Genomic DNA, 132,353 nt, shown 5'->3' on the forward strand with positions numbered 1-132,353 from the left:
AAACTTTCTGCTTTGACTGAAACACCTTGGCTCAGATTTGATATGTTATGAAATAGTGTTTTTACTGTCATACAAAGTTCTCTGGCCGTGTGGAAACACCATGTTTCATTATGGAAACAGTATTTTTACTCCTCGGTTTATCTGTATCAAACTGATACCTAATGTAAACTTTTAGTCATATACAGTATATAAACAAAAAATGCATAGTCATACACTTTAAGGGATTTCCTCAAACTACACATCATCCAGATCAAGACTATCAGTACTCTAGAAAACCCTTATCCTTTCCGTGACCGCCTTCCCAGGGGGGAGTCATGACCATGGTTTCTAGAACCATGCCCTCAGCTTCTTGTATTAACTATAAGTTTATTAGTATGGGATATTCATTGTGAGTTTCTCATGTTTTATTCAGTCTTCCTCAATATTGTGTATAGTTTCATTGTGACTTAACACAGTGGACCTAGTTTTGCAAATGTTTTATATTCAAATTATATCCTCTTTGGGGCTGTTATGAAGAGAACTGTCATGAATATGCTTGTATATATTTGGGGAACTGCTACACTTTTTGGCTAGGTATACTCTTACACACCCAGTGATGTTCCTGGGTCCTGGTGTTGTCTGTTCTCAAACATGTTTCAAGTTGTCCCGAGTGATGCACTGATCCATAACTGCTCAACACTGTAAGATCTTCTGTTCTACGTTGTCACCAGTGCTCAGTATATGCATGTTAATCATTTTGAAGAGTGTGTTAGTATACTATTGGCTATTGTGACCGTCCATACCTTTTGCCTACCTTTATAATGAATTGTCTGCCTTTCTTTGAATAATTTTTAGTGTATTTCTGTAGTCTAGATACAAGTTCATTATTGGATAGATTGATCTCAGGTGTCAATTTTTTTAATTATTTATTTATTATGTATACAATGTTCTGCCTACATGTACACCTGCATGCCAGAAGAGGGCACCAGATCTCACTATAGATGGTTGTGAGCCACCATGTGGTTGCTGGGAATTGAACTCAGGACTTCTGCAGGAGCAGTCAGTGCTAACCCCAGATGTCAATTTTTATATTTCTTTTCAACAAAGTTTTTTGTTACTGCTATTTAATGTCATATTTTTAAGAGCTCCTCCATCTGGAAGTCATGTTCCATGTGGATATCCTGTTAACCTAGTACCGTTTATTAAAAGACTGTATTGCAAAAGCTGGGAGACCTCCAAAAACATGAGTTCCAGCAACTCAGGCAGGTTTCAGGCCCTGCCTCTGCCTCAACTGGGCTGCAATGTGCCTGCACAAGTCCATGTCACTGCTGCCCTCACCTGGCTATGCTAGTCAATCTCAGTCTTTTACAGCCAGTGGATACCCTGGGCCTTCTGTTTCTGTGGGCAAAACCAATTCCACTTGGCTAATACATGAGGCGCATACTTCCCAAAGTCAAACAGCTGGCTACACTGAGCTGAAAAAGAGCCTGCAACCATCTAGGTGTCCAGGAAGGGCATGCACTGGAATTGTTTCCAGGATGGGTGTAGAAGGCCAAGCACGCATACACTCAGAGTAAGATCTTTACTCTGTTTGGTGGGAACCTCATTACTAGAAAGGGTAATGACTTTCTCTTACTTGCCAGAGTGTTAGGGATCCCTTTGACAAAGTAGGGTGCATATAAATATATCCCTGTGAACTAAATCATACAATATTTTGATATCAGAAACTGGAACCAGGTTAAAGGTTTGTTCTGTTTTGTTGTTTTTTCCTTTTGGAGAAAGTACCTTTAAATGGCCAATTGGGTCTTTGATAATGGCACAGTTTAATTTGTTGAATTTAGAAGTGTGTTCAAGTCTGGGTAGACAATGCAAAGAGCATCTGGAACCAGAATGTGTGGTACAAACCTGTAATTCTATTAGTTGGGCTGTGAAGGTAGGAAGAATAGTAGTTGAACATCTTCCTCGGGTACATAGTAAATTTGAGGTCAGCCTGGGCTCCATGAAATTCTGTCTCCAAAACAATATCGGCTAATAGCATTTAAAAGTTGTTTTATATACTTAAGAGGATGCCATTTTCATGTAAATAATTCATAGCCTAGAGCAGTGGTTCTCAGCTTGTGGGTTGTGTATCATGTTTACAGTATAATTCATAACTAGCAAAATTACAGTTAGCCAGTAAGAACAAAATAATTTTGTTGTTGGGGTCACCACAACATGAGGAACTAGGGTATTAGGAAGTTTGAGAACCACTGGTCTAGAGGGATTTAAGTTTAATACAAGTCTATCTAGTATCCCTAAAAACAGCAAGGAGTGAGACAGGGAGGTGTCCTGAGTGGCCCCAGGTGAGGCTGCTGTTGTATGTCAGGGTTAAGTCTTAATTCATAAGCTTCGCTTTCACATTTTTTTTTCCTTTAAAAGAACACTGAATTATTTCTCTCCTTCCACCATGTGGGTTCTAGAGATCGAACTCAGGTCAGCAGATTTTCCAGTAAGCACACCTACATGCTGAGCCATCCTGGTGCCCCTGCTTGCATTTTTTTAAATGATTTAGAAGGGATTACAGTGTTCCCAGGACATGTAGCTGCAGATAACTCTAGTCCTATGAACCCTGCAATTGCTAGCCTTTGGGAGTAGGGCTCTGTTTACTTGCCATTCGAAGGGTTAGTGATAGTACAAGTTACTGTGAGCAAACAGCTGTGCGCTCTGGAGCAGGTTTCACCTGGGTGGATTAGAGACTCATTTACGTGGAGCCTGAGCATGCATTGCATACCCACATTAAGAATCTAGTCTCTTCTGCATTGGTTCTTCCTGGCAGAACTTTTTGAGACAGGTAGTAGGGAAGGTTCTTGATACATAGCAATGAAACAGGAGGTCATCTTGATCCTTATTGTAATGGGAAGTGCTGCCTGAGGGCTCTTTGATACCACTTTCCCTGTGTCTTGTCTCCACCACACACCTATTCGAGACCTTGGAGGTAAATCTAAGGCTTGCATTGCATGCCTGAGAGGGCAGGGCCGGCTGCCTGATCTCTAGCTACCCTTCAGAGGGGACAAAGCAGGAAATAGTTAAGAGCAGTAGTGAAGTCAGGCCTGTATTTGAGGAGAGTTGCCTCTAATGATTATTTGCATGTTAGCTGTTGGTGTTAGGTAAGTTAACTGTGGAGTGTCAAGAAAGAACCCTGTTTGAAACCTGTTTTATCCACCAGTTTGTTGGGCAAGGATGCCCAGGATGTTAGGTAAGGCTGGTCCCAAGCTTTGCAGTGTGACTTAACAAGAATAGAACTGAGGTAAGGCTATATCTGTTGTGTGTCTTCCTATGTCTCTGCCTTATTTCATTTTCATTCTTAATTTTGTATATCTGATTATGGGATTGTGCACATGTACAAAAAAGGGCATTGAATCCCATGGAGCTAGAATTACAGGCTGCTGGATGCCCCCCAGGATGGGTGCTAGAAACCGAGCTGAAGTTCTTTGGAAGAACATGCCTTGCTTAATTTCACCATTTTCATTTTTTGAGATAATGTAGATAATGTTCTTTTACTGAGCATAGGTTATTAATAACCTAGGTTGGTTGGTCAGCAAACTCCAGGATCCACCTGTTTGCCCATCCTTGGCCTAGGATTAGACTCATAACGCCACTTTGAGCTTTTCTGTGGATGCTGGAGGGCTGGGACTGTGTCCTCATGGTTATGGGGGCAGGCACTTTACTGAGGAAGTTCCTGAACTCCCAAATTTAGTTCTGATTTGCATTTCTGGTGGCCAAAGACAGTGAACACTTTCATGTTTACTGACCATTTCCACTTCCTAAGAACTGTTTGCTTGGTTGGGGCACCCCTTCCCCCATCATCTCTCTCTCTCTCTCTCCATCCAATAAACCATATGGGATTTAAGAAAAAAAATGCTCATCTGCACAAATTGATTGGATTATTTGGTGTGAGTTCCCCCTTTGGTTTTTAATTTTTATTCATATATTATGAATATATTCTGTCAGATGAATAGTGAATTTCATTCTATAGACTGTCTTTCCATTATATTTACTGTGCTGAGTTGTGAATTTTGTGCAATCCCATTTCTCAAGTTCTTGCTCAGCTTTCCTGGGCTGCTGGAATCCTAGTCAGTACTTGTCCTGTGCTTGTATTGGGAACTACTTCCTTTTGTTTTCCATAGCAGTTTCAAAGTTTCAGGTCATAAATTAATGTTCGATCCATTTTAAACTGATTTTTGTACAAGGTGAGTGGAGAGTCTACTCTTTTGTGGAGACATCCAGTTTCCCCATTACCATTTGATGAGGAGGCCTTTCTTCAACAGCTGCTGAGAATCAGTCAGGGCTCTGTTGGTTTATTTCTGGGTTCTGTATTCTGAAGTTCATTCTTGAATCCCTACCCACTTGGCATGTCATCTACTCTCGAGTGCCAATAAGCTCAGATAGCGTTACTGTTAGGTTTTGTTCAGAGAAGGAAAAGACACAGAGAAGAAAGGGCATGACTGTTCCTTGGTATGGTGGAGGAGAGACTTTATTATAGATACGTGGAATTGCATAGGAGAGTCACAGCTGGGAGAGTCCAGCGTGGACATGACAGGCATGAGCTGGGCCATGAGGGGAGGGGAGAGAGGAGAACCAGGTAAAGCATCCAGGAGGGCAGAGCTACAAAATAGCAGGGAACCAAAATATCTGGATTATATATAATCCAGAAGAGCCTCTGGGAAGGGCACCCCAGCTCCTGGGCTGGGGAGTTCAGGGTAGAGGTCAGGATATGCCAGCCATACCCCTGTAACAGGTAGGGACTGACGGATACTGGGAGGCCAAGTCTGCTTTGATATGTGAAGAAAGCAACTCTGACATTTGCCAGGGTTTGAGAGTTAACATTCATTATTATGAAGTTGAGTATATCAACATTCATATATGTATATACTTCCAACTCTTCTTCCTCTACAGTGCCCCCCCCCCCACGCACTGATTCTATTTATATAGTGCTGGGATTGAGCCCAGGGCTTTAGGTCTGCTAAGCCAACACTACCAACTGAGCCACAATCCCAGTCCTGTCTTCTTGATGGATTATTCCCTTCATTAATAGTGATATTCTTATCTGACAAGCTGTCTTGAAATCTAGCTTTTGTCATTCATGGATAAAGCTTTCTTTTAAAGCTTCCACTTGAGGCGTATGGTTTCCCATTCTGCCACTTTTAGTCTATGAGTCTTTACCAGTGAGGTATCTAAGACAAGACTTTTGGGTTTTTTTCAAGGCAGAATTTCTTTGTACAGTCATGGCTGTCCTGGAATTCACTCTGTAGACCAGTCTAGCTATATAGACTCAGCTTGGCCTGTCTTTGCCGCCCGAGAGCTGGGACTGAAGACATGTTCCACCACACCTACTAGATCTTTTTTAATATATTTTTTGAGATAATATTTTCAAATTTTTATGTTGAAGCCATTAAAAATTTGGGTTGAGGATATATCCCCTTTACAGTACTTTTATTGATTGCTTCCCTGGTTGAATACTATTTTTTTTTCTTCCATTATTCATTCTAGATCTCAGCTGGTTTATTGAGTTGGGCATGGTCTATTTCTGTCACTCCTGGTCTGGATTCCTCTCAGAATTTATTCTCTGTTGTGCTCTAATGTGTCTGCTTCCTTCTTGCTTTGTCTGTAGGGTTCCTTTAAGAATGCTAATTTAGTTGATATGAATTGCCAGAGTTTGTGCTCACTTGGAAGATTGAACCATTTTTCTTTTTCATTTGTATTCACATAACTTTATTAGAAACCAATTTTGATTGTCCAAAGATTAAAGTACAAAAACAAAACAAACCACCACAGTTTTCTATTCATTCTAATGGTAGAATAGGAAGTCTGCTGATGTTAAGTAGGTGACTTGGGGTCTTGAGAAGTCAAGGAGCTTTGTTGCTGCTGTTGTGATGCTGATTGGTGGCCTTCCTAAAGGAGCCCAGCTGTGACTTTTTCATTTCTTTGGTGTATTTAGACATAAAAATGCTGGATCTTCTACTCTTCTTTCATCAGGAAAGACATCCTTACATAGTATCTCCTGGGGGCTTCCTTTACTTGTAACAGCAGCTAGTGAGGTAGGGAGGCATAATATCTCACTCACTTCTGGTATCTGCTTACAATACAGTATACAAGTCCTCCCTGGTTATGTGACACCCAGTATGGGTCCTGGGAACCAAACCACATCTGCAAGAGCAAGAGATGTTCTTTTTTGTTTTTTCCAGACAGGGTTTCTCTGTGTAGCCTTGACTGTCCTGGACTGGCTCTGTAGACCAGGCTGGCCTCAAAATCAATAGAGATCCACCTGCCTCTATCTCCTAAGTACTGGGATTAAAGGTATGCACCACCCAGCTACAACAGATATTAACTGCTGAGCTATGTCTCAAGCATCTACATTGATACTTCAAATAGTAGAATATCAGACTGTTTAGGTTTACCAAAAATAAAATAAAGGAGAATTTTTATTTGTAATTTCAATAGGTTTGGGATGATTTTTTTAAATGATTTACTGAAAAATAATTAAAAAAATTAAATGGCTTATGCTAAATATAAGTTGGCCAAGGGAGTCACATTCACTTCAGCAGGGTTTCTGGTCACATGGAACGGTTTTCTAAAACACGCTGTCTACAGCTTCTCAAGCAGCAGAGCAGAAGCTCCTCCTCCTCCATTGCAAATACTGGCCAGACCAAATTCTCCTTGCTTCAGGGCATGGGCCAAGTGAACAACAATCCGGGCTCCAGACATCCTAGAATTAAGAAACCATTTAGTTCTTTAATGAAGAACAGAATGTAGGGCTAACCAGTAAAGTCTCCATTCCAAATCAGTTTCTTGAAAAACTTACTAGCCAGCACTTGTGGGTGAGTTAAGTGCTTTTTAGTTTAGGGGTGAGTTTCAGGAAGACGTTAGAGCTCTTGTAAAAACCTCGCCTTTAGCTTCTTTATTCAGCACTGCTAATGTGCTGTTATGTCAACTTGACACTACAGTCATCTGAGAGGGAACCTCAATTAAGGAAAATGTCTCAATAAGATCAGGCTGTATATACAACAAGCCTATGTGACATTTTCCTAGTTACTGAAGTGGAAGGGCCCAATCCACTGTGGGTAGAGCCATCCCTGGGCTGATGGTCCTGGGTTCTATTTTAAAAAGCAGGCTGAGCAACCCACAAGGAGCAAGCCAGTAAGCAGCATCCCTCCATGGCCACTGGCATCAGCTCCTACCTCCAGTTTCCTGCCCTCTTTGAGTTTCTGACCTCACTTCAAGTGATGGACTACCATGTGGAAGTATATGCCAAATAAACCCTTTTCCTCCCAAACTTGGCCCATGGTGTTTCACCACAGCAATAGAAACCCTAACTAAGGCAGTTAGGTTTCAGGCTACAGATGTGCTAAGTCTATGTTTACTCTTGGATATTATCTATCAGAAATGGTGTTTATCTTAGAGATGGACAGAAAGGAAAACAGCTAATCAAAGAACAGTGGGCATGATGGTGAAGCAGCTTATAGAAATACAGAGGCAGCTAATAGCCTAGGTGGAATTATTTGTATGGTACTCACCCAATTGGATGGCCCAGAGAAACAGCTCCTCCATGGATATTTACTTTTTGGGGATCAATCTCCAGCATCTTAACATTGGCTAGTACAACCACACTGAATGCTTCATTCACTTCCCACATGGCAATGTCTTCCTTTTTCAATCCTGCATATTTAAGAACCTAAAAATAAGCCCGAGAACAGTACACAGATATTTAGCAATCAACTTATTTTAATTATTTTCTAGAGACTTAATACTTTCGATTTCTATTTCTCCTTTTTGTAATTACTTAAATAGAAAGGTTTTTCTTTTTAAAATGATTTTTAACATTTGCTTTTCTATCATCGGAATTTTGTTTGTATTACATTATGTCTCCAAATGTGATTGAAAAGGTGCATTTTCTATATGAAAGTACATCATGATAATATATGTCCTTAAGCTTTACCTTGGTAGCTGTATGTTACTTCCTTCTATATTCTTGAAGAGTTTTGTCTGTTCCTACATGCCCCCTCAATTTCTTTAGAAAAGCGGTGGAATTGTCTCAGGCACAAATATGACATGTTTTTTGAAATCTTTGATCATGTTTTGTTTCATAACAGTTTCTCATCTTGAGGGTAAGGGATATTTGTGCTAATGATTAGCCTCATGATGATAATATCTTTTAAAAATATTGCCAAAGTCCTTTTCTGTTAGAAATTTTACCATTGGCTGATAACCTGGTGTGTTCACTTTCAGAGGTGCCTGTTCATATCTTGAGATCTGCTACCTCATGTTGTTTCTGATCCTTCTCTATTGTCTGCATGCTCCCTTTTTAATCTGTGTACTATTCTCAAGACTTTGGATGGAGTAGTACATACCTGTAATGCTATCTCTCAGGAGGGAGGGGGGTCTCAAGTTCAAGACCAGCCCAAAAAACATAGCAAGACCTTGCCATACAAACAAAAGGCCAACTCGAGGTTATCTCTTGTAAGCATGTATTTGTTGAACACATCTGATCTCTCTGAACCCCTAAGCACCCTGAGCATCTTACTTTGAGTGTGAGCAGCCACCCACAGCTTGGTTATGTCTGCCTTTGGAAGCACAAATAACAGTGTGGGTTTACTGTGCCTAGCATTACTCTTCACTGCAAGACATACAGTCCATGGTTCCCTTCAGCATGGAGAAACCTCTGCAAGCCACTATCCACTTCTGATCAGTTCTAATGAAGGTGGAGTTTGAGGTTTCCTAATAGCTACAATTTTGTAAAGTGGAAAATCTCAATACCAGTTTATCTCTGCTTCTCCAAATAAACACTTAAAATGTATAAACTGCAGTCTCGGTACAACAAGCAAACCACAGGGTAGTATGATGCATACAGCCCCTCATTTTTTTTCTTACCTTAGGTACAGCATATGCAGGTGCAACTGGAAAATCAATAGGGTCTACAGCAGCATCAGCAAATGCTGAAAAAAGAATCACTGTTAAACTCCTATATATACCCAAAGGTTCATCCTTGTGTATAAGACTCAAAATCCAAGCTAACCAATGCACATTACCCAGTCTCTATGCCATATGTAACAACTGTATTTGCTCTTTTTCTATTTTTTAAAGGCAGGGTCTTACTATGTAGCCCTGTCTGTGCTGTAACGCACTTGGGAGACCAGGGTAGCCCCAGCCTCATGTTCAAAAACGTGCCTGCCCCTACCTTCTGAGTGTTGGGATTAAAGATGTGTTCCACCACACCCAGTTACACATTGCTCTTTTTGTAAGATTCTATTCTTAATAAAATCACACATGTCTCTGAAACACTGATTGGCCTGGGGAGAAGTTAAAGACAATGGCACTGTCTAGAATCACTTCATGATGCTGCAACCATTTAATACAGTTTCTCAAGTTGGGATGATCCCAACCATAAAATCATTTTTGTTGCTACTTCATAACTTTAAATTTGGTGGTATTGTTATAAATTATAATAGAAAGGCCTGGTACACAGGCTATCTGATATGCAACCCTGTGAAAGGGTTTGTCTCAGGTTTTATTGCTGTGAAGAGATACCATGACTGTGGAATTCTTATAAAGGAAAACGTAATTAGGGCCGGCTCACAGCTCACAGTCCATCACATGGCAGCATGCCAGCAGACATGGTACTGGAGAGGCAGCTAAGGGTTCTACATCCAGATCCACAGGCAGCAGGAAGAGGACTGTGAGCCACTAGGCCTGGGTTGAGCTTCTGAGACCCCAAAGCCCATCCCTTAGTGATGCATTTCCTCCACCAAAGCTACACCTACTCGAACAAGGTCGTACCTAATACTGCCTGCCACTCATTAAACCATCACAGGGTTGTTCCATCCTCAGAGGGGTCCTGTAGTCATGGTTTCTCATCACAGCAAGAAAATCCTTAAGTAGATTGGATCTCCAGGGTGAAAATCATTAGTCTAGGAGCAGTTGAGAGCATACGCTGTTCTTCCAGGGGACCAAAGTTAGGTTATCAGCACCCAGGTAGGCATCTCACAACTCTAACACCATAGCCTCCATGGACACCTAGGGAGCCATAGGTGCACTTTCCCACACACAGACACACAGCTATACATAAACCTTAAAATTAAAAAAAAAAAAAAATCTAGTTTCATGCAACTGAAGGGTAGAGTTTATAAGGCTGTTAGTTCAATCCCAAGTACCACAAATGTAAATAAGAACCTGTGACAGAAGCTAAGAATAAAATTAAGCTAAATGTATTATAAAGCAAATTCTACTTGAGTCCTTACAAAGAAGGCACACCACATTTTAAAAGTAAAAATAAGATGGCTTGTTAAATACTTATTGTATAAGTCTATAGATATAAGTTTAATCCTGAAAGCCATGTAAAAATGGGAGGAGACCAACTCCACAAAGTTGTCCTCTGACCTCCACATGCATATAGACAATAATTCTTATTTGCTATTTTTCTAGACTTAATTCCATATTTTTTTATTCCAGCTGACTGCCTCTTTGGGCAAAATACACCTTTCCCCTACTTACATAGGGTGGATACAGGAATTTTTTGTTTTTAAATAATAGTCTTTTTAAAGTTTTTTTTGTTGTTTTTTTTTTTTTGTGTGTGTGTGTGTGTGTGTGTGTGTGATGCCTACTATGGCATCTCTGAAGGTCAGGAGACAATTTGTGGGGATGAGTTCTCTACCTTCTACCATGTGGGTTTCAGGGATCTAATTAAGGTCATCAGACTTGGCAGGAAGAGCATCTTTTACCCACTGAAGTATCTTGCCAGCCCTTAAATCATTACATAAAGCAGATTTTTAACAAAAATATTAAAAGAACATCTGTCTCAATCAAAATAGACAGATAGCCAGCTTCGTTATATATGTTATCAAAGAGAGACCCTATTTTCAAAACAAAAGATGGAAAGCAATTGAGAAAAGCACCTTAGGACTCATGAGGCAAGAACACACATTCACACGCACTTTTTTTTTTTTTTTTTCACACCCTCAGGCCAAATTTGGTGGCACAAATCTATAATCCTACCTAGGAGAGCTGTGGGAGAGAGATAACAAGATTGAAATCAGCCTGGGCTACAGAATGAGTTCAGCCCAGCTTGCACAACTAAGTGAGTCCCTCAATTAAGAAAATGCCTCCAAGCAACACCAACACTCTGGGAAGCTAAGACATTCATATCTCTGAGTTCAAGAGCAACCTGGTCTACAAACTGAGTCCAGGACAACCAAAGCTACACAGAGAAACCCTCTCAAAAAAAAAAGAAAAAACGCCTCCAGCCAAATGTTAGGTGGAGTTCAGGGAATCCTGAGGAAGGGGGAAGGAAGGATTGTAGGAGTCAAAGGGGTCAAGGCTACCACAGGAACATGGCCCACAAAATCAACTAAGGAAAGCACATAAGTGTTGGAGGGACCTGCTATTAAATAGACTATCCCTCTTTTTCCTTCCTGCCTGTACGATAATCAGGTACTTTGTTGTAACCAGCTAACCCTTCCTGACTGTAACCCTAAAAACTCATATACCTCACCATGGAACAATAAAATGAACTACCTCTCTGAAGCTGACTCCCAGAAGCTCTCTCCATCATACTCAACAGCTGCCTGAACTCTGCTCATCACTTGTGCCCCCTCTGTCCTTGTGGGCCAGTGATCCCCCTCCCCCAAGGGAAGAGAACCACACACACAAAGACTGAACCGACAATCAGAGCCAGTAGAGGTCTGCCCTAGGCCCTCTGTATAGCTATGTAGTGTGGTCTTGTGGGACTCCTCTAATAGGGAGTGGGGGCCGACTCTGACTCTTGCTGCTTTGGGCACCCTTTTCCTTCTGCTGGATTGCCTCCTCCAGCCTTGATTTCAGGCTGGATGGTATGTGGTTAATCTTATAATTCGTTGTGCCTTGTTTGGTTGCTATCCCTGGGAGGTCTAAACCTGAGTGGTTGGGGGAAAGAAAGGGTTGGGTAAGGGACTTGCAGGAGAGGAGGAGAAACTGTAGTAGAGATGTAATACCTAAGAGAAGAATGGATTAATTAAAAAAGAACATGCTTCTTCCCTAAGATCAGGCTGGAGGCAGGCCTGTAGGGCATTTTCTTAATTAGGGATTTGGGGGAGGGCCCAGCCCATTGTCGATGATGCCATCCTTGGACTGATGGTCCTGGGTTCTATTTAAAAATTGGGCTGAAAAAGTCGTCAGACGCAATACAATAAGCAACATCTCTCCATGGCGTCTGCATCAGCTTCTGCCTCCAGATTCCTGCCTGCTTGAGTTTCTGTCCTCGTCTTTGATGATGAATTGTGACATGGGAGCATAAGCCAAATACACCCTTTCCTCCCCAAGTTACACTGGTCATGGTGTAAAACCCTGGATCCCCACTATCAGAAAAAGGGCAAAACAAGGTGAGAACATGTAACCTGCAATTCGTGCCAATGGCTTAACATTGAGTCTTCGGGCTGCATCTGCAGTCATGAGAACCACAGCAGCTGATCCATCGTTCAGTGTGCTGGCATTGGCAGCTGTTATTGTGCCTGAAATCAACAAAACAGCAAGTCACACACTGTTTTCACTGAATCCCTTCTGTTCTCTCCCACAAATACAGAGTACTGTCTAAGTTATTAAATGTACAGACAAACTATAGATAAACTTGGAGATAATTTCTGTCCTGAGTAACATGTACAAAACTAGCTCCACAGTGAATGTCAGAGTGCTGTGTGTGAGTTTCAGAGGTAATGCAAACATACAGTGGGTGAATGTACATGGACAACTTTCATGTTTCATCTCAGCATCTCTGCATAGCACACACATGTATTCTCCAAATCTATGTGTGAATACTAAAACCACTCAGCTGTAGACTTTAACTCAGATTTCTATTAAAATTTAAAACGTGGGCCACCACCACCTGGCAACATGTACTCTTACAATATAAATTTCTATGATAATGGCAAACAGATGACTGATGATTTCTATACTTGGAAGTAAGCAATTCCTTCAAGAAAGGGGAAACTAACTGCAGACTATCACAGTTGCACAAAGCTAACCTTGAAGAGCTCGTATTTTCTCAGAGGTTAGAGGTCCACACCTCTTAGAGGTGTAGGAGCTAGGCGTGTCACTCAGTAGAAGAGTATTCGCCTGATACCCGAGTTCCTAAGTTCGATCCCCAGGACACCCTCCCAAAAGGATATTCAGAACACAGATCTATTTGTCCCAACATTCAGTATTAACACATACTAAGCCAGGCACTAAATACCAGTGAACACATCCATCAGCATAAGACTCAGAGAACTTATTAATATGTAAGTCTGTATTTTCAATTTGCAAACTATGGAGATCCTTGCCTGTGAAGAATTCTCTAGCATGTTACATAATCTCATCCTTAGGACTTCATATGTTGAAAGTATAAACTATTAGGCAATTTTAAACATGTCTTGAGGGGCTGGAACCATGGCTCAGTGGTTAAGAGCACTGTCTACCCTTCCAAAGGATCCGGGTTCAATTCCCAGCACCCATGTGGCAACTCAACAACTGTCTGTAATGCCCATTCCAAGGGATCTGACACCTTCACACTAATGCACAAAAAATTAGTTAAACAAATAAACACGCCTTGAATTTATATTATTTGAACATTGTATTCTAAAGATGTTAAATGAGACCTAGATGTTTTCTACAGTTTTGTTTAAATAGATAGGCAAGGGCTAGGGAGAGATGGTTCAGCAGTTAGCACTGGCTGCTTTTCTGGAAGACTGGGGTTTGGATGCCATCTTCTGACCTCCGTGGACACCAGGCACAAGGCTGTGAACAGACATACATGCAGGCCAAATACTCACACATAGGCAAGTCCAAGGACGCACACTGCATGTTAGCTCAGGTTTTCCCTTTGGCCTGATTTCTTACTACTAACCATTTTCCTTCTGGAACACTGTCTTCAGCTTTGGCACCTTACTAAAGTCAACACGCTTGTATTCTTCATCTTCTTTCACCACCACATCTGGTTTACCTACATTGACAAATAGCCAGTCAGGAAAAAACTGTTACACATGGTACCTCTGACATGCTTTAAGCCATTCCAGGTCTAGAAGGTGCAATCTACACCAACAACTCCCATTATTTCCCAATCCTCTCTCATTTTTTTTTCTTCTGTAGTCCTGGCTGTCCTGGAGCACAGGCTGTCACACGGGGTTAAAGTACTGTGATTAAAGATGCCTCCACAGCGGTCTTCCCGGCCCTCTTCTCTGGTCGCAGACCTCACTGTGTACTCCACGGCTAGACACTCAAGCCGTGCTTCATAGACAAGAGTTCTGTCCCAGGCGCAGCGCGCACCCTGGGAAGTAACCCACACTAAGTCTGTACTGTGGATTTATTCCCGTGACGCTAGGGAGAAGGCCTCTGATGCCGAGCACTACAACACGCGTGACTCTGGAGGTGGATGCCATTAGCCCTTCATTTCTGGGAGGTGGCCCTACTAGTTTCCTAATATAATTCCCTTTTTTAAAGTTCTTGTTAGGGTCAGTGAGATGGCTCAGCAGACAGAAGTGCTTGGAATATAAGCTTGAATTTGAGTTCAATCCCCAGAACCCAAGGAAACATAGGGAAAAAAACAAACAACTGATTCCACAGTTATCCTCTGACCTCCACATGCATGCCAGAGAGCACATGTGTGCGCACACACACATGCACACTAATGATAAATGTAAGCCGGATAGACTGCTCACTGAAAGAGCATGAACTCCTCTCCCAGCGGTTCTCAGCACTCACGTCAGGCAACACACAACTTCCTATAACTCCAGCTTCAGGGAGCCCGTACCTTTGGCCTCTTCAGGCACCTGTACCTGTGTGCATATAATAAATAATAAAATCTTTTTAAAAATAAATTTAAGGCCAGGTGTGGTGTCACATGCCTTTAATCCCAGCACTCAGGAGGCAGAGGCAGGTGGATCTCTTGAGTTCAAGGCCAGCCTGTCCTACAGAATTAAAGGACAGCCAGGGCTGTTACACAGAGAAACCCTGTCTTGAAAAGCCAGAGTAAATAAATAAATTATGTAAAATACATAAGCATTATACTGTCTGTCATTTACATGAGCAATAATTCTGATAACTATTATCTCAAAAACAGGAAGTACACTACTTCCTACCAAGCCCGATGACCTGAGTTCAGTCCCTGAGACACTCACGGCAGAAGGAAAGAACCAACTCTGACCAGCACACACACCACCACAACATGAACATACAACATAAGCACAAAACCAAAAAAAAAAAAAAAAAAAAGTAAATTATTTTCTAAAAATAGTAAGTTTAGGGCACTCTGCAACTGGATGAACTGTTACTTCTAACCTGTAATCCTCCCCTTTATTAACTGCAAGCAAAACTGTTAATGTGTTCGGCTCAGATGAACAGAGATAACACTCATTTGAAATGAAAACACCATGGGGCTAGGGAGATGACTCATTTAAGAGCACTGGTTGCTCTCCCAGAGGACCTGGGTTCAATTCCCAGCACACACACATGGCATGTCACACCTGTCTGTAATTCCAGTTCCAGGGGATCTGACACCTCACATAAACATACATGCAGGCAACACATCAATGCACATGAAATAAAGATAAGTTTTAAAAATGTTTTAAATAGAAATATCAATTTTACAACATGGAATATCTATTAATAGCAAAATCTAACCAAGAAAAAAAACTACTAAGAACTTGAAGTCTATTTTGTAAGTGTCTCCTCTACCTTTCGTTGAGACGGTGACAGGAATAATTTCATTTGCAAACTTCCCCGAGTCCCACGCTTCTTTACTTCTGGTGTAAGAGCTGATGGCGTAAGTATCCTGTTCGCTTCGTGCGATATTCATCTTCTTGGCAGTATTTTCAGCACAGTTGCCCTGAGAAATTTGAAAGTATTACCTTTACATAACTCAATGGGTAGAAGTTCAATTCCATTTCTCTAAACTCCCTTCTTCTGTTCTATGTAACTTCTCCCTTATGTCTTGTCTGCAAATGGTTGCAAGAAACAGAATTGCCATTTTAGAAGGAAATACCCCACTCAAGTGTGGGGCAGCTTTTAAATAACTGATCCACGCTGAAGAAATGGACATAGTAAAATATTTTTATAAAGTTGTCTAAGACATTTATAGAACCTACTCTAGAATTCAGTATTTAATGTATGTGTGTCATGAAGAGTCAAGGGTTATGTATTAAATGGCACTCCCTATTAAAGCAGCATTTGGGGGCTAGAGACCTCAGCAACTTAAGAGTACATAGTGCTCTCCCAGAGTACCCAAGTTAGAATCTCTGAGCAGGTGCCTCAAACCCAGCTACTCTAGCTCCAGGGGATCGGACACCACCTTCGGGCTTCCATGGATTCCAACATACACACATACACATTTTTTAAAATTAGTATTTACCATATGAATTTTATTGTAGACATCTGTTAGTCCATCTTTTACAATCAGGTCTTCAAGTTTTATTCCACCATAGGGTGTTGCTCCTCTGCTCATTATATATGGGACATTGGACATGCTCTCCATCCCTCCTGCCACCATCACATCCTGCTCCGCAACACAACAAAGCCAAGGTCAGTTCAGCATTGCCAATCCATTACTCTACATACACGGCTGTCAACATGTGGGTGTTCAACGTGGCTTTAGAGCTGCGGTTCTATGGAAAATGCCCTCTTTACCACCTGTCCCTGAGGGGAAGAAAATGGCTTAAAGTATCCAATGACAAGATTAAAATTAGACACCGGGTATGGTGGCACACTTCTATAATCTTAGCACTTGGAAGGCTGAGGCAGGAGTGTCAGAAGTTCAAGGTCATTTTCGGCTTTATAGAGGTTAGAGCCAGCCTGGACTGCATGAGACACTGTCTCAGATAACACAAATCAAACAAAGAGAAAGATAAGAATTGGACACTTTGACTACACCTAATGTTTGGAAAGTAGAGCTGGTAGAAGGTTTTGGGAAACTCAAAAATCCAACAATTCTTTAGGATTTGAGGGGGAGGTCAAAGCCCTCTTGTTCACTGCTCTATTATAAACCCTAAGTACAAAATACAATATGTTCAGATGTAGTCATAGGTCTACCATGCATCAGGTAGCACCCTGAGGTAAAACAATCTGCCCAAATTTCTCCACTTTTAAGTAGCAGAGTATCCAAACTGGTGGAATACTCGGGAATGGAGTTTTTTTTTTTTTTTCCCTTTTGTCTTCTATAACTGTGAAGTTTCTAGGTTATGCATATACTGTTTCAATGATAAGGTCCCTGACACAGTAGCTCTGACCGCAATGCACCCTTTTCTCTCTAAAAGGGAACATGGAAGTATGGTTTGTTATTCTTGTTTCCATTTTCTAAATGTTATGTGCACGAGTGTTTTGCCTGCACGTATGTGTGTGTACCATGCACATGCCTAATGACCTCAGGCCAGAAGAGAGCATCAGGTACCCTGGAACTGGAGTAGGGGTGATTGTGAGCTGCCACAAGGTGCTGGTATCTGAACCCAGATCTCTGGAGGAGCAGCCAACGCTCTTAACCGCTAAGCCATCTCTCCAGCCCCATAAGTATGCTTTTTACATATGTGAGAATCAATATGAAAGCATGTCACACTGACTTTCAGCTCAGCTGTGATACTCAATGGTAGGCTAGGAAGAAATAAAGAAATTTCTAATCAAGACCTTTGTTTTCTCACTCCAGCCCTGTAACTTTGATATCTGTGACTGTTCAGTGTCCTTCCATCCGAAAACTGATGAAGTATTAGTACTTACGTCCAGACACGGCCAAAAAACAGCCTCTGAATGTCACAGCATACTCCCTGAGCAGCTTTCTCTTCCTCACTCTTAGGTAAAGGTAAAGTTTCAGTCAACAGGCCTCTAATTTGCAGTCCTCCTGCTTCTTCCTCATAAATGCTAGAACTGGGTATGTGTTTAATAGAAAGCCTCTCAGGGCTGGAATTCGGTTCCCAGCACCCACATGAGGCAGCTTACGACCATCTGTAACTCCAGCTCCAGAGACCTCATATCTTCTTCTGGTCTCTACAGGCATCTCTTCACATGTGGCATCGCTTACATTAACGGAAATAAACGTTTTGAAAAATCAAGGAGACCAGGCTGTGGTGGCACATGTCTGTAATCCCAGCACTTGGGGGGGCAGAGGCAGGTGGAGCTCTGTGAGTTGAGGCCAACTTAGTGTTCAGAGCAAGTTCCAGAACAACCAAAGGTACACGGAAAAACTCTGTCTCACAAAAAACCAACCAACAAAACAAAACAAAGGGGCTAGAGAGATGGTCAATGGCGAGGTAACCTGATGCTCTTCCAAGAACCCAGGTTCAAGTCCCACCACCCACATGGTGGTTCAGAACCATTCAACATCCAATACTGTTTTCTGACCTTTATGTGTACCAGGTATGCCATGCTACACATACATACAGACAGACAAAAACATAAGACACAATCAATCTTCTTTCAAAAGGAGGGTGGAGACGGGCAGAAATGTGGCCCGGAACTAAGAGTACATGTTGCTCCTTCATGGAACCTGAGTTTGATTTTCTGCACCCGCATGGTTGCTCATGACTCTCTATAAGTACAGATCCAGGGGTAGCCAGTGTCCTCTTCTGGCCTCTGAACCCAGGCACATATGTGATGCCCAAATACATGGAGGTAAAACACTCATACACATACAATAGAAATATCACTGCTACTGCATAAATATGCTGGGGCTTAAGCGCTTTCTAGGCTTTGGAGTTATTTTAAGTGACAGCTAAAGCAATGTGGTTCTTACCTGATGTCCACACATAAGATTCTGAGAGGCCATCATGATGGCTTTCATTCCTGAAGCGCAAACCTTGTTGACCGTGGTGCATGGAGTGGAAATAGGCAAACCTAAGGCCAAGATAAAACATACTTTTGAAAATCAGAAACAGTCCTTTTTCAAATACAATTGTCAAATTAAAATAGAGCATGAGATTGTAATCTACAAATTTTCTTTTCTCTAATAGCCATACATTTACTTGTTAAGCTGACACGGCCTTGACACTTTCAGGAGTATTAACAATGAAAGCAATGAAATTAACAATGAAATGCGTTTGTCCTACCTGCAGCCAGCGCCGCCTGCCTGGCAGGGGCCTGCCCTTCGCCTCCTTGGATGACATTGCCCATGTAGACTTCCTTCACTTCTTCTTTTGGAATCCCTTTTAAAAACAGCAGAAAGAACTGCCCTAAATTTACTCAGGTTTTTTTCTGTTTAATATTTTATTTATTTTTATTTTATGTGTATGGGTGTTTTGCCTAAATGTATGTCTATATGCCATGTACATGCAGTGCCCAGAGAGGCCAGAAAAGGGTATTGGGTCATCGGAAACTAAGGTTGGAGACAGTTATGAGCTGCCGTGTGGGTGCTGGAAATTGAACCCAAGTCCTCTGGAAGAGCAGCCAGTGCTCTTAACCACTGAGCCATCTCTCTAGACCCAATAATTAGGGTTACCAAGCAAATAATTAGGGTTACATGACATGGGACAGGAACGATTTCTTTTTCCTGTTAAGTTTCATTTTCTCTACTACAAGGGAATTTAGATTCATAGAAATCATGTATTTTCTAAGAGTTTTATATACAGATAGTAAATGCAAAACAATTATGTGTCTCCCAATCATTTGTCCTCTCAATCAAAACGATGCAACCACTGACCTGCCTTTTCAATGGCTCCCTGAACTGCAGTGGAACCAAGCGTAGGGGCTGGCACTGAGGCAAGGCTGCCCAGGAAGGATCCAATGGGAGTTCTTACAGCACTTACTATCACCACTTCCTGGGGAGACAGAAGAAGGGGAAAATTTGCAGAGGAATACTCAAATCCCCTTTCATTTAATAAACACTCAACCCCAGACAACTTATGAATAATCAGTTAGCAAGGCTTAAAATAATATTTGAGCAGCTGGAAAATGCCATGACATACCACAACTGACGGCACAACAAAAAAACAGGACCAGGGTGTAGCTCAGTGGCGGGGTGCTTGTGAGCATGCACAAGGCCATGGGTTCAGTCCACTGACCCACAGCGGCTGGAGTGGGGCTGCGGGAGTGCAGGGGTGGTCACTACAGGGAGACTGAGGGAGGTGGAGAAAGAAAGTAAGGCAAATTCTAAAACACACATAGAAATCCCTTCCAGTTCTCTCGGGGAAGCTTAAGTTTCAATTATGCTCAGTCAAAGACTTAAAAATTAGGGCAGTCAAGATGACTCAGCAGGTAAAGACTTGCAATGGCTTTGATCCCAGGAAAAATGTCCACAAGGTTATCCTCTTACCTCCACATGCTTATATACATACTCCAGAAGGCATGTGTACACACACACACAACACACAACACGTGCATGAGCCCCAAATAACCATTTATTTTGGGAGGGGTTTGTTTTTGTGTTTTGTTTTTATGACATGTAACTCTGGCTGCATGGAACTTGCTCTATAGACCTGACTGACCATGAAATCAGAGACTGCCTATCTCTGCCTCCTGTATCCACCACCACACCCAGCAATAATAACATTTTAGAAACTTTTCAAGATGATGACATCATACTCTCAGAACCCACCGCTTTAATAAACAACCCTGAGGAGGAGGTTAAGAATGCAGGTTGTGCAGACATGAAAACCAAGAACCCCTGAGTAACAAGCAAGGCACCCAGGACTCCAACTACATGAGATCTGACACCCTGAGGCAAACGCACTCCCCACCCCCACACCTGTGCACACACTCACACAGACACCTATACATATTTTTGTGAAAGTGAATCCCATGTGAGTGAGGGTGCCTTCAGAGGCGAAGACAGGGCCAGAAGAGAGTGTCAGATCCCTTGGAATTAGAGGTGCATGTGTTTAAGAACCACATAACGTGGGTACTGGAAGGAAATCCAGGTCCTCTGGAAGAGCAGCAAACGCTCTTAACCACTGAGCCATTTCTCCAGCACCATTAATAAAGCTATTAAAATAAAAAAATAAACACCACTAGCCAAAAGCTCCTTTCCTAAAGAGGAAAATTCCGGGCTAGCAATCCAGATGTACAGGCTACATGGACAGTATTATTAGGACATGCTAGGACAATAATTTCCTGTACTACAAATAGGACAAAGTAGATAAAGTCCTCATCAATACCATGAAACACTTTCTCCTCACATTGGGTTTCTACACCCTTACAAACATTATATATAAAAGGATGGAAAGATGTCACTCTGAGAACCTACAAAGGGAGAAGGCAGAAACTGGGAAATGAAGTAAAGGCCCTTCTGGTTTACCATCAGGTAGTCGGTCCCTTTCTTGTGAAGCCCCTCCCAGATGCACGCATCCACTGCACCGCGCCCCCACAGTGCAGTGTGGGTGCCTCACAGCATAGGAGGAGCACGCCACAGTTTGGAGGGAAACGGTTCTGTGGTGTATTTTAGAGAATTATCCATGGACTGATGAGCCACTTTTGAGGTTACAGGGGCTTTAGTGTGTGAACTGTTAGTTCTCCCTCACCACTGCATTGTGCCATCAACCTTCAAATATACTCAAGGCACAAATATCTGCAACTGTGTCTGGCCTGCTTGCTTGGGGCATGGCTGGTGGTCCCCAAGCCAAGCCCCAGGGCTCAGCCCCCACAGAGCTCATGCTACAAGGCTCAGCCACCCTGCCTAGCAACATGTGGCTCTCTCCAGGCAACAGTCCTTTAATTCTCGACACGATAAGGTGCAATATAAATTTATACTTACATTCAAAGTGGGTTTGGATGCATAACTTCGCCCCAAGCATCTTACCTCCTGTAAGATAAATGTTTATGTTATAGTACTTCAAAATTAATCCATTGATTTTATACATAGCAACAATAGAAGCAAGGTGATTTTCTTTATTTTTACACTTTTATTTCCATGTTTTCCATAATTACATATACCACTTTTATAAATCATAAAGAAAATAGTTATAATCAATATTTCTTTTCTTTTTTTCTTCCTGGTTTTTCATGACAGGGTTTCTCTGTGTAGCCCTGGCTGCCCTGGATCTCACACTGTAGACCAGGTTGGCCTCAAACTCATGATCTACCTGCTTCTGCCGTCCAAGTGCTGGAAACATACATTTTTACTTCTGAGGCACTGCCATTTTAAAACTTCATTTTTAACGTCATTTATTTTATGTCATGGGTATTTTGTCTGCATGTATACCTGTGTACCCCACTCATGCAGTGCCACTGGAGGACAGAAGGCATCAGATCCCCGCAACTGGAGATACAGATTTTTGTGAACTGCCAGGTAGGTGTAGCAACTGAACCCACTTCCTCTGCAAGAACAGCCAGCACTCCTAACCACTGGGCCATCTTTCTAGGTCCTAAAATTTGTAAGTAACTATAACAACAACAACAACAAAGATTCTTAATTATAAAGTAAACACTTAATACAATTTAGTGGCTTTGTTTGGTGGATTTGTTTTGAGGAAGTCTGTATTGTGATTTGTTTTGAGACAGGATTTCATGAAAACCAGGCTGGCTTCCAACTTAGTCTATGGTGAATATCTATTTCTCCTGCTTCCCTAGCGCCCAAATGCTGAGATTAAGGCCTCAGCTACCACAGCCGGTTTATTTGGAGACGAGGATGAAACCCAGGGCTTTCTGCATGCCAGGCAGTCATTCTATCAGCTGACCTGCACCTCTGGCCTTGGGCTGAGAAAAGCACCTTCTTCTAGCCCAGGCTGGCCTCAAACTCACTGAGACCCAGAGCAGCACTGAATGCACACTCTTCCTGCCTTAGCCTCCTGAAAAGAAAAATACATAATTTAAGTTAAACCTAAGTTCTGAGTTACATAAAAGTAGAGTTTCAGAAAAATATGGTTTAATTTTTTTTTAATTTTTATTAATTATATTTTATTCACTTTGTATCCCCCCATAGACCCCTCCCTTGTTTAATTTTTTTTTAAATAGGCTGGAGACTGTTTAAGAGGCCTTGCTAATCTTTCAGAGGGCCCAGGCTGGGTTCTAACATACATGTTACATACTTACACACACATACACACACAATAATAATAATAATAATAATAATAATAATAATAATAATAATAATATTTTAAAGACTACTGGATGGAAAATCTATTTTAAATTTTTTTAAGGAAAACTTGCTGTTAGTCCCCAAGACCTTCCAACAAGTGTCTCTTGATTTACACAAGGCAAACATACCTCGTGTACTATGGCCAGAAAATCCTTTAGCACTGAAGGAGGGGCTGGAGGACAGGTAGCAGCACAGTGAATGCCTGCATGTGTGAGATTCTGGCTGGCCTTCAGCTCCACACTCACAAAGGAACAGAAAAACAGCTTAATTATTGCCACACCATTTGTAGGAACATATGTCAACAAAAGAAATTCTGAAATGTATAGCAAAGGTCAAAGCCATACCTGATTTGAATCTGGACTGTGAGGTCTGCAAGTTCAACATTCAAACTGATAGCAGTTACATTGTGCAGTTAGAGCTCGTGAGAAGGGCAATAAAGAGCCCTATGGATGTCTAGACTTGCAGATGACCCAAGAATTTAGATTTTTATTTTTATTTTTTAAAGATTTACTTACTTATATATATAATTGCATTATTTGCACAGATGCCTGCATGTCAGAAGAGGGCATCAGATCCCATTATATGATGGTTGGGAGCCACCATGTGGTTGCTGGGAACCTAACTCAAGATGGCTGGAAGAGCAGCCAGTGCTCTAAACCACTGAGCCATCTCTCCAGCCCCTGGATTTTTATTTTTATACAGATTAAACACTCTGTCCTAACCGAATGCAGATAATTAAAACTTTCAACCTACAACTCAGAATAAACAAAACATAAATTTGACAGTAGAGTTCTAAATAGGAACAGTCTTGATATCCAAGCTGGCTTTCACAAAGTGTCCTAAGGACAGACAAACGGCAGCACCACACGTGCCTGTTTTCTAAAGCAGAAGTGAGTCCATAGCAATGGTTCTTCTCAAGGAAGGTGCGAGAGGACATAATGGGGAAAGGCCATGCAGTCAGCTCTGTTGTACAAATGACTCCATCTAGGTTTGATTTAAATGTTAACATCCCGAAATATGTCTCCTATTTGGAGAGGTCTTCAGTCTTTGTTGTGCCACTGAGAGAGGGCCGGCATGCCTAAGGTTATGTGATCCTTCCTTTTTCAGCAAAGCACTTGAGCTTATTTACCTTACGAAGGCATCGTAGGGAGTGCGTTCTGCTACCTCATATGCCAGCAGCAATACAAGCTTGTAGAGAAATGTCGAAATTAATTGGACGTGTTCCTCAAAGTTTGATAAGAACTGTGACAATAGCACTGGAGACAAGCTACTCTGGTTTCAAAGGATGAAGAGTCCTTGGTTTGAGCAGTGAGCTTCAAAGCAGGGCTCCACCCAAAAGTGTGTTTCAGTTCTGCCATGCTTCCATTTAAATCTTTTATAATACAATAACAAATTGATTCGAGTTGCTATTAAATTAGCCTGTGTTTATTCCAACTGAAATAAAACAACTATTATCTCTAGCTCTACCTTTTAAAATATTGTTTTAGACAGAGGGTCTTACTGTGTATATGTAGCCTAGGTAAGACTTGAAATCAATATCCCCCTGACACCAAACCCAACCCTGTATCTACACTTCTTTAAACTCTGTCATTAAATTAGGAAGGTGAGTGTTTGTCTTTACTCTCCAAAGTTACACAATCCCTTAGGTGACAGCGCACTCAGCCATGACATCTGTGCTCAAGGAGACGAGGGCCAAGTGCATCTGTAACATGACCTGCACTATCTCAAGCACAGCCTCTAACACATACTCCAGGCTGTTGTTTCTGTGCAATCTGCTTGTCTGTATCACACTGTCGGCAATATAACGCTGACCTGGTTAATATGCCAGACATTCTACCAGCCACAGTCCTTTCTCCGCAAGAGGCAACCGTGAGTCGCTATAAGACAACTCACCAGCTCTGACCAGAGCTGATGGCACCAAGAATGGACTAGACTTATCCTGGTCTGATAAGTCTAGTCTGGGTCAGTTGACAACGGGAACTTAAGTTGAATCATTTTGAGAGGCTGGAGCTGGTGAGCACCTCATGCCAACACCATGTAAAAGCAGAGGTGAGAGTCAAAAGGGAAAAGCCACAAAAAAGTAGAGAATGAAAGGAACAGCACAAACATACTCAAGAAATGCGGACATGCCTTGAAGAGGCAGGAGATCCCTTTTTTAGTGATTTTTCTACTTAAGTCTAGCCAGGCCAGCTCCATTCATTTCCTATCCTTAAATGTCCAAGAACTTGCCTATTCTACCTCTTCAAACAGTTCCCTTTCTGGAGGGAGGCGTAGCTTAGTGGGAGGGTGTGCTTAGCACACACAAGTCCATGGGGCTCGTCCCGGTACCACGCACCCCATAATAATTCCTTTAGCTGTTGTAAAGTGGGATTGTAAGCCTCTTTACTCAACCAATGGTCTTTTCTTTCAAGCGTCTGGTTCACTTTCACTGAAGGGTCCCCGTGTGTCCACTGTGGCTCTCGTGCCATCTACACCTTGTCCCATTGCTGGTCATTTCTCCCCTTTCCTTCTGCATCATTCCACAAGCATGTAACTGCTCTCCACCTCCTCTAGCCTAAACATCTTAAAGAAATAAACGTTAACTCCGGCCCACATCCCAGTGAACTTTGGCGTTTCCCATGCTGCCTGGAATGTGTCCTTGCCCTGTTATCCTTGCCGCTTTACCACTGTTGGTCTGAGGTCGATACTGTCTGTGGAACAAAAGTAAATAGACATTTCAGAGTCGGCACAGTAGCCCTGGGAGATTGATGTTGCTACAGCTGCCAATGCTGGGTTAAGAAAAATATTGCCTCCACATGAAAGCTGCCCCGTTTAATGGATGCTTGCCCATATGCCAAGGCAAAGCTATTTTTATGAAACATATTCAAACACAGTAATAGGTGTGGACGTTTTATCCATGTATGTATGTGGCTCTGATCACCAGCCCGAGTATCTAACAGACAACAATGGTATAGCTTTATGGAATTGTATAGAAACACTGGTACTAGCACAATCTATACTCGTAAAGAACATGCTTATTTGAAAAAATAAATGCTTAACGACAATCTTCTCAAGCTCGGCAATGCTGCCCTGTCCTTCCTTCTTTGGGAAATATGTGCCTGTTTTTATTGAGTATTTCCCAGTAAGTTATGCGGGCTAACTTGACTGGGGGGGCTTTGTTTTGTTTGTGACAGGGTCTCACTCTGTAGCACTGGCTGTACTCAAACTCTTTTTTTTTTTTTTTAATTGCTCCCTTGTAGGTATAGGTATAACCAGAGACACAGAAAAAAAAAAAAAAAAAGCCATGTGTCTGGTAAATTCCGTATGTTGAAATAACTGTAAAACCCTGCCCAATACATTAGGCATGGCAGCATATGCCTGCCATCTCAGTACTTGGGAAGTGGAGGCAAAAGGATCAGTAGTTCAAGGGCAGCATGGACGACAAGAGAATTGTGTTAAAAAGACAGAAAGCCAGGTGGTGGCGGCACACATCTTTAGTCCCAGCACTCGGGAGGCAGAGGCAGTCAGATCTCCGTGTTCCAGGCTAGCCTGGTCTAAAGAGCACATTCCAGAACAGCAAGGGCTACAAGGAGAAACCCTGTCTCAAAAAAAACCAAAAAAAACAATAAATAAATAAATGGAAAGACGGATAATAGGACCCTAGACAGTCTCATAAAGGTTTGTTGATCGTAGAGAGCATGTGTGTATTTGAAAGCAAAGGTTAAAGGGCCCACACAATGTGCCATTCCACAATGTGGCACAGAATATGAAAAAATTCTTTCTAAAAAAAAAAAAGTTCTATAATCAAGTAAATGAATAGTCAGTGTTAAGTCACAATAGGTCACTTCTGAAGGTCCACACCGTGAACTGGGCCAGAGAACTTGGGTTCAATCAGTCGGGAGCCAAAGCTATCTAGTGGAGACAAAGGTATCTACTGAAGCCAAAGTCAATTAGTGAGCCAAAGCTATCTAGTGGAGACAAAGGTATCTGCTGAAGCCAAAGTCAGTCAATGAGCCAAAGCTATCTAGTGGAGACAAAGGTATCTACTGAAGCCAAAGCCAAGTAGAGAGCAAAGGTCATTTAGTGGAGACCTAAAGCTATTTAGTGAAAGAGTTATCTAGACCCTAAATCATGGGTGATAGATCGTGAGGACATCCGTTTGTTAGAGCATCTGTGAGATATCTTAAGAGAACATCCTTATGGTATCTTGCAGGTACAATATTTAACCCATGAAAGCACTCTTTCTATCTCCTGCAGCAGTTAATTAACCTTCCCCCTTTCCTGCCTTCTCCCTGTATAAGTTGGGTAAAAATTTCTAATAAACGAGGCTTTGATCAGATGAACAGATTTGGCCTTCATTCCTGCGTCTCTCGTCCCTTCCTCCCCGTTCCTTCCATTCTCCTGCTTTAGGAACCCCGTTGAAGCCCCGAGGGTCGAAGCAGCCTTGGACTGTTAATTCCAGTACTCAAAATGCTGAGGTAGAAAGAGCATGCATTCTGGAGACCATCTTAAAGCAAAGGCCAGCATAAACGGTAGGGGAGCACATGGCACATGCTATACAGCCTACAGGCAGGAAGCAGAGCCTAGAACACAGGCAGCTAGACACCGTAAGAATCAGTGCGGGGAAGAGACCCACTTAACTTAGAAATCCATGGAGAAGACCCCAAAGCCAGGACCAAAAAGGGAGAGACTCACTGACCTTAATTTGCATTTGATACTATGCAGGAACCCTTCCTTCCAACTCTATTCTATATTTTGATCAATTTTATCCTGGTTGCACTGTTTTGAGACAAACTCTCCCTATACAGCCCAGGATAGCCTCGAATCACAAATCCCCTGCCTCAGCATCTTCAGTGTTGAATTACATGTAGATGGACTCCACCATGTCATCTCAGGCTCACTTTTCTCATTGCACCTGCTTATAAAATCTTAAGTGAGAAGGGCATGTGGTTCTCTAAGTTTGCAGCCAGCCTGGTCTACAGAGAGTTCCAGGACACAGAGAAACCCTGTCTCAAAAAACCAAACCAAAAAAGAAAAAGAAAGAAAGAAAGAAAGAAAGAAAGAAAGAAAGAAAGAAAGAAAGGAAGGAAGGAAGGAAGGAAGGAAGGAAGGAAGGAAGGAAGGAAGGAAGGAAGGAAGGAAGGAAAGAAAGAAAAATCAAATAAATAAAAAATAAAAGTCTTAAGTGTAAAGTAAGATTTTCCAAGATTTCGTGTTGACACATGCTGAGTACCTGGCTTATCTAATTAATTCACCTAGGCAACATTATTATTCAGAATCCCAGTTAACTAATTTCACCAGCTATCCCAGTCAAACTACAAAACTGATCAAGCGTTTCTCTGGTTCCTCTGAGCTCTTTTAAACCCAGATAATCTGGAGGCTGAGGCAGGGGAGTGAGGAGTTCAAGTGAGGCGTTCAAGTGAGGCTGGCCTAAACAGCAAAACCAAACAGAAAGAAAAATAAGGAAAGGAAGGAAGGACGGACGGGAAGAAGGAAGGAAGAGAATAAGGGGGAAAGAGAGGAGAGAAAAGGGAGTGGAGGAGAAGGGGGAATCAGAAAAAAAGGCACACCCAACTTTCTTGGGAACACATTTTTTGGGTGAGGTATTGCCCATCTCTATCCTTCTAGCTTTCCCATTATTCCAGTCATCCAGGATTTATTTTTGTTTTTATCTTTCTGAGTCTGGGTATCTCCAAATTGCCCACGTGGCTTGAAACCCTTGAGCTCAAGCTCCTCTTGCCTCAGCATGTACAGTGGCCGGAATTGCAGACACCAGCAACCCAAGCAAATTACCTTTATAGTTTCTCTCAGCTTCTGCCCTCGAGCCGCAGTCCTCGTGACCTGCGCTTATTAGTCTTTCGCAATCTCTTGCATAGCAATGCTCTCTTTCAGCTCCTACTGCCGTCCTGGCCCAGTTCCACGAACCAGGAATATTATAAAAACGACTCTTAAAACCGAGGTGGATCTCAACGCTTCCCACTGCCACCGAACTGGAAAGCTCAGGCTTCACAGCAATTTCATGCGCCTTCTCACCCATTCCGAAGACTGTCAGACACTGGAAAGCAACCTTCGGAAAATAAATTCTTGCAAGTACTTAAAACTAACAAGATGTCTGAGCATCCATCTTGTTAGTTTTAAGGAGCAGCTGTGTAGTACCTGATTATCTCACAGTGCCTCGGCCCTGATAAGACCGATAATTACACCAATGATTAGCCAGGTGGTGGTGGTGGTGGTTCGCGCTTTTAAAATCCCGGGACTTGCGAGGAAGAGGCAGAAATGACATCGAGGCTAGCCTGGCCTAACCCTGTCTCAAAAAAAAAGAAAAGAGAAGAAAAGAAAAGGAAAGAAAGAGAGAGAGAGAGAGAGAGAGAGAAAAGAAAGAAGGAAGGAAGGAAGGAAGGAGGGAGGGAGGGAGGGAGGGAGGGAAGGAAGGAAGGAAGGAAGGAAGGAAGGAAGGAAGGAAGGAAGGAAGGAAGGAAGGAAGGAAGGAAGGAAGGAAGGAAGGAAGGAAAAGCACACTGCGAAGAGCCGGCGAACTCCTGGGCCTGCAGCCTCGGCTCTCCGCAGGCTGGCGTCGCGCCTGGCCAGGCCGGGCCTCGCTGCCCAGCCGGTGCCGAGCTCCCACAGCACGGACGGACACGCGGACCACGCCGGCGCGGGCACCCGGCCCATCCCCGGAACCCAACCTGCTGACCTGCAGCAACCCGCGAAGCAGAGGCCGGCGGACGCCGCCGCGCAGAGCCGCCAGGGCCGCCATGGGGACGCGAAGGGCTGTCAAGGGTAGAGAGCGGCGCGGCGTGGGCCTCTTCCCCCCGGGATCCCCCGGCATCGGCGGGCGCCGCCCCGGCCCTCTCCTCCAATAGCCGCCCCGCGCAGCCGCCGGGCCGCCCCTCCAGCCCCCGCCGCCGGCCCTCTCCTCCAACAGCAGCCGCCGGCCCGCCCCTCCGACAGCAGCCGCTGCGCTCGGCCGCGCCTGGCCGCAGCCAGGGGCGGAGCCTCCCTGCCGCTCTTGGCAGGATGTGGACGAACCGGACCAAGGGCTGGGTGGCCTGACGCCTAGCTGGTGCAACTTAAACCGCTTTTCACCTCTTGACGCCTGCGTTTCCTCAAGCCCAAGACTTTCCATTCTCGTAGCTGCGCCTGACCTTTGAGTGTATTTTCCCAGTCCAAGGAGATTGGTGTTTCCAGCAGTTCCAACTGCATTCACTTATAACACAAATAAACCAATTACTTGTGTTAAGAGAATTTCTAAGTTGTTTTTCTGTAGGATACGAAATAAATTACGTTACTATCTCAGCTTCATTGCATAATAAGATTACATCAGCTTTTTCACAGAACTGTCTTGCTGGGTGTGGTGGCACTCAGGAGAGAGGCAGGGGGATCTCCTTGAGTTCAAGGACAGCCTAGTCCTAGAACAACCAGAACTACAAATGAAGACCCTGTCTCTGAAAAAAACAAACAAAACCAAACCCTCCATGCATTAGCTGATGTTAGTTAAATGATAATTCTCCCATTTGTGGAACACAATGCTAAGGTTGGTTGGGTGTTTTGAGTTTGGTTACACAGGGTTCCACTATGCAGTTCTGGCTATCCTGGAATTCCCTACAAAGATCAGGATGGCCTTGAACTCACAGAGATCAGTTTGTCTTCGCCTCCCTAGTTCTGGGATTAAAAGCAAGGAGTACTATGTCTAGCCCATTGCTGACCCTTGACTCTTCAGCTGGGGATAGCTAATCTAATGAAAGGCATGACAACATGCAGACTAAACATTTTACTCCAAGCCAACCTTTTTTTAATTAATTTTTTTATGTGAATTGGTGTTTTGCCCGCATGTATATCTGTGGGTGTCAGATCTTGGAGTTACAGACAGTTGTGAGCTGCCATGTGGGTGCTGGGAATTGAACCCAGGTCCTCTGGAAGAGCAGTCAGTGCTCTTAACCACTGAGCCGCCTCTCCAGCCCCCAAGCCAACTTCTTTTATGTAGCTGTGTGCATGCCTGTGTTGGCCAAAGGTCAACCTCAGGTAACTCCCTTTGTGGCTCTCTCTGCCTTTTGTCTTTGAGACAGGGTCTACCTTTGCATTTGGAGCTCACTAGAGTGGCTGACCAGTCTCCACTCTCTTCCGGCCCCATCCCTAACCCTGGGAATGCAATCAAGGGCCACCATGCCGGCCTTTTGACATGGCTGCTGAGGATCTAAACTCGTGTGAAGCAAGCCATTTGCACACTCATCTTTCCCATCACCCTTTTGGGTGAGGTGTGTGCATGTGTGTGCTTCCTCCTGTGCTGAGGAGGGCAGTAGAAGGCATCGAAACCCTTGGGACTGAAGTTATAGGTGGTTGTGAACTGTCTGGTGTGTTCTGGGAACTGAACCCACGTCCTTTGTAAGAGCCACACGTAGTCTGAACTGCTGAGCCAAAAGCCCCACTTCCTGTTTTTCTAAGTCAGAGTCCCATGCAGCCTAGGATACTCTCAAAAACCACAGGGTAGTCAAAGATGGCCTTGAACATACACTCATCCCACAGTGTACTGAACCCAGAGCGTCATATAATCTAAGCAAGTTTTCTACACCTGTTTTGTTTTGTAGTGTTCTTGTCAGAAAACGGATGAATGTCCCACAGGACACAGAGAAAAGACTTGTTTGAGGGTCCCTTCTTTCACAACATAGATCCCTGGGATCAGATTCTGGCTACAGGCTTGGTAACAAGCTCCTTCACCGACAGAGCCATCCGTGCTGACTCAAGATATTGGCTATTTTTGGTAAAGGTTTTTCCATCGCTGGGCATGGTGGCAAAAACTTTTAGCAGGTTCATCTCTGCATGTTCAAGGCCAGTCTGGTCTAGCGCCAGTTCCAGGCCAGCCAGAGCTGTCACACAGACACAAAGGCAACATTCCTAAACACTCAATCTGTTTCAGATGGTTATGTCCTTTTCATTCAGCTTTGGCAGGTCATAGTTGTCCATAAATTTATCTATGTTCCCTGGATTTTCTGATTTGCTGGAAAACGAGGTTTCAAGGCGAGCTTGACACCAGTGTTGTAGTTTATTTCCAGCTCTAATTTTATCAGTTTGGGTCCCCCCCCCCTTTCGGCTAATTCAGCTGGAGGTCATTCCTGTTTTTCTTTTCAAAGATACTATCATGTCTTTGTTCTTTTTTTCTTTCCACTTATAAGGGTTTTTTGGTCATTTTTGAGACCAGGTTTTGTTGTGCAGCCCCAGTTGGCCTGGAACTCACTGTAGACCAGACTGGCCTTAAACTTGCAGTGATATTACTGCCTCAGACATCCCTGTACTGGGATACTAGGCACATAATACCATGCCTAGCTTCTCCATCTGATTTCTGCCCATCCCTCCTTTTTTTTGGATGATTTTGATAGTTCTTTTTCTAAGACCTTGAAGTTCATCCTTATTTGAGAGCTCTGTGATTTCAAAAGAAAAAGAGAAAACAATGTGTATGTGTGTCTGAGTCTTTTGCCTGCATGTGTATCAGTCCTCCATATGTATGCCTGGTAGACACAGAAGAATGAGAAGGCATGAAATCCATTGATACTCAAGTTACAGATGGTTGTGATGGCTTCCCCAGTGGGTGCTGGGAGTTAACCCCAGGACCTATGGAAAAGCAGCAAATGCTCTCAATGGCTGAGTCACTGAGACCCTCAAAATTTTGCGACTAAAATTTTTAAGCAGGGTGTGGTGGCACAGATACTTAGTCCCAGCACTCAGGAGGCAAAGGCAGGTGGGATCTCTTTTGAGGCCAGCCTAATGAACATAGTGAGTTCCAGAACAATCAGGGCTATGTGGAAAGATTCTGTCTCACAAAAACATAGATTAACGTTTTAGTCTAGCCCACTAGATATTCTCAGGATTCTGGTTTTTGGTGAAAGGTGTTACCTTTTTGTTCTTTGGAAATGACTTTATGTGCAAATAATGGACGGGTGTTCTAGCCATAAACTCCATTTTCCAAAAGCTGAGAGTTTGGATTCTTTGTGAGCACACATACTGCAGTGCATTTGTGGAGTCACATGACTTTCAGGGTGGAGTCTTCTTGTCCCACTTCTCCATAGATTGTGGGGACTGACACAGAACACCAGGCTTCACAACATGTTTTTTACCCACTGAGCCATCCTGCTGGCCCTTTGTTTGAGGCAAGGCATCACGTAGTATGAGCTATGTAGGTAAGGAAGTCTCTGAGCTCATCCATCTCCCCACTCCCCAAGTGCTGGAATTTTGGAAGTGTCCTACTATGTACTACATTTCTGTCTTAAACCTGTGACAGTGACCTATACCTAATTCAGGCAAATTCTGTCTTCCATAACAGAAATGTCTATCCTAGGCCCATGCACCTTTTTTAAGGTTGCCTGCCTCTAAGCTCCGTTCTTGTCTGTGTGATTGCTGGCTGTTAACAAGGAAGCTAGCATTCCAATTTAGCTCACTGTCAAACCTGTTTCCCGGATGGTGGGCGTGTGCCTTCCTCATTAGGATGTTCATCCCTTTATCAAAATGCTTTGAGCCCTTGCCAAAAGCTTTGGAAAGGACTTGTGGGAAGCCTAAGATGTAAGCCAAATTAAAAATCTTGTTTTGACTTAGGTGAAACTTACACTTTTCTATAGCTTCAATTCCAAGTCCCTCCTATTCCTAAACTCCCCTAATCCAAGTGAAGGGAACAGGCTCAGGCTCTGTAAGAAGTCATGTGTTCATTCACCCAACTGTCACAACTTACTTCTTTATGGTGGCTACAGTCTCCTATTAAACCCCAACCTAAGTGTTCTTCACTGAGACGGCCTCACTATGCTGTCCATGTCAGTCTTAAACAGCCACAGAATCCTTCCAAGGAGCTGAAAGACAAAGGCGAAGCGCTGCCCAACTGAAACAATTTTCACTGCTTTTAAAGACAGGGTAGCCCTGACTGGCCTGGAATTTGTCAGTACACCAGGCTGATCTGGAATTCAGAGATCTAATTGCCTCTAGAATGTTGGGATTAAAGGCACATGACACTAACTATTCCTGGCTCGCCAAAAATCTTAACTACTGTAAAAATTTTTGTAGTAGAACATCAAGATTTTCTGGATAAAAGCTTTTATATTACACTTTTATTTTGCAAGAAAATAAATTATACAACTTAAAAAATAAAATCCAAAAATTAAGCAGTTCATCAAAATATTTCATCCTACTGCATACAGAAACTGCTACCGTGGAAAACTGTACAGTGTCATCGCAGGATGTGGCGGTGCACATGGAAAACTGTACAGGCCATGAGGCTAGTCTACGTCTTAGGAACTCCAGACCACACAGTGTAGATGACAGGAATGCTCGCAAACATGTTTCTCTCGTAACTGTGACCTTGGGAAAACCTGTGACAGCATCACAGTCATTTACACCAACACAGAAAAGCCAGCTTGAGGTTATGATAGCAAATCTTTCTGTAAACTAGCGGATTTTTCACCCAGATTGAATTTGAAAAATTTGCCCTTGGAGCAGAGCTAATGATATCATATTCAATTTAATGGAGAGTAAAAATAAGAATGATTAACATTTCATTTTTTGGAGACTTTAATATTTATGCACATAAAGCAAGAGAATTAAATGTACAGGCTGATAAACTCAGGGACCTATTCCAATAATTGTAAAAATTTGGAGACTTCAGAATTTAGTTGAGGATCCTTATAAAAGTACAAGGATAATGATGGCCTAACATTTGTCTGTGAGCATAAAATGAGTCTACACTTCCCACTGTGTGAATTTGTTTCCTGTCTCCTTACTTTGGCCATGAGATGGCGACAGGTTACAGTTTATAGGCTGGGCCACCTTTAGCTAGACATAAGTGCTCAGAACTCTGAGCCTGCCCCCCACTCATTTAAAAACACCTCTCTGGCAGTGGTGGGAGGCTGAGCTTTTCACCTTCTTCCCTGTGTCATGTTTGGCCCTGCTCAAAGAGCAAGAACACACAGTCCGCAGGGAGAAGAGGTCAGATGGGGAACACTAACAGTGGTGCTGGACCTTCAGAAACTCCTGGTTAAGATCTGTTTCATAACTTTTTTTTTAATTATCAAATCTATTGATAAAACATTTAAAGAAAATCTCAAGAATGGTATAGGCACCTTGTCAACTAAATAGTTTTGATAAACACCAAAAAGTAGTTACACTTTTGTATATATATTTTAAAAAAAGGATGAAAACTGTTAGGTCTGTTGTATTTACTGCTGCTCATTCCCCAAAATACAATTAGGACATAATTAACTATTAAAAAATTTATAAAAATTTAATAAAAAACTTTGCTATGGACCTAGTGTTACCCACTTTGCATTAAGTTTGCCTTTATAAATCAAAATATCACAGCTCTCATTCTTAAATGACCAAAGCGATTAGAAATTTCAAAGATGTTCTAAGAAAAATTATGGTTTAAGATGACAAATCTTAAACATTAAGAAATGGCCTAAAATTTTTCCCTTGATTGTTTCCTCCTTTGGCATTCTGGTATTGGGACAGGAAAATTTGCCAACACCAAACTATTAAACAGAAGGGCCACAGGTACTATAAAACTATCTCTCTGAGTTCTGGATGTACCAACATCAGCCGTCATCCAAGCTGTAGAGCAGTGAGCACGGTCCGGTCTCCACAGCTGCTCCAGCCACCCTCTCCTCACCACTGCAGGGTGGACGGTGAGCACACTTGCACTTCCACATTCCTGTGACTTTCAGAGCAGGTATCTGACTATAGCCAGCAGAACCTCTAACATCCTCTCCCTTCCAGCAGGCGGCTCACAGCCACTGAGGCTGCTGCAGCCCACAGCCCGTCGTGGTGAAGTTAATACTGTGTGCTTCTCAACACGCCATGTTCTGCTAGATTCAAAACCATACTTCAAAATACTACTTAACATCAAAAGTTATAAAATTGGCAAGAAAACTTGAAATGTGCACCACAATGAATAAAAATCCACACGGAGCCATTTTTCCTGATGGGGAGTAATTCTCTTCAGTTGCTCAGTCCTCAATTTCTAACTTCCCACTGCTCTGTGAAGTCCTGAGTCACCGTTCATATTAACTGAGAGGAGCAAGGTAAGTGTTGCCCTCTGAACATTTTACAAATGTTTATTTTTAAAATATATAAATATATATGTACATATTTGGCAAGGTTACTGCTCATGCTCAGACTAACAACTCTGAGTACTTCCAGGTCACAGGTTGTATTCTCACCTTTCTTCCTCCGAGGTGACGGGTAAGTATTACACTTTAGTAGAGAATGTCTTTCCAGAAAACTGAGGTGGTAAATCTCTAATCACAACACTTTCAAACACCAAATAATTCTATGCTACAGGTTAAAAAAGCAAGTCCCTCACTATACTGTATCAGAGAACATTTCTGCACTGTTTTCAATAAATTTAGATACAGCATAATAAATATTAGGTGTATAAGTATTGAGTGTATTAATAACACACCTAACATGTTTCCTTTGCAATTCTGATTCTGCAATCAATTACTTACCTATACCCATACATTTTTTAACTGAAAAAACATTCATTATAACCTTCATGTTTTCAAAACAAGCTCTCCAGCCATACAAGATTTAAAAAGAAAGAAAATCCCAAGTCTTTATCATTTAACAACAAACAACTAAAACAGCAGTCTCCTGCTTAATGAAAATCAGGATTTTTAAGGTAGAAATATTTAATACCATTTTCGGGTTACCACTAAAATCCAGTTATTAAAGTGAAAGCAGTGTTTAACAAACAACTTGACACTGACATACTCATCTTCTCAAGTATACCTGCCCTTTCCCAACATGGTGTTGACAATGTCACTCCTTTCATCAAAAGAAGCTAAGAGTTCTACCTCTAGCTTTAATTGCATTAAGAAAAAAGAAAAAAAAAGAAGAAAACCCCAAACAGCATTTTTCAGTGCATGAATATCTGAGTATCCTTTCTTGTGCAAGTATATTCCTTTAGAGAGGAAAAGGGGATAGAAGAACTAACAAGAACCCCACCCTCATCCTTCCAAAACGTTTTTTTCTAGGTGGGTAGAATTGAATTGACTTGGTAAGTTCATAATGGGCTCTTCATGAGTGCAATTTTCTCCACACAACAGCATGCTGTTAAAGAGTGGGCAACATGAAGGGAATGCCATCATGCTAGCTAATGTGACTGGCAACATATAGTCGTTTTGTAAGGTAAGGCAGAGTTTAATATTTATGTAATCAAAGTCCAAATAAACCTTCCTCCAGCTTGACCAGGGACAGCTTTCTGCCCAGGTGCTCCAGAATCTGTGGTCGGGAACAGTGGCTCAGTGCTCAGCTATGCCATGTAGATGAACGTGTTGATGTCGGCCTCATCTCTCCTGATGTACTTGTGCTCTATCAGCCATTCGATTTGCTCTTTTATCATTTTCTTCTGTGGTAAGAACATGTTTTTCAAAATTTCTACTAATTCAGTCTGCAGCTGAGCATTGCTAATTTTCTTTCTCATTTTCATTATTTGTATGATGGCTTCCTAAGAGAAAAAATGAAAATGAAAGTACATTAATACAGTAAACTAGTTTGATTAAAGCAAACCAGTAGCTTTTCCTAATTGTCTAACACCAACCAAACTGGACAGCAAGCCCTAGGTATTCACCTGGAGACGTACTCGAGAGCTACACGTTTCTCTATTACACCTATTACAAAGATTCTGAAAGTAAAGGAAGCCAAATCAACCTATACTCTACTGTTTTCAAAGATTAACAATGTTGTTTGTCTCCCTGTGCACTGTGCACCACATGCATGTCTGGTGGCTGACAAGGCTGGGAAAAAGCACTGGCTCCCCGGGAACTGGAGTCACAGATAGTTCTGAGCCCCCGTGCTGTCCTGTTGACAAAGTCGTTGTTGCTGCCAAGCACGATGATCTGGGTTCAAACCCTGGGACCAACATGATGAAAAACAGAATCAATTCTTAAAAAGTTGTGCTCTGACCTATACATACACACACAAGCACATACACCTACAAATAAATAAATGCAATAAAAAAAGATACAAAACTCCCCTATAAAAATCTGCCTCTAGTATAACAGAAGAGAGCCATGGGCCTCTGTCTTAAAAATCAGTACATACTACTCTACACAGTAACTAGGTAATACAGTGATATTAATATTTACTACAAATCCTGTCTTTTTACTTTTATTCATTCAATTACATGTTTTTGATGTTTAAATGTTTCTAAAGAGATCAACATTTTTCACCTAAGTAAATTTTATCACTATGTTCTGTTGATTTCTTTTCTTTTTTTTCCATTCTCTCTCTCTCTTTCTTTCTTTTTTGGTTTTTCAAGACAGGGTTTCTTGACTGTCCTGGACTCACTTTGTAGAACAGCCTGGCTTTGAACTAACAGATGTGCCTATCTCTGCACATCTCCCCAAGTGCTGAGATTAAAAGCGTGCACCACCACACCTGGCTGTTGTTGGTGATTTTTAAACCACATAGAAGTTGGCAATGACATTACCTGCAAAGTATGACCTCCTGCAATTACCATTAAGTTTTACCTTTCCTTAGCCAACTAAAAGCAACAATGTTCCTTAGTGGAGATTAGAACTTTTTTTATAAAGGAAATGTGAAAAGAGATCCAGTTGTTGTAAGTATCTGTAAGTTCCACACCCACAGACTGAATAAAAAATACAATTATGAACTGAGTGTGGTGGCACATGCCTTTAATCCCAGTTGAATCTGTTTGAGACCAGTCTTGTCCACAAGGTGAGTTCTAGGACAACCAGGGCTACACAAGAGGAACTGTCTCAAATGAATGAATGAATGAATGAATGAATGAATGAATGAATGAATGAATAAAAATTAAAAAAAATCCCAAAACCTTCAAACAACCAACCCCAAAAATGTAATTAGGCCTATGATAGCTGCATTTGTAGTAAATACACAGAGTCAGACATTGTCCCCTACATAACACAGTATGGTGACTAACTACACAGCATTTATACTGTCTTAGCTGTTACGATGACCTAGAGATTATATAAAACATACAGGGTAAGATACGTAGGTCTATTCGACCACTACACATTTTACACAAGAAATGTGAGCGCTGAGACCCTGGGACCTGCAGAACTGCGGGAGGAAGAAGGAATCCCTGAGCCAGTTCCCTGTGGACACTAAGGGACCACTGCACTTAACACCAGACAGAATGTAACTACTAACTGGTAGGCCTGGGACCCACCAACTCTGCAGGGTAAAATCCTTCCCTACATAGTTTTGATGGTCTTACTAGATAACCTGCAATATGTCCAGTTACCAGGCTTTTTACTCAATATTTTAAGAAAAAGATTTTGAAATGTATCACTGTACACACATTATATATTTTATGTTTATGAGCACAAGTCATAGCAGGCATGTAGAGGTCAGAGGACACCTTTTTAAAATCAGTTCTCTCCTTTCATCTTTTGTTTGCTTTTTGTTGTTTTGTTTGATTGGTTTTTGAGATAAGGTTCTGTAGAAGAGCCTGACCTTGTACTCAGAGATACAGCTGCCGCTGCCTCCTGAGTGCTGGGATTACAGGCCTGCACCACCTCCACCTGGCTAAAAGACCCTTTCTATCTGTTTGCAATACATTTTTTTTATAGTTTAAAAAAACTGTTTGGATGGGTTTACATACATGTGTGCCAAAAGGATAGTGCATGCTCTGGTAAACATGCAAAGGTCAGAAGACAACTGCGGGAGTTGGTTCCTTCCTTACACCATGTAGATTCCTGGGATTCAACTCAGGCTGTCAACTCCATTTAGCTATTGATCCATCTCACCAGCTCTAGCATATTGTATTTATTTTCTCTGTGAGTGTGATCTATGTGTGCAGGTGTGCCATGTTTTTTGTATGGAGACCAGAGAACAACTTTCTTGGGAGTTTGTTTTCTCCTTCTACCATGTGGGTCCCCAGGATGGGGCAAGTTGTCAGCTTGGTGTCAAATATATTTACCCACTGAGCAGTCTTGTCTTCCCAGTAATGAGTATTTTTATTATGTTCAGAGGCCACCATAATCCTAATTTTAACACATTTTTTAAGGGGACCTATAGCAGATAATGTTTCTTAGTTATAAATATAATAAATTTCCTAACTGCACATTACATTTCAAAGGTAAAGACAATTGTAAATATTTCAATTCTAAAAATTCTAAGTTGTTGCTGAGATACATTTATTCAATTGGAATAAAAAACAGCCATAACTAAAAATCAAGGCTTCATCCAAAGAATACATCAGAATTTACTGGAAGTCTCCAAACCATAAGGGCATCTTTAGTAGTACTAGAACTAGATTAATTTAAGTTTTAAATTCTAATAAAATGAGCACTAGCTCTTATTTACAAATAAATAACTTACATGTTTTTTAATTAAATGTTTGAAGGGTTTTGCTTTTGTTTTGTTTTTTGAGGCAGGGTCTCTCTATGTAGCCCTGGCTGTCCTGAAACTCACTGAAGACCAGGATATCCTCAAGCTCACAGAAAGGGCTGAGGCCACCATGACCAACTATAATGATTTTTTTTTCCCCCAAAGAAGCTTTTAAAACTAATTTAGACATTTGAGCTGACATATCTTCGGTGACCAGTGAGGCCCTGCAGTGCCTGGTGAGCTCAAGCTAGAGGCCAGAGGCATGGAGAGGAGCATGGTCTCTCAGGCAGCTGCAGAATGCCTGCAAGGACGCCCCACCGCCTCCTGTTCCCCCTGGAAGCAACCTCTTCTGGGAGCCCAGATCCTATGCTTTACTTTGAAGACTACAAATTTACCGAGGAAGCCTCTGTGCACACGATGATAAATGACTGCGCCAAGTCCCAAAAAAAAAAAAAACTGTTTTTAAGAGCCTGGTACTAGAGCCAAAATTCTACAGAAATCTATGGTTTTTATTTTAACCTCACCACCAAATTTACTAAGACGCATCTCTTCCCTCATGGAACCTATGTCGCTCTGCCTGGGACATAGGCATGTCTTATTTACAAGGTGTTTTTAGTTTAGGAAGGAAGGAAACATTTTTAAAAATGAGCATTTGTAATTTTTCTAACATTTTATACTCTAATAAAATTTGTTCGTAAGAATTTACAATCAAGAATAAAATCAGACATTCTCCCTATACAAACCTGGGTTCTTAATATTCTTAGTTGAACTATCCCTTCATTTTCTTCTTCTCTCATTCTTTCTGTAGTAAGCTGTAAGCGTCCAATCAAATTAATTTTTCCCCTTTTCTGAACTTTTGCATTTTTTCTGCAAAAAAATGAAAGTGTTAAACATCTGCCACAACACAATGTCTGCAGTCTTAGGAGTATTCTCAAAATTAGCATCCGGAGTTTAGAGAGTAAGTACCGCACACCAACACCCGGCCTTGCTGCACACTGCCCACACTCCTTCTAGGCACTTGTCTGTCTCACCTGTACGCCTAGCACTCGGGAGGCTGAGGCAAGAGTTTTTGTTTGAGGCTGGGCTACTTAGTAACAACTTGTTTCAAACAAAACTTTTCCCAAAAACAAATTTTTTTTTGATTCCTTCAAACAAGATAGAGCCTGTGCTGACCAGTGACTGCATTCCTCACAATAAATTACATTGCCATAAAAACAAGAAGACAAGAATTTTTATTCAGCATTATCTGATTGAGTTCAGATAAACAGCTAACTAAAGCTGTTTTATGCAGTCCAGTCCACCTTCTAAACTCTAATATTTTTTATTTGAAAAATGAAATGACACAAATTCAATGACCTGTTCAGTTACTGTTTTTAACATCACAAGGCAAACAATTATTTTAATAAAAACAAAGCACTGAAATTCAACATAGTACTTTTATTTTAAATGAACCAACATAACCTTACATTAAGCTGAACTCCTGGTTCACTGAGAAGAGGGTACCTTCTGTGAAGTCTTTGGGTGAGTTGACTTGAGGTTCGTACAACAAAACTTGCCGTTTGAGCTTGGGAAAAGCTACTAAAGACTACGAAGAAAAGGAAAACAATGAACACAGGAAGTTATAGGGTGCTGGCTCCACTCTCCCACACAGGCATGAATGACTTCTAACAAATCCAACACGATCATGCGGCACTTGCATGCATGTGACAATGTCAACGCACATAAGAGGAGGAGAGAAGGAGTCGGTTCTAAGAAAGTGCTGAGCATTCTTTCACTACATGGCCTGAGACAAGTAACTAGGACTGGTCATCAGGACCGCAGTAAACTGCTTGCCAGGACTGTCCACTGTACAAAGTTAGCATTAAATGCGGTTATAATCAACAGTAGTCTTAGCACAACTGACACACTCAGAACTAGCTCTCTCTCCCTCTTCTTTCTCTGGTCATTTCCTACTTTGGTAATTAGCCTCTTTTCAAGTTTTTTTCCCCATAAATTCCTCAATATTGTGCATTTTTTAGTTGAAAGTCATATTCAGAGTGTCATGAATTAAAAAGTTTACAGTGGCTTAGGTATGTAGTTCAGTGGTAGAATGTATGCCTAACCTGTATAACACCATGGATTTAACTCAATACCAAAAAAAATCAGTTTTACAAGCCATTCTCATATTCCCAGCTATGTGACACAACAGTATTTTAAAAACAAAACCAAACGGAAAATAAAACAAACCCATAAAGTCCTTCTAAGTTCGGCATCAGGCAGTTCTGTTGCAAGTTTTAGGTTTTCAAAGCTGATTTTCTCTCTGGGCCTTTGGTTCCATGCAAACAACACAGCCAACTGAAACGTGGTTACTTCCAAATCATATTGACCTACTTCATTCTTAAATGTTATCTGTAATAGATAATGGGCTTTAGTAAGTAACTTCTTCATGAAGCATACTCCAATACCTAGTAAAATGTACATGAGACACTATGGGAAAAATGAGACTGTTAGTTTCCTTCCAAGATTCATTCTTCCTTACTCAGAGATAGTAATAATTTTAGCAGACACACAATGCATCTCCCAACTATCCCTGCAGCACAGTGTGGCCAAGTGTCTTCATTCTGTCCACTTGTGAGGAAAATGTTTCTTGGTTGCCTTAAAGGAAGATCCATTTTCTCCTTTCCCTTCCTTTTTGTAGGAAGACAGACAGATTTGGGATGAGACTGGATTCTACAGTCAAGAGCATTCATTCAGTAAGCAGTACACTAAATTTGAAAACTATGTCTCTGAAAGCTAGGGGCAGAGCCACTATTCTTGTTCTTATCTTTATGTTTTGTTGTTGTTTTGTTTTTACTTTATATGTGTGGGTGTTCTGCTGACATATATACCTATGCACCCTATATGCACAGTGCCTGTAGAGGCCAAAGGAGGGCATCAGATCCCTTTGGGACTGGAGTTAAAAACATTAGTGGCCATGTGCTTGCCAGGAATTTAATCTAGGTCCTCTGAAAAAAAAAAAAAAAAAAAAAAAAATCGGGTTCTTAACCGTGGAACCATCCATCCTCCTGGCCCTTAGGTAACTCCCGCTACTAGCATCCAAAACTATAGCCCATCTACTTACAATTCCATTTGACATGAGATGATGCCAATGTAATTTTCTACCACTATGATTTTTTTTGTAAAATTCTTCTACTTCAGGAATCAAATCCTCCAGTTCAGTAGGAAGTGAGACAAAGACTTTCTCAGAGCTCCTAGACCAGGCTCCCGCATTCAGAATTTTTATATTAACTGAATCAGCTGCAGGAAAGAAAATCAGAAATTATAAATATTTTTATGACAACTTAAATTTTGGTGAAGATAAACAAGAATGAAGATTTTGTTAAAAGAATCCCCTTTTTGTTAAGAAATAAGTATTCAGAGACCTAGCATTCTATTTTGACAAGTAGCTATAATATGGGATTCATAAAATCTCTGATGTTTACTTTAACTGAAAAAAGAAAGATATTTTTTTTAAGTTTAAAAATACACATATTTAATTATAAATAATACCTGGTAATGCCAACTTATTGTTTTTATGCATTTCCTTAAAAGCTTGGTTCAAGTCTTCAGATACTTTTATGTCCTGAAACATTCTAGCAAGCTTGTTCACATAATCTGCTGGCATACCAACTTCCTACAAAATTCAAAGATAGAGAGATAATAAATACATACTCTGACACAATAGTTAGAAAAGGTCTTAACAGAAAACTGTCTGGTTTGTTATTTGAGGTTTGGGGACTAAACCTGGGACCTCATGCATACTATACAAATGCTGCAGCAATGAGCTCCATCCTATCTTAGATGCTTTAGTAAAAAAATTCTCTTCTGTATTAGAATTTAGTGTAACACCTATTACATTTGAATCTTAGAAAATAAACAGGCATTTAGGTCATTTCTGCTTTGTTCAATTCCAGTATGCATGAATTTCAGTTACCACATGTGAATAAAATCAGCTCCCAACTCAGCTCAACTACTGCTGACACCAGTGTTTCAATGGAGTGCAACCTGTACCTCAAATCATCAACGAGGACAAAAATGACAGAAGGACATCACCGGTACAGCTCAGGCATACACAGCACGCCTAAGGGTCTCTGGGCTTGGCCATTACCTGTAAGAACTAACTCCTTATTGATCAGGATGACCTTAATAGATTAGAGGATGGTGATCCTGTAAGTCTCCACTTCCTTAACCTACAGGCATGAACCACCATTCACAGCTTTTTATAAAATTATAGTGGTTACTATTTATTTACAAATATTTCTATACTTAAACATTTATTACTAAAGACATGGTAAAAAGTTGGTGATTTTTTTCCTGGATACTACTTAAATAAAATCAGTTAAAATTGAGGGGTGGGTGCAAATGAAAGTACAACAGTAAAAACAAAGCAGGATTAAAATAAAGAAAATTCACTTTATTAGACACTATTATTTTATATACTTGCCAACATACTTATAAAATTAATCTACCTGATATCAATAGTAATACCAAGACACATTATTTTAGCATGCATATGAATCATGTGCTGTATCAATAAAACAAACACTTTTAGGCAAATGTGATAGCCCATCAGGCAAAGGGGCTTGCTGAAGGACCTGATCATCTTGAGTTCAATCCCTGGAACCCACAAGGTAGGAGAGACTGGGACTCTTGCAAACTATCCTTTGACTTTGTCAAGTTTCACACCCAGGACAACGAGCCAAGATGCCTATTTAACATATCAAAGCAGGAGACCAAAAAACATAAAGAATCTAAGCCCAGTCGGTTGGCAGAGACTAACGCACCAACCAAGGACCACACATAAAGGACCTAGAACCCCTGCTTAGATGTGGACATCAGTTAGACCAGCACCATTAGTTGAAGATGTAATCTTTTTTCGGTTGTATGGTATAGAAGGTCCTCTGAAAGGCTCCACCCAACAGGGTATGGAAGCAGATGCCAAACTTTGGACAACAGTGCAGGGAGTCTTATGGAAGATGGGGGGGGGGGTGCTTAGAAGGACATGGAGGGGACAGGAGCCCCACAAGGAGACCAACAAAGCTAAATATTCTGAGCCTAGGGGGTCCTGCAGAGACTGATGCACCAACCCAGGACCATGCACAGAAAGGACCTAGACTCCCTGCTCAGATGTAGCCGATTGGCAGCTCAGTCTCCACATGGATTTCCAGGTAAGGGGAGCAGGGGCTGCCTCTGTCATGAACACCGTTGCCTACTCTTTGATCACTCGCTCCTGATGATGCAGCCTGGCCAGGCCACAGAGGAAGAGGATCCAGGCAGCCCTGATGAGACTTGACAAACTATGGGAAGATGGCAGTGGAGGAGAAGCCCCCTTTCACTGGACTCGGGGAAGGACATGAAGGGGAGCAAAAAGGGAAGGAGGGTGGGACTGGGAGAAATTGAGGGAGGGGGCTTCAATCAGGATATATAATGAATAAATTGTGAAAAAAAATTTAAGTAAATTAAAAAAAAAAACATATCAAAGCCGACCTGGCCTCTGGGTTCTCCTAGCATCCCTCAGTGCCTACCTGTTACAGAGCTGGCATACACTGTTCCCTAATTTCGGTTATCCACCCACTTTTGTATCTTTGGCCTCCTGGCTGTTACACCTGGTTCCTCTCTCCCCCTTCCCCTCCCTGTCTCCTTACAAGGGTCAGGGTCATGACCACTCTGGGCCTTTCCAGATGTGTCTGCCTCTGGCTATGTCTCTCTTTAATCTACAATAAACTTTTTCCTCCACCATACCTAGCAGCAGTCATGTCCTTTCCTTTCCATTTCATTCTCCTGGTGCTGAAAGCATGGGTGTGGTGTGAATGAGTCCCTTCCCCAAGGAACTCAGCAGTCCCTAACAAGCTGCTGGCCTACTCTCCTCAGGTGTATATGGAATTTAATTCTAGAATCTGCCTGTGCAGCTGCTGCTTCCCTCCACCTTATCTAACCGTCCACGCCTCCGCACCTACTCAGTCCTACGTCCCCACTGTGCCATTTTGGAGCACAGAGCGCGTGGGAATGTCCTTGCTATTTCTTTGGGGCACCCACCACATGAACACCCTCAGCACTGGCCTGCAGGGCCACCACCTAGACACTTGTACTAAAACACTTGCACCTCTCCAACTGTTTTCTCCTCTACCTGCTCTAACCGAGGACTAACAGCTGAGCTGCCTTAAGACCTCTTCTGCCTGCCTCTACCCCACACCCAATAAAATGTAAAAAAAATTGTACTTACTCTTAGCCACTCTACCATGTTTTCTTCAATCTCACTATCAGCAGAGATGTCCAATATGAGACGTCGGGTAAGATGAGCTTTGTGGTACCTCATAAAAACATCTTTGTTCTGTACATATTTAAGTACCAAGAGCTGCACAGAAGATAAAGTTACTTTAAATTCTTATATACTTGGTCATTTCTGTCACATAGACCTTTCTATGTCTCCCAACAGCCAGGATACACAGATTTATAAAGAGATAAACAGAGGTCTGTTAATTTACTCATTTCTGAGAAACCCATTCTAGTAACTACTTCACCAGCAAATTTGACACTGCTTTTGCTTATTTATTCACTCACTCACCTATTTACTTACTTACTTACTTACTTACTTACTTACTTACTTACTTATTTATTTAGAGGCGGTGTATGCCTGGAACTCTCTATGTGTAGCAGCTGGGTTCAAACTCAAGAGATCAACCAACTTTCCCCTCCTGAATGATGGAATTAAAGGTGTGCAGTACCATACCTGGCTACATATTTGAGACTTTAAACCAATTAATCTTTCAGTTCCTGTTAAGTTTTTTCAGATTTCATATAAATGTAAGAATACCTTATAGGGAAACTAGTAGTAATTTCTCAATACATCTTACTTTTAATTTTGACAGCAATCATCTCCCTAGGCCTTTCTGTCTGTACTTGTGATCTTTCTCTCATTTAACCCAACTCTCTGCACCTAAATAATTTTACTACCAACCAACCAACCAGGATGACCCAAAGAACTGAAGAGATGGTTCAGCAGTTAAGAGCACTGGCTGCTCTTCCAGAAGACCAGAGTTTAATTCCCAGCACCCACAGGCAGCTCACAACTGTAACTGCAGTTTAGGGGATCTGACATCTTCACAGACATACATACAGGCAAAACACTAATGCACATAAAAATAATAAAAAATCTAAACAAACAAATAACTAACTTTCACCTACTCTCATTGCTCCCTATCTCTCCTGAGATCTAACAAAATGGAGTGAAAAGCTCCACTTGTTTATTTGTTCTTTAACGGAAACAGACTTTAATCACCTACAGCATCAAGAAAGAAGCCAGGAGGAATGGTGATACATACCTATTAGCCAGCCCTCAGGAGATGTCACTGAATGGTATAGTGCCTGTCTAGCATGTACAGGCCCACGTCAAATGTCAGTCTCCAACACAACACACAGGCAAGCACCACATGCAGGAAAGGGCACACAGCACGCACACACACAAAGACAAAGAGGAACAAACAGAAAGCTACTGAATAAAGATTTTTCGGAAAAACCTTTATGAAGGTGTTACACTGCAAAACTTTATAATGTTTACAGATAAATACAGTTCTTTCTGAGTGTAGTGTGCACATGCGTGACATGGAGGCCAGAAGCTGACATCTGGCACCTTCCTCCATTCCTCTGCACATTTACTTACCTACTTATTTTTATGCGTATGGGTGTTCCTCCATGTACCACAGACATGCAATGGGATGGTTCTGAAAGCTTGGTGCTGCAAACTAAACTCAGGTCCTCTGCAAGAGGAGCCAGTGCTCTCTACTGAGCCATCTCTCCAGTGCACCTCAGTTTTTGTGATAGAGTTTCCCACTGAACTTAGAGCTCACCAATTCAGCAAAATTGGTTCGTCGGTTAGCCCTGGCATCCACCTCTCTATGGCACCACATGCTTACCCCCGGCACCGGGTTACAGCTGCACATCACCACACTCAGCTTTTCCTTTTCTTTTTAATGATTTATTTATTTATTTTCATTTCATGTACATCAGTGTGTTGCCTGCATGTATGTCTGTGTGAGGGAGTTGGATAAGATCCCCTGGAACGAGACTGACAGACAGTTGTGAGGTGTCATGTAAGTGCTGGGTATTGAACCAGGGTCCTCTGGAAAAGCAGCCAGTGCTCTTAAACACTAAGCTATCTCTCCAGCCCCAACTTTTGCTTTTTGACGTGGGTGCAGGAAGTCTAGATTCAGGTCCTTATGCTTACACAGCAAGCACTTTCCCCCACTGAGCTATCAAATTAAGTTTATTTAAGAACCTGTAGGATAGCAAAATATCTACTCTTAAAAAAAAAAAAAAAAAAAAGATTTATTTTGTTATATATATAGTGTCCTGCTTGCATGTACACCTGCATGCCAGAAGAAGGCACTAGATCTCATAGATAGTTGTGAGCTATCATATGGTTGCTGGGAATTGAACTCTGGACCTCTGGAAGAACAGCCAGTTCTCTTAACCTCTGAGCCATCTCTCCAGGGCCCTATTCTTCCTTCTCAGAAGGACAACACTGCCTTGGAAAGAATCCTCATGCTCTCCTTACAGGCACAACTAAAATATTTACAGAAAAGTGAGCATGTTCATTCCTGAGTGGCATTCTAAAAACAGAAGTTCAGCAGGCCCCAGGTATTCCTATGCCCCATTTCAATCCTTCAAACATTTGCTTCACACCTTAGGTAGTTATGCCCCAAAACATGCCTGCTATATTTCCTTTCTGGTTAGACCTACTGAACTGAGTATACTCAGAACTATGCCTTCCCAGGACTTGTTTCCCTATATGAATGTATACAGGTCCCGATATACCATCTCAATGCTCCCTTTGTTGGGAGAAGATCGTCGACTTGATATAACCACTCCTCCGTACCTACTACAGGAAATAAAACTTTACTGATGAAGAAATAAAATTCTAAAAAATGTCCTTACCACTTCTTTAAGCTTCGCTTCAATCTCCTCAGAGGTTAATTTTTTGCTTAAGGGTGTTTTCCTTAACAACATGTCACAGTAATTGGCAAGCAACTCGGGACATTTCGATTCAGGTTGAGTTTTCAACCCCACTCTAGGGAAGGAAAAAAAAAGCAGTTATCTTTTACTACAATATTACAGTCCCCTGAGCAACTATTTCTGAAATGATTTTTCTCTGTCTCCACAGTACTGGTGACGGAGAATTGGCAATGGGCACCAAATGTGAAAGAATCATGAAGACACAAACAAGAGACCATATGTTAGCAGTGGGTTCAACCACTGCTCAGCAGAGAAAGAGCAGATCACTCCAATCGAAGTATGAACCGAGCCGGCTCAATCTGTGCCGCAGCTGTGCTGAGGATCAGCCTCGCTCTGGTTAACCAGCACATGTAAGAAATGTCCTTCATGGGCCGGGCATGGTAGCACAAGCCTTTAGTCCCAGCACTCAGGAGGCAGAGGCAAGCGGATCTCTGTGAGTTTGAGCCTGGTCTACAAATGAACCCTGTCTCAAAAACAAAAAAGTCCTTCTTTGGTTTTCAACTGAAAGCACAGTCACTCCGAGCCAGTGTGGCCACCAAAACGTCTATTGCCCTCCAGCAACACTTCTCCAAAGCAGGGAGTCAGCAACCCTGGAAGCTCCTCAGTCTGAGTTCCAATCCTTTCACCACAGCTGCTTCTGTAGCTCTGTAGTATTAAAACTACTCATTTATATTAAAAAAAAAAAAAAAAACATTCTAGAAATTAAACACCAATAAACAAAATAATCCAATTAAAAATTCTAACAACTTGGAAAAAAAAGGTACTTTCCAAAAGAGTAAATATTTTGTTAAAGTAGATTAAAAAAAAAAAAATCTAAGTTGAAGAATTCTAACAGCAAAATAGCAAAAATTTTAGTAACAACAACAAAAGGCAAACAGAGCCAGGCATGCAATCACAGCACTGCAGAGCTGGGGCGGAGACTCTGTAGTCACACTTCCTGTAAGTCAAAGATAAAGCCAGCTGTAGTGCCACAAGCCTTTAATACAAGCACTGGTAGAAAGGGATGAGGCTTTTTGTAGCCAGGCCAGCCTGACCTACATAGAAAGTTCCAGGTTAGCCGGGGGTACATAGTGAGACAAACAAAAAACCTAAAGATATTAAAGGCTGTGAAGCTTAGAGATGTTCAGTGGTTAGGAACACTGGCTGTTCTTCCAAAGGACCCGGATTTGGTTGCTGGCTCCCAAATAACCTTAACTCTAGTTCCAGGGGATCCAAGGCTATCTTCTGACTTACATGGACACCAGGCACACATGGTAGACTTAAAGACATGTAGACAGATATTCATAGACATCAAAAATAATAATAATAAAAACAAGGACAAAAGACCTTCATCAGTTGGTAGAGTATTTACTTAGGATACAGAAAGCCCTGGGTTCAATTCCCAACAATGAATAAACCAGGCTCAGTGCAATGAATGCCAGCACTCAAAAAGTAGAGACAGGGAAGATTTGCAGTTGTCCTCCTTGGCCACAAAGAGGGTTCGAGACCATCCAAGGCTAGACCCTTTGTCTCAAAAACTAAACAAAACAAAATACCAACAAGTAAAACTTAAAAGCAACCCCAAGAAAAACCCAAACTTAGTAGGTAAAGAGGGCACCTTGCTTAACCAGCAACCCAGTAATGTGTAACATAGTCCCCCAAACTTGAATTAATTTTTTACAAAAGCTTACCCTTTTTGCTTCAAAGGCAATTCAAGTTTAAATATGGTAGCATCATTAACAACTGCTTTATATGCCTGCAAAAAAACCAACCCAATTTGAAATGGGATGAGATTTAACATTTCAAATATACAAATTACATGTTCAATGATACAAATAAATTAGAACCAGGTGTTTTTCTAAGTTTACTATTTTTTTTTGTGTGTGTGAACTAGAACTGGATGATGACTAAAAAAGTACTCACTCTATTACTGAATTACATCTCTAAACCAGCTTTAATTTTCAGTGGTATATCTGGCCTCAGTAGTTTTTGAAAATCAAACTTTACTGTTATTGGGGTGGTACAGGCTCAAGCATGTGCCATGTGCATGTGTGCTGTGGTGTGGAGATCTCCTCTCTTTTAAGAGTTCTAGAGAGGCTGGGCACGGTGGCGCACACCTGTGATCCCAGCACTCAAGGAGGCAGAGGCAGGCGGATTGCTGTGAGTTTGAGGCCAGCCTGGTCTACAAAGAGAGCCCAAGACAGCCAAGGCTACACAGAGAAACCCTGTCTTAAAAACAAAACAAAATCCAAAAAATGAATGAATGAATGAATGAATAAATAAATTTCAAAAAGGAGTTCTAGACAAAAACTCTAGGCAAGCATCATGGTAAGTGATTTATCCACTAAGTCGTTTCATTGACCCCTTCACAGGGTACTGTTATAAACATTTCAGCAAGGTCCTTGTTACAGCATAACTACCAATATTCTATCTATCAGTATTCTTGTCTTCACACCCATTTGCTCTTGTTCAGCTTCCTAACAACATTTTTGTTTCACCTCCTTTTTTCCTCAAACTGCTAACATTTCCTTTCCAGTGTCCATTCTCAATAAATGGTATGTTCTCCCATTTCACTAAAGGGGGAAGAAAAAAAACAAAACACAAAAACCAAAAAAAACATGACAGTCAGAAAAGATTCAATGTATAATGTTCCTATGAGAACAAGAACTGTAAAAGCAGCTCTCACAGGAGCTCCAAGGCATGGAGGATGGAAAGCATTAACTTCGGTGCAAAGGAGGTGGCTCCAAGGGTAACGGCAGTTGCTGCTAAGCCTTGTTCCTCATTTTTAGAAAGCCATCTCTTAGAAGTTGCCCTTTGACCTCCACACTCACATAAAGCTTGGCATGCACACACACCCTCACCTACCCCACCACCACTATCAAAGGTGCAGGCCTTTAATCCAGCACTTGGCAGGCAGAGGCAGGGGGATCTCTGAGTTAAGAGGCCAGCCTGGTCTACAAAGTGAGTTCCAGGACAGCCAAGGCTACAGAGAAACTCTATCTCTGGGATGAGATGTGGAGAGCAGCAATGGAACAAGGCACATCTCTTTTTTTGTTTGTTTGTTTGTTTTGTTGTTTTTGAGACAGGGTCTCTCTGTGTAGCCCTGGCTGTCCTGGACTCACTTTGTAGACCAGGCTGGCCTGGAACTCAGAGATCTGCCTGCCATGGCCTCCCAAGCGCTGTGATTAAAGGCACGCTTCACTACACCCATTGCAAAGCACATCTTAAAAGGAGAATAAATGAAAATTCAACCATCGGGAACCTTCAAAACAGAGGACAATATCCCAGAAAAAACTAAGGAGGGAGCAGTTTCCTAGTTGAATCTTAGTTCACAAAGCTACAAAAAGAATGTACGAGGTCCCTCCCACATTCTCAGTTTTCAACTTAGAAGCATCATTAAGTCAACTGTAACAGTGTCAACTTTTATTAAAATGTCCACACAGAGAAATATCACCTTATCTCTTGCAGTAAGGAAGCGAGGATCATCTTGAAAAGCTTCTTTGACGAGTTTACTGAACCTATTAAACAGTGTAAGTAATTGTTCCACATACTTCTCGGAGTCCTGGAAACAAAATGTTTTCCATTTCAGTTTTTAAAACAAACCAACAACAACACAAAAATGAAATCAAGAAAATATTATTCTAATAAAAGACTAGGGCTTTAAAATTGGGGAAATTTTTTTTCTTAAAAGTAAATCTGATTGATGTTCCAAATTACTACTTTATTGTTTCAATCGTCTCGTAGATGTGACTGGGATGACACGCACTGCTGCCACTGAAGGAACTTACAGTAGTGATGGTTTCAGCAGCTGCCACCATGTCTGCTAGGCCAGCACTGATGATGTGCTCCTCTAGATCCTTCAACATTGGCTCTATCCCATTAGGAACTTTGTCCATCAGTGAAAACATCAAATGTAACTCTGAAGGGACACAACACACTCATGTCATTACTCTATCCCAAAAAATAAATATGTCTTGATTAATGTCCATCACCTTTTGTTTTTTGTTTTGTGACAGGGGCTCACTATGTAGCCCAGGCTGGACTCAAACTCAAAAGGTGTATGTCACTATAAAGGCAACTATGTCTTCTTAGTCATAAGATCCTGAAGAAATGTTATGTGGGAGTTTGAAATATGTTATTAGTATCCTGTGGCTATAATTAGTTTAGAAATTAAAATAAAATAGTTTTTAAAATCTAATTAAAAGTGATCTTTTATTGCTAAGGCAACGCCACTTGACCTCCAGTAAGATTAAAAGCTTTTGTTCAAGAAAAAGTTGCTGGACGAGGAGACAGACAGGAAGACTGATTTTCAAGGCCACAGTAGGCTATACTGCAGGTTCTGGGGTAGCCTGGGCTACAAAGTAAGCTCATGTATCTTGGGGGAGAAGAATACAAATTTACACAGAAGACTACTACATTTCATAAAGTACAATATTAAAATTAAGAGATTAAAAACAAGGATAATAAAAATTTGTATTAGAGTTAACATTAACCTTTATTCATAAAACGTATAAAGCATTTAACTGGCATTCACACAGCCTTACTTCACAGTACTGATCATCTCTAAATGAACTATTTGCAAAGTTCAGTATGGATCAGATATAACTGTTTAGGCTGACACTCTTTCTATGAACTTGAGTGCACACAGAAGAGCTCGATGCTATTTACAGCTGCATGGCAGTTTTGGTCCTGCCTAGAACGCATGGGACCCTGACTCAAAAGCCAAATTCTGAGCTTAAGTGAGTTAAAATACATTCTTTAAAAGCAGCCAGAAACTGCACAGGACAATACACATAAAATATTAAAAGTGGCTTCCTAAGAGAAGTAAAAATGAGTAAATTTCATGTTTATTATATACCTACTTTCCAAAACATACCTTAATTAAGAAAATATTAATGGAGCCAGGCACAATGGTGTATACCTACGATTGATAGCACTTGAGGAGGCAGAGGCAGACAGAGGTCTGTAAGTTCAGCCTGTGTTTCTCTGTGTAGCCCTAGCTGTCCCAGAACTCACTCTATAGTCCAGGCTGGCCTTGAACTCAGAAATCCGCCTATCTCTGCCTCCTGAGTGCTCGCATTAAAGACATGCAGTGCTATGCCAGGCAGGATAAACATTATTAACATGCTATGTTTTCAGTATCATACTACAAAATTATTTTCTTAGTACCTGTGTGAGAGGGACATGCAGGCATGAGTGCAAGCCCTAAACATGTGAAAGTCAGATGACAACCTGGGAGTCTTCCTTCTACCACCTGTGCTCGGAGGCCAGGCCTTCTGAGCCACCTTTATTGTTTTCTAAAACGATTCACCAAGTTCCTACACAAAAGTGGAACACCCAGTTCTACTTTAGACTGTATGTCTACAACTTATACTAGCCTTTCAAAGCACAGTTGACTTTTAAGGAAAAAAAGACAAAAGCCTTCCCAAAGAAGTAAGTGTTGGTATATACAGGAGGAAATGTACCGCCATCTACAAGAATGACCCAATAACAATTAATCAGGTGATCTGCTTAAGATCTTCTCTTAAAAAGGTTATGTCTTTATGTGAGATTTTTACCTACTTTCGGTTTCATTTCGCTTGATCATGCCTTGGCATTCTGCTAAAATAGTCTCCTTAAACGAGGTCACCAGGGCATTTACACAGCATTCCATGAGCTGAAACACAGCAAAAACAGTAATGGCTTGTAGAAGCCTTACAGCACACTAATGAATCAAATCATGCCATTCAACAGGAAAAAAGTAAGTACAATGAAAGCAGACTTTATTTTTATACAGAGTTGTATTTGACGTATGAATGAATGAATTATACCACACTACTTACCAAAGTAAAGGAAAAAACTTAGCTTCTCTTTAAAATTTAGTTCTCCATAGAAGGGAGAAAGAAAGTTAAAAACATACAAAAACCAAAACAAAGCAAACTTTGGCTAACTTCTCTTACCTGGTGAAACCTGTATTAGAATCCTAATTCTACTTATAATCCAGTATGACTATGAATACGTTCTATAAACCACTGTCTGCTGCCTAGAGTAAGTGAACACCTAGTGCTCACAAGCAACACAGGTAGTAGCTGTTCTGAAGAGGAAACTATCTAACTAAGAGGCAGGGAAACTAAACTAAGGATCTGCTAAAAGTGACTCCTAAATTCCCCTCTGGGCAGGAGAGATGGTTCAGCAGTGAAAGGAATCTGTTACTCTTGCAGAAGGCCAGAACCCACACGGGGGCTACAAAAATCTGTAACTCTAATTCCAGTGTATGTGGCACCCTCTTCTGGGCACTGGACACATACAGTGAACACACATACATGCCTCTCCTGTACCCCACACCTGGTCTCCCTGGTGATGGCAGTCTAGAATCCCAAGGCCTTTCTCAAGCTAGGCAAGCTTGATCACTGAGCTATAGACTCAACACTTTTTCCTCATTTCTTTATTTCTGAGACATGGTCTCATTATATATTATTTGGCTGGCCTGGAACTCGCAGAGACCCACATGCTTCCACCTTTCAAGTAATGGGATCAAAAGTATGTGCTACCATACCCAGCCATGGAAACTTAAATTGGATTTTAAAAAGTAAGTAGTCCTAGAATGGACTAAGCCTTCTAGGTATACTAAATTAGACAAAGTAAAGAGAGGAAATAGAAAAAGTTATAAAAGTGGGATAAAAGTGGATTCTGAATGAAAATCGATAGTTTATGGATTTGGCACAGGAGTAAGAGATGATAACTCAGGGAAGTTTTAAACAGAGTATAAAATCAGTCAGATGTTCCTTCCATGTGGCCATTAGAGATCAGTGTAATGGTGACTGCACAGGATACGGGGTGGTAGAAAGACTGTGAAAGAAGCTGTTGAAATAATCAAGGGAAATGAAAAAGTCTGGGTTAACAAGACCAGATTTTTAAAAAATCTTAAAGGCGCAAACAATTCATACACAGTTCCTGCTGTATCACTGCCAAGAACTTATTTACCCCCCATGTAAGGATCAACAAAGTAAGAAGTGATGTGTGTGATCCTAGCATTCAAGATGCTGAGGCAGGAGAACACTGAGTTTTAGCCTACCTTCAGTTATATAGAGAGACCCTGTCACAATCAAATAAAGGTTGTGAGCATAGAAGCAAAATATAGAAATGCTAATATGTCTCTTCTGAAAAACCTAAACAGATCATTAGTTATATTAAACAGTGAAGGCAGTATTACATGTGTCTTAAGAATTATTCTGTCAAAAATTTTCCTTGGAATAGAAATAATATGGATAATCACTGAATATGCATTTAGGTAAGGGGATTCATTGTGATCCAAGCACTGAGAGGCTTCAAGAGGAGAATCTTGTATTCCAGGCAGCTGAGGCAAGAGAGCTGAAACTATTCTTTTTTTTTAAATGAGTAAAATATAAACCATTTTTCCTCCTTCTTAAAATGTTTATGTATTTCCTAATAAAAGCATCTTTGTTAAGTCTCTCTCAAATATGCCAATGACTATCTCATTTCTAGCATTCTAAAATAACACACACGGTTAAGAACTTCTTGCCCAATATGGTGGGAAGTTCTGCCCCAACTGCTGACCTGAGTATGCTCACTCAGTGTCTTCTCCTCTAAACATTAACCAATTTTATGTTATACATATGAGTTTTGCCTGCATGTATATATGTTCACTGCATGCATGGCTGGTGCCATCACAGGCCAGAAGAGGGTACCAGATCCCGTAGAACTAGAGGTACAGATGGTTGTGAACTGGGGACCAAACCTGGGTTCTCAGCTCTATACTGCTGAACCTTCACTCCAGACCCATACTCAACACTGATCCACACCAGTGAAACCAGACTAAAACCAGGTAAGTTTAATCATACAGAACTGATGGAGAAACTCACTCTAAATAGGCTTATGCCCCATTCACTTAATGTTTTCTATTTTGATAAATTTGCACATAAACATGCTGTTACTAGCAATCCAGAAATTTCAGATTTTAAAAATCTGGCCTGTAATGTCTCAAAATGTTGTAAAGGATATATATATATATATATATATATATATATATATATATATATATATATTTAATGTCATAGAACAGTAAATCCAGCTATGATGGCAAAAACCTTAAATCCCAAAACTTAAGAAGCTGAGGTAGGTCGATTCTGTAAGTTCAGGCCAGCCAATAGTAAAGACCCCATCTCCAAAACCAAGAAAGTCATAGTTAAAAAACAACAACAACAAACCAAAATAAAACAACAGACTATCACACAATATATTGTAACAATAAGCATTATTCCATAAACCTTTTGTTGCAGATATGTACAAATAAACTATAAACACACACACATATATAAACTAAGATACATACATACATACATACATAGTACTTCTTATGGGTTACAAGGAGAATTAAAAGGGGAGGTCAAATTGAATAAAGACAACTGCACAGAATTTAGTAACTGCCTCAATGACAGGAACCAGGTTGCTGACCTGAGCACAGAGACCTACCGGGTTCTGCTTCCCTTGTGCTGACATTGTTTTTAAATAAAGAGGTAAAGGAATCAGAGTGATACTTCTGAAAATTTGGCATAAACTTATAAAACAAAGATAAATATAAATAATAAATACGCCCAGCTTCATCCATTATTTAATTTTTAAAACATTTTATTTTATGTTTAAGAATGTTTTGCCTGGTGCACATGTGTGTACCAAAAAGTGGCATTAGACCCTGTGGAACTGAAGTCACGGAGAGTGGTGAGCTTCTGTGTGGGTGCTCGTAGTAAAATCTGCAACCCTGTTAGAGCGGTAAATCCTATTACCTGCTGAGCTGGCTCTCCAGCGACTTAATCTTTTTAACCTTCCTTTTATTTCATGTGTACAGGTGTTCTGAGTGCAGGTTTTTGGCAGGAGACAGAAAGAGAGTGTTGGTGTTGGGATTCCCTGGAACTAATGTTACTTACAGTTGTGAGTCCCCATCTGGGTGCTGAGAATCAAACCCAGACTCTGAAAGAGGAGCCAGTGATCTTAACTATTGAGCCACCTCTCCAGCCACTGCTGGTAACTTTTTCTTTTGTTTTTTTAGATAGGATTTCTCTGTGTAGCCTTGGCTGACTCAGATTCCCTTTGTAGACCAGGCTGGCCTTGAACTCACAGCAATCTGCCTGCCTCTGCCTCCCTGAGTGCTGGGATTAAAGGCGCTCACCATTACGCCTGGCTTACTGTCAACTTTTTAAATCCACATAAAATCTTTTAAAATTTGTTACACTGGAAAATTGAAAAATATTAAAAACCAATAAAACTTAAGTCTGTACAGAGGAATCCTAATAAGAACTATGACAATCCAAAAGTCAGTTTAGAATTATACAGCAATTTGTAAATGGGTTATACCCTTTCTTCGCAGTCTTATTTCCAGGAGATTCCATCTCAAGACAGTACAAAGTATAAGAAAGGATATATTTGTAGAATATTTAAATTTCTTTATTTAAAAAAACCCAGTTATTAGCACACATAAGCAGCATTAACTAGACTTGGAGTTATCAACAACAATAAAAAAAGGAGGTGGGTGTATTGGCGCACGCCTGTTATCCCAGCACTTGGAAGGCAGAGGCAGGTCAATCTCTGAGTTCCAGGCCAGCCTGGTCTACAGAGCGAGTTACAAGACAGCCAGAGCTACACAGAGAAACCCTGACTGGGAAAACCAAACCTGTCAACAGTGAGAAGATGGCTCTAAGTAGAAAACTGACTAGCTGTACTACAGTGTACTTATCATGCTACGGCAGTGCCGGGTCAATATGCACACAATTTCATACACTTCTTCAAAATGCCAGAGTGCAGCAAAGAAGAGAGTAGGAGGGAAGGGAAGAGGAAAAGAAGTAAAGAGTACAAGAATGGCGATGCTATTATTGTATACCACCATTTCTCAATTCATCACCCTGAGGACCGGGAAGGGTCCTGGTCAGGGGCAGAGCGTTTGTCTGGCATGCATGAGGGTATGGATTTGGTTGTCAGCACAACCAGAAAAAAAGAAACAAACTAAAACCTGTGTGGGAGAGGTTATGGGTACTACTGAGCCTGGTGACTGAATTTGATCCCTGGAACCTTTATGAAAGAGAGAACCAATCCCTGCAAGCTATCCTATGATCTCCACATGCATGCTCTGGCACATGTGCTCCTACACATACACACATGTAAAATAAATAGGCATTAAAGTCATTTATAAAATCATTTTTATCATGCAGAAAAAAGAAAGAGATTGCTAGATTTCTTCTCTTGGTTCAAATGAGTCTCATCATATACCAAGAAAGTCCTTTTCCTGAGAAGAGACCATTTTCATATTTCTTCGCCAACACTGACCAAAGCACTACATACATGGTTGATCCTAAATATATACTTGCTATATGAAAACATGTTGAATAAAAAGGACAGCGATAAACCATCTCTCTCTCCTTGGATTCCCTTTCCATCTCCATTTGCTAGCTTCTACAAAGAAAACCTTTTTGTCAAATGCCATTACCTCCTTCCTGTATTTGTTTCCCTGCGATGAGCAATCTATCCCCATGGTCTACAAGGTGAAATACTTAGCAATGTGCCTAACGTTTCACTCTGCTACACCAGGACTAGAAACACTTCAAAGGCAGGGCTGCCACAGGCACAGCCAGCACTTAAGAAGCCGTGTGTGAGAAGCATTCCCAGATCTGTGGAGGTGGAGGATGAGACAAAAGGGCTAAGCGATACAGGAGCTTCTTCTTTTAGTGGGATTCAATTAGTTCTACTCCACTGAAATTTAATACAGACAACAAAACAGGTCTTCCTCTTGTTAGTTACATTGATTTGTAAATAAGAGTTTATTCTGCCCCAACTATAAATAAGAGTTGAACTAAAAGTTATTTAAGTTTTCTCTATTTATATTTTGAAATTAGATTCTTATTTGGAGACGGGCAGCACAAACGTGAAGGTCAGAGGATAATATGCAGGAGTTGTTCTGTCTTTCCACCATGTGGGTCCTGAGGACTGAACTTAAGTCAGTAGGCTTGGCAGTGAGCACACCCTACCTGCTGAGCCACCTGCCAGCTCAGGGTTCTGTTTTAACACTACCATTCAAGTCCCTCAACCAAACAAGGGCGTCTGTATTCAGGAGTTAGTTCATTCTCTCTATGAAACTGACTTCTCTTGGCTTCTCTGGCTTGGTTAAGATCTTTCCCACCACTGTAACTAGTGACAGCTACTTCATTTCTAAACTATCTACCCAAGCACAACTCCATATCACCATCACCATTGTTTTATGGTGGGATTACAAATGAGTGCCACTGAATCTGGCATTTTATATGGACTTCCAAGTCACGGGGCTTCAATTTTTAACTAATAATAAGTCATTTTCCTGGCACTTTTGTGTTTTTAAAATGTTTTCTACTTGGTTGCTCTGTAACAGCACAATTCACCTACACAACAAGCACAGTCCCCACTGAGCCACTTCCCTAGGCCACAGGGTATACTTCTGATCATGGCATACCTGTTTAAAAATATACAACAGCCCTATCTTCTGAATAGGCCCAAGCCTGGCTACAAATTTCTATGAAAAATTTCTATAAATAACCACTAAATTAGCCCTCAACTTTTTGTATTTTGTTTGCCAGTATCAAAATTACTTTAATGGATCAAAACCATATATACTACGAATCATGAATAAGCGGTCTTCTTCAAGGAAAAAAAAAGTCAAAGACTCTACTTAGTGTGAGATTTAAACAAAGAATAAAACTAGCATGACTATCAATCAAGATAACAGAACTCAAAAAAAGGTAATGAGTAAAATCCCACTGATCAGCTCTTTTAAATATATATACAGAACATATGTTTTTAGTACAAATACAGCATACTTAATGAGAATGACTAAAGCTTACATGCTGTACATTACACACAGTAAAGTCTAGAAAGCTCAGAATAATATGCCTTCACAGATGTACTTTCCTCTCTGGAGATTATTATAACCAGTTACCTCTGCTAGTTAAGGTCATTACAAAGACAGGTGTGGGAGACTAAAGAGATGCCTCAGCAGCTAGGAGCACTGTCTGTTCTTCCAGAGAGTTCAGCATCCACTCGCTGATGCACAACCACCTGTGACTCCAGTTCCAGGGGTCCGAGACCCTCTTCTGATCGCCACAGGTACCAGACACACACAGTGCACATACATACATGCAGGCAAGCCACATATGAAATAAAATAAATTAAAGAGAACAACAAAAGAAGTGATGTCAGTGGTGTGTCTGTCACCCTGTGCTGCATGCTCCAGACTGTCCCAGAAAGCACACAGCCACACACTTACCGCTTCAACTGAGTTGCACTCTCGTCTTGTTTCTAAGTAACGGACGGCCCTTTTTTCTTCTTCTTTTAGTTTAGCATCTGCCTGTCCAGAAGCAAAATAGCAATCATTTTAAGACTATCAGCAGACCCGTTGAAACTACAAAATGCACTGAATTCTGACTTACATATTTCATGTAATTCTGCACACCATTCTGCTGTAAATACGAGGGTGCCTGTGTTCTATAAAATCTCTCTGTTGAGTCCAAATATGCCTTCTCAAAATTATCCCTATAGATCTGAAGCTTGTCCTCAGGATTAGAACAAAGGTTAACTGAAAGACAGAAAATAAAGTTACGTTAGCTCTATTTGAGTATTTTGAGAATGACAGAGGAATAACATACTGGGGTACGGTTATGAGTCTAGAAAAGTTCCAAAGGTCATAGCACAAAACAGTAAACTAACAAATACTATAGTCATAGAGAATATCTTATTTAAAAGAAAAGAGACTGCCTTCTAAACTGATGGTTTTAACTGAATCTTCAGGAATAAACAAAAATTGCATGGTCAGGATAAGAAAATCAATACCAAAAAGCACAAAAGCTCCAGTGCACTGACAATCTGCCTAACAGAACACAAGGGAAAAACAGCTGTGGAGGGCCTCACCCCTGAGTTTAGCGTGAGTAACACTGAAAGGGTAAGAAGCAGAGCACTGGTGTGATGGCTCACAGGGAAAGGCACTTGCTGTCAAGCCTTACGGCTTGAATTCAATCCCGGAGACCCACACAGTGGAAAGAGTAACTCCTGCAAGTTGTTCTCTGACCTACACACACACACACAGAACAGCACAGCATGGAACACACATGTCTGTACACAAATAAATAAAAACAAAATAAAATGGGAAAAGGGGGCTAAGGATATAGTTCATAGCAGTTTAGGCCCTAGGTTTAATTTTCAGTACTAGAAAAAAATTTACTGAAATATCATTTCAAAAGTCTAGATGTAAAATTTAAAGAGGTCTTGACCGGTGGCAGGTAAAATAAAAAGCACAATTTCAAAGATAATACTGAAGAAAATCTAAAGACTTAACAAAGATAGGATAAAAACATTTTTAAATGACTAAAAGTTCATTAATTCAACAAATATATTTACTGAGGATGACTTTGTGTTACATATACTAATTCTGTAAAATAAGACTCTTAAGCAAAATATTATGCCTGGGAGGCACAATTACTCTGCATCACTAAATGTGAGGGCTCATTTTAGTCTGAAAATTAGGAAAGGTAAAATGAGGGATGAGGATGAGTTTAAAACGAGCAAAGGAATTTGCCTGAAAAGGACAAATGACATCATTGTTACAAGTTAAGAAGGCAGAAAGAACATCTGAAAACATTAACACCGAATAAAGTTACCTTTTACGAGCTATAGGTGGCAATTTATAGTTCGCTAGTGTAGGACACCAGAAAGTTTTAACCAAGAAGTTACTAATGAAGAAATATGAAAAATGAATTTAACTTTAGCAGGTTTCTTTGACACAGAGTCAATGCCAATAAAAAAAGTCTATGGTACAAAAAGCAGATATGTGGCTCACAAAACTGTAATATCCTAAGATTCTAGGAGGAAAATGTGACTACAAAAGTTGAGAACATACCATAGGACTCTCGAACTCCTATGACCAGCTGAGAATCAAAAGCTTCCCCTAATCTCTCCGCGTGCACCAGTTTCATTGCGCTATCCTGGAGTCTGTTTTTTATATTTGAAAAAATTGACTCATTCCACGTATCAAGCATGAGCTGGGAAAGTAAGAAAATACAGCATCATTTTCAAGTATTAACATGTCAAGTATCATACACAAAAGTTTCAGGACAAATGGTAGAAAAGGAAATCCTATTGCTAGATCTGCATTGCTGAGGATTTTAGAAGTCACATCTTTAGCATAACAGTAAAGAACTCGGTCAACATGACAACACACATCCTTAATCTGAGCACTCAGACGCAGAGGGAGGAGGATCTGAGTTAGAGGCCAGACTGGTCTACAGGGTGAGTTCCAGGACAGCCAGGCTACACAGAGAAACCCAGTCTCAAAAATCTAAAAAACAAACAAAAAAAAAAACTAATGCTTCACAATAGAATTTGGATCCCAGTCCTGCTGTTTATTTCCTTTCCCATGAGCAAACTATTAACAGCCCAAATGTCCAGTGTTTGTTAGAAAAATTAAATATGGTAATACATGGAAGACTATGTATTTAGAATGTTCACATTCATGTTTATGCTAATGGTCTTATTAAAAATGCAGCCACTTCTGATGAGAACTGATAGACTAAGATCAGAAAGAAGGAGAGGAGGACCTCCCCTATCAGTGGACTTGGGGAGGGGCATGCATGCAGAAAGGGGGGGGGAGTAGGGACCGAGAGGGAAAGAGGGAGGGGCCTGTGGATGGGATACAAAATGAATAAAGTGTAATTAATAAAAGTTAAATAAAAAATTTAAAAAAATGTGTACATCTATCTACTAGCTGGCTACCAAACTATAGAAATAAAGTATACACACTGGTAAACAGACTGATGTTCCGTGTAACACTGTCAGACACTTATTAGTAATGGTAAGAGCAGCAATAAAGGTTAACAATGCTGTAACTCTCACCATGTACATGTGACTACACTATGTATCTTCCACAGGCAATTAACATGACACTCACAGTCCTCTTTGTGTGACAGCTGGGTCCTAGTAGGCAGCACTAACATGCCTGCATAAATCCAGTAAATATGGTCCCAGAATCAATGCTTATTCTAATCAGTAAGCCTCACAGTAAGTTAAAACCTGGAGGGGAAAAAAAAAAGCTGGGCAGTGGTAGCACACACCCTTGATCCCAGCACTCAGGAGGCAAAGGCAGGCAGATCACTGTGAGTAAAAGGCTGGCCTGGTCTACAGCTCCAGGGTAGCCAGGGCTGTCACAAAGAGAAAAACCCTATCTCAAAACAAACAAACAAACAAAAAAAAAAAAACAGGAAAAATGAAAAGAATGAAAAAAAAAAAAACAAAAGAGGACAAGATTATGGGGCTACACATTAAACAACACCTTCAAAAGGGTTTTTTTTTTTTTGCCTAAAAAAGAAAATACATGTTTTAATTTGCAGTTATTTCTAGCACTAAAAATCATATGTATCTAATTTTTCAGTATCCCCATATAAAGCAAATTTTAAGAGTAGGATAGGACAGTAATACACACACCGCACAATTCTGTTGTTGGTCTGTTAACATAACTATCACAGCAAACAGTATGTGAAGTTCAAATGGCAGTTTTTCTTTTTCAACGCTCCATTAAGGCTTAGTAGTAGTGCTTATGTAGCATGTGTGTGCTCCTGTATAAGCTCTGGTTCCATTCAGTTCTCACTGGTAGGAATGTAGTTGGTAAATGAGTATGGAAATATAACAAAATAATTTAGAGTTGAAAGTCCTTGGGACACATAGGGCTAGCCTTTGTCGACTCAAGTATAGGTAGTTACCAGGCACAGGCTTTAAACATGTACTATTTAAAAATAAGCACAGTGCACACCAAGCTTAAACCAGCACAAAGAAACTATAAAGATGACAGCTTGTTAGCCACAATTAAACAGAAAGTTAGAAGACAATCTAATGAAAGAATTTTTCAAAGAGAAAATGCATGATTAATTCACAGGAAGATAAAGTACAAAGAAATAACACAAAACAAGATGCTGAAGATAAAACCAGAAAAGCTTAAAAAAAAAAAAAAAAAAAAAGGAAAAACTGAGGAGGTAATGTTTTAAAAAAAAAACACATAGTTAAGAGCACATAAAAAAATAAAGGAAAGCTGAAGCTAAAATTTATGAATGAAAGTTTCACACACACAAACAAATCCTAGTATCTATAAAGACTCTACTTGTGAAGTAGCAAAACCTACTTACCTTTCGAACAATACTATCTTCCATATTTGATTTTTTATTGCTGCTTTGTTTACCCAATAAAGTAACCTCTAGCTGACAAAAAGGTTTTGGTAAAATATCACATTGTGTGAAGAATTTTCTCCATTCAACAATATATGCCTTTAGCAAAGCTGTATCATCTTGATGGCTCAGTACACGCTGAAAAACAAGATGGTATTGACTTGAAATAAACTTCATACGCTTTGAAAAAAGAACATTATGTAGTCAAGCAATAATTTTAAAATACATGATTTACAGTACAAACTATTATATTTAAGGGAACCTAAACACATGTCCTGAACATTTTGTACATAAATGTCCATAGCCTTGTTATCTGAAACAGTCAAAAGTAGTACATGTAAACCGGCAGTACTGAAGCAGGCCTTTAATACCAGCACTTGGTAGGTACAATCTCTGGGTTCAAGGACAGCCTGGTCTACTAATCAAGTTCCAGGATAGCCAGGGCTAAAGAGATAAATCCTGTGTTGAAAAACAAAAACAAGGTAACAGCAAAAGTAGTAAATGTTAAGAGCCATTATCTGACAAAGGATAACCAGTGTGTGGTGCAGCTACACAACACAACTCTGCTGAGAACAGAGCACAGGTGAGTCCCGAAAATAGTATCCCAAGTCAGACCACTCACAAAAAGGTCACAGTTCATGAAATGCCAAGAACAGATGAATTCAGAGGTAAAAAATTCATGTTTAATGGTGAACAGGATTTGAGAGGAGAGGTAATAGAGTATGACTGCCTATTAACAGTACAGTTTCTTCAGAGGGTGACAAAAATATTCTGGAATTAGTGGCTGATGTTACGTGAATAAACTAAACTTCTCTGCAACATAAACTTTAAGTGAGGTACTTTGTTTATAAGTTTTTGTTTTTCCCTTCTCATTCCTCTTGAGGCAGGATCTGACTATGCATCCCTGGCTGGCCAGGAACTCATTGTAGAGCAGGCTGACTTCTAACACAAAGATCAGCCTGCCTCTGCCTCTGAGCACTGGGATTAAAGGTGTGGGCTACCACCATCAGTTAAGATGGTAAAATTTTATGACGTGTAAATTATTTCTCTTTGCAGGGCTGGAAGTGGTGCTGAGGTCATCCCTAGGGCTTAACATGATAGTCAATATACGTCAATTATTTTTAAGGTGGTCATTTATCTCCCCACTACTGATACTGTGCTCATCTAGTGGCCAGCTTTAACCAAACAGAATGTTGCTGCTGCAATGTGAGACTTACAAGCCTCGACCTGAAGAAATGTTGTAGGCCCCACAATCACCTTCTGGGCTGTTTGACTTGAGAATGCTGGAATCATGTGGTGGAAGAGAAAACTGGACTGAGTAACAGTTATCTAATTATGCTCACTTGGACCTCCTGACCCTTGCAGAGCCCATGGCTGTTGGAGGTACCCTGCTGGTTGAGGTTGCAGTTCCTGCCTTAGGAGGCTCACTTCATCTGGAGAGTGCTTTGCAACACAGACTCCCACATGATATGTGGCCTCTGACACAGCTCCCTGCTAGCTACCCCTCCCTGCACTTATCTATATGTTACTCAAGCACTGACATTCTACTCTTATGATAGAAGCATGCTATATAATGCAAATCAAGCATCCTTGAAGTGCCCAGTTTCAACCAATTGTGTTTACCTATTCCTGGAGCCCCTCACCCACTCCCTTAGGGGCATATATACTTTGTTCTCTGAAAGTTGAATTAGCCATCAGCTGTTTCCAGGGTGTGTGATCCTTGCATGGTTCTCACTGGCCATTGTTCTCACTGGCCATTCCAGGCAGGTTTTTCTCCCTCCTAACTCCGCTGGCTGCTGGGAGGCAGACCCCAGGCAGGAGGAGAGGGACACATGACCAACTAATAATTCATTAAAACCTTGGGTGAAACTAGTTGAAGCCAGTGCACAATCCTCACTACACAACTGTTAACAAGTAAGCTAGTTATGTTAGGTTAGTGGGATAGCTCAGAGGCAGAGTGCTTGCCTAAGTGTGTGTGAGACTATGAATGGAAAAATACGTAAGTAAAATTAAATGGCTAGGCACTCCTTAAAATAAAATCAGGCTAGCAAAATGGCTCACTGGGTAAAGGCACTTGCTGTAAACCCGGCAACCTGAAGCAAACATGGCAGAAAAAGAGAACTGACTCCCAGAGGTGTCCTCTAACTGCCAGAGCACACCATGGCACATTATGCATGTGCACAAGCAGACAATTAGATAAACTGTAAAAAAGAAGTTTAAAGAAAAATCCTTTTCCTAATAAATTTCTCAAGCCCTATCTATCTTTTTTTGGCTTCCTCTTTGCTTTTTGAGACCTATATGTAAAGCATGTTAATATCTGATTCTTTTTAAGATTTATTTATTTACTTATTATGTATACAGTGCTCTGCCTACATGCCAGAAGAGGGCACTAGATCTCATTATAGACAGATGGTTGTGAGCCACCATGTGGCTGCTGGGAATTGAACTCAGGAACTTTGGAAGAGTAGCCAGTGCTCTTAACCTGAGCCATCTCTCCAGACCCAATATCTGATTCTTAGAGCCTATTTCCAGAAATTAAAGTGTAAACTCTGTTAATTTGAAATAAACTTTACTTGTTTTTATCCAAAATCATCAGCAAATAAACTAATGTTTTCTAGGGCACAAATTTATTGTGGTACTTAAACATTAATTTTTTTAAAAACATTTAATTTTCTAAATAAGGCTTTAAAACAGGGTTTCTCTGAATAGCTCTAGCTGTCCGGGAACTCGCTTTGTAGACCAGGCTGGAGTCTACAGAGATGCCCCTGGCTCTGCCTCCCGAGTGCTGGTGTTAAAGGTATGCACCACCCCCACCACCCTCAACTCCCGGCAACTAGTTTTCATTAAGGTAATTTCTTATGAAACTATCATTTAAAAGTTCCACCATTGCCAGGTGATGGCAAAGCACACCTTTAATCCCAGCATTTGGAGGCAGAAGCAGCTGGGTCTCTGTTAGTTCAAGTTTGAGGCCAGCCTGGTCTACAGAGTGAGTTCCAGGACAGCCAAGGATACACAGTGAAACCATGTCACAAAAAAAAAAAAAAAAAAAAAAAAAAAACAGACAGACACATATACACACAGAGCTGGGGGGCGGGGGGAGAGAAAGAGAGAGAGAGAGAGAGCGCTGGGGAATAAGAAGTTCTAGCATTCTAGTTTTCAGATTCCACTTTACATGAAGAAAAGTAATATGCTCTTCAGTTGCTTCTCAAAATGTTAAGGGATGCACTTGTTAGTGATGTCACAGTTACTTAGAAACAACCCCTTATCTTTTTGCATTCCTTTTTTTCCCCAAAAAAGATGATGTTAATTAAGAACTTAACCAAACTAATACTGGCATAATTAATCAGTTAACCAAATACTTGTAAAGTTAATAAAGTGTAAGATTTGTTTTCATTTTAGCAATACTAAAAACTTAAGCAGAATAACAAAACCTGAGTGCTGACTTTAGCCCAGTAGCAACAACTCAAAGCACAACTCCAGGATTTCACAGTCAGAGAAGTATCTGAACTTGAGGGGAATTAACTCCCACCTGAGAAGCTCTCGGTCATGAGGAAAGAAAACCTGCCCATGAAGGTTCTCTAGCACTGCAATACTCCACAGTCTGCCTTTGGGAAGCACCTACTCTGCTAAGAGCCCTCCAACTCTTGAGCTCACAGCACCTGGGTGTGTGCTCGCCTCAAGTTCCCAGTACTGCGACCACAGACAGCTGCCACCATGCGTAGTCTACGTGGTGCTGAAACTTGAACTCAGGCCCTTTTACACGCTAGTCAAGTAGTGGACCAATTGAACTCCACGTCCAGCCCTCTTACAGTCTTGTAATTGAGAATAATAATGTTCTGTTGACAGAACTGTAGGAAAGCTAATGACAATCACTTCATTCAAAAATATAAGAGATGTCAAAAGTTACTGCGAAGGCACACTATCCGAGTTCCACCCTGCAACCCATACAAGGAAGAGAGAACCACTTCAAAGTCGTCCTCATCTCCACAGGGACACTATGGCTCACCCCGCACACACACACACACACACACACACACATATACAATAACAAATGAATAAATCAAAGTAGTTTAAAACTTATTGTGAATTCTGAAACTACTTTAGAAACTTCTACCTTCAGGATCATAACATATACAGGTTTAAGCTTATGCAAGTTCATGTATAAGTAGGTATGCATGGATATGCATGAAAATACATGTGCAGGCCAGAAGACAGCTATGGTTTTGTCCCTCGGGTGCTATCTACTCTAATTTTCATTTTTTTTAAGACTAGCTCTCACTGGGCACGGTAGCATACACCTTTAATGGCAGCACAGGCAGGAGGATCTCTGCGAGTTCAAGGTCAGCCTGATTGATATAGTGTATACCAACCAGTGCTATGTAGAGAGACTCTGTCTCAAAAAAACAAAAACAGATGGAAACAACCAATTCTTTCACTGACCTAAAACTTCCCAAGTAAGCTGGCTGGCTAGAGAATCTCAGGAATCTTCTTGTTGCCACCCACCCAATGCTGAGATTACATATAAATGCCACCATGATCAGCTTATTCATTCATTCATTCATTCATTTTTGTGTGGGGAGGGGGAATGGGTACATACCACAGCATACATGTAGAGGTCAGAGAACAACTTTTACCTTGTAAGTCCACATGGGCCCCAGATATTGAACTCAGGTTTTCAGGCTTGATGCTAAGTACCTTAATCCACTGAGCCATCTCACTGGTTCACACTTGGCTCTTTCTAAGCTGGAGTTCTGAGAACCAAACTCATATCCTTGTGCTTGTAAGCCAAATACTTTACTGACTAGACCATCTCCACAGCCAGATATGCATTTTTGATATTTATTTTATTTTTAATTATGTGTAGTTGCATGTGTCTGATGTGCGTGAGTGTCCATATAAGAGAGAAACATTGGATTCCCTGGAGGTAAAGTTACAGGCAGTTTGTGAGTGTTTGATATGGGTGCTGGGCACTGAACTCCAGTCCTCTGCAAAAGGAGTGTATGTTCTTAAGCACTGACCCATCTCTCTAGCACCAAATACAGTTTTTAAAAGCAATCCAAGGGGCTAGGTATGGTGGCACACGCCTTTAATCCTAGCACTAAGGAGACAGAGGCAGGCAGATATTTGAGTTTGAGGCCAGCCTGGGCTATATATTGAATTCCAGGACAGCCAGAACTACAGTGAGACCCTGTTCCAAAAACAACCAACCAAAACAAACAAACAAACAAATAATAAGGATGAGGCAGTGGCTTACTGATCAAGGCCAAGCTTATTAGCCAAGCAGCTAAGGCTTTGATGCTCAGCATTAACAAGAAAAAAATGTAAAATAAAATTGGAAATATGCATAACTTACTGCTTGTGCTTGCTTAATAAACTCAAGAATATCTTCTTTTAAAGCTTGATGGATTTTTGATGAGCCTTTATCATCCCAGAGACAGACTGCATGTACATCCCTGTGAAAATAAAGCAGGTGGATAAATGTCAGTAATAAAACAGGAGCCCAGCAAGCATTCATCCTAAGTTCTTATTACAACAGTTTCAAACCATGGTAAAGTAATGTGGCTAAATCCATTCATAAGAACCAACCATTCTTTGTAAGAGATCTCAAACAGGTGACTGTTTCTATACTTCCATTGTTACTGCTTTTACTTTTTTGTTTGTTTGCTTTGTTGTTGTTTGTTTAGACAGTGTTTCTGTGTGTCGCCCTTGCTATTATAGAACTTGCTCTGTAGACCAGGGTGACCTCAAACTCAGATATAAAGGCATGCACGAAAACCTCCCAGCTGTTTTCCTTCTTAATTCTCTATTTGATGTATAAAAATTCATTACAAGTCAGGAGGTAGTGGTACACCCCTTTAATCCCAGCACTCAGGAGGCAGAGGCAGGTGGATCTCTAAGTTCAAGGCCAGCCTGGCCTACAAAGGAAATTCCAAAACACCCAAGGCTACACAGAAAAACCTTCTTGAAAAAACAAAACCAAACCAAACCCAAACCAAAAAAACAAACAAACATTACAAAAGCATGTCTGTCTCTTTATCTCTATCCCCAAAGTTAATTAATATTTTATTAGCCAGGAATGTGGTACAGGCCTGCAGTTCCAGAAATGGGAGGCAGAGAGAGGAAGACCCAGAAAGCTTGCAGTCAGCCAATTAAGCTGAATTAATGAGCTCCAGTTTACTAAGTAAAAAGACTTTGTTTACTCCCTTCTACCTTCTTTTATATAACCTTTTATACTAAAGCAACAGAGGAAGACAAGGCATCCAATATCAATCTTTGGCCTCTGCATACAGAGCATGCATGCCACATGCATGCCACATGCACGCACACATGCACACACCATTTTTGGGACCAAACTTGGGTCATCATGCTTACATAGCAAGCATTGTATCTATTGAGTCCTCTCCATAGTACCTGACTATATTTTGGTTGTCATTTTTCCCCCTGCTCTACTACTTGGTAATTGATCTCATAGGTTTTGAATATGCACTAATATTTATTGTTTCTATAATGTAAGTTAGTGTCTTTTCTTATTTCAACATAAACTATTCTAAGAAGTTGTGAAATTTGGGGATTTCATCCTGACCAACTCATAAATACTCCACATCTTTCTAGTTAAGTTATAAAGCTATCTTTCTATTTAAAAGATGCTTTTGTTCTTCTCACAGCTTTGACTGAATGAAAAATTGAAATGCAGCACCTGGGAAGACAAAAGTTCAAGAGAAAGGAAAGATCATTAAGCTGTACTTCTCAGAACTACTGCTGAAAGCTTTTCCTTCTTCATTGAAAATGGTTGATTTTCTAAACTACCACCGGTGCTTCCATTCAGACAGCAAGCACACACCTGCTGGCATTGCCTACAAGACAGCTGGGATAACCCCCACTTCTTTCTGTACTTGCTACACAGAACACTTGCAAATTTTGCTCCCCTCAGTGGTGTGACAGGTAAGCAACACTGGGACTCACACAGGAACAGCCACCTGAGGCCACAGCCTGAGCTCAATTAGCTGGCTGGACTGAGAAGTCCAAGGTGGACAGCTTCACCACACTGGCAGAGTCATTCATCTGTACTCCGAACTAGTGTAGGCTTGGCTTGCTATAGTCTAGCAATTTAAAACTTTGTTTCTAATGGTAAAATGTGTCCTCTTGCAAAGAGACCTGTGTACATGCCTTGACCATAGACACTACCTCAGCCCTGGAAGCCTTTCAAGTTTGCTTCAATTCACTTACACTCTGTGCCTGACCTTGGCTATGTTCCTGTTCCTATTTTCCCACCCCAGCACTGGGGTTAAACTAGGGCCTTGTTCATGTTATTCTACCACTGAGATATGTCACTAGACCAAAAGTTAGTTTTTAAAAAAGATGCAGGGTAGGACTAGAGAAATGGCCCAGTGACTAGGAATACTTGTTCATTACTCTCCCAGAGGCCTGCGTTGCAGCTCCCATCAGCCACATGGAAGCTTACAACTATTCAAGAGGATCTGGCATATTCTTCTGGCTTCTACAGGCACACAGTGTACTTGCATACATGCAGACTCACGTACTCATACATATTAAATTAAATAAATCTAAAAGACAGCTCACTTCGAAACTGAAGAAGAAAACCGTTTGGCTTTCTAAGGTAAACTTCGTGGTTAAAGGGGTAGTTTTAACTTGCTACACTGCCTCATGAGGTCTACTACTAAATGTTCTGTAAAGACATTTGACCAAGGGCTGATAACAAAGACTGGTCTCTAAGAACTGACCGTTTCTCACAAATAAATAAACTTCCCTGAAATAGTAACACTGGTTGATAGAAACATCATGATTATACTGAATTTATACTTACTCTTCCTAAGAGTCCAGAATTTGAGTGACTGAATGGTCACTTCCATTAACTCTTCATAACATATCACATGTTATCAGTCTTGCTGCTGAGGAAATTAAATGTCCCAGAGCTAGAGAGATGTCCAGGCAGTTAAGAGCACTTGTTTTTGCAGAGGTCGCAAGGTCAGTTCCTAGCAGCCATATCATGGCTCAAACTCCATTTCTAGGGGCTCTAATACCCTACTGTCCTACACCAGTATCAACTACACATACAGTATATGAACATACATGCATGTAAGATATTCAGTCTCATAAAATGAGACAAACAAATCTAAGAAAAAAATGTAATGTCCCAGGTGAATCCTCTGGAAAAGGACTTTTGGAAATTTGTGCTTAATCTCCTCCTTAAATCATCAGGCATGGTGGCACGTATCTTTAATCCCAATACTCTGGAGGCAGAGGCAGGCGTATCTCTGAGTTCAAGACCAGCTGGTCTATAAAGAGAGTTCCAGGACTGCCAAGGCTATACAAAGAAACCCTGTCTCAAACAAACAAACAAACAAACAAGTCCTTACTTCAACCAGTGTGCCTTTTCCCTGTATGTCCAGGCTTATGACTTCACCTAGCAGGTCAGGGACCCTAGAACGTATCTCAGTAATCCCCAACAGAACCACTAACAAAACCCACGTAAAAAGATCACATAAACTGATACTGTCCATCCAGTATGGAAACACAACAAAACCTACTCGGTTAACAAACAGAATTACTAGATTACTTACGAAAACAGATCAAACCACTGCTGTTTTGTTACAGATTCCTGGCGTAAAAGCTTCAAAACAATTGGACGCATGAAATCCCACTTGTCTTCAAACTGGAGAGAACCTTTATTCTAAAAAATAAAAAACAGATAAAAGACAGTTTAATTTTAAAACAATTAAATAAAACACCTCATATACTTTTATTTAAAAATATATTATATCTTTTAAGAGATGCCCAGAAAAATAAGGAGATCAAATTTAAAACAGTTTTCCAAAACAGAGTTCTTACAGGCTTAATCTGATAGCGGGACTCAGAGAACAATAACTATTAACACAAATCAGGGCTGGAATTGTAGGTTGGAATCACAGCCTAAGAGTAGAGTGCCCACTGTGCACAAGGCCCTGGGCTCAATCCTAGGAGAAGGAAGAGACAGCAATACTAAGACTGAGACTGAGTGTACAGAACTGCACAGTGAAGAATTTGCTCTAAAGGGTGTGGACTTTCCTCTTGGCTTCTGATAGATAATCCCTGGACAATTGGAATGTGTATCTAGTATAAGCCTGAGAACCTTAGGTCCTGTTTAAGGGACAAGCTAACCAATGTGGTTTTGATAGGGAACTGGCCGAATCTACATGGTCTTAAAAGTGGGCTGGCTAATTTAGAAAGATTAACAATGTAATTTAGAGAGGGGAGCTTTTGTGTCAATCTAAAGATTCAAAGGAACCAATGGACATAAAGCAATCATTTACGTCTTTTGTGAAGAAATTCCATACAAACTAGCCGGGAAAAAGTTAGATTAGCTTCCTGAGGCATAAGTCCTGTATATTATCATACACTGACATCATGTGCAGCCTAGAGGGAGGACAACAGAAGCTGAGCTTGGAACCGCCTAGACTCTGTGCTATGCTTCTCTCCCTTTAGCTGATCTTGAACTGAATGTTGCCAGTAAATAACAAATAACAGTAAGTATACCAGCTTACTGTAAATCCTGAGTCTTTCTGGTATTGGAAATGAGCAGGTATCTCACAGAGAGACTGAAGCCTATAATCTTGTAGATGTACTATACTCTTCACACTTTACAGCTGTTAGGCTGAAGAGATGGCTCAGCAATTTAAAAGCACTTTGCTGCTGCTGCAGAGACCTGGGTTTAGTTCCCAGCACCCACTGTGGCTCATAACTATCTGTAACTCCAGTTCTAGGGGATCTGACACCCTGTTCAGGCTTCCAGGGACACCAGCCATGCACAAGGTACACATTCATTCACGTACAATATTCATGGGGGGAGGGCTGGGTATGGTGGCACCCACCTCTAATCCTAGCACTTGGGAGGCCAAGACAGGTGAATGAATGTCTGTTAGTTCAAGGCCAGCCTGTCTACATAGTAAATTCTCGAACAAGCTATGGCTACAGAGACCCTGCTCAAGAAAACCCAAAACAAAACAACAAAAACAAAAACAAACAAACAAAACCACAAAAGTACAGCAGTCAGTGCTTGAGGCAAAAGAATGAAGACCTGAGCTCGAAATCCAGCACCAACATAAAAAGATAGGCATGGCCATAAACCTGCCAATAATCCCAGTATTGTAGGGTAGAGAAAGGAAGATCACTGGGGTTTGCAGGCCACTAGCCAAGCTCTAGGTTCAATGAGATACCCTGAGCCTCAAAAGTGTAAGGTGAAAAGTAATAGATCAGGACAGTCAACACCCTACTTTGTCTGGCACGCGCGCGCGCGCACACACACACACACACAACGAATGGGCTCCAGGGGCCTTCATGGATACTGAAATCTAGGAATGGTCAAGTCTCTTAGGTAAAATGACACAGTGCTTTGTGATCCACCTATTCCATCATTTTTAAGCCATCTTTAGATTACTTCTAGTTTGTTCGTTCTTTCAAGACAGAGTTTCTCTGTGCAGCCTTGGCTGTCCTGGAACACAACCGTAGACAGAGATCGGCCTGCCTTTGTCACCCAAGCGCTGGGATTAAAGATGTGCACCACCACAGCCAGGCTTACTTCTAATTCTTAATATATATTATGTTAAATAATTTTGTTCAAGACAAAATTATCAAGTGACAAGGAAAAAATCTGTGTATGTTTAAAAGTCTGTAAATGTTTTAAGTATTTTTGATTCACTGTTGGTTAAATCAGCAGATACAAAGCTTTGAATCCAGACAGTCACCTGTGCATTAGAACTCTACATGAAAATGTTGGAGGAAAACACTAATTTCACTTTATAATGCTAATAAAATCTTGACATGAAACTTGAGAGCAGCACAAGACACATGGAAAATATCAGATATAAAGATTTAAATGAGCATTTTCAAACCGAACAAGTACATCAAAACACTAATTCATCTTAAGCATTTTGTCCTATGTCTTAATAGGAGAAAAACAAAAACATCAATTAGTCACAGCAGCAGACAAAAAAGGGACCAACTTCATATGCACCAGGCAGCTGAGCTCCTATTCAGGCTAAACGTATACACAGGACTTGTTCTGGCCAATAAATTTCAATAAAATTCATATTTTTTTTTTCTTTTTTGACTTTTCCCCATTGTTTTTCTAATACAGTAGCACTAAATATTTCCTAAAACTCATGATTTTTAAGATACTTTAAATTTTAGGAGTATACTTATTTGTGTGTCTGCCTATGTGGGTGTATGAGTGCCATGCGTGCATCTGGAAGTCACAGGACAGGTTTTCAGAGTAGGTTCTCTTCTTCCAGCATGTCAGTTACAGAGGACTGAATTCAAGTTAGCAGGCTTGGCAGCAAGCACTTTAGTAGCTGGTCCATCTTGCCAGAACACACAAAAATATTTTTGAGAATACTGCTTAGCTTAATAATTTTTTGCAAGATTTTTTTGTTCTATTTGTTGCTTTTTATTTTTAAGCAGCCCTGGCTGTCCTGGAACTCTCTATAAACCAATCAATCTGGCTTTGAAACTCACAGAGATCCGCCTGCCTCTGCCTGGGGGTAAGTGGTGGGATTACAGGCGTGTGCTATCACCACTCATCACAGTTCTTAACCAGAGGTTCATACACTGCATGAAATCTGCAAACTCCCTGAATTCCACTTCGGAAACTATTTCTCATCGCATCTTCTGACAGCCTACAATCAAAAATCTTCATGGGCAGTTACTTCAGCTACAGATTCCTAAACCTACCACAGACCTACTGGACCCACTAGAATTCAAAATTAGCATGCTTATCAAATTAATGACCAATTCATGTTAAAATGTTAAAGGGTCTATGACCCAAAAGTTACAAACTACTAGCAATCATCATACAACACTAAAAGGAAGTGATGTTTCTTATATTCACTTACACAGGTTATCCTAAATTATTCTGTCTTGCGCCAAATGCCTGCTGCTATCACTCAGCAATATTATAAAAACACCTGAGAGATAAACACCAAACTCAGTGCCAGGATTAGCTGAGCCTTCTCCCTTCACCAACTACAGAATTTAAGTGAGTCAGGCATGGTGACACATACCTTTCAATCTAAGCAAGTTCTAGGGCAACCAAGGCTACAGTTAGACCCTGTCTAAAAAGAAGAACTTAAGTAAATTATGAGGTTAATTTTGTTTTCTTTGTGGAGCTACCTAATGAGTTTAGCCAGGTTTGTGATCCCAAAGTATACATTATGTGCTAACCTTATGCCTGGCTTTCTATTACCCTTTTTTTTTTTTTTTTTTTTTTTTAATGTATACAGTGTTCTGCTACATGTACACCTGCATGCCAGAAGAGGGCACCAGGTCTCATTATAGATGGCTGTGAGCCACCATGTGATTTCTGGGTATTGAACTCAGGACCTCTAGGAAGAGCAGCCAGTGCTCTTAACCTGAGCCATCTCTCCAGCCCTTTTTCTATTACATTTCTTTCTTTTTTCTTCCTTTCTAAAGATTTATGTATATGAGTGCTCCATCTGCATGTACACCTGCATGCCAGAAGAGGGCACCAGATCACATTATAGATAGTTGTGAGCCACCATGTAGTTGTTGGAAGTTGAACTCATGACCCCTGGAAGAGAAGCCAGTGCTCTTAACCACTGAGCCATCTCTCCAGCCCCTCTTACTTTTCTACTGCTATTATTCTCCTGTAACTTCATTTCTCCTTTTGTTGTTGTTTGTTTTGGTTTTGTTTTCGGTTTTCGAGACAGGGTTTCTCCATGTAATAGCCCTGGCTGTCTTGGTCTCACTTTGTAGACCAGGCTGGCCTCGAACTCAGAGATCCCCCTGCCTCTCCCTCCCAAGTGCTGCAATTAAAGTCACCACCATACCCAGCCTCATTTCTCTTTCTTAAAAAAAATAAAAAATAAAAAAGTATTTTATTGAGGCTGGAGAGATGGCTCTGTGGTTAAGAGCATGGCTGCTCTTCCAGAGCACCTAGGTTCAATTCCTAACACCCACATGGCACCTCAAAACTGTAACTCCAGCTCCAGGGCATTGTACACCCTCACACAGACATACTTGCAGGCAAAGCACCAGTGGACATAAAAAAGAAGTAAAATTTTAAAAAGAAGAATATTTATGTGTGCATCTATATGTGTGTATACCCATGTGTGCAGATGCCTGCAGAGGCCAGAAGAAAGCACTGGTTCTCTTTGAGCTGGAGTCACAGACAGTTGTTAGAAACCATGTGGGTGCTGGGAACTGAATCCAGATCCTCTGCAAGGGTAGCCAGTGCTCTTAACTGCTGAGTGATCTCCCCAACCACTATCCCCCTTTTTGAAACAAGTTAACTGTGTATCTCAAATAGCCTAAAACTCACCATGAACACCAGGCTAGCCTCAAAACTCAAGAGATCCACCTGCCTTTGCCTTCACTGTGTAGTTTTAGCTGGCTCTCAACTCAAAAGATCCCCTGTTTCGCCCTCTCTGCAGCGTGCTGGAGACTGAAGGTGTGTGGCGCCACACTCACTGCTCTACCTGCCCTCCCTTCTTGAAAAGAGCACAAATAAACAAGCTGTGTGCAGAAGGAGGCCTACCATTTCCTGGCTCTGGCAAAATAGACTCGTAATCTCTAACACTTTCTCATTTCAACCAAGTCAATCTCCGCAGGCATACAAGTAAACAATGTAAGTCTTACAATCAAAATTCAAATGCTACAAAGTTACTTCAAATAAATTAAATACTAGTTAGGCTCTGAAGTCTGATATGGCAAGATAACAGAAACATTTCTGTACTTTTACCTCTTAAAACATAAAATACTAACTATAGAAACATTTTCTCCTAATTCTCTCAAGGAAGAATCTAATAATTCCTATTAAACTTTTAAGAGTCTAAAAACAGTGTTTAAGTTCTTTGACCTGCTCAATTAAATTGTAGAGCTTATCATTAAATCCTAACTAAGCTATATCAAACCTCCAATCTACAAAAGGAAATACCTTAATTGATGAGCAAAGGAATCTCCTAATTATGAACTGAGTTACTGATGTTTCCACTACCTTACTGAAGCCCCTCTCTTCTTTAACTTGCCACCAAGTCTGTTCTGCTTTGTTATTGCTTAGAACATCAAGTAGGCCAGACTCATAATTTGTCTAGTGTAACTTCACACACTAGCTGTTTCCCTCTAAGAGGACCTCAACCTTTGCCTCTCTCTCTATTCTTCACCCTTTACAATGTTTCTCCTTATGGGGCACTCTTCTGAAAAGTCTAATATGCCAAGGGTAGCCCATGGAGGGAGGTGGAGGTAGCCAGGTCAAGGACACAGAGAAAGGTTTATTATTCCAGAGCCTGCACAAAAGTGGAGAGGTAACTTACCTTATGAAGATCATTAGAAAGACTGACTTGTATTTTAAGTGAGATTAGAAAATCTGAACAGGAAGTGCCTTGAACTGATTTTAAAAGGTCCCTGATTACTATGCTAAGAATATCAAGGACAGGGGCTGGAGAGATAGCTCAGCAGTTAAGAGCACTGACTGCTGTTCCAGAGGTCCTGAGTTCAATTCCCAACACCTACATAGAAGTTCACAACTGCCTGCAACTCCAGGTCGAGAAGATCTGACATCCTCACAGACATACACGTAGGCAAGGAAAAAAAAAAGGACAGCGATCAAAGCTGGGTGTATAGGATCTGAAGGCAAGATGGGGAAGTATAATGACTTGAACTGAGCCATTGGAGATAGGAGACAGAGGTAGAGCCCAGTTATTTCCATGGTAACAATAGCAGAATTCTTGACACTAAGCATCTGAGATATGCAAAAAGAAGTAAAGCCAGCCTTCAAGGCTTGTCTAAGAAGCACAGCATTAGCATGAACTGGAATGAAAAAGACTTAACGTTTAAAAAGGGGAGCTAGAAAATTGGCTAAGTGGTTAAGAGCACCTGTTGCTCTTAAAGAGGACCTGGATTCAGTGCCCAGCACCCACATGGTGGCTCACAACCACCCCTAACTCTAGTTCCAAGGGTTCCATACCGCTTCAGACTTCTACAGGTACCAAGCATGAACATGATACACATACATACATGAAGGCTAGATATTCACACACATTAAAAATAAGTCTAAATTTTTTCAACAAAAAAGGTGATGGAAAAAGGGGGGGGTGGGAAAGATGGCTCAGCAGTTAAGAAAAAGATGATGAAGAAGGAGCAGCAGCTCTGAAGTCAGTTCAGTCTTTTTGGAAAGTCCAGGTCTTTTTATGTGGCCCTGGCCAGCCTTGAAGACACTATAGAGAAACGGCTGGCCTCATGCCTAACTCTGCCTCTCCCAACACTGGGATTCAAGGTGTGCAAGGCGGTGATGCGGGACATTAGGATGAAGAGAGATCTACAGAGGAGTCTCTGAAGCCCTTGGCTGAGTACTAATGATGCATGTGCACAGAAACCTCATCACGGAAAAACTACTACAAAGGAACAGGCAGAGCAATCACCAGAGCATAGATGTAGGCTCCCACCTGTTATATTTCAAACCCTGGGACAAGCGGCTGAGGTGCCTATTTAACATATCAAAGCACACCTGGCCTCCAGGGTCTCCCAGCAGCCCTCAGTCCCCACCTGCTACAGGATAACTCGGGGCCTACCCTAAATCTTCCAGCCCACTGGCCTCCCCTTCCCACAGAGGCTCTTCTTTATATAATCCAGACATTTTGATTACTTTGTCCATCTCTGCACGCTCTCTTTCTCTTTCTCTCCCTCCCTCCATCCCTCTCCTCTCCCCATGTATGACACCTCACCCCCCTAACCCCCCGAGATTGGTGAACTTGCCAGGGAACTGTCTGGTGTGGTGCTGGGCTTCACACATCCCAGGCATGTGCTAAACCACCGAGTTACACCCCTACACAAAAAGGGCTTTCAGAATATACAGCTTGCTGAGGTAGTGAATACATATAATCCTAGCACTTAAGAGGCTGAGGCAAAAGAATCACTTTAGCTTAGGAGTTCAAGACCAGCCTGGATTGTTAAGTTGCAGAGGGTGATGAAGAAAGACAAAGTCACTCATAAGGATTGCTTCTGTAGAGCAGAATAGTTGCTGAAAAATCAGCTTGGAGTGCTGTGGTTTGAAATAAATTGAATGCATTTACCTTAAAAAAAAAAAAAAAAAAAACAGCCTGGGCAACACAGTGAGACCCCAACTCAAAAAGAGAAAGGTTGGAGGAAGGAGAGAAAGATAAAAGTTATCCATTCTGGGGCTGTGAGTTTGCGCAGCAGATAAAGAGTATCTACAACTCTTACAGAGGTCCTAAGGAATCAATTGCTCTCTTATGGTATCCCAAGGGACCTGTACTAAAGTGCATATACGTACACACACACCTGCAGATAATAAAAAAATATATTTTTAATAACACCATGCCATATACTATCAATTTCTTTAGTACTCACATTTCTTACAATGTAAGCTCCTTTATAGGACTTTTGTCTGTCTCTCTACTTGCTACCATCACACTCTTTAAATAGCATCCAGCAGTGTAGACCCAGATATTTACAGACTGGACAAACCCTAGTTATTCTTGATATTGCTGGTGTATTTGCCATGTATTTGATCTATGTGTGCCCTGCCTTGTTTACAAAACCTAAGGCCTCTACCAACCTACTACAATAAGACAAGAGCCAAATGGCTTTTAGTGACACAACTAGAAAAATACCTAAGGAAAACTTGTCTTGGGGCTAAAGAGATGAAGCCCAAGGGTCTATCTCTAGCACGAGGTAAGCATGGTGTAGTATTTAATCTCTGTACTCTCAGTATTTAAGAAGAGAAGACAGGAAATTCAGAAGTTCAAGGTTGTCCTTGACTACATAGAGGACTCAAGCCAATGTGGATTACATGAGACCCTGTTTAAAAAAAACAAGAGTGAAGGAGAGGAAGAAAAGAAAGACAATACAGATATATGTGCCTACTTCTTTACCAATTCTGGTATATTCAGCTTCTAGAACTCTAAAAGTCCCTTCCTCTAATGGAAAGTCACTGAATTCAATAGTTTTAAGTTAATACTCAAAGATTCCCATGTTCATTAATCACAGTTTTCCTGTTAATGACTTAGTTCACTGTTTCCACCGGGTTTATACATCTCTAGATCTGTTTGGAGTAGGGATGAAGCTTCACACCCTCAAATGATCATCTCAAAAACAGCAATTCCTACCAACCCAATTTAAAAACTGACAATTTTTAATGAGGTTCCTAATAAGTCTGGAAGTTTAAAAAGAATTATTTAGGTCTGTATCTTAACTGAAACTCATATCTTAGAATCACATCTGTATTCCTAGCCAACTACGTTCCTGACTCTGAATTAGAACTCTTCTGGTCAACATACACCTGGTTTCATGGTTAATAAGGTCCTGCCTCAATCCTATTGCCTCAAAACCATTCCTTAACCATTTACTCAAAAGTAACAGCTATATGGGGCTGGAGAGATAGCTCAGAGGTTAAGAGCCCTGCTCTTCCAGAGGTCCTGAGTTCAATTCCCAGAAACCACATGGTGACTCACAACCATTTGTAATGAGACCTGGTGCCCTCTTCTGGTGCGCAGGTGTACATGCAGACAGAAAATTGTATACATAATAAATAAATAAAATATTTAAAAAAATAACAGCTATCAGCTGGGCGTAGTGGTAAATAGCTTTAAACCCAGCACTTGGGAGGTAGAGGCAGGAGTATCTTCCAGTTCAAGGCCACCATGGCCTCCAGAGAGTTCCGGGATAGCTAAGAATACATAGAGAAACCTTGTCACAAAAACAACCAACCTCACAACTATCAGCTACAGCTATCTCTCTCTATACTTCATATAGGTGCATATGCTTACCACGTTTCTTCTCCACAAAAATTTATCTTATATAAAGACCATTTGTCTGCCTAGTTCATCACTGTCTAATTAATATGAGAAAAGGTTAAATGACTAATCAACTGTACACAGGGCCCTAGACTTTAGTAGGTCCCAGACCTTAACGTAACTGATTCCATGACAGAAGTACCATCAGACTAAAAACTCAGTACAGGACATCACCACCAGCCAAAACAAAAATAAAGACCCAATCATCAAAGTCTATAGTTTTGGAAAAGTCTAAATATACTAACCTTGCTTTTTGGCATCTGTAGTTCCACTACTGCCTAACTGTTCTTGTTAGCTGAAGTATGTCAACCCAGGACATGGATCTTTTACTTATAAGCTCACCCTGAGAAAGGCCTGAGGCTACACTGGGATCTCGAATATCCAGGGTAGTTGCTGGCCAGCTAATAAAGATATCCTATTGGCTTAAATACATGTCCAAGCAATCTTCTCTGGTCAATACCTCACGACACAATTACATTTATTTTTCACAGCTAAACTGACTCATAGTTTTAATGAACATGTAATTAGCACAAACACCCCTCAATTCAGATGGTAAATACACATAAAACAGAAATGATAATTTTATGTGTAAGAAGCAAAGCCAGGTTGAACAGTTTCACAGAATCTCTGCACTCATATTTTTCAAATCTTGGTCATCGTCCATGACTCCTCAAAGCCACTTTCCTAACAATGAAGACTTCTGACATCTGGCTGTGATTTGGTCTTCCTCTTCTGTTGTTTCCTTAGATTCTAAGCTCCTATCATGCAACAGTTCCATAGTGCATCATCCACAAAGGATGCAACACAATACATCACTTACTTCTCTATTCCTACCCAATTTTCCCCTTATTACCACCTACACAAGAGTACTGAGAGACTGGGGAGATGGTTTGGCCATCAAGAGCTCTTGGTCTTGCTGAGGACCTGGGTTCAGTTCTCAGCACCCACAAGGTGTTTCACAACCAACTACACCTCCAGTGCCAACGGGTCCAATGCCCTAGTCTCAACCCTGGGAACACTACACACTACATACTCATACGCATAAAATAAATACATCTAATAAAAATAAATTTTCAGTAAGATATTTTAAAAAGATATCCAGAAAACAGTGATGACTTGGTTGGTAAGTACGCCTTATAAAAACTAAGTATGAACTGTAGTTAATATTAAAAAAATAAAAATAAAAAAAAAAAAGCTGAGTGTGGCTATGTTTATGTGTAACGCCAGTGATACAGTGACAGGCGTAATCCAGAAGGCTCCCTCGCAGCCAGCCTACGCTAACTAACAAGTGAGACTGACTATGTCAAAAAACAAGGTGGACAACCCTGGGGGCTGACACCGAAAGCTGATCTCTAGCCTCCACATTCGAGCATATGCAGGTGCACGCATCTGTACATGCAAGCACAAAATATCCATTCTTCAAAATTCAGCTCCAATGCTCTCTTCCTAACTCTAACCATCCCATCAAAAATACTTCCTCAATCTGTAAGGCACCATACAACACACTGGAACATTCCTGAACCTTCTGCCTTACAGAAAACCATCAATACCACTTATCCTTGAGTATGACAAACTCCCACAGAGCAAGGGCTTTATCATATACATCTTTGTATTCTTTAGGGTATCTTGCATGTTGGCATCTAATAAACAACTTTATAATGAATTAATTCTAGACACTTAGAATTGCTCACTTTTTTCTCTCTTTCATTTGTTTTTTTAGTTTTTTGAGATAGGGTTTCTCTGTGTAGACGTGGCTGTCTTGGACTCACTCTGTAGACCAAACTGGCCTCTAACTCACAGAGATCCACCTGCCTCTGCCTCCCAAGTGCTGGGATTAAAGGCGTGCACCACAGCTGGCTAACTCATTTATATTTTCATTTTCCTTCTTCCCAAATAATAAAATGTTGCACTGAGAAAAAGCTGTGCCTCATATTTCAGTTCTTTTTCAGATTCTTGTTAAGATCCAACTGGGAAGGTCTCAAATGACTGGAACTATGTACTGTACTTAAGCAAAAATGTGATAGAGTCAGAACCTTATTTTCGTCTAAACTTCAGATCCGCACTAAGAAATAATTAGTGAAATAGGTGTTAAGACTGTATCAGAACCAAAAAAACAAAAAACACAAAGATAGACAAGGCTGAAGATTGAATCCAGAGAAATAATTTGGATGTCAGTAAAATACAGGTGATTATGGAAAACAGTAAAATAAGGAGAAAAAAAAATCACACAAAAAAAAGAGAAAAAGCAGAGAATATGAACAATAATACCAGACAAGGAGATGAACCTTATGAAGAAGAATCTGGTTTGGGAATCAGGATATTGTCCACACTTACACCTGACAGCTTCAAGATAACTGAGTGAGTAAATTAAGGAAAAAGAATTACAAATCAGCACATGGGCAAAAGTCTTAGCAGAGTGCTGGTTAAGTTTACACAAGAGACACAACTTTCTTATAGAGAAGTAATGGAAAGTGGGAAACAAAGCTAAACAAGATTAGATGAAAGGTAAATTGAAAAAGAGCTGTTATAACACGGAGGAGGCAGAGGCAGGCAGATCTCTGTGAGTTTGAGGCCAGCCTGTTCTACAAAGTGAGTCCAGGACAGCCAAGGCTACAAAGAGAAACTGTGTCTCAAAAAGAAACTACAAAAACGTACAAGACTGGCCAAGGGAAATACATGTCTAAATTGCTAGGTAATGTGCTAAGAACTGAGAGGTGTGAAAACATTTGAACAATTGTTGTTTGGAGTAGCATAATCAACTGGAAATGAAGAAAATGAGCACTCTGAACCCAGATGACAACTGCAAAAGAACAAGAAAAAGCAGAATTAAGTGTCAGAAGTAATCTAAAATACAAGATGAAACGGTACTATCAGATCACTAGAACTGTTCTACAGATAGACTGGGAAAGGAAAAAAAAAAAAGATATAAAGTACCCATGTGAACAGGGATCAAGAGATGAATTCCCCTAACCAGCTGGTAACTAAATGTCAAAATGCACTACACACATCTTTCTATACTCAAAAGATTTCCCAGACCCAATGACAGCTCACTTGGTCTAATGAAAAAACACAATCCTAAATAAAATAAAATTCCAATATAAAAACATGTCTTATTGTATCAGATTCTTGGAAATTTCATAAAGAAAGTTTCTTATTTTTCTCAAAATGTGCTAGCTCTTTCTCTGAACTCTGTAAAGTACAAAACAAAACAAAAACCCACCCCTAAACAAATGAAACAAAACATAAATACCACCTTTCTTCAAGTTACAGTAAACTGGGATTCAATGTTTCAGGTACAGTTGGCAGATCTGGTAAGGACTCAAACTGTGTTCTTGTCTGGCCTACATTTCTCCTTTCAGACCACTGGACATGATAATTTTCTCTTTGTTAAAATCTACTTGCAGAAGTCCAAGGTATTTCTCTATTAATAAGCCACTATACCAATAAAAAGAAAGAGGAAGGAAGGAAGGAAGGAAGGAAGGAAGGAAGGAAGGAAAGAAGGAAAGAAGGGAGGGAAAAGTAGGCTTATTTGGCCACTCCCCAGTAAGCCCTATATCTATTCAAGGTATTAATAGCCCTGAATTTAAGTCCATTTATTGTGTTCATTATATTACAACAGTTCTATCTACCTAAAGTCAGACTCCAAACCAGGCCTGATGGGGTACACCTTTAATCCCAGCACTCTGGAGGCAGAGGCAGGCAAAACTCTGAGTTCCAGACCAGCCTAGAAAACATAGTACCAAGGCCAGTCAAAGCAACAAAGATCTACCTTATAGATGATAGATAGACAGATCACATACTACATAATATTCATTTAGGACATCTGCTTTCCCCCACAGTCATTATTTTATAAAACAAAATAATGTTGTTGAAAATGCATATTTCTGGCATCTGACTTTACTGAGTCACTTACTGGTTTTTCCAATGTACTGTCATGAAGTTAAAATGCCTTTATTTATTTATTTTGCCCTGTGGGGTGGTAATGTTTTCTATTTTATTATTATTATTCACATACACAGCCCGAGAACACAGAGTTTATTTTCCCTCAGGTAATCACTACCCCCTTTCAGTTAATACTCCTAGGGAGGATTTTCACTAAAAACATACCTTGAGCTTGTCCCATCTTCCTCGGTCTTTTCCTAACTTTTTAGCTGATGATACAGAATCTGCCCCTCTGGGCCTCTCTTGGTATTTAATAGCTTTCAATGCTTTCTTTGATTTTACAAAATTTTTTTGTTCTCTCCACCCTAAAAACGATGGTAGCACCTTACTGGGTGCCATCTGATGTGCTATAAGGGGTTAGGGTTAGGAGACAGTTCCTCAAGGAACAAAAAAGGTGGAAATAGGAAGTGCAGGATGAGAGAACTGGAGGGAAGGTATAACATGCAGAAAAGGGAGAAAGGGGGTGGAGTGGGAGACACTGCTGTCTGACTCGCATTTCCTGCAGACTGAGTGTGAACAGAAATTAAGGAACTGGGGGAGGGAGGGTCCTGGCCATTGAAACCTGCTGGGTAGCATTTTGTTGGGACTTTTTTTTTTCCCTAGGATGTCTCTGCCACTCGATTCGGAAGAAACGGATCTTAAGAGTCACAATGGCAGGGTCGGAGAGGGCCCGGCAACACTGCTCCCGTTCCCAACCTGGGTTGGTCCCCTGAACGCATCGCTCCGAGTCAGCCAGCCGGCGGGAGGCACCACCGGAGCCTCTGGACCCCGAGGCCAGGGCCCGGCGTCGGGGTGCTCGGGGACAGCCACCCCGGCTCCCCTTCCGGGGGAGAACCCCGAAACCCTCAGGCCTCGCCGCTCACTCCGCACCCGGCCGTTCCCCGGGAGCCGAGGGCGTCGGTGGCCGAGCAGAAGCCGGGCTGCAGGCTGGCGCTTACCTTTAACAGATTAGACGTCGCCATGTTCCTTCAACTTGGCCTCTCGCGAGACGCGGCGAGACTCAGCGGCGCTCGGGGCCGGGCCTCCTCGGGAGGCCGGAGCTCGCAGCAGGGCCCCGCGGGCCGCGGCGGGGGACGCGGGGGACGCCGGGGCGGCGTGCCGTCGGCGCTGCGCTCGTCCCGGCCACCCGTGCTGCCTCAGGCGTTCCCGCTACATGGCCACCGCGGCCTGCCCACGCGAGAGAGCGCATGCAAACGCCCAGGGAGGCGCGAGCGGCGAACGGCGGGAGGGGCCCAGGAGCAGACCTGGGCGGGCACGGGCTGCATCGACTTCCCCGGGCCTCCCCCACTCGCCTCCCGCTGAGCCTCTGGGGTCGCGGCCCGCGGCGGCCGCCGGCAACGACTTCAGCTGGGCATAGGCCCCGCTCCTCGGGTTCCGTGGCGGCGTCACGTGACGCGGCGGGCGGGGGCGAGCTCGGGAGCAACCCCGGTGGCCGCGCGGAGGGTGGGAGCGCGCCCCCTGCTGGCTGGAGCCGGCTCCGCCTTGACCCGCTCGCTGCAGATCCGGGGATGGCGCTTCTGAGCACACGATTAGCCTAGCCGGAGCTGTCCTCCAGAAAGACTACTTGACTGGCCGAAGGCTCCCAGCAAGGATTTGTGAGTGAATGCACAGGCATGTTAACTATTTCCATCCTGCTAAAAATGCCGGGCTTGCTCAAGAAGCGATTTTTTTTTTTCAGATTTAGTTATTTTCATGTATATGAGTGCTCTATCTGCACATACACCTGCGTGCCAAAAGAGGGCGTCAGATCTCGTTATAGATGGTTGTGAGCCACCATCTGGTTGCTGGAAATTGAACTCTAGACCTCTGGAAGGGCAGCCAGTGCTCTTAACCACTGGGCTATCTCTCCAGCCCCAAGAAGTGATTTTTAAAGGTGGATTCCTTAAAACATATTCTACAGCATCCTATACTCTTTTTCTCCGGATTGTGTCGCTTCAGATGACGTGTCTATGATTGAGGGAAGAGAATATAGATTCTATAGGGATCTCACAGGTTAGCTGTTACCTAATGCACTTGAAAGTTGTGTTGGGTTTTTTGTTTTGACAGGGATTCCCTATGCATCCCTGGCATGTACTGAAACTGGATCTGTATACCAAGTTGACCTTGAATTCAGAGAACCGCCTGCTTCTGCCTTCCCAGTGCTGGGATTAAAGGTGGGGGACAACACTGTCGAGCTGCAGAGATGGCCCAGTCCTTGAGAGCACTTGGCTGCTCTTCCAGAGGACCTGGGTTTGATTTCCAGCACCTGCAGGGGGCTCACAAGTAGTCCCGGACTACAGGCACCAGGCATACACATGGTACACAAATATGCATGCTGGCAAAATCTTATACACATAAAATTTAAAAATTAAAAATTTAAAGATTAAATATAACAATGTGAAAACATAATGTGTAATTTATACATACAGGCATTCAGTGTAGAAAGAGCTAAAGTGTATAATGCTTAATATATGTAAGACATGAAGGACATGATTCTATACATGTTTTTGTTTTTTTATTGTTGTTTGAGACAGGGCTTCTCTGTGTAGCCCTGGCCATCCTAGAACTCACACAGATCAGCCTAGGCTCATACTCAGAGATCCACATGCCTCTGCCTCCTGAGTGCTGGGATTAAAGGAGGAGGCCACTACCTCAGCTGATAAACATTTTAATAGATTAATACACTGAATACTAGAATTTATCACTCCTTGTAGAGACCTTAAATACTAATTAAACTTCACATGTGAGAAGAACAGTGAAGGGGGAAAAAAAGGAGATGATGCAGAAATAGAAGGGAGAATGGACCAGAAAGATGATTCAGGGCTAAAGAGCACCTACTGCTCTCTGAGAGGATTCCTGAGTTCACAGCTCACAACCACAACTCCAGTTCTATGGGGATCTAGATCCTCTGGCTTCTGAGGGCCTCTGTACTACAAGCACACACACACGGAGAGACGCACATAAATAAAAGTAAAATAAATCTTGGTTTGTAAGAAAGGGGAAATTTTCTCAGGTTCATGTTCTTTTTGAAGAAAAGAGGATCATGTTTAGTGTACCAGTATATAAGGTATTACACTTGCTAGGGTAATGAAGAGTCACTGTTGTGTGACTTTTTTTTTTTTCAGGGAATCTGCACAAACATCCATTTACCCCAAACAGCGTACTGACAAGAGACCAAAGAAAACTCCACCCAAGTCCAGCTCAGTCAGCCATAAGTTTCTTGGAGTTACTTACAGAAATATGGTTAACTCAAAGGTTGTTTCATCTCTGAAAAGCCCACCAGGGGTGAGGACTCATAAATGATGTACCCTCAGTGCTTCCTGCACAATTTGCAATTAGGTGAGAGAGTTTCCCTCGGCAATGGTTACTGCTGTTACTGAATCTATATCCTTTAAGAAGGGCCTGATACATCTTGGGGATTCATAAATATAATGTTCATTATACTGGCAACGTGTCGTGTCATGTGATATTTAAGCTTGTTAGAAACAAACTCTGGGATCCTGAAGGCCTTCCCTATTTCTTCCAAAACTAGCCCCCTAGCTGGAACGAGGAGAAAGGAAAATAGCAAATTCCTAAGACCATTGGAAAAAAAAAAATGTGTCTTTGAGAACATATAGAAAGTAGGTGTGGTCTTGGAGGAGATGTTTCAGAAGCTCAAGTCAGGCACAGTCTCTCTGCTGCCTGCTGAGCCATATGTACAACTCTTAGCTCCTTCTCCAGCACCTTGTCTGCCTGGACATTGCCATGCTTCCCACCATGATGATAATGGACTAAACCTCTGAACCTGTAAGCCAGCCCTAATCAAATGTTTTTCTTTGTCAGAATTGCCATGGCCTTAGTGTTTCTTCACAGCAGTAAAAATCCTAAGACAGGTGGGGATAGGAAGCTGAACTTCAGCCATGGGCAGCGCATCCTTGGAGAGAAAGTTCAACCAGAAACTGCCTGCCTCAGTTTCCTCAGTAAACTTCTACTGGTTATTTGTAAGCACTGGACTTCAGGATGTTATCTAGTTGCTATTTGTTCTTTTACCTGGAAGCTTTTACTGTAGACATTCTGCTTTGCCTAGGACTGTCAGGTGGGAACTCCAGATGATGGCTAATGGAACTTTCCCGGTTGGTACCTGTTGAATGTTTGTGAGCCCTGGATCTGATGGAGTTACCTCTTTCTTAGGTGGGCTACTCCAGTTGCTGGATGTTATCTACTGCTTTCCACTTACTCTTTTACATCTGTTTGCTGTATATTTAATAAACTTGCTCATTCAAAATAGAAAGTATAGCCACTGTAGATCATGTCTGGACCATATAGAACAAAGGGTTTCTGCCACTTTAAGTGTTGTAATCCTTGAGCTTTCTTAGTGTAGCTTTCTGAGTATCCTTAGCCTCTCTCTTCCCTTTAGGAAGAAAGGTTTCAATAAGGAGGAAGTAGCTACACAACATGTCAGCCCTTCCTCTGATATTCTTTCCTTCCTCCCTCTATGATGGTCTCTGAGCTTATATTTGGAGGGGAGGGGACGCTGCAGGTTCCTGATCATTTTCTTCCACTGGAAACTAAACATTGGTCACTATGCCACAGCAACAGTTATTCACAGGAGTTTAACTAGCTGGTTAATGAGTCTCTGCAGTACACTGCAGGGAAGAAAAAAAGTAAATCCCTCCAGGACAAACCAGGCTGACAGCAGCAGTAATTATGTGTATAATTACAAATGTTTAGAAGGGAATTTAATAGGCACATTAGACCCATTTATCAACACAATAGCAGTCTCTTCCCCACTGGGGCCTAAGACCTTCCTAGCCACAGGCTCTTTATCCTGGCTTACAACACTTTGTTTAAATTTTCTCTTGTGGAGCAGATCTAAATCCAATTGGAAATTAGTTGTTTATACTCCTAACAGTCTTGCCACTATGTACTATATGAAATGAACGTGTCATTTCTTAGAATACCGTCAAGGTCCACATCAAGGGCTTGCAATGATAGCGAATGCGTACCACTTGGAAGCAGAGGCATGGCTCAAGGCCAGTACAGCACAGGGAAGGGTACCCTGTTTCAAACACACACAACAACAAAAAGATCCATACCAAACAAGACTCTTCGTGACACTCCTCCCCAGTGGCCTGAATATTGCCTTTAGGTATGAAAACTAGGAGGGAGCTCTGTGCTCGGCCTCAGGCTGATTTCTCTTATAAGTCCTTTCAGCCAAAGCATTCATAAATAAGAACTTAAAAATAGCCATTAGGCTGGGGAGACACTTCAGGGGCCCTCCCTGACCAACAACTCGTCGACGTAGCTCGACCTTGGCCATGTATATGTGCCCAAACCTCCCTGACTGGGTGCCAAGTTCAGTACAGCCGGAAACAGTCCTATGGTTTGTATTCGTGTAATCACCGGAGTACAACGCAGCCCTTGCTCAACATGCACATAAGCCAGGCAGAGCGGTGCTGCCGACCTACAGTCTGAGCACTTAGGAGGCAGAAGGAGAGGGAACTCAAGGTCATCCTCAGCTACATAGTGAGTTCATCCTGGGCTAACACCCAGTCTCTGTCTCTCTCGCTCACTCTCTCACACCACACACAAGAAACAAAAACAAAAAACAGACAAGGTTAGTGTAATAATTAATTTTGATTGACAGGATTGAGAGTCATCATGAAAACAAACCTGGGCGTGTCTGTGAGGGATTTTCTAGATCAGGTTAATTGACATGAGAAGACTCACCCTAACTGGGGATCCTACCCTGAAGAAAAAGAAAAGGAGCTGAACAGCAGGATTCATTGCTCTGCTTTCTGGGTAGATCCAGGCTGACCATCTGTTTTTGCACTCTGGCTGCCACCATGCCTTTCTTACAGTTAGGTCCAAAGAAACCTGGGAGGATTCTCACTCAGCATCTGTGGCTCCTCCCACACATCTCAGCCAGCCCCACTACTCTAACCTCTGGAGCTCAGGGCCTGAGCTTCCCTTCCCCCAGCTTCTGGTCCCTATGTATCTCAGCCATCTGGCTCTCCTGGTTCTAAAGCACTCTTAGTCACCTTGGCCTCCTCTTCTCCTTCTCTTTCTCCCCCATCATGGCCCAGTTCAGATCCCTCTAGCTGAACTCTCCCTCATATCTACAATAAGAACCTCAACCATGACTAGGAGCGATCATGTCCTCATTTTCATGCACTTACTGTGATGGTTGTACCTCTGAATTGTGAGTCAAAATAAGTAATTTCCTTGAGTTGGTTTGGTCAGGGTATTTTGTCACAGCAAGGAGAAAAGTAACTAACTAGTTGGGTACAGTGGCATGAAAGAACTCCCCCATCCAGCCCTGCGTAACCCACAGTAATCCATGAGTCCTTCAGCCAGCCTTCTCTTGCTGGGGTACCACTGCTGTTGCTACTGATGAGCCCCTGTGCATCTTCTCACTGATGGTCTCTGTAGGGCAGGCTTGGCTCAAGTCCAAGGAGGACTAGGGTTCATGCTTGTCTCAGCTTTCCTAATGTAGGGGCCACAGGTATGTCACTGCTCATTGTAAAGTTATGGGACAAGCTAAGTAATAAAGACGATTAGGCATATGACAGATCTTATATACAAAAGAGGTTTATTAGGTGGATATGAAGAGAGGGAGGGAAGGGAGAGCAGGACATGATGGGGAGAAGAGGGGGTGCCCCGATGAGAAAGGAACCAAGAGAGCAAGAGAAGAGAGGACCAAGAGAGAGCAAGAGACCACATGTCGGGTTGTCCCTTTAAGGGGCAAGGTAACCACGCCTTCCAGGTGTGGTCACCTGGTCTTCGACACATGATAACATTATAAGTTGCTAGGCAACCAGAGGCAGGTTTTGTTCCAAAATCCTAACACTCATAGCCATGCATTTGAATCTCTCTCTTGTTTTTTTTTTTGTTTGTTTGTTTGTTTGTTTGGTTGGTTGGTTGGTTGGTTTTTTGAGACAGAGTTCTCTGTGTAGCCCTGCTATGATGGAACTCACCAGGCTGGCCTCAAACTCAGAGATGCACCTGCTTCTGCCTACCAAGTACTAGGATCAATGGCATGTGCCACCACCACCCAGCCAGAGGTCAGAAGAGGGCATTGGAGTCCCTGGAGCTGGAATTACATATGGTTGTTAGATGCCAGGTAGATGCTTGGAATTGAACCAAGGTATTCTGCAAGAGAAGCCAGCGCTCTTAACTGCTGGGCCTTCTCTCCAGCCCCCCTTTTGTTAACTGTGTGTGTAAGTGTGTAAGCTGGCTGTGGTGGTGCATGCGTCTTATCCCCCAGTACTTGGAAGTCAAGGGAGGAGGATTTCTGAGCTGGAGCCTAGACTAATCTACTTAGCTAGTTCCAGGATAAACAGGACTACATCAAGAGACACTGTACGTTGTAGAACACCAGTGGTTAATGTCTCCTAATGAAAACACCTAAAACTTAGGGTGCCCCTTAGTCTTTAAAAATAAAAATGCCCCACCGAGCCAGCCGCAGTGGCACACACCTGTAATTCCAGCACTCAAGGAGGCAGAGACAGATTTCTGAGAGTTTGAGGCCAGCCTGGTTTACAAAGGGAGTACAAGACAGCCAAGACTACATAGATAAACACTGTCTTGAAAAAACTTTTTTAAAAAATGGCAAAACCTTTTACTATTTCAAAGCTTAGGCTTTATCTGGGCAGACTCTCAACTAGCTCATCCAAGTTAACCTGACCACATAGCCCCATCCAGCCACGTGGGTAGCTATGCCTTCCAGGCCTGTAGTCTTGTCTATCTCCTCTCCTGTCTCTTGGTGGGAAAAACCTTTCCTGTTTCTTCTTCCCAGAGTTCCTTTCTTTCTCCCAGGAAGTCTTTCCTTCCACTTCTCTGCTCAACTATAGGCTGTCAGCAACTTCTATTATCCATTCAGGAACCATTTGGAAAGCAAGGTTCATATTATCTTGGTTAGGATTTGCTTGTAAAGCAGGATCATGGATGGGGCAAGTAATTAACGTTTGAATACATAATAAATTTTAGATAACCCCAATACCTGTATCATGTAAGTCTGTGCACCATGTCTGTGCAGTGCCTGTGGAGACTAGAAGATGGTGTCAGATCCCCTGAAACTGGAGTTACAGATGGTTGTGAGATTCCATGTGAGAGCGAGGAGCTGAACCTGGGTCTTCTGGAAGAGCAGCTGGTAGTCTCTCCAGCCTATATTTGGAGCTTGGCCTTACTTTCCCATCATATTTCAAGGTTTCTGTTTCTGTTTTCATACTCTCAGCAAGAGAATGAAAGCAGAGACACTGCCTTGGCACCACTCTGCAACTCAGAAAGCAGATGGCAAGGCAAGCTGAAGGTTCTGTTGATTGATTTCCTTTCCTACTTGAAGTCAAGGTCATCAAATGATAGGATGTTGAGAACCCACCCCCACCCCCACCTGAGGATGGAACCCAGGGCCTTAGTGCTCAACCACTGAGCTAAATCCCCAACCTCGATGTTGAGAAATTTAAGCAGAAAGAATAGAACATAACACATTGCTATGTTCGGTGGTGGAAGAATAAAGAGACTACAGACATGTGCTATGATTCCTGGGTGGCCATAAGTGCCATCTTGCAACCAGTAAGCCAGAGTTTTTATTTGAGGCAGGGTCTTGCTTTGCAGCTCAGGCTGGCCAGGAACGCTCCATCCTGCCTCAGGATTCCACCTCACTCCAAATGTTAATTGAGACCTTTGAAACAAAGATTTAGTAGGGCTGTTGATTTGTACACGATGTTACAAGCTTGTAAGTGGTAGGTTCTGATTCTGCAGCTATATTCAGTTAGGTACAGACATTGAGTAGGGATAGAATAGGATTGTGCTAACTAGGATGGCAGTTTTGCTGAGTGAAAATGATGGGGATTAAGCAAACTTGCAAGGGAGTAAAGATGATGACCAACCATTCCATTCAGCTGAACTAGTGGAGGATCAAAACGCTGTAATCAGGAGTGGACGGAAGCACTGCTGGAAGCTGTTAGTAGTAGTAGCCATTGTAATGCCAAAGGCTAAGCTGGAATCAAGAAAGAACACTGGAAAGCAGATCCGGGAACTGAAACCCCAGGCATCCAAACATGTTTGATGGCCAGTCATGTGCAGTTGGCCTACATCTCATTTCAGCAGCCACTGTGGTAAACATTCTATGAGGTCCAATTCCCTGTGACAACGTCCCACCCAACAAGGGCAGTTCTTTCTGCTGTGACTTCAGGGTCTTCTTCAAAGGTCCAGAATCACGCAAGGGTCACAGGCAAGTTCAATATAATCTGAGGAAGCAAATATTTCCAGGACTAGGAGGTTAAAAAGCGAGTGTGGCACATCAGTCCCTAGTCTTCTGGTTCATAATGCTGAGTTCTCAGGGTGATCACCAGAGCTAGGAAGATAGCTCAGTAGCTGAAAGGTTTTGTCACACAAGCCTGGTGACCTAACTTTAGGTCCCTGGGACTGCTTAACTGGGCTGGGAAGATAGCTCAGTGGCCAAAAGCTTTTGTTACACAAGTCTGGTCACCTAAATCTGGATCCCTGGAACGCATGTAAAGGTTGGACATGAAAATACATGTCTGTAATACACTCCTCCAGCACATGGGAAGCAGACAGGCAGATCTCTTGGAGCTCAAGGGCCTGGAGTATGAAGCATAGAAGCAAAACAAGAAAGACCTGCCTCAAGCAAGGTGGAGGGAAAAGACAGACGCTCAAGTTTGGTTGTTCTCTGACCTCCACATGAGCACGATGGCATGTAGGCATGCACCTACACTGAATCACAGACATACACTTCAGCAAAGAAAAAAATCTTTATGGAAACATTAACATATTAATAAGCCACTACATGGATATTGAAATAATTAAGTATTATGACGTGGAATTTGTTGGAGCCAATGATAATGGTGTCAATACCTAATTCCATTAAGAAATGAACACATATGACCTGGAAGGGTCTGTGCATGACTGTGAAAATAGAAGTTAATGGATAGTTATTCCATTAACACAAGTTTCAAAGTGAAATTTAAAAACTTTTTTTTAAAAAAAAAAAAAAAAGAGAGAATGAGGAGCCTTGAGCTGGGTGTGGTGGTACATGCCTGTAATCTTAGCACTTGGGAAGCTGAGATAGAAGGATTCCGGGGGTTGAGGCTATGAGCCTGGGCTGCATAGGATAATCTTGTGCCAAAACAAAACAACAAAAAAATAGTTTTGGGTTTTTAACAGATGAGGGGAAGATAATGTGACCTAGAAGTGGCAATGAAAAGCAAAGAAGTCCCCAGAACAACTCCAAGCTTGGTGCCACATGGACCATTTTAGAGAGAGATGCAGAAAAAGCAGTGACATGGAGGCAACCACACTTCACTTGGAAACTTGGAAGAGTTTGCAGGTACAGGCCATAGCTGCAGAAAGGAAGACAGTATTGGAAGGGAGTTTCCAGGTGTCTAAATGAGCAGTGTCCTGAGGGTAACCTCGTTTCCTCTGGCGAGTGACATAAAGCTTTAGGCACTACAAGTTTGGCATTTTGCCTGCCCCTGGCTGGAAGATGGCCAGCGTCCAGGGTTGGCATAGGCTAACAGGGAGCTGACCACTTTGTGGGTAATCTTTTCAAAGTAACTGTCGAATAGTCATCAATTCTTTCAAGGTTCTTCATGAACTGCTGTTAACCAATAATACTATTTATGTGGCAGGAAGCAATCTTTAAAGGCTGAAATATTCGAAAAATGTTTAAAAGTTCCAAATATTACAGAAACAGAAACCAGAGCATCACAACTTGAAAAACCCATGGACCACTTACATGGTTTTCGTAACCAACATGTTTCACCTGACCTTTTGCTTTAACCAACTTGGCAGCATGTGAACTTCTTTGGAAGCTAATTATCTTCCACCACAGCATGGGTGATTGACATAACTGGGGTGCCAATTTCAGACTGAATGCTTATTCTGTCTGAAGGATGATTTCAGGAGAAAAACATCAAAGAAAACAGAGGCAAAAGGCTCCAGATGTGAATCTTAGTCTGCAAAACAAAACCTCTCTTCCAAACCTAATTGTTCTTTATTCCCCAGAGGCGGCCTCACCCAAGACTAGTTCCTCTCTGCCTCTTACCCACACAAACATGGACTTCCTGCCTTATTCTCCTGATGTCCCCTAGCTCTCTTCCTGTAGGAGAGAAGTAATAAAGCTGGAGATTGTTCTGGGTTTTCTGATGTTTCTATTTGACCCGTCTGTTTACCCTCTAGACCCCTTTGGTTCAGTGTCCAAATCAGGCTTGCCGCTTCCCAAGCAGCTACAGTCAGGAATTTGAGGGCTGCGTTCTTCGACCTGGCACTCTGCTACCCTCCAGCGGCCACTGTTCAGCTTGCAAGAATTGAGATGGTGAGCGTTCCAAATGCTATTTCCCGTGCTAGAGTGGTGTAACAATTAACTTCTGTGGTCACCAGAACTTGATACAATAAGAGGACAAATTCAAAGAAACACACTTCCGGCACTTCTTGTCTTGCTGGGTCGGGTGGAGCGTGGAGACGGGGCTTCTGTACATAAGCCCTGGCCGGCCTGGAACTCCGAGATGTACCTGCTTCAGCCTGCCAAGTGCTCGGAGTAAATAACCGCCAGCACCTCAAACGCTTGTTTTCTCACCCATAACCCCACAATGGTTGCCTACGTTTAAGTTTCACAAAAATCCAACTTCAGCTACTAATTAGCATTACATAGAAAACAACAACATAGAGCAGGGCATCATGATGCTCACAGGTGGACCCTGTGACTTCAAGGCCAACCTGGTTTAAAGAGACAGTCCAGGAAAGCTAGGGCTGTTAGAGAAATTTTGCCCCCCCAAAAAAGAAGAGGAGGAGGAGGAGGAGGAGGAGGAGGAGGAGAAGAAACTATATAAAATTTGTTTTTAAATTCTCTCAGTTAAGATTTTTCAAAATAAGAATGGACCAAAGGGAAGTAATATTTTGTTAATGGAATTTAGAGATCTTTAACTATGCAGAACTCAATTTCTTATTTTAAAAATTATCTTATTAGCCGGGTGTGGTAGCACGCACCCATAATTCCAGTACTCAGGGAGGTAGAAGCAGGCAGATCACTGTGAGTTCAAGGCCAGCCTGGTCTACAAAGCAAGTCCAGGACAGCCAAGGCTACACAGAGAAACCCTGTCTCAAAAAAACAAAAGAATTGTTTTATTATGTTATTCTGTGTGTACAGGTGTTTCACCTGTATAGATGTGCAATACAGGTGTGTAATGACCTCCAGGTCATAAAAAGGTACAATTCCTCTGGGACTGCTATTACAGATGGTTGTGAGCCAGCATGTGCTGGGATTAAACTCAGGTCCTCTGGAAGAGCAGCCACTGCTCTCAACCACTGAGCCATTGCTCCAACCTCCAGAACTCAAATTTCTTGGGAGAATTAAATCTAAAGTTTTCCTAGAACATTTTTATTGTGCCCAAGTACAACAGTAGTTAGCTAAAGTACAATGACAGGGGTCTGTGTTTCATTTTTGATACTTAATAAGTTACTTAACTGTCTTAGTTAGGGTTACTATTGCTATGATGAAACACCATGACCAAGAGGAAACTTTGGAGGGAGATATTTCACTTACATATCCTGAGCCACTCTCTCCATTGAAGGAAGACAATACAGGAACTCAAATCTCAAATCGAGTGGAAACTTGGAAGCCAGAGGCGATGAAGAGGACATGGAGAAGTGCTGCTTACGGGCTTACTCATTTGCTCATGGTTTTCTCTTTTTTCTTTCTTTCCTTCCTTCCTTCTTTTCCTTCCTTCCTTCCATCCTTTCTTTCTCTTTTGATTTTTTGAGACAGGGGTTCTCTGTGTAACAGCCATGGGCTGTCCTGGACACACTTTGTAGACCAGGCTGGCCTCGAACTCACAGAGGTCTGCCTGCCTCTGCCTTCTCCCCGAGTGTGCTGTGATGACAGGTGTGGGCCAATGCTCCTGGCTCCTCCTCATGGTTTTCACAGCCTGCTTTCTAATAGAGCCCAGGATCACCAGCCAAGGAGTGCCCCACCCACAATGTGAGAGCTGCCCCCCCCCCATCACTAATTTAGACGAACCCAACAGGCTTGTCTACAACAAGATCTCACATAAGCATTTTCTCAGTTGAAGCTCCTTTCTCTCAGATGACTCTAGCCTGTGCCAAGTTGACTTACAATTAGCCAGCACATTACCTATACAATTAAAACATTGCCAGGTTTCATAGGTCTAAGCATTGAGGTCATATTAATACCCAAATATTGTCACTTCCTCTACTAGTTTTCAAGACAGGATCTCACTGTGTAGCCCTGGTTTGCGTGGAACTTTGTGAATTTTTTCTACCTCTCCAAGGCTGAAGTTACAGGTGTATGCTAGCACGTTCAGCTTCCTTTTGTATGTATGTTTGCATACCGACCGCAGTGCGTGTGTGGAAGTCAAAGGCCAACGTGCAGGAATCTGTTCTCTTCTGTGTAGATCCCTAGGATCATTTCTGCTTGAGACTCCTGCTCCACTGAGCTTCAGTTAGTGGCTGTCTGTAATAAGTACAATGTACTGATGATTTCAGAAAGTGTAATTTTAAGTGAAAAGAATTGAGAACAGGCATAACAGGAAAAAATAAGGCTTAAGGCATTTAAACTGTGGTGGTAAAGCTGCAATGGGCATTATATCTTCAAAGGGTCATTTCTCCCCTTCTCTTGTGTATATATGTATGTATTGGTCTTTTTGGTTTTTTATTTTTCAAGACAGTTTTCTTGTGTACCCTTGGCTATCATGGACTTGCTTTGTAGACCAGGCTGGCCTTGAACTCACAGAGATCTGCCTGTCTCTGCCTCCCGAGTGCTGGGATTACAGGTGTACACAAACACGCCCAGCTCCCTCTTGTCTCTTTAAACATTCTCTCCATCACAGGTGGAGAAGCTGAGGAAGCACAACTTCCTCTTCCATTTCTGTGGTTTAGAAAGGAATCAGCACAAACCAACTAATTTAACGTGTTAACCTTGCTGAGCCATGGCATTATTCTAGATGTTTCTTTTCAATGTATTTGGAAATTAACTTTTTCTTGTCTTATTTTTTTTGAGGCAGGGTCTCTCCACATAGACCTGGCCATCTTGGACCTCATCGTGTAAACCAGGCTCACATAGAGCTGTGTGCCTCTTCTTCCTGAGTGCCCCACAGAGGATGTTAACATTTAAATTAGTGGACTTTGAGTAGAGTGTATCAGCCTTCATAATGTGGGTGGTTGTCATCGAATCAATCGAAGGACTAAATAGAATGAAAGAGCTGCTCTGAGGGAAGTGGAGTTCTCCAGAAGACCACCTTTGGACTTCACTGACAATATTGGCTTTTTTGATTGTTTCTAGGCAGATGGCCCTTGGAGTTCAGCTGAAGCGGTAGTCCTTTTGAGTGTCCATCCTGAAGATTTTGGAATTAACACCCTCCCTGAGAGAAGTGAGGCTCAAACTGGCTATGCAACAAGCACAACATAACAAATATCTTCATTTATAAGCATAATGCTGGTTCTGTCTCTTTGTCTAGCCCTGAGTAATTAATGTCCTGGTTGTGAAATAGAACGATAACCAAAAGGTTTACTCTATATAGTAAAGAAATGAAATGTGTGTGATCAGGAATGTTTTCAGCTTTCTATCTCTATAACAAAACATCTGAGTAATTAACTTCTTAAATGGTTTATTTTAGTTCACAGTTTTGAAGGTTTTTGTGACAATCTTAATTTTAAAACAGGTTGCATTGATAACATATATCAAGTTTATAACCATATTTTACTCTTTTCGTCATTCTGGAAAAAATACCAAGAGATGATGGCAGCAAAACATTTATTCTCCCATGGAATGTATAAGTTAAAATTAAATATGTGGAACTCACAGTTAAAAGACCTAATTCAACAGCATATCCTTGCTAGTAGTCACTGAATGTCACAGTTACAACAATGTATTAGGCACTGCTTTAATAGGAACAAAATTTTTACCCAGAGAGATAAGGTACATTCTCTTGTATTATGTCTTTAAAATATTTTTGTTTTACTTTTTAGCATTATTGTATGCAGCAAGTGAACTAGAATGTGTAGTGATTGATGCGGATTGCAACAGCTCCTGACCCAGGCCTGCAGTTCCTGACGCTACAGAGGTACCAAGTCACACAGGTGAAGACTGAGTGCCCAGGAAAAGGTTGGTGGAAACATTTGAGGTTTGGAAAGGTTCTGAGGCATAAACGGCTATTCATCACCCATGGGATTTCTAAGAGTAAGCTCTGGTTGGGCATCTGTTCTACTGTTGACTGACTGATAAAGGGATTTTGCTCGGAACAATGACCCTGCTGTCTCTGGATTCCAGCGTGCACCAGCGAACCTGGCCCTGCTACTCCACTACTTTAAAATACAGAAGCTCTAGCCGTAAGTGCTTTCCCTCTAGAATGATGATGTTTCTTTTGCATTTCCAGTCTAACTCTTTCTGGGAAGCTATGAGAAAACCAATGAGTCAGCTTATCAGATGGATCTTTTTCGTCTTGCTTATATTTTCTTTATTTCATCAGATCTAAGTAATTATGCAAATGCAGAGGACTCAGAAGTTCTGCATTTCATTGAACCAAGGGCAGTGTAAAAACATGCATCATTCTTGAAATGTTTTACTAATCGGGATTCAGTTTTTCAATGAGGTGAAAAGCTCGTGAAGTGCTTAACGCTTTTGGAAACCAAAACCCTCAAGTTTCCAGACTTAAAAAGTCTCTCTTACTTGCTCCTACGGTGATGCAAAAAACATAAAGGTCACATTGAAAAGCATTCTGACCACGTGAACATCTTGTTTAAGCTTCCATACAGTGAGTCATCACACTATTCCATGTTCTGAGAGCATCAGCACTGTGGATAAGCAGTTTCAATCAGGCACAAGTTTATTGTACACTGGGTGTGTTTTTATTCATTTTAAAATTTCGTAATTAATTTGGTAGCTACATCGTCTATTAGTATTTAAATAAGATTAAATAAATTTAAATGTAGTAATATAAAATAAGGTATGTCTGTTTTTGTTTTTGTTTTTGTTTTTTTTAACTCTGGCTGAACTGGAACTTGTTCTGTAGACCAAACTAGCTTCAAATTCACAGAGATCCACCTACCTCTGCCTCCTGAGTGCTGGGATTTTCTAAGAAACCTGGGCAAAATGTTTTTGCCTAGAGCAAATATTTTGACTGTTTTGGCATTATCTTCCGCATCCTCTATAACAATGTATAAAAATAGGTCAATTATATATCTGTATATAGACAGAGTTTGGGTTAAGGTTATAAGGGTATACATGTTTGGCAGTCTAACTTGGGTGACTTTACTAGTCATCACTCACTAAGAGGGTCTCTCTGCATAGCCCTGGCTGTCCTAGAACTTAGTTTGTGGACCAGGCTGGCCTCAAACTCATAGAAATCTGTCTGCCTCTGCCTCTGCCTCTGCCTCTGCCTCCAGAGTGCTGATATTAAAGGTGTGTGTCATCATGCCCAGTTTATCACTGACTTAATATCTCTATAGGGTAAAAACAACTTAGTCCAGCTTTACTTATCCTTTCACACTTCTCAATCATGTGCACATACCCACACACACCCTAGTAATCAAAGAGTCGGAGAAACACAGTTATAGAATTTGCTTGTGCAAGTATCAGCTTTTGGGAACCCTGCCTTCCCACTTGTCATCCCAGCTTCCGTTTTGAGTTTGGGCCACAGCCTATCCTTCAGACCAGACTCTAGTCTTTATCCAGCATTAATATTATAAAAGGTGTCCACTGAAAATGAAATTACACCTTAAATTTCAGTTTTTTGGCTTGACAAGTAGACACAAGTAACTCTACTTGAAACTGTTAGATATTCAGCATTTTATGTCACTCCATTTTGGATGTGATGAGAGATTGTAGTGTAAGATTTAGACCTGTAACCGCAAAAATAGACTGCTTCATGTGGGAGGGACAGTCTGAATTCATTCCCACAAAACACCCTGGGGATATAAAAATATTGACAATATAAATATTCAAAACTTTCACAGTGACATAATTTGTATTTTCATATGCATTATTAAAAATACACAACCCTAGAAGGTGTACACAAGTGTTAATATTTTAAAATACAGTTAAATGCCCGCTTCAAAGATGCACAAAACACTTTGAAATATGACTGATTGGATTAAGTCTCCAAGGCCTTTCTGCTCTATTGCTTATGCTTTAGAGAAAGTGATTCAACAGTGGCTCAAGAGAGATAGAAGGACAAGCCCCAGCACTCAGGAAGGCAGAGGCAAGCGGATCTCTGTGAGTTCAAGGCCAGCCTGGTCTACAAAGCAAGTCCAGGACAGAAAAGGCTACACAGAGATACCCTGTCTCGAAAAGCCAAAAAAGGACAGAGGGCAAACGACAACCAAGAACTCCCCTGGGTCCATGAAAATGCACACTGTCTTCTGGTGCCACCACACAGAAATAAAAAGAAAGAGCACAAGAAAAAAATTCTATCTACTGTAAATATAATGATATGTTCAGAGTCAGCAACATACTTGTATAATGTTTTCTGTATTCAAATATTTTCAACACTATCTGCTTTCAAAATAATGTCATAGAATTCAATACATGAGTCTGGAAGGTTCATTTTATCAACCAGAAAAAAATGATGTTCAAGAGGTCAAAGGTCTTTCTTACGGTCTAATACTGGTACAGCAAAGGTAAACTTAGAGCTATGTTCTCTGATTTCTTGCTTAATATTTACACTTTTGGTTTTCATACAAATGAAGTTTCTATTGCTTAAGCTTAAGAGCCTCATAATTTCAAAAAGGCAGCTTCATTGGGTAATTAGATAACCTTCTATGATTTATAGCATAAAACAGAAATACATGTTGTAAAATATTTAACACTATGATCCAAATGTCCCTTCTAAGCATGTTCTAGCAGTAAGTTAAAAATCAGGCACGGTGGCACACACCTTTAATCCCAGCTTGCAGAGGCAGGCAGATCTCTGAGTTCACATCCAGCCTAGTCTAACATATTGAGTTGAAAGTCTACAGGGATTCCCAGAGTGAGACCCTTCTCCCCTGCTAAAAAATTAAGGAGCTGGGCATGGGGGCTTACACCCAATATTTGGGAGACTGAGGCAAGTGGATCTGAGCTACATAACTACATAACAAAGCTCTCTGCAAAAACCAAAAATATTAGTTTTTTAAAAAATTGAACATTATTTTATGCACTTAACTGAGTATTTTCTCTTTCCCTCTACTGATGAGATTGTAAAATGAAATCTGAGTGCTAAATTGGGTGCCTAACACCATTTTTCTTGTTCCAAATAATTTTTCCACACTTTCACTGGAAATGGGATAATTTGAAAATATACTATTATGTATATTGATAGTTTTGGCATTAGTTTAAGGCAAGCAGCATTTTTTCTTTGAAAATGTCAGTATACAAGCATTGGGGTTTTTATCTAAATTTGGACACTGCACTATAACATCAAAGTATTTTCTATGGAGTGATCCTTTTTGTTCCCTGTATTTGCTTAAAACATCTCCTTAGAACATTTACAGACCTTATCAAATGTGGTGATTCCAGCAGCAGTAAATCCAGGAACAAAAAAGGAATATAAACTTATTTGATCGTGTTTGGAGACTGGCAGATCCAGTGCTTTAAAAAGAAACTTTATCTATTAGTCCTAGTCAGAACTTCTGACACTGCTTCTAAGCACTTTGTTTTCCCGCTCTAGCTTTGACCCTGGGGTGGAATCTAGGTTTCCAGAAACTAAAGAAACATTCCACCAGTGAGCGCCGGCCCAGCCTTCAAGTTGAACATTACGCATTTTCAACGTGATTTACTCTGTGTCCCTGCACTCACTCACGCATTTGTTTGTGCAAGTGTAGGATGGCGTGCATACGGAGGTCAGGGGACAGCTTCAAGGGAGATGGGTCTCCCTTCTACCACAGAGGCTCGGGGGCAAACTCAAGTCTGCAGATTTGTCGCAAGCTTCTTCCCCCACTCATCTCACTGGCTCTTCAACTGCACTTAGTGGTCAACATGAGTTAGCTCAGGAGATATACATCCCGACACATTCTTTCAGCTATACCACAGGTGCACCAAAAAATCTATTTTCAGCCGTCAAGAAAGATGATTAGTACTGACATATCTGGAGACCAAGGTCAGCTATGTTGCTAACAAAGTGAGAACGGATGTAATTTTGTAGACACTGGCTTCAGGAAAAACGTCGTCTGCTTTTCCTCATAATTTAGCAGACTACCCAGTCTGGTGAGCGCAGAGCTCTGTGTCCAACACCTTACGAAACGGTGCTACCATGGGTCTGGATATTCTGTGGATGTTTGTTCCTTGCATCATTCTGCTGTAGATGTTGACATTTCTCCAGAGACGGCGTGGACTGTCTGTGGTAGTTCTTTGGCATGTTGAAGTCAGCAGAGGCACTCTTTCCTGGGCTTTACTGCCTCCTCAGAAGAATGCACAGTATTTGGAACAAAACCACTTTTAACCCCTTCCCAGCCATCCTGAATACAAATCTCTCCTTTTTTAACAAGTTCATATATGTCTCTTGTCAAGATTGTGAAGGACTCCTCAACATTTGTAGCATCTTTTGCTGAGGTTTCTATATATTTCATTCCACAGTCTATTGACAGTTGCTCAGCTTCTTCTCTTGAAACCTGCCGAAGTGAAGCTAAATCACATTTATGTCCCACCAGGAGAAACATAATCTGAAAAGGCTGCACGTGCATTTTTGCTTCTTCTAGCCAATCTTTCACGTGTTCAAAAGACCTCCGGTTAGTGATGTCAAATACTAAAAATCCACCAACTGAGTTGCGGTAATACGATCGAGTTATTGATCTGAAAAATAAGAAAAGTTGCGTGAGGACAATGCCCTTTCCTCCCCCATTGAATAACGAATCACCAAAATAAAATTTGAAGATCCCTTAATGTCATTTAACTAGAATTTATAAATCCAATATGAAGTGTCTTAGGTGAATGAAAATATTCTGAGATTAACACATCACATTTCATATACTGACAGAATATTAAAATTGTGTTTCTTAGATGCCTAAGAACTTATATAGTATATGTCACCTTGCAGTGTCTTATGGACACTTATTTTTAAGCATTTGATAGAAGAGTTCCTCCAAATTGAGTTAAAAGCAGACAGACAAATAGGGGACGAGAGCTGTAACTCGGAAGAGGGGCTTAGCATGCAGGAAGTCCTGAGTTCTGACATATATGGTGGCACATTCCTGTAATCCTTCAGGAGGTGAGGGTAGCAGGATGAGAAATTCAAGGTTGGAACTCAGTTGGTAACGTGCTTGCCATGCAAACATGGATACCTGAGTTTGGTCCCTAGAACTCATGTTAAAAAACAAACAAACAAACAAAAAAGCCAGACATGATGGAGCATGCCTTTTATCCCAGCACTCAGGAGGCAGAGGCAGGCAGATCTCTGTGAGTTTGAGGCCAGCCTCCTCTACACAGTGAGTTCCAGGACAGCCAAGGTTACACAGAGAAGCCCTGTCTTGAGCCCTACCCTCCCCCCCCAACACACACACACAAAAGCTGGTGTGGTGGCTCAAAATTGTAATCCTATCATTTGGGAGGCCTCTGCAAATGGATCTCTGTGAGTTCAAGGTGAGCCTGGTCTACAAAGTGAGTTCCAGAATACCCAGGGCTACACAGAGAAACATTGTCTCAATAAAACAAACAACAACAACAACACAAACAACAGAAATGAAATTTTCCAACACAATTTGGATGCAATACGAACAAATTTGACTTCATTAAATCACCGAGATATTTAGGGTTATGTTATTTTAGTGAATGTTTAAGTTACCAAATTTAAAAAAATGAGTTATAACCCAAAAAAGGAAAATTCAATGCTGAAATGCTTGCATGATATATGTGTGTGTGTGTGTATATATATATATATATATATATATATATATATATATATGATATGTAGATACATATATGTATGTATATACACACACACATACAGAAACATCCCTTACATTGTAGGAAACACCATGTTTTCTAGCAACTTGCGTATTTTTAAAAAAATCCCAATTTTGTATGTTAGAGGGGAATTACTAGCTATGAGACTATCCACTGGCCAGAATGCAAAGGGGAATACAGAACCCTGAAAGAACATTATAATAGGACTGGAATTCAGGGTTCGGTCTCTTAGCAGCGGCCCCCGTCTTTCCCAAAGGGGAGAGCCAGGTTTTCTTTATCTGCAGTTATCTCTCTCTTTAGGGGTTAAGGATTAAACCCAAGTCCTCATTGATAAGCATGTTCTCTACCAGTGAGTTATATCCTCAGCCCCACTGGTTTTGCATGTAGGAGAAGCCTGCGGATCTTTCGCAGTTTGAAGGTGCAATCTCACCCACTTTCAAAGGCATCTTCTCTGACTTGGCCTCAGGAACACCCCACCCTGACCCCAGTTACCCCTTCCAATCCTTGCTGTAAACAAATCCCCTGTTCCTTTGACACAGAAACCATCTGCTGGCATCTGTCAGAGTGGCTCTGGGCCATCCTCCACAGAGGAGAGATTTTAGCACTTGACTTTTTCTCTCTCATGTCTTGTCATTCTGCTAATATCACAGCAGCCACTCTGGCGAGTTGTTCAACAGTGCCTGTCTGTACATTTTCTCATCTCTAATGGCCTAGTATCGGGACCCAGTGAGGTGGTTCAATGGGTGGAGGTGCTTGCTGCCATGCCTCATGACCTGAGTTCAGTCTCAGGGTCCACACTGTGGAAGGAAGGAACTTACTCGGCCAAGCTGTCCTTCAGCATGAACGTGCCCCTCATCCCCAAGTACATAAATGTAAAAAGAAACAGCTGCAGACCTGTGCTGAGGAGGTGGTTCAGCAGTACATCATTTGATGTCCCTGTGAATTCGTTATAACCAACCCCAGGTGGGCACTCAGCAGTGCCAAGGAACACTGCCGGTACTGTAACCCTCCTTTCCACTTTCTGTGTCCCTGCCACTGGCTTGCTAACTGGGAGAGGCATGATAGGCCATGTCTGTTCACGGATGGATACCCACCGCTCTTCAAGTTCGTGGCACAGAATGGTCACCCAGTATCTTTCTTTGCCAGGGTCACCAACATGGGTGATGAGGAAATAAGAGATGTGACCAAATAATGAAACCCAGGGCACGATATAAAAGCAGTACAAAAACGCTAGCATTTTATCAATTAGTCGTTCGGCCTCCTGTTTTGTACAAGAGCATTTGCTATCGGTCTTGGAGCAGCCGATTAATGTACAGGAGTCAGTGGTCTTAGTGAAGTTTCTCAGAGGAAGTGACTCCTTTTTTAATTTTTTATTTTATGCGCATTGGTGTGAGGATTTCAAGTCCCTTAGAATTAGAGTTATAAACAGCTGTGGGCTGCCACGTAGGTGCTGGGAATTGAACCCGGGTCCTTGGGAAGAGCAGACAGTGCTCTTAACCACTGAGCCATCTCTCCAGCCCCCAGAAATGACTCTTAATCTGGAGACATGTTGATGAAACCAAAGAAATTGAGTTGTAGTATCTTCTAAAATCAATCAGTTGGGCGTGGTAGTGAGTGCCTTTAATGATAACACTCAGGAAGCAGAGGCAGGCAGAGCTCAGTGAGTTCGGGGCCAACCAGGGATACATTGTGAGACCATATGTCAAAAATTTAATTAATAATTATCATTATTGTGTATGTATGATGCATGTGAAGGCCGGAACACAGACGTGTGGGTTCAGTTCTCTCCTACCTTTACTTGGGTTCTGGGATTAAATTCAGGCTGCCAGGCCTGTACACCACCTTGTAGTTATAGTTAATGTATCTTATGCCCCTGCCAAGAATAAAGATGGATTTTTTTTAAATCGTCGAGGAAGTTTGTATAGAATAATGTACTTCTGTGACCGTAAGTGTGAGGTGCCAGGTGGTGCTGGTGCATGCCTTTAATCCCAGCGCTTGGGAAGTGGAGGTAGGCAAATCTTTGTGAGTTCAAGTCCAGCCTGGTTTACAGAGTGAGTTCCAGGATAGCTAGAGCTATTACACAGAGAAACCCTGTCTCAAAACAAAACAAAACAAAAACAAAAACAAAAGTATGAGGCCTGCCTCTGCCTCCTGAGTGCTGGAATTAAAGTCATAAGCCATCACCACCTGCCTACAGCTTCCACTTTTTATGAAGAACCTCAAGATGGTTTTATCTAGAACACCCCTGAAATAACTGATAGGGGAATTTGCATAAACTTTGTCTAGGAAAAATGCTAGAAATCAAGGTTACAATATTTCATAACCTTTAACATAATTTTACAAGGTGAAGGCTTATTTAACTATATGGCCACTGATGATAATGTACTGTATTTTTTTAAGCTATAGAAAAGTGTGTGTTTTCACCATAAAAATGCTGTCTGAGATAAATTAATGTGATTAGATTTTTTTTGTTTTTGTTTTTTAAAACAGGGTTTCTCTGTGTAGCCTTGACTTTTCTGGACTTGCTCTGTAGACCAGGCTGGCCTTGAACTCACAGAACTCCACCTGCCCCTGCCTCCCTGAGTGCTGTGACCAAAGGCTTGCGCCTCTGTACCTGGCTATGTAGTCAGATTTAAGCATTAGACAATAGGTATGTCTATCGAAGTGTCATGGCACCCTAACACTTGACCCTTCTGTATCTGTAAGAAATAAAGATAATAAATTATAGAGAGATGGGATCAGCAGGGTATCCCCTTATGTTAGTCACTCAGACTATCTGTCACTCTGACAAATATCTAGAAAAGCAATTCAAGGGGAGAAAAGATTTGTTTTTGCTCATAGTTTCAGAGATTTATGCTCAAAGTCCTTGGTCCCATTGTGTAGGCCTGTGATAAAAGCATCATGGCAGGCAGGGTGTGGAGGGACAGAGCTGCTCATTTCAAGATAGTAGGGATAGAGAGGGAGAGAGGGCTGTAAGGATAGAGAGGGAGGGGAGAGAGGGCTGTAGGGATAGAGAGGGAGGGGAGAGGATTGTAGGGCTAGAGAGGGAGGGGAGAGGACTGTAGGGATAGAGAGGAGGGGAGTGGGCTGTAGGGCTAGAGGGAGGGGAGAGGGCTGTAGGGATGGAGAAGGAAAGTGATAGGCAGAAGGAGATGAAGAGAGGAAAAGAACACACTGACTCAGGGATAAGAAATCTTCAGTGACATTTCTCCCAACCATTGTTCACATTCTTACATTATCATCATATTGTGACACCATTAGGGGAGTAACCTATCATTTAGGTCCTAAACACATCAACTGGCAACCACGTCCCTTTCATATAAGCTTTGGGGGACATCTCAGACTCAAGTTGTCACACCTCTTTAATTTTTAACAGTATTGTTAAGGATGATTTTGCTCAGACTTTCAGGTCTCTAAATCTAGGTCTCTTTTGACAACTGTTCTGTTTCCTGTTTGACAAGCCAAATGCTTCTAGAACATGCATTATATGTCCTATGATGTGTCTCTGTCTCTTCCAAGTCCAGTCTGGCCTCATATTTATAGCTAGCCTTAACTGTGAGTGCTGGCACTATAGGTGTGTGCCAGCATGCCCAGCATGGCTACATATTAGCTATTGAATTATTTTTTTCTCCAGAGATAATATACATGAGCAAGTGCCGCCAGCCTCAGAGACTACTTGGATTTACAAAGACTTAATGTATGATTAATTTAACAAACTGGGCGCAAACTGCTGTGGAGAATTTGGAGTCTTCTGGCACAAAGGACAATTATTGGGGTTCTAAAACAATGTAAATGGTATCTCAGGCAGCTACCTAGTTTTCTGGCAGGCACGGAAAACAAGGTGATGTGTGGAGGACAACACTTCACAGGCCTTGGAGTACTCGGGATTTATAGCAGTGACAAATATAAATATTTAAATGTAAGTGGCAAGGGTATAGAGCCTTTACATGTCATCACGAGCTCTGCTGGGTGGACATCAGACTTAAAAATCCTGGACACCCGCCAACCTGGGCTAAATGAATCATGCTCTGCCTAGAAATGCCCGACTTGTGGCTTTGCCAACTGTAAAATAGGCATTTAGAAGACAGAAGTGCTTTGATGCTGAAGACTGTTGGCGGCTGGTAGCCCACAAATGCATTAGCGTCTTTTCCAGCAGGGCAGTATGTTCTGGCTGCCCTTGTGGGAACAGGCCTTGTGTTGACGCTTCACTCGCCTCCTCCTCCCTTGTGATGCTGGCCCTTAGGACTGACTTCAGGAGCTTACGGCAAGTCTGCCCTCTCATGCTATCAGGACTCAGACCCTGCCCTTGCCTAGGAGTCTGAGACTCAACACTTTGAACTTGGTAGTCTTTCTATTTGCCATTTTTGTTCTCATTCTCCATAGCAATTAATACGGCTGACATTCCATAAAATTGTCAACTTACTTGAGTATAGCTCATCTCCTCCTGTTATAAAATAAGGTCCACAGAGCTAGTTATGGCGGTGAATGCCTATAATCCCAAAACTGAGACACTGAGGAAGGGAGGATCATGAGTTCGAAACCAGCCTTGGCTATGTACTAAGACCCCAAGTAAACAAACAAATACATGCCATTTTACATGTGTGCTGGGGATCTGAACTTGGTCTGCATACTGAAACAGCAAGCTCTTTACTCACTGAGCCATCTCCCTGACTCTACTCTATTGCACAAGAGTAACGCTTCTCAACATCACTCTATCATTTACATAGTGAAATGGATTATCAGAGAGAATTAAATACTACCCAACATAAGCAAAGGATAAATGTTCTTGGTTTATAAGTCTATCATTTCTGCATCCACAGCCTACTCCCACATGGCTTTTTCTGGACTGCTTTGTTTCATATGATTTCATGTCCTGGAATTTACTACACTGATCGTTTATCCTTATATTGTTCAGCCTGTCTCTAAATTTACTGTTCCCCGCAAGATTTCCACGAGTAAGTCACCATTCCTTCTTCAGGGGGAAAATGTAGGATCTAAGGACTGAAAAGGTATTCATAGTACTTCTGAAACATATTTAGGGAGTGTATCCAGCCTGTGCTTTCCAAGATCTCTCCTTATCTAAACAGACGAAATACTTCAGGAGGGCCAGTCATATGGTTCAGCAGGTAAAGGAGCTTGCCGCCAAACTCTGATGACCTGAGTTCAATCCTTGGGACCCATATGGTGAAGGGAGGAAAAGGACTCCTTCTTCATTGTAAGGGCTCACTGCTATTACTGAGTGTAGCAGTACAGTCACCAAAGGTTGCACAGAGGGAGGAGCTGTCATTCCCTGATGCCACAGGTATGTGCAACCACCATGTAAAGCAATTTTCCCTTGTTTCCTATAGTGAGAATTTTTTCGTGTCTTTTTTTTTTAAGCCCAGTTATGTTATGAAAATGTGTTTTTGTTTTAGTCCCAGGTGTGGGATATGGGGCTGCTTCAGACTGTCCACAGCAGCGGACTATTGCCTCATGTGTGCTCTGGCAGGGATGTGATTCTGATAGCTGAAACTAGTTTAATTCTGGGGCCTCTGGAGAGGGTATAATAAAAAGACTACAGTCCCAAGAGAGGAGACAAGGCTGTCCCTCCTGCTGGCTTCTGCTCCTGCTGTTGCTGGTTTGTCAAGTGGTTGGGAGAAAAAGAGACAATAAGAAGAAATTGGAGATAATCCTGACAAGGCGAAGATTGGGCTTGCCCCAAGGAACTCAACGGCCCTATTCAGCAGGAAAAAGATCTCAATGCCCACTCTCCCCACTAACCTTCTGTTTCTCCTACCTAGTGTTGGGGTGTTGGAGGGATTGGGGTGGAGAAGGGTGGTAGATGTAAGAACCCAAATAAAATAGATAAATATGAAAACAGTTTCATGAGTATATCAGTAAATAAAATAATGGTTTGGATGGCTATTAATTTGGGTCCTGTGGAATGGGTGTTGTGTTGTTTGGAAACAGAAATACTTTCCAGGATAGAAACTGTTAATGTCATTACAATTTGCTTCAACCATAACAAGAAGCGTGACATTGAAAGACCACTAAACACAATTGTAAGAGACTCTGTGGGGCTACAGAGGTGGCTCAGAGGTAAAACACACAGACTATTCTTTCCAGAGGACCCAGATTCCATTTCCAGCACCCACAGGTGGCAGCACATATCGGTCTGTAACTCCAGACCCAGGGCATCTGATGCCCTCTTCTGGCTTCCACCGGCACTACACACATGTACATACACATGAAATAAAAATAGAGGGAAGGAGAGAGAACTGAGTTCTTATGCAAACCAACTATAAGCTTCAAGATCTTGGACAAGTCAAAGACTCTCTACACATTCTATTACTTAGAAAATGGCACTTGAGAGTTGGAGGTAGGAGGATCAGGAATTCGAGGTTATACAGGAATTTTAACGGAATGACTACAAAGTGAGTTTGAGCCAGCCTGGGTTTCATGAGTTTGTTTCTCAATAAAAATAAATAAATTTGCTTTAATAAAAAATAAGAACCCTTCCCTCCAGTGACACCCACTAATCATACACTGAAAACTATTTCAAGGAAAGGTGATGGGCAATACTTATAATTTAAGAATATAATCTTTCTTCAAAATGCTTTCTTTTACAGCTAGGGAAGTTCTTGGCAGCCACCTAACTTCCCTTTGCAGCATTCTTAGTCTCACAGAAGAGCTTTCACTGCGGGTCACTTACTACACTTCTGTGTATCTGAGGCGAGCTTCTGCCATTGAGGCTGTACTTCAGCCTTATCTACATGAGTCCACATCACACTAGATCCTGTAAAAAAAGGAATACACTGGAAGGGACTAAGGAATCAGAAGAGGAGGGTGGGGAAAATGCCTGCTTAGCAATAGGAGGATCTGAATCCAGGTCCCCAGCACCCACGTAAAAAAGGCAGGCGCAGCAGCGTGCACCTGTAAGCGGAGCACCGAGGAAAGGGAGACAGGAGAAGCCCTGGCGTTCACTGACTATAGCCCCTACAGCCTACAACCTTTTGCTAAGTTAATTAGCCAGCTAACTCATTTATGTAGGTCTGCTATTGCTCCAAATCTTTGAGGGGAAAAAGCAACTTATCAAAGGAGCTTCTTCTTCTTCATATTCCTTGGACACCAGTTCTCCCTGATTGCATATTTTGGAAACAGCTCAAGTAAATCTGCTAATTTAATCGAAGTTAAACATATTTCTTTGCTGCACTAGTTCTTGCAGCTTTCTTCCTCCAGTGCTCAGATGAAACCTAGGGCCTTGGGAATGGTAACAAAAACTCTGCCACTAGGCCACAGCTTTAGTCCTTGGTATTTTCAGACGAAGTCTTACTGTGTAGCCTATGCTGGCTTCAAACTTACTATCCTGCCTCTGCTTCCCAGGTGTTTAGACCACAGGCGTACACCATAATACCTGGCTTCCTAGATGCTTTGATATGGGATTTTAAGGGAATGTTATATGGATTTCTAAACACATTTGATTATCCAAGTCATCCTTTGAAAAGAATCACAAGAGGTGAGTGTATTACAGAACACATCTTGAGAGGACCAGGGGAAGAAGACATTTTTCTCTGAGTGTTGTAATTAGTGACTATAATTATACTACCCAAAAGTTCAGTCAGGAAAAAAAAAGGCCAAATTTGGCTTGAAACCCGCAAGTTTCATGGTGTATGTGTTCAATATTGCTACTACACTTTTTTTCATTTCATATATTGGACCACTTTCTGCTCCTATGACAAAATATCTGGGGCTGGAGACAGTATAAAGGAAAGCAGTTCATCTAGCAGCATGACACTAGGTTTGGTGAGGTCTCCTTTGCTTTATCACATGGTAGGTGATATCCTGGTGGTAGCATGTTTGAGAGGAAGATGTCACAGAGCAGACAAGGTGCCAGAAAGCTGCAAGGGGTCAGGCTCATTCTTTTATCAGTACTTACTTTCACAGAACTATTTGGGGGTCCACGAGAAATTGCTTTTAAAATTCTCTATCCTAAAGTTTTCTTTTAAAATTTTATTTCATGAAATTATTTATGGTCGGGGGGGCACTTCAGTACACACCTGGAGATCTGAGAACAACTTGTAAGGGCCAATGCTTTCTTCACACCGCGTGGGTCCCAGGAACCAAACTTAGGTTATCAGGTTTGGCAGCAAGTCCCTTTATCCTCAAAGCCATTTTGCAGACCCTCCCATGAGAAAGGACTTGATTCCTTCCAAGGATGATGTATTCAATGACCCAATAATTTTATACCATAGACCCCTCCTTTTAAAAGTCCCAACGCCTCTTGCCAATCACACCGATGGATCTGGTCGAACATATGAAGGACATGATAGTGGTGTCAACATATGAAGGACAAACATTAGCACTTTATATTACATAAATATATTTTACGGAAAAAAATTAAAAAATATTCTTCTACTTAACACTTTTCCATATTTTTAGCCCTTTCTATATAGTCATTAACAGTGTCTTGCCCCTCGTATGATGGTGCACACCTTTAACCCCATCTCTGAGTTCGAGGCCAGCCTGGTCTGTATAGTGGGTTTCCAGAGCTACAGAGAGAGATGAAAACAACAACCAAACAAACAAAAGCCTAGCCAAACAAACGCTGCATAAAACATTGATTTTATTTTTTTAGCTGCTCAACTTTTCCTAATATAATTAAGATTTACAAAAAGTGTGGACTGCTAGTTTCCCTCTAACATTCACAGTTCTAAACTCCCCTTTCCCACTTCCTAGGTATATAGTGGCCCTTAGTGAACTAGGGTTCTTCATGGAATGCTAAATATTTGTGTAAATCAAAGCAATATCAACTGATTTTATTCTTTTATTTTTATTTTTCAGACTTTCTCAATGTGTAGCATTTGGTTGGCCCAGAACTCTTATGTAGACAGGACTGGCCTAGAACTCAGAGACTTGTTCACTTCTGCTTCCAAAATGCTTGGAGTAAAGGCTTGTATCACCATGCCCAGCATTATTCTCTTTTGAGAGAGAGTCTGGTTGTATAGCCTGGGCTGGCCTTGAACTCATGGTCCTCCTGCTTCAATCTTTAAATGATAGTCAAGTGTCACCATGCCCAGGAGGTCTTGTTCCTTTTTGTTATGCTGTTAGTTAAAATCCATTAGAATGTTAATTTAAATACTGTAAAGTAAAACTAATCATGATTACTACCAGCTAGTCATTTCACTGTTCTGCAAAATATTTGTTTGTGCTTCCGAACGACCTCATGAGTTCTCCAAGGTAAGTTCCTTTTTTGCTTTATGTCTAATCACCAATAAACCTTCTAATACAACATTTCCCACAAATTCCTTAGGGTATGATGGTAATGACAGGCATATTATCTTCAAGTACCCTTGACTGTAATAAAACGTGCCAGAAGATCCATGATTCAGAGTAAACAGCTGCATTTTCTACAAGATGTGGGATGGGTTAACAGTAACTTTTTGAATGCAGTTTTATGTTGAAGCATTCTGCTAAATGCTAGAAAGGCAAGTGTTGTAGGTAGCTACTGAAATATGTATTTACGAAGACATCATTGGTAAAGACCAAACAAAACAAAGTATGACCCACTGTAAATGTCCTTGCATTATTATGGGGCAGTTATTCGGTGGCTATAGTAATACTAATAATAAAAATAAACATATATATAATGAATTGCTATTTACATTCTTCTCAAAGGCATTTCAAAACCCTCACTTAGCAAAGGTTTATGTGTTAACAAATTAATTATTCTTTACCTTCCTGTCAATAGGGTCAAGAGGAGTTACTTTTAAGTAAATAGTTAGACACAGGAGGATTTTACTATCTTTAAAGGGCAGAGCAAACACTCTTAGTAAGTGGTTTTTTTTTTTTTTTCTGACCCTGAAATATCTCAAAGTTCATCTCTGACTAAGATCACAAATGGAAGATTCTGTAATGTATCTCAAAAGTGACTGAACTAGAAGGAATCCTAGAAATCACAAGGACGTCTTTATTTTACAGATGAAGCACGAGTTAAAACAAACAACAAAACTGTTTCAATCGAAGGAGGCTGACTGAAAAGGGAACCAAAATATTTTCACGGAATTCTCAACAAGATTGATGGCTGTTAACACTTCTCTGAAACTGGCCTTAATGTTTTTCTACCTCACACACAAAAGTAAGAAAACTAACACACAATCAAGAGAGGCAGTTTCCTTATTATATCTGTGAATCAGTGTCAGATCCAGGAATGGAAGCCAACTTTTTTGTTGTTGTTGTTTTGTTTGTTTTTCAAGATCACAGAGATCTGTCTGCCTCTGCCTCCTGAGTGCTAGGAATAGAGGCCTGCGTTGCCACAGCCTGGCTGGAAGCCAGAGCTTTGAATGTTGGACATTCTACAGATGTAGACGGAACGAATGGATGCTAGCTGAGCTTTATTTGTGAAGTTCCTTAATGGAGCTCTTTATTTCTCAAGCAGAGCACTTGCTGAGAGATATAAAAATGCCTGCCTCAACGAGTTCCAACTGATGGTGTGATTTTTAAGAAACGAAACACCACATTATTGGCTCCCTTACCTTCCTCTAAAATAAAGTACTCGTGGACCCCAGAAACTGGAAATACGCTTTAAATGCGATTTGACCTCAGATGTCCAAGGAATCAAGTTTCATTTACTTTTTATTTCTGTAACGTCAGTGGTTTTTGTACGATCTTTCAGGTTCCTCAGTGAGCATCCAGAGTGAGACTGTTTACTTGAGACCCTCTCCATTTAGAGCAGTGTTTCCTCTCGTCATCGCACCGATTGGTATCCTTACGAACCGATCGGTAGAATAAAGGAAAAGTTGCAGATAACCCTCACAACCCTCTTTTTCACATCAAAACATCAAAGAAGACAAACTTTTAAAGGCAACTTCATCCCCTACACACAAACACCCCCCCCCCTCAGTTGTCTCAGTGACTCCGACGTCGCATTTGGTTGTTTTTCCAGGCCCGACTCCCGAGGGTCGTGGCCCAGAATTTTCTGAGGAGCACACTCGGTGCCGTCAGCGGCTGAAACCCTCACCGCACCTCTCCGCGAACCGTTCCGAGGGGCTCAGGCTGCAACCGCAGCCGAGTTCTGCTTGCCGAGAACCAAGATCACCACAGACCTGGGAACCCCACTAGGCATTTTCCCCCGCGCCGGAAAGAGGCGGTGAAGGCTGGAGAGGGGGTGCTAGGAGGGAGGTGGTTGAGTCAGGGTGTGTGTGCTGAGCGAGCGAAGTCCAGTTTGGGGAAAAGGCAGAGGTGCAGCCAATCGACCCCAAAGCCGGGAGGAGCAGACAGGGCTGGGACTGGGGAGGAGACGGAAACCCGCGCTCAGGAGAGGAGAAACTGCGGAGGAGGAAGTCGCCCCGGAGGGGGAGGGGCGGCGGGGAAGCGAGCGCCGCGCGCCAGCACTTCCGAGAGCCGAAGCCCCCTACCTGAAGCGCTCCTGCCCCGCTGTGTCCCAGAGCTGCAGCTTGATCCTCTTGCCGGGCTCGATCTCCAGCAGGCGCGAGAAGAAGTCCACGCCGACCGTGGGGTCGCAGGCAGGGGAGTGCAGCCCCGGGAAGCGGCCCTGGGTGAAGCGGTGCAGGAGGCACGACTTGCCCACCGTGGAGTCCCCGATCACGATGAGGCGGAACTGGTAGATCCAGATAGTCTCCATCGCTGAAGCGCCCCGCGCGCTCGGGGCCAAGTTCTGCCGAGGAACTGTCCCTTCAGCACCCCGGCGGCCGGCGCGCGCCCGCTTCCAGCATTTTCCTGCGGCTGCGGCCGCCGCCTGGTAGCCGCCCTCTGGGGAGGGAGGGGCGGACCGCGGGCAAGGGGCGTGGACCTGTCCTGTCCGGGGCGGGGCTCGAGGGGGGCGGGGCCGCGCGGTAGGGCGAGACGGCAGGCAGGGGAGTGATTATGCGTTGGGGGCGGGGCCCCAACGCTAAGGGGCGGGAACTGACGCCCTAAGGGCGGGGCATTGGTCACACAGGGGCGAGGTCTCCGACCAGCGGGGCGCGGGGGAGTGGGAGAACCCCAGACCACAGGAGCTCTTGCAGGAAGTGGGTACGGGGAGAGGACGTGACAACAATAGCCACCAATGAAAATGTATTGAAGGGCTAAACTCCAGAAAGGTCAGCCAATGGGAAGTGAGAGCCATTTTCTCTCCCGGGTCTGGGAGGGCCCCTCGGATGAGGGCTCTGATCTCCCAAGTAGGCCCGGTGCTAACGAACTTCTGTGCGTGGATTCGTGGTGCCCAGGTTTTCAGAAGACTCCACGTGGCGGTTTTCTGCTGAAGGGAGCAGATTTGCAGGACTAGTTCTGATAGCTTTCGTTTAGGACTGCCTGTTGCTGTTTGCCACAGCGTTTCCAGGATTAGACAAGTAAGAGAAACGCCCAGTTCTAGCCCTATGCTCCGTGTGGTCTCTAGCCTGGGAAAAACTAAAATGTTGAGAAGCGCATACAAGTCATCACCATTCTCGGTCTACAGCTGCTCTCTGCTTGCGCATGGCCAAAGATCTAATAAGCGTAGCAGAATTTACATTTTGGTGAGATCTTACTCATCTTCCCTCAAATTTGATGAGAGCTAATTCAAATGTTCTCTTCAGGACTGGGATGTAGCTCAGTTGGTAGAGTTGTTTAGCAATATGAAGCTCTGAGTTCAGTCTCAGCTCCACATAAACCAGATATCGTGGCCCACGGTTATCATTCTAACACGTGGGGGCATGAGGATCGAAGCTTAAGGTTATCCTTGGCTACACAGTTATAGGACGATTTTCCTTTAAACGTCAAATCAAAGTTCAACAGCTTTAAGTTGCACATTTATAAAACCAAAGTTTGTGGGCTGGAGAGATGGCTCAGAGGTTAAGAGCACTGGCTGCCCTTCCAAAGGTCCTGAGTTCAATTCCCAGAACCACATGGTGGTTCACGACCATCTATAATGTGATCTGGTGTGCAGGCACACATGCAGGCAGAATACTGTATAAATAATAAATAAATCTTAAAAAGTAATAAAACCAAAGTTTGTGATCAGAGCTGTTAGCATTCTTGCCTAGCATACACGAAACCCTAGGTTTGATCAATATTGAATTTTTTTCCCAACCATTTCATTCTGTTCTTGAAACAGCTAACTATCTCACTCATCCTTACTTCCTTTCTTGTTCTGGAGGGAGGAATGTGACTTACAGAGAAGCATTCTTTTCACTGCCATGCCTCTGTAGGGGGGTCCCCCCACTAACTGATCTTTATGTTATGTGCTATATATCTTGTCTCTCCTTCTACAGTAGTTTTTCTTTTGTTTGTTTGTTTGTTTTTTTGAGACAGGGTTTCTTTGTTGTAGTCTTGGCTGTCCTGGAACTAGCGCTGTAGACCAGGCTGGCCTCAGCCTCAGAGATCTGCCTGCTTCTGCCTCCTGAGTGCTGGGATTAAAGGCCTGTGCCACCATCGCGCGCGCGCGTGCGCACACACACACACACCCCCCATTCTACATCTATTCGGGTACTCACAGAACCCTCTGGACGATGCGCCTTCAGCCTTGTACTCTCCCTCATTCTCCTTTTCACATATCCCAGAGAGTAATCAGTCCTCATTTCTTATGCACACAACCGTCCTTACCAAGCCTCCACACATGTTCAATGCCTCATACACTCATGAAACGATTGCTTCAGAGAATTTTGCATGAGACCCCCTAATTATCAAGTTCAACACTCCCCCTTTCTCACCATCCTCACCTCTGACCCCATCATTCTCCCTGACGTCTCAGGACTCCTCCATTTAAAGGTAACCAAGTGACAGCTAGGACATTGGAGACATAAGGAGGGGCAGGCTTTTTGTCTGTCTTTTTCTCCTCCCAATATGGATGTTTTGATTGTATTACTTCTATGTGCCATTTGGAGGCTTGGTGCAGGCAGAGGCCCAGAAGAGAGCATCATATTTACATCAGGGTGTGAGCTGCCATGTGGGTGCTGGGTATTGAACCCGGTCCTCCGGAAGAGGAGACCAGTGCCCTGAACTACTGAGCCATCTCAGCTGCTTGTCTTTTATTCTTCTTTTTTTTTCTTCCTACATGGAATGTGTTGTAACAACCGTCTTGTGAAGATGAAGGTCTCGATGCTAAGGATGGTTGTGGAAAAGTGAGAAAGATCCTGACACACACACACACACACACACACACACACACACACACTAGACACGATCTCTCTTAACCTCTGAGCCATCTCTCCAGCCCCTTCGACAAGATCTCTCTATTGTGTATTCTTGGCTGGAAAGTTCAGGGTAGAGGTTTGGGTTTGCCAGCCATGCTCAGCAGCAGGTAAGGACCAAAGGATGCTGGGAGAACCTGGAGCTGCTTGTGCTGGGTCTGAGGCACAACATCGCAGCCTTCTGTTGATAATAAACGGATTGGGGCAGAATAATCAATCATCTTTGGCTGCTTCCTGATGATATGGGGACAGAGATAGGGGGTGAAAAGGCTGGAATGTTGACCAAGTCCAGGAAGAGGAGGCTGTCCTATTTGCTGTTCAGGATCTGTGAGATCATCTGTGGCTAGGACGGAAAATGCAGGTCCAGCTGACTGTAGGTCTGCAAGGTTAGACTGGAGCACCCGTAAATAGCTGTTTGGATGTAGAAAATGCCTGGACCTGACCAAAAAATATCACAACATGTGTAAAGGCAGAAGACAAAGTTAAGTAGGTTAGGGAGAAAAAAAATTGGTGCATATTTGAAACTTTTGGATTCATGGTTTTGGTAGTTCGGGGAGGGGAGTCCAAAAACTATGGAAAAAGAGAGGAATCCCGCCCTCCGAGATAGACAACAGGTGGAAACTTAGGCTGTTGGTTGGCAGTACTCATCTGGAGTCCATCTGACCTGAGAGGTGGACTCAGGTAGCTTTCCTGTAGCTTACAAAAATCCTTTTTGAGTTTACAAAGAAGCTACGTTTTAAACATTCTAGCATCACCATGGTTATCTGAAGTGAAATACACATCGAAGAAAAAGGCAGTAAACATGCAAGCTTGTGTCACAGCATAGCTTAGGAAACAATCTTGGGTTAAAAGCATGAACATTCTTTGAGGTGATCTTAGGGAGGACAGAAGCCTTTGTGAAGTAGAGGGAGCAAAAGCTCATTTGAACTTGATTTTTAGCATGATTACACATCATGAAAGGGGCTTTTTCCCTCTATCCAGAAGACTGGATGTATATCAATCTAGCACAATGAGAAACATTTTTTAAAGTCTATACTTAAAAGACAAATCAAAGGAAATTCAAAATCTTGAGCTTGGAATTATGATAGTGGATAGTAGGATAGTATAGTGAAATGGTTTTTTTTTTTTATCAGTGAGATTAATAAATCAGAGCTCCAGTGATTAATGTCAAAGCTCTGAACAGTCTCAATACAACAGTAGCATAGCATCAGGAAGAAATCTGAACCATTTTTATCTATTTATTTATTTTGGATACATTAAATCACCTTTTTAGACCCTAAAATACTTTCTTAGGTACTCATACCTTAGGCTTCTGTATCCTCAGGCCTTTTTTTCCTATTTATCATGAGACACAGTGAGACTTCTGGGAACAGTCACCGTCCTTTTCCTTTAGCTAAAGGAATGGTAAAAGGGTACATCTGAGACCTGCTTTTTGAGTAACAAGGTAGACTGCCTCCGGACCTGACAGTGGCAGCTTTAGGAATGAGGCTTAAGGCCTGGTCCACTGCGTATGAAGAGGACTGAGAAGCTATCTGAAGCCTTCCATGACAGAGTTGACAAAATGTGACCATGGGACCTGAGTGTGAGGTTAAAACAGACCTGCAGTGTTACCCTGGGCTTGGCGAGGGTAGTGCAGGTTGCTCTATCTAGGAGCCTTCAGTCCTCTGCTAGGTCAAGGAACTCAAAGACTGGAAGTGTCTGTGGTGTTGCACTGATTAGTCCTCTGTGTCTGTCCACAGAGGGCTGGCCTGCATGGGAGCCTGTCGACTCCCAGAGGCCGGTCTGCTAGCAGGCAGGGCATGGCTTGTTGAGGCAGCTGCGGGGCCAGAGTAAAGACACTGATTTTTAGCATGGGTACACATCATGAAAGAGAGGCTTTTTCCATCTCTCTAGAAGACTGGATGTATATAAATCTAGCACAGTGAGAAACATTTTTTAAGTCTATACTTAAAAGACAAACCAAATGGCTGCAGCTGAAACAGGTCCCTGGTGGAGTTAACTTACGCTGGACCCCTGTGGGGCATCATAGACCTCTTCTTTCTGTGGGAGTGCTGACAGCCTCAGAGCAGCATCCAAGGCCTGGAGCATGGTTTTCTGCTGGAGCTAAGCCTGCTGGGAAGACTTGGCCACCCCCTTTCAGGCTTAAAGACTCTGAAAGTCATTTTTACCAAGTCCTGTATGAACATTCAGGGACTGTCCTCAGCTGTTTAGTTAAGACGGCAGTGAAACTGTCTCTGCATCTGTAGCACTAAAACTATATTTCTGGACATGCCAAAGAACCTGATCATCTACAAAATGACTGACTTCTAACTTGCATTTCTTAATCATCAAACAAAGATTTTAGGCTTTATCCCTGTTAGGTTGGAGCCTTAGAAATCATAATTCTGAATGAGAACTCTTCCAGCATTGAAATAAAGCTTTTAAATCCATAAACATAGTCCATAAAGAGAATAGGAAATTTTTCATCTTTTTTATGGTGTATCATTATAGAGCATACGTTTCTTGTATGATTTAGTTTATAAAAAGTGCATAGCTTATAAAAGTCTAAAGCAATACTATGGACTAGCAAAAACAAGGCTAAGCATATTCAAGGCAATGATTTTTAACCTTTTTGAGTGACAATAGAGCATAACAACTAAGCTTTAACATTGTAAACAATAGAATGTCTCTAGAATCAATATATCCCAATTTAAAAGTATCTTTGGAATTATGTTACATATTTAAGAGTATTTAAGCACAAGTTCTTAACTATTGATCCTGGACTTTAAAAACATGATTGAGTCTGAGAAAGAGTGAGCAATAACCCGTTTCTAGAGTCAGCAGTACTGTAAAACAGTATAAAACAACTTTAAAATTACATTTGAATTTATTGTACCAAACCATTGGCCAGAAAACTTGGAGATGAACCCAGAGCCCAGGCAGCTGGCAGCAGGAAAAGCAGCATTCATCCCTGCATCCAAGAACAAGCAAAGACATAGGTAGTTAGGCATACATTTTAAACTAGCTTGTTAATCTGGATAGACCTTTACAACCTTGAAAGTTTGTCATCATACAAAAAACATTTCAAACACAAATATATACACTATATTGTAAAAAGTATAACTTTGAATTTTTATAAAAAATTATACCAATTTAAGATGAGACTTGTTGCTTTCTTAGTCTAAAAAGGAGATGAAATAATAAATATCGAAGTTAATTATGACTAAGAACGTCTATAAATGTTGTTTTATACCGAATGGTCATTTTGAAATGGTGGAGTCACATGGCAGCTTTTAGACCATGTGGTCAACAAATTACATAAATCCTTAGATAAGAGTTTACAATATAATCTAAAGATTTTTTTTTTTTTTTTTTGAGAGGAGGAAAAGAAATCAGAGGATTTTTTTATTTTTAAGAGTTAAAAAGTAGAGTCTTAGAGATAAGAGCAGAGCTAGGTATTTGGGAATCATCAGTCTGTGATAAGGCAATTTTTGGCCTGAGAATGTGGCCAGATTTTTGTAACAGAGTCCATTGCAGAGAGGGAGGGAGTGCATGCTTGAGAGTCCTGCGGGGCACAGGCAGGAGGGGGAGGGTGGGCCAAGCCAGTGGGTCCACTTGGAGAGGCTGGAGCCAGAGCCACGTGGGGCGATTGGACTCTCAAGCAGAATTTAGAACCAACTTAACAGGGAAATGATTTCCATCTACCTCCAAAAGGGGTCTAGAGAAAGCTGCTTGTTGAGAGCAGATCAGGAGCTGTGGCCACCTGGTGAGGCAGAGAGGCAGTCCAGGGCAGACTTGGGGCTCTGAAGCAGCCAGTGGCAGGAGCAGGCTTGGCTTGAGCAGCTCTGACCCACCATGGTAGAGCGTGGTAGGGCGTGCAGAGAGAAAGAGACAGGACTTTGAGAAAAGAGAAACAGGGAGGAGTTTTCCATTTCATCGATCGCTCCTGTGGGTCAGATTTTCGGTGTAGTCTCGTTTTTCAAACCGGAGAGAATGTGGAAAGACTGTTCCTGTGGATGTCCTTGCAGCCTGCGGTTATGGGCGTCCCTGGACCAAGGGAGGACAAGTGGAAGACACAAGCTGGTTAGTGGGGGTCAGCCAGCTAACTCAGGGGTCAAGGGCTTGATCTGGCTAAGCCCTGAGAAGAGTCAACATCTGGTACCAGGAATTTTCGTAGAAGCCAGAAGGCAAGGAAGACCGAACTCTGGTAGAGGGACCTCATCTGCCAGAAAAGATTAAAACAAACAGGCAGCTTCAGAGAGTCGCAGGGAAGAGTGCAATGGCCCAGTAGGGCCTACAGGACACTGCACATTTTGCAGTTCCGGAGACGGTGAATGGGATGGAAGCTGGTAGCCCTCAATAAAGATGGTGGCAAAGCCATCACTTTCCCCTAACCAAGATGGCTCCCATCATGTGCCTGCCCTTAGTCAAGATGGTGGTGAGTATCCCAAAAATCAACTCAGCGACAAGCAGAGGCAATGAGGTGGGTGATTCAAAACTGTCGGCTCTGGGGGCCCTGAGGCCACATTGGGCTATTGCTTACCTAACAGTAGATGGGCGGGCTGACAATCATGAGGGGCGAAACAGATGAGAATGGTTGGAAGTAGGGTCCAGGCATGTGTGGCACCAGGAGAGAAAGGCAATTTGTAGAAGAGAAGGAATTTTGTTGAGGGAGGGCGGTAAAGGAGTGAAGACGACGGAAATGTCTGTGAGTTTCACAGCACCAAATGTTATAGTATATGAATTACACGCCCTGCAACAGGTCTGGCACAATAAAGTTTATTGTGGGAAAGGCGAGAGAGGAAGAGAAGACAGTGTGGGAAAGCGTAAGAGAAGAGAGTGCAAGGAGATGGGGAGACTGACAAAGCATCAGGGAGATAGGAAGTGCGAAAAAAGAGAGAGGGGGAGGGTGACAGATGGGTTATGTCCTGAGCACCGGGCGCACGTGATGACATAGTATGCAGGTGGGGACATAGGACGTTGTCAGGACCGGAAAGGCCCCTGAGGACAGGCCTGCACACCAACACAACACCTTTCTCTGGAAAGCCAAAGCCTATAAAACCAAGAAGTAAGATTACTGGTCAGCAGAATGGAGCCTTGGTCATCTCTCTGCTCTGGAAGGAGACACGACATCTGAACTTCTTGAAAGGCAGGTAATAACAGGCAAGTGCAGTTTCAGGATCCCTAAACTTTACAAACTTACCGGATAGCAGAAAACTTTCTACCTTGATCCATACTTGTCGTTCCTATGAAGGAGGCTTTCTGATAGAGAACAAAGACCACGGCCCAACTTACACTCATTTCAGGAGAAGGAGAATGAAAGCGGTCCAGACCAGAAACAGAAAGGCCTTTTTTTATGGCAAATGAGCAAGTGATTAAGAAAGCGGAATTTGGTTGAGGGACATCTAGGTTCTTTCCAGATTCTGGCTATTACGGGCAGCTTGGGCTTCATGTAGGTTCCCTAGTAAGAGGAGTGGGGGTTCTCTCTGACATGGACTCTGTTGCCTGCTTTTTGATCACTTCCCCCTGATGGGGCTGCCTCGCCAGGCCACCGAGCAAGAGGATGCACTCAGTCCTGATGCAACTTTATGTGCTGGGGTGGGTTGGAGGTGGGGGTTCCCCTTTTCTGATGAATAGGGAGGGGGATGGGACCAGGAGGGGAGGAGGGAGGGTCTACAATAAGGATGTAAAATGAATAAATACATTTGTTTAAAAAGGAAGAAAGTAGAATTTTGCAGCTGTTTTTATCATCATGGGAAAGGTACATGTTATGGGTTTATGGCCAGATAGTTAACATACCATGAAACATTTTATGGTCAGTCAGTTCTCAGAGCAATGGAAACAATTTACAATGTGTAATTCACAAGGTTGTTGAAAAAGAATAAATAAACAAGTTGACCTCTAGCTAAGGGCATGATCAAAGTCTAACACTTTTTTTTTTTAACATTGTTTAACTAAACAGAAAAATGGACTCAGCTGTCCCCTAACAACAGTATCTCATGTAGTTGAGGCTGGTTTTGAACTCAGTATGTAGCTAAGGATAGCCCTGAACTCCTTATCTTCCTGTCACTACTTCCCAAGTGCTGAGGTTATGGGCTGCACCATCATGACTGTCTGTAATATTTAACTTTGTTAGTTAACCTAATTGACTTAGAATCGCCTAGGAGACAAGCATGTCTGTGAGGGTGTTTCCACAGAGGTTTAAGCAGGGTGGGCAAATCTACCCTCTTTGGCAGTATTATCCCATGGCCGGGGGTCCCAGATGGAATACAAAGGAGAAAGTGGGGGCTGGAGGGACCGCCCAGTAGTTAGGAACACAAATTATCCTTGCAAGAGGATCAGGGTTTGGTCAACAGCACCCAGGTTGCGGGCTCACAACCACGTGTAACTTTAGCTCCAGGGATGCTTGACAGCCTCTTCTGGACTCTGAGGACACTCCCCTCCCCCACTCCGCACACATAGTACACATAATTGTTTTAAAAAAACTCAAAAGAATAAATCTTTAAAAAAGAGAAGAAAGTGAGTGTGGCAGCAGCATCCATCTTTGACTGCACGGAAGTGTATCACATGCTGGCAGTGTATGTGGAGGCCAAAAGGGGGTGTTGGATGGCTGTGAGCAGCCATGTCGGTGCAGGGAACTGAGCCCAGTCCCCCGGTCCTCTCTAAGAGCAGCCAGAGTTCGCAGCCACTGAGTCATCTCTGCGGTCGCAGATGCTGCCTTGCTGTTGCCGCTGCTGCTTTTGTTATTCTAGGCAGAAGCTTGTAATTAACTTGTCTAAGGCCAGTATTTCGTCACAAAGGCACGGCTTTTAAAAAAAGAGAGACAAAAGTAGGTGTGTCTCCGCCTCACCGGGAGTGTTATATGATCTGTCAACAGACCTGTCCTCGCTGTGAGAGGGTTGTTCCTAAATACAGCAGTACAGCTGCGCATTAAGTGCTGAAAAACTGCCCAACTGCACTGGCGATCCTAGAGATGAAATGTAAACCAATGATGCAGTTTTTACCTATCGTACTGACAGTTTTGCTGAGGGCGGTGAACTTGGCGATTGATCATTCTCATTTTTTTTTTCTTACCTCACTTTTCCCGTCATTGGAAATTAAATAACTCAAAGCTTAAGGTATAAATCATTGCAGTGAACTTCAGGATCATTAAAGGAAGCTGTTTTGTTGGAATTTCTAAACTGTGGAAGTAGAGGTAAATTTTACTCTAGTTCCAAACCTAGGATTTGACTTTACAAAGATGTTAAAAATCACTGTTATTGATGGGAGAGGAATGAGAAAGAATTGGCTTTTTTTTTTTCTCCCAATACTGAGCCTTCTCCCATGTCACTTATTTCACCTGCAAAAATTTCAAGAAATTGTTATAAATGGTAAAATTCAATGTATCGCTGGAAGTCCTTATAACCCAAAGGGTCAGGTATTTGTAAAACATAAACATTTCACCCTTAAAAAACAATTTTTAAAAAGTCAAAGGAAAGGACTACTCCCAGAGATACTCTTGCTATTGCCTTACTTACTTTAAATTTTTAAAATTTGACTCAACAGGGATCTATTCCTTGAGATTCCCAGCATCCTCAGGATGCTCAGTCCTACACTTAGCCATTGCCCCATCCTATGTGGTATGAAGAGCTAGACCTCTGGGCACCAGGATAAAAAAAAATCTAGACTTTTTTTTTTTTTTTTTTTTTTTAACAATTGCCTGGCATCTCAGGACAAGGACTAACAGAAGGAATTGTTGATGCCTCACAAGGCCTAGACCCTCATTCCTGGTGGCAAAATATGCACAGTGCTTTTTCAGCTGGCATTGCACTTATCACGTGCCTTTTCATGCGTTTATTAGGATGTTGACGGCGATAACCAAGAGTGGAAGCCTGAGAACACTTAGCTTTATCTACTGTGCTAACTGTTCTTGCTTTACAAAACAAGAACGGGGGAGACATCGCAACATGGTCAAAAGAATGATGCATGGTTGGGGAACCATGAGAGGGACTCCAAGAGAAAAGGGCAGAAGGCCTTTTTCCTCAGGTGCATTCCCCCCCCCTGGATTGTTCTGAACGTGATTTTGTGCCTACTGTGACAAACATTTACATTTAATTTCTAAGACGTGTTTGTTCTTGTTGGATGTCAGAACCTAGCTCGAGAACAGGAAAGGAGATGCTGAGTGCTGCCGTCCTGGCACCCTGAATCTGGATATGGCCTTCTGCCTTGCTCTAGCACTTTTCCAGACATCATCTACAGCACACGCCCGGCAGTTGTCTCTGCCCTGACAAAATTCTGGGAAAAGGCTGCTCTGTTAATATTTGCTACGTGCTTACTGACGTTTATCTACACGTTTTTACCATCATGATTTTCTGAAGACAAGCAACCTTCCTTGGATCATTGCTTTCTTTGTTTCACTCATATATTACAAGTAAACTGAAATGGAAATAAGGTTGTCGACAGCATTAGACTGTGATCTGCCTCCTCAAATATCCGGTATCACAGACAGATCTGCCTAGGTGGGCAAAAGTCGACAGTCCTCTCCTCTAAATCTTAAGACTATATTGCCCAATGGTACTTTTATTTAATACATGATGGAAATGTAGCTTTTTGTGTTTGTTTGTTGTTTGTTAAGACAGCGTTTTGCTGTATACTGGAACTCACTCTGTAGACGAGGGTGGCCTTGATCTTTGAGATCCACCTACCTCTGCCTCCCAAGTGCTAGTATTAAAGGTGTTTGCCACCACCACTGGGGGGAGATGTAGGTTTCTACTACTTCTAACATATATAGGAAAATAGAAAATTTGCATTTTACTTCTGGCCTTTTTTATTTTATTCTTTAAGAAGATTTGTGTGTGTGTGTGTATGAGAGAGGGGGGGGAGAGGACTGTGTGAGTATATAAATACAGGTGTGTGCACAGGGCACATGTGCTTGTGTATGGAAAGAGGTCAGAAGGTAGGCTACCCGCATTTTGCATTATGTTATGGCCACACGCCTATGGAGGCCAGGGAGTGGAGTGTGGTTTGACTAGGAACGGCCCCCATAGTCACGTGTCTGAATGCTTGGCCATAGGGAGTGGCACTGTTAGGAGGTGTGGCCTTGTTGGAGGAAGTGTGTCAATGTGGGAGTGGGCTTTGATGTGTCTTATGCACCCAGGGTAGGACCCCGTCTCCTCCTGCTGCCTACAGATCAAGATGTGGAACTCTCAGCTCCTTCTCCAGCACCATGTCTGCCTGAATGCCGCCATGTCCCACCATGATGATAAAGAACTGAACTTCTGAGGCTGTAAGCCACCCCCAGTTAAATGTTTCATCTATAAGAGCTGCTATGGACATGATGTCTTTTCACAGCAATGAAACCCTAACTAAGACACAGGTGTTTGTTTATGGGGGTTCCTGGCTTAATACATGGGTGCTGGGATATGAACTCTGGTCCTCATGGCTGTGGAACAAGCACTCTTAATTGTTAAGTCATCTCTTCAGGCCTTACCTCTTATTTCTAACTTGTCTGTTCCTCCTTTATAACCTAAAAAACTGAAACTGAAGTAATTTCAGATTACTTTCTTTTATTTTTACTTTTTAAAGTGTGTATGGACGCTTTGCCTACATATGTGTTTGGATTCCACATGTGTGCCTGGTGCTCATGGAAACCAGAAGAGGACATTGGATCCCCTCAAACTGGAGTAACAAATGGTTGTGAGCTGCCATGTGGTGCTGGGAATTGAACTCAGGTCCTCTGGAAGAACAGCCAGTATTCTTAACCACTGAGCCCTCTCTCCTGCCCAGAATAAGTATCTCTTATGTCATTTAGAAATTAGCAGCTAAGGTTTAAATATGAGAAATATCAAGCTATAAAATAATTTACAGCTGCACAGTGGTGGCACATGCTTTTAATCTCAGCACTTGAAAGTTGGAGACAGACAAATCTCTGAGTTCGAGGCCAGCCTGGTCTATAGAGTTCCAGGACAGCTAAGGCTACACAGAAGAACCCCCTGTGTTGTATGTGGAGATTAATATTTATTATTGATTTATCTTCTGGTAATGCTT

At 41.9% G+C, this 132,353-nt stretch overlaps 3 protein-coding genes across 3 annotated transcripts; all 3 read right to left on the bottom strand.

Moving 5' to 3' along the window:
* Positions 1-6,405: 6,405 nt before the first annotated feature.
* Positions 6,406-29,832, bottom strand: Acat1 (acetyl-CoA acetyltransferase 1). Its single transcript, XM_055622336.1, has 12 exons — positions 29,682-29,832; positions 21,686-21,733; positions 19,637-19,754; positions 19,047-19,142; positions 18,734-18,834; positions 16,367-16,510; positions 15,694-15,844; positions 13,868-13,963; positions 12,384-12,497; positions 8,887-8,951; positions 7,533-7,690; positions 6,406-6,724 (listed from the first exon to the last, which is right to left on the bottom strand). The coding sequence occupies exons 1-12, from the start codon at positions 29,814-29,816 to the stop codon at positions 6,604-6,606; spliced, it is 1,347 nt and encodes a 448-aa protein (XP_055478311.1). The 5' UTR covers positions 29,817-29,832; the 3' UTR covers positions 6,406-6,603.
* A 4,220-nt stretch (positions 29,833-34,052) lies between these two features.
* Positions 34,053-88,716, bottom strand: Cul5 (cullin 5). Its single transcript, XM_055621822.1, has 19 exons — positions 88,271-88,716; positions 74,148-74,257; positions 70,919-71,018; positions 65,527-65,703; positions 63,252-63,393; positions 61,789-61,934; positions 61,626-61,706; positions 54,905-54,998; positions 53,131-53,261; positions 52,797-52,904; positions 51,034-51,098; positions 49,286-49,418; positions 46,575-46,706; positions 43,862-43,985; positions 43,434-43,609; positions 42,560-42,721; positions 41,800-41,918; positions 41,077-41,200; positions 34,053-37,466 (listed from the first exon to the last, which is right to left on the bottom strand). Exons 1-19 carry the CDS (start codon positions 88,292-88,294, stop codon positions 37,272-37,274), a joined length of 2,343 nt encoding a protein of 780 aa, XP_055477797.1. The 5' UTR covers positions 88,295-88,716; the 3' UTR covers positions 34,053-37,271.
* Positions 88,717-106,387: 17,671 nt separating this feature from the next.
* On the bottom strand, positions 106,388-119,869 carry Rab39a (RAB39A, member RAS oncogene family). Its single transcript, XM_055622258.1, has 2 exons — positions 119,598-119,869; positions 106,388-107,094 (listed from the first exon to the last, which is right to left on the bottom strand). The coding sequence occupies exons 1-2, from the start codon at positions 119,822-119,824 to the stop codon at positions 106,668-106,670; spliced, it is 654 nt and encodes a 217-aa protein (XP_055478233.1). The 5' UTR covers positions 119,825-119,869; the 3' UTR covers positions 106,388-106,667.
* Positions 119,870-132,353: the final 12,484 nt, after the last annotated feature.

Source organism: Psammomys obesus, unplaced genomic scaffold, assembly GCF_907164565.1.
Source record: "Psammomys obesus unplaced genomic scaffold, mPsaObe1.curated_primary_1811, whole genome shotgun sequence".
In the NCBI taxonomy this organism is placed as follows: domain Eukaryota; kingdom Metazoa; phylum Chordata; class Mammalia; order Rodentia; family Muridae; genus Psammomys; species Psammomys obesus.

Excerpts from the sequence above, each read along its gene's own strand:
- Rab39a (XM_055622258.1), bottom strand. The coding sequence starts at position 119,824 with ATGGAGACTATCTGGATCTACCAGTTCCGCCTCATCGTGATCGGGGAC. Across the intron at positions 107,095-119,597 it reads GCGGGGCAGGAGCGCTTCAG|ATCAATAACTCGATCGTATT; the intron begins GTAGGGGGCTTC and ends CTTATTTTTCAG.
- Acat1 (XM_055622336.1), bottom strand. The coding sequence starts at position 29,816 with ATGCCGGGGGATCCCGGGGGGAAGAGGCCCACGCCGCGCCGCTCTCTA. Across the intron at positions 16,511-18,733 it reads ATCTTATGTGTGGACATCAG|GATGTGATGGTGGCAGGAGG; the intron begins GTAAGAACCACA and ends GTTGCGGAGCAG. Across the intron at positions 8,952-12,383 it reads GCCATTGGCACGAATTGCAG|CATTTGCTGATGCTGCTGTA; the intron begins GTTACATGTTCT and ends TTCTTTTTTCAG.
- Cul5 (XM_055621822.1), bottom strand. The coding sequence starts at position 88,294 with ATGGCGACGTCTAATCTGTTAAAG. Across the intron at positions 53,262-54,904 it reads CAAGCGAAATGAAACCGAAA|AGTTACATTTGATGTTTTCA; the intron begins GTAGGTAAAAAT and ends GTGTCCCTTCAG. Across the intron at positions 49,419-51,033 it reads TTGCCTTTGAAGCAAAAAGG|AGTGGGGTTGAAAACTCAAC; the intron begins GTAAGCTTTTGT and ends TTCCTTCCCTAG.